The 139719-nt window shown below is 42.6% G+C and overlaps 14 protein-coding genes and 2 non-coding genes across 18 annotated transcripts in view; 8 read left to right on the top strand and 8 right to left on the bottom strand.

The window, feature by feature from the left end:
* The window catches only part of kiaa1328 (KIAA1328 ortholog), a 15656-nt gene extending 1737 nt beyond the window's left edge, over positions 1-13919 (bottom strand). The window contains exons 1-11 of one of the 2 annotated variants that reach the window (XM_071918886.2): positions 13853-13919; positions 13407-13442; positions 13034-13299; positions 12719-12819; positions 12428-12543; positions 6742-6866; positions 5572-5966; positions 5197-5415; positions 4893-4988; positions 4696-4796; positions 4312-4423 (exon numbers count right to left, since the gene is read on the bottom strand). In XM_071918886.2, the coding sequence (XP_071774987.2) occupies positions 4312-4423; positions 4696-4796; positions 4893-4988; positions 5197-5415; positions 5572-5966; positions 6742-6866; positions 12428-12543; positions 12719-12819; positions 13034-13299; positions 13407-13442; positions 13853-13907 (1622 nt within the window). In that variant the 5' untranslated portion in view covers positions 13908-13919. The remainder of the gene's footprint in view (positions 1-4311; positions 4424-4695; positions 4797-4892; positions 4989-5196; positions 5416-5571; positions 5967-6741; positions 6867-12427; positions 12544-12718; positions 12820-13033; positions 13300-13406; positions 13443-13852) is intronic. The other variant, XM_071918884.2, reaches the window with a different exon arrangement.
* A 214-nt stretch (positions 13920-14133) lies between these two features.
* Positions 14134-17903, top strand: tpgs2 (tubulin polyglutamylase complex subunit 2). The gene is made up of 7 exons (XM_071918924.2): positions 14134-14262; positions 14431-14510; positions 14630-14717; positions 14987-15127; positions 15273-15386; positions 15514-15677; positions 16563-17903. The coding sequence occupies exons 1-7, from the start codon at positions 14187-14189 to the stop codon at positions 16779-16781; spliced, it is 882 nt and encodes a 293-aa protein (XP_071775025.1). The 5' UTR covers positions 14134-14186; the 3' UTR covers positions 16782-17903.
* Positions 17904-18123: 220 nt separating this feature from the next.
* On the bottom strand, positions 18124-20880 carry aqp7 (aquaporin 7). The gene is made up of 6 exons (XM_071918923.2): positions 20619-20880; positions 19433-19559; positions 19184-19321; positions 18934-19052; positions 18575-18792; positions 18124-18324 (listed from the first exon to the last, which is right to left on the bottom strand). The coding sequence occupies exons 1-6, from the start codon at positions 20754-20756 to the stop codon at positions 18126-18128; spliced, it is 939 nt and encodes a 312-aa protein (XP_071775024.1). The 5' UTR covers positions 20757-20880; the 3' UTR covers positions 18124-18125.
* A 6519-nt stretch (positions 20881-27399) lies between these two features.
* On the top strand, positions 27400-34352 carry LOC139926975 (retinol dehydrogenase 12). Its single transcript, XM_071918921.2, has 6 exons — positions 27400-27666; positions 29442-29681; positions 30182-30271; positions 30414-30602; positions 31257-31366; positions 33632-34352. Exons 1-6 carry the CDS (start codon positions 27504-27506, stop codon positions 33809-33811), a joined length of 972 nt encoding a protein of 323 aa, XP_071775022.1. The 5' UTR covers positions 27400-27503; the 3' UTR covers positions 33812-34352.
* Positions 34353-35349: 997 nt separating this feature from the next.
* On the bottom strand, positions 35350-37497 carry mlnl (motilin-like). The gene is made up of 5 exons (XM_071918922.2): positions 37459-37497; positions 36786-36916; positions 35960-36061; positions 35671-35776; positions 35350-35476 (listed from the first exon to the last, which is right to left on the bottom strand). Exons 2-5 carry the CDS (start codon positions 36903-36905, stop codon positions 35469-35471), a joined length of 336 nt encoding a protein of 111 aa, XP_071775023.1. The 5' UTR covers positions 36906-36916; positions 37459-37497; the 3' UTR covers positions 35350-35468.
* A 1741-nt stretch (positions 37498-39238) lies between these two features.
* nop56 (NOP56 ribonucleoprotein homolog) lies at positions 39239-45093 on the top strand. Its single transcript, XM_078283395.1, has 12 exons — positions 39239-39290; positions 39989-40078; positions 40177-40285; positions 40861-41031; positions 41289-41487; positions 42003-42190; positions 42526-42677; positions 42905-43005; positions 43336-43484; positions 43727-43848; positions 44175-44288; positions 44533-45093. Exons 1-12 carry the CDS (start codon positions 39288-39290, stop codon positions 44773-44775), a joined length of 1641 nt encoding a protein of 546 aa, XP_078139521.1. The 5' UTR covers positions 39239-39287; the 3' UTR covers positions 44776-45093.
* LOC139926981 (small nucleolar RNA SNORA26) lies at positions 42232-42362 on the top strand. Its single transcript, XR_011785331.1, has one exon. It is a non-coding gene; the product is annotated as a small nucleolar RNA SNORA26 (small nucleolar RNA).
* On the top strand, positions 44023-44090 carry LOC139926980 (small nucleolar RNA SNORD57). Its single transcript, XR_011785330.1, has one exon. It is a non-coding gene; the product is annotated as a small nucleolar RNA SNORD57 (small nucleolar RNA).
* A 703-nt stretch (positions 45094-45796) lies between the features above and the next one.
* On the bottom strand, positions 45797-62195 carry ubap2a (ubiquitin associated protein 2a). The gene is made up of 27 exons (XM_071918800.2): positions 62177-62195; positions 60011-60148; positions 59553-59630; positions 59131-59241; positions 57073-57235; positions 56834-56914; positions 56688-56751; positions 56109-56206; positions 55844-55902; positions 55679-55749; positions 54891-55071; positions 54415-54685; positions 53933-54240; positions 53361-53587; positions 52206-52494; positions 51645-51684; positions 51215-51389; positions 50582-50633; positions 49943-50258; positions 49562-49653; positions 49155-49205; positions 48829-48922; positions 48327-48737; positions 48011-48115; positions 47844-47911; positions 47517-47708; positions 45797-46585 (listed from the first exon to the last, which is right to left on the bottom strand). The coding sequence occupies exons 2-27, from the start codon at positions 60104-60106 to the stop codon at positions 46490-46492; spliced, it is 3789 nt and encodes a 1262-aa protein (XP_071774901.1). The 5' UTR covers positions 60107-60148; positions 62177-62195; the 3' UTR covers positions 45797-46489.
* A 416-nt stretch (positions 62196-62611) lies between these two features.
* dcaf12 (DDB1 and CUL4 associated factor 12) lies at positions 62612-79002 on the bottom strand. 2 transcript variants are annotated; one of them, XM_071918812.2, is made up of 9 exons: positions 78562-79002; positions 72544-72834; positions 70829-71104; positions 68050-68125; positions 67583-67776; positions 67347-67412; positions 66816-66978; positions 65172-65350; positions 62612-64836 (listed from the first exon to the last, which is right to left on the bottom strand). In XM_071918812.2, exons 1-9 carry the CDS (start codon positions 78619-78621, stop codon positions 64678-64680), a joined length of 1464 nt encoding a protein of 487 aa, XP_071774913.1. In that variant the 5' UTR covers positions 78622-79002; the 3' UTR covers positions 62612-64677. The 2 variants fall into 2 exon arrangements, with proteins under 2 accessions (XP_071774913.1, XP_071774914.1); XM_071918813.2 differs by having other exon boundaries at positions 68050-68110.
* Positions 79003-81770: 2768 nt separating this feature from the next.
* ubap1 (ubiquitin associated protein 1) lies at positions 81771-88061 on the bottom strand. The gene is made up of 7 exons (XM_071918804.2): positions 87917-88061; positions 85925-85973; positions 85592-85716; positions 84366-85202; positions 84068-84226; positions 83340-83441; positions 81771-83040 (listed from the first exon to the last, which is right to left on the bottom strand). The coding sequence occupies exons 2-7, from the start codon at positions 85962-85964 to the stop codon at positions 82900-82902; spliced, it is 1404 nt and encodes a 467-aa protein (XP_071774905.1). The 5' UTR covers positions 85965-85973; positions 87917-88061; the 3' UTR covers positions 81771-82899.
* Positions 88062-90293: 2232 nt separating this feature from the next.
* On the top strand, positions 90294-99512 carry ube2r2 (ubiquitin-conjugating enzyme E2R 2). The gene is made up of 6 exons (XM_071918805.2): positions 90294-90866; positions 91250-91445; positions 93504-93590; positions 93995-94092; positions 94862-94996; positions 96362-99512. Exons 2-6 carry the CDS (start codon positions 91269-91271, stop codon positions 96645-96647), a joined length of 783 nt encoding a protein of 260 aa, XP_071774906.1. The 5' UTR covers positions 90294-90866; positions 91250-91268; the 3' UTR covers positions 96648-99512.
* A 2649-nt stretch (positions 99513-102161) lies between these two features.
* Positions 102162-105212, bottom strand: nudt2 (nudix (nucleoside diphosphate linked moiety X)-type motif 2). Its single transcript, XM_071918899.2, has 3 exons — positions 105112-105212; positions 103197-103327; positions 102162-103099 (listed from the first exon to the last, which is right to left on the bottom strand). Exons 2-3 carry the CDS (start codon positions 103321-103323, stop codon positions 102777-102779), a joined length of 450 nt encoding a protein of 149 aa, XP_071775000.2. The 5' UTR covers positions 103324-103327; positions 105112-105212; the 3' UTR covers positions 102162-102776.
* Positions 105213-105569: 357 nt separating this feature from the next.
* rfesd (Rieske (Fe-S) domain containing) lies at positions 105570-108537 on the top strand. Its single transcript, XM_071918872.2, has 5 exons — positions 105570-105637; positions 106246-106298; positions 106752-106927; positions 107342-107376; positions 107751-108537. Exons 3-5 carry the CDS (start codon positions 106771-106773, stop codon positions 108078-108080), a joined length of 522 nt encoding a protein of 173 aa, XP_071774973.1. The 5' UTR covers positions 105570-105637; positions 106246-106298; positions 106752-106770; the 3' UTR covers positions 108081-108537.
* A 2978-nt stretch (positions 108538-111515) lies between these two features.
* rhobtb3 (Rho related BTB domain containing 3) lies at positions 111516-133011 on the top strand. Its single transcript, XM_071918820.2, has 12 exons — positions 111516-111683; positions 112752-112944; positions 115219-115376; positions 115893-116001; positions 119353-119548; positions 119736-119902; positions 124342-124451; positions 125980-126085; positions 127541-127714; positions 130843-131009; positions 131372-131468; positions 132877-133011. Exons 1-12 carry the CDS (start codon positions 111516-111518, stop codon positions 132993-132995), a joined length of 1764 nt encoding a protein of 587 aa, XP_071774921.1. The 3' UTR covers positions 132996-133011.
* glrx (glutaredoxin (thioltransferase)) lies at positions 132497-137161 on the bottom strand. Its single transcript, XM_071918821.2, has 3 exons — positions 136844-137161; positions 135883-136014; positions 132497-133015 (listed from the first exon to the last, which is right to left on the bottom strand). Exons 1-2 carry the CDS (start codon positions 137048-137050, stop codon positions 135901-135903), a joined length of 321 nt encoding a protein of 106 aa, XP_071774922.1. The 5' UTR covers positions 137051-137161; the 3' UTR covers positions 132497-133015; positions 135883-135900.
* Between the last annotated feature and the right edge of the window lie 2558 nt (positions 137162-139719).

Raw genomic sequence — 139719 nt, 5'->3', positions numbered from 1 at the left:
TGAGTTCCCTCTCTCGAAATGTGAGAATTTGCATTTTTATTTGTTGATTTATTTAACGGACAGGGCTCTCAAACAGCCATCCATCAACGGACGACATGGTGGTAATGAATAATGCATCACTTACCGGCGGTCACAATCTATAACAAGGGGAGTTGAGGGGGGGTGGGGTGGGGGGTACAGTTTGGGCAGGAAGGGGGGGGGTGATAGTGGGTGCAGAGGGAGGGAGGGGGGGTGGTAGCACAGAGATTGCACGAGGGCTAGAGAGAATGCTAATAGATTTTCGGAGGGCCATATAGTGCAACAAAGAACTTCATTTCTTGGCTCCAGTTTGTGCGAGGTAAAGTTGTGAATTGCTGCTCGATATTAATATCCCCCAAGGGAGTCCTGGCAAATCTGTTTTACTGCTCCGTGCATACAGAAAAAAAAAAAATGCACGGACAAACACTAGCGGGAACACAACACATTTCTGTCATTGTAAAAAAAAAGCTTTGGCTTGGGGATGTTGGGTCATTTGAGAGCCCCCATTGGCAGGCCTTGCATCACCAACATTAAGGTCACTGTTTTCAAGATGCTTTAAGCTTCTGTGCCTGTCACTAGAATAGAATGATGGATGTTTGAGACCATCACCTCTAAAGAAGCCTTAGGGAACGGGACATATTTGCAGAAAACTGACTTGACAGACAATGGCACTTCATTGAGCATGCACAATTAATAACTACATAGATTCGTCAACATGACTAATTGAACTCTTGATGTCTATGAGCTGGGGTGTGAAAAATAAAAAGGTCCTATCGTAAGTAGTTTGGAACAAACATCAGTTACACACTATTCTGCCTTCAAATACTTTACAACGAATGGTACCCCTTTGAGTATAACAAATCATGCTGTTGGGCTTCACACTCACAATCCCATATTCTCCTAATGCACCAATACTTTTAGTGTGTGGTACTTTCCTAGCTCTGTGAAGCCAGATAACATTTCCACAAAGCTCCTCTCCATACTCTCCCCACCACTCTCTTCCCCCTCGTAACTTTCACTGGTTATTTGGCTCCTCTCTTTCATTAAAGATAGCCGTCTCGCCCCGGCGCCCACTTTCATTTGCAGTCCAAACAGTAAGATAAAAAACCTATAATGGCCACTGCATATATCCCGCATGTCAATTTCCCAGCCAATCAATAGCAGGCGGGCAATGGCAGGCAGGATGGAGAGGAGAAGGGCGGGGGGCGCTGGAACTCTCTCATTACTAACTAGCACAGGATTCATGAAAGGATTAAGGAGGTCACTTAATGTTAACCCCAGCTTCGTTTTGCAATTTGCACATAAAGATTGAATTGGTTAAGATCTGATAGTCACCAGGGGCTTGTTGCCAAGTGAAAGGGAAAGGTTCAGGTAACAAGCCTAATCTTACAATAAGATAATCTTTTTTCCAGATGGAAATTGATCCATTTTGCTCACTAGGATCTGGCAGTGTTGTTTTTTGTTGTTACAGATGGTGAGTTGTATATTTTCCTCAGCTTTTTTTGTTTGCATAAGGACAGTAGCATGAAATGAAGAGGTGTACAGGAAGAAAAGCCAAAACACTGACTGAAATTTTCAACAAAAATAAAGCCAGCTGTGACATAATTGCATAGTGACAATGCTATCCACTCTTTCCACCAAAGCCAGTGGATCATTTGGTTTACATTGCAAAAGTTTAATTCCTATTTGAAGAGGCTGAATCCAGTTTCTGGTTAGACAACTCCTCAATCATTTGTTACAACATAATCACAAAGATTTCATTTTCATCTTCATTTGATGAAACTGCTGCAGTAGTTCAACTACAGTCGTTCAAAAGGTCCAAAGCCCTTCTCCACTTAAGGACCACAGTGACCACTGGCATCATGCCAGATAGAAGAAATCTCTAAAGGACATGGTTCCATTCTCTTAACAACATAAAATATCACGATTTGGCATGCAAGGAGCTATTCCCATGCGGCACACTACAATAAAATATTTATGGTACCAACATTAGCTAGTGTTGCTGGTACTTGTTAACCTAAGAGTGCAGCTTTGCAGCGGTCTTGCTTGGTCTGAGTTAGAGTGCAGGTGAGATGGGGAGCTGATGACTTGTCCATTTGTTTTGAATATGAGGAAATAAAATATGAGTTTCCCCACATCACTCCTCATTAAAATCAAGGAGTTCTGACAAGGTCTTTGGTCTCTTGGCTAAACTGACTAAAAAGAGGCTGAGAGCCAAAGCATATAGCCTTCATTTCATTCACTACAATATATGTCAGAGTTTTTCATGCTCTGAATTATGGATACCAATTGAGGAGCTTGTGCTTAGTCAAGGTCAGTTGTAGCTATTGTGGGAAAAAAAAAAAACATGTCCAATCCAAATCAGTGGATTACCAAGGGATTACAACAACTATCTGAAAAGCTGCACATGAAAAATCACGGTGCAAGAAAGCCACAAAAGGCATCTGAGAAGCAGACTTCCTCACTACTGGCAGTAAACAACCACTGTGTGTAGCCAAGAGTCCAATGGTTTTAATAGGCTTTGGAGGTATAAATGGATTGTAATACGATCTGATACACTGGGTCCCTTGCTGGAATTAATAGCCATCTGCTGGAGCTCACAGTTGAACTTGGACCACGCGCTGCTTTGTTTAAGAGTTACTCATAGGAAGTTGTAAACTATCAGCTGCTCTGAGGAACTATCCTTCAGGAGAAAGTGAGGGGGCAAGCCATCTTACAGCTGTCTTCTATCAACCACCACTGTCAGAGGAAAAAGGGGAGAGGAAATTTGGATTTGATGCTTTGAAAGAAAGACAGAATAATATCCTTTTGAGGAGAAATAATAACTCAAGCAATAAAAGGGAAAAAAAATGTTTGGGCTGCAGCAACACTCTTCTCTTTACAAATGACTTACTAATATCTGACATTTTTTCATTTACAATGCCACACCAACTTAGGAGTCTTCACACACGGGCAGGCATGTGCACGCGCGCGCGCGCACACAAACACACACGAGCGAAGACGACACGCTGTCACATTAATTACTGTTCCACATAAAGGGTGGAAGAAAAACGGTAATGAATTTCCTTCCCTTTTCTTGGAGAGTCTGACGCTTGCACTCAATGATTCATTCCTGTCCTCGATCCCCCTCTCCCTTCTTACATCTTTCTCACTGTTTCCAGCTCTATCCATCTCAACCTACTCTAACTTTTCTCTCTTCCCATCTCTCACTTTATCCAATGCTCTCACCCCTCTCTCACCCTCAAACACACTCCTAACATCTCTCTCTCTCTCTCTCTCTCCCTTGCTTTCGCTGTCTCATTACTGTGGCAGAGAGAGAAGGGAGGGCAGTGTGTGCATCCAGAAGTCTGTTCAATTACACCTGCTGCTGGGTCCCTGCTAGGCCGACTAATGGAACACAGCGTGGCTCCTGACAGGCTGGCCACAGCGCTAGCTAGCCCAGTAAAAAGCTTCATTTAGCCTCTCACAGCTCGAAAAGTTAGCTAGACCAGGAAAACGCATCATTTAGCCTCCAACACTGCAGCATCTGCAAACCCAGGAAAAAGCTTCACACCTTACAAGTCTTTATCATTATTTGTATTATATCTTTGGGTTGTAATACTGTTAATGTTTGTTGAGGACGCCAGGAAGAATAGCAGTTACTTTACTAATGGGGATCAGAAAAAAACAATAAAGAATAAATAAATACTGCAGCCAGCTAGCCTGCGAATAAACTTCACTCAGTCTCTCACAGGGAAGAAACCTGGAGAAAAACTTTCACTCAGACTTTCATATAGTACTGAAGCCCTAGTTAGTCCTGAAAAAGGCTCCATTTAGATTTTGAAACTAGCACAGGACAAAGGGTCGCATTCACATTGCAGCTATTAAGTGCTTACATGTGCTGCTTTTCATTGTTGACCAAAGAGCAATAGGCACTTCCATTCTTTTAATGGGTATTTGTGTTCTCACATTTTTAAGTACACAGGCAGTACATCTAGGAAGCAAATTCTACCAGGCTAGCTAATGTTTCCTCCAGTCCTAGTGCTTTTCAACTGAAGATGAGTTAACCTAAAGGTCATCATGCTTCATGTCTGATAACATCCACTGCTCAACATCAACAATTACAGCCGCTTTGAGCTTGTGCTGCTTACTAAGAATTAAAGATAAATGCTAACCCAGGAAAAAAGCTTCAATAAGTTCAGTAAAATAGATACCACTGTATTGCTTCGCTGTGCTAAAACATTTTTAGAATAAAAGCTAAATGTTTTGTGGTGTATGTTTCAATGATGTTGTTGTTCAGTGTAGATGTGTTACCTAGCCTCGGGGGTCCTGGGTATCACAGGCACTGAGGTGGGCTTACTGAGGCTGGCAGGGGCCTTTACAGGAGACGTGGCCATGTCCCTTCTGGACCGCTGTAAGGCCTCTGCTGGGAGATGCAATAGTTAGGAGTGTTGCATTAGAAATGAGAGTAGCAAGGCTAGGGACCTACGCAAGCATAAGAAAGTTTTAAAAATTAGCCCCATGGAGTGCTTCACCAAAATTTTTCATGCATACATGAGTAGTCAAATGAATACTGTCTGAAGAAAATCAAACTCTCAAGAGGCCTGAGTGTGTTTTTTTGTTTTTAGCAGAGTGGTTCCTCTATGTGGAAACAAGTAAGCACATATTTCTAACTGAAAATATGTGCTTACAACTCACCACAAGCGTGAATGCTGTTGTGCAGAGGGGTGGGTGAAGTTTGTAGGAGCTCTTCATGTAAGGCTGTCTCTGCAGGATGTACCTCCACGTCTTCACAGGCGCTGTAGACCACAGACACAATATATTCAGTTGACTAAGATTTTGTTTGTGTGACTGAAGTGTGTGTACGAGTTTGTCTGTGTCTGACTTGGCTTTACCTGGAAGGTGAATGGCGGTTTGTAAGACCTTCTGGCTGTGGCGCTCCATTTCTAGTGATTGAGCTGCCGAGCTCAGCTTGAGTGGCTTGTTGAAACCTGGCAGGGAAATAGAGAGAGGGAGAAACAGAAAGAGGATTAGGGTTCTGCAGGTCTGCAATGACGGACACTGAGGAAACAAAAAGACACTGGGAAAAGGGGAATCTAGGGATCACTATCAAATTATGCCTCATCTAGGTTAAGCAGTAGATAGAAACTATCGATGTCATCAGATACAAGCAATTTCCCTCTAGCTTCTGTATTCTACCTGTTGTAGTCAAGTCGCGACTGGCGTAGCTGCTGGTTCTGTCTGCGGAGCTGATCCTCCTGCTCTGCCAGCCGTGCCTGCAGCCTCTCCCTCTCCATCTCCAGCTGCATCTTCTGGAGCAGCAGCTGGTGCCTCTTCTCCTCCCAGTCCTCGTGACCCAGCAGGGGCCGAGTAAGGGCTTCCTTAGCCTCTGGGCCCATGGCCTCCCCACTGGGAAGCCTGGGTGGGAATAAATGTTTCATCAGCTTAAGATCTAAATACTCCTCTTGTTTGTTTCTTGATGAAAGATACAATTGACTGAAACTCATGGGAAGTGATGTGATCATGTGGGATGACAGAGGACAAAGCATACTATAGTATGGTGTACTGCTGTACCTGTCACACTTATGTTGGTTAGGGTTGCCATAGTGGCCATTCTCTAGCAGGGGTTCATCATCAGTTCTCTGTGGGTGTGTTCTGTAGCCATTGCCTGCGTAGTGCTCACATATCTGGTGGGACTCTGAGCATGGCTCGCTCTGCCCCCCTTTCTCAAAACTGTGCTGTTTAACTGGCCTCTCAGTCGGAGTGCGCCCGCTCTCACTGGAAGAGGAGTTGTGAATAGTCATGGTTGAGAGAGAGGCGTGGTCGCTGAAGGTCCTTGCTGCTCCTCTTCCTCCATCAGCCCTCCTGTGCACTTGAGGCCGTCCTGCTCGAGCAGCAGCGAGGCCGAGGTATGAGCCATCCAACACTGAGCCGTTCACTCTGCTGGGAGCTCCCTCACTACTGGACACCTAGACAAAGAACAAAGAGGACAATGAATGCATGTTGGCCCATTTAGGAAGCTTTTAATAAATTGATAGACTATTTCAGCCAAGAAAGTTATGCTGCTCCATAATTCCCTAATGTATGCCTTTGCTGCTATTATTGCAGCAGAAATGCAAATCATCCTTCACAGCTGTAAACTGGACAGTGGCCACAAGATTAAGAGGGCGATTTTCAATTGAGCATAACCAGCAGGTAAGCCAAGGTCAGGAACATTATGAGATAAACATAAGGAGGAAAGCCCATCTTATAGTCGACTGGGGAAGAGACTGTGACTAATTCGTTAAGGGTCGGAGAGCAGGCAAACACACATTACTCAGACCCACTGTAGGACAATGGGGATGGCCAAGTCATCTATCCTTACAGAGGCTGAGGCCAGGAAGGCGTCTTTGCTTCTAAACTGTCACCTTGAGAGGTTTGTGCTATGTGTAGTCAGAGCAGACCAGTGATTGAAGTGTACTTCTGAGGTGATTTGTTATGCTTTGTTAAGGCGCTTGGTGGTGGGACAATGTGCTGTTACATGTTACCAAGTGTTTTTACGCGTCTGAGTGTGTGTCAGTGGGGAGCATATTGTGATGGATGGTAAAGAGGGCTGTTGTTTGAAGATGGCTCACTAGGGAACACACACATTATTGCTCCCTCTCTCTTTCTTCATGATGCACACCAACACATGAAGTCAGGGACAGCCAGTCAATTTGTGTACACACATACATTTAACATACATACTCAGCTTCTTTCCCATACCTTGCTGTGTGCTGGAGGTTGGCTGAGCTGGGCAATGGACTGGTTGAGGTTCTCCTGCTGCTGGGAAAGGTACTGTTGGTAGAGCCCAAGTAGCTCCTGGCACTCCCTGTACTGCTGGTGCAGGCCTGGAGTACAAAAGGCTAAGGAACAAACAAGGTTCAACAGCAACTAAACTAGACTCAACAGAAACTCAAGACACCTCAAACTGGTCTACAAATATTAAAGCAATCCCTGGATTCAGCTGAGAAAAATTAGGCATTGGTTTACATGAAATTTTGAGTATGTACTAAATGAGTTCTGTTGCTGAAACCGATGCTGGCCTAAATAGTTACTGACGAAATGTCAAGAAAACAGTTCCAGGAAATAAAAATGCAAACTGAGAGAACTTAGTTAGGCCTATATGGCTTCTAAGATAGAACTCACTTGGAAAAGGAAACGGAGAAAGTTCTCTTGTGCAACTTCTTTTTATTTTAAATGGAGAAAAAAAAAAGGATGTTGAATTTAGATTGACAATTAGAATTCAATCCTTGTGTCTGCCATCAATTGCACATTGGATTGGGAAAGTAGAGAGAACAGCAAAGTTGAAAACAGAGAGGGGAAAAGCGGCCAGCAAAATCAAAGTTGTTGTTGTGGCACAGAGCTTTCACCATCTGGGTCGGGCCAAGCTGTGTTGAGCTGAGCTGGGCAGTGCCGTGCCAGGCTATCTGCCAGACAGAGAGCTGGCAGACAGGAGAAAACTAATCTGGAGCGGAACCACTGCTGCGCCTCAGGAGCCCACTAATGACGGTGGCGGCACCACACCACACCGACACATACAAAGATAATGAGCATGAGAATGGAAATTACACACACACACATATATTCAATAAGCAATATAGGCCTAACTCTCACTTTCTAGCACATGCACAAATATACACTCAGACACAAGAACACAATTCTCCCACCTGCGCTGAAACAGCCCACACACAAACGCTACAATAAAGCAAGTAGTACACACACTCCCACCCGAAGCTGACCATAAAGTGTGTTCCTCCAGGCCATATCCTTTTATGATGGTGGCCCTGCTCCCCCAGCTGATGAGTTTCTCAACATTGCTTTAAAAAAAAAAGCCCCCATTTTAAGAGCAAATCAAAGTTCAAAGTAGAGTTGTATTGAAGGAACAGTCGGCGGAACGCTCCATAAGAAAACACTTTGGTGTCAGAAGACTTCAATCAGGCTGTGGAAATGAAACAGAGAGGGAAGGAGAAGAGAGCAGGGATGACTTTGAATTGAGGGCTGGACGCCAGACAATTGCAATGCAGCAGCTTCCATAAACACTGGGGGAAACGGTGAGGAAACACTTTGATTTAACCCTCCATCTAACTACGGCTCGTCTACCGCTGCACTGATAATGTCCATGGAAGTAGTTCTATATGGAAGCACAAGGACATCACAAGGGCATCACATCATGTAAACCTGTGCTGGGAGATCTATTTATGCAGCATGAATAGGGGTCTTGAAGGGGAGATACTGAATATGCTTATACGACTACACCTCGTCTCAATCTGAGATACAGAGTTCTGTGCGTTGAGTCAAAAACTGCATTCTGCTCATATTTCAAACACCACATCCTCATGATTTTTCATGACTAAAACAAATGTGTTTTCCAATGGACACAAATATACACTCCATTGCAGTAAAAGTGGACTGGGATCAAAGCATACAAATCTGGTACAGTGTCATGCTATCACCGACTGTGCCGTCCCCCACACAAACAAAAATACACACACAGTCTATCTGTGCTGCCGACACGATTGCAGCACTACAGCATCCCAATGCTATGAACGAAGGTAACGCGTGTTAATGCGTTGACGGGCTGACGCAGTCCCTGGACAGCAAGCGTTAGGTAATCTGGACCGAGTGGAGCGACGCTGATAAGATTCCACCTCTCTGCCCGTCGCTACACTAAACATGCTTCCTCCACAGCCTTGGACATCAGCCAATCGGGGCCGAGCACTCGGCGAGCCCCTAGTTTACATCAGAGCTGCAAAGCACCGGCGATGACTTACTCCTCCCCCCTGCTCCAAAAATACACAGAATCAAGGGCTTGGGTTGAAGAGGCTTCAGACAGGGCCTGTCAAAATGATTCACTCCCCTGTCAGGCCAAGACCCAAATGAAATAATGAAATCCACTTCAAGGTGGAACAAATTTGCGCAGGAGGGGGGAATATTTTAAAGCCTGCTTTAGCACACTGTGCCAAACAGATTGAGCCTGAGCAAAAATGTGAGAGAAACGGGGGCGGAGACTGATGTGTGTGAATGTGTGTGTGTAAGGAACCAATGATGGGGAATTGATGTAAGAGGACAGTTTACATAACTGCTTTAGTACTACTGAATTTGGAGAAGAGAAACGTGTGTGCAGTGCACACAATAAACCAACAAACAACTGCACAGATCAGCAAACAATCTACTTTGAAAACTTGTTTAAAATTCCAAAAATAGACAAATAGAAAAGCAAACATTGATTTGGCATAACCATTCTCAGCTGTTTTCATTGAGATGTTTGCAACTGCAATGTAACATCATTTCTATTAGGCACAGATCAAGTTCCTATTGGCTGAATCATTAGACATCACATCTGTACAAATTCTCTTGTGGTCTATGGCATATATGCCAATAATATACCAACAATGAGCAGCATACAACAGTTGGAGTGATTACTCCAAAACCATAACCTGGGCTGATTATGGGCTACCTGTCTACAAAAATGTATATATCATATTAATTATATCATTGGTGCTCTGATGAAGGCTTTATGCTGAAACGCGTTAGCCTGATGATGCCAAAAAATTTAAAAATGGTAAACTGAGACCAAGTCTTGCTGTGTTCTGAATTTTTGGAGTGCCGCTATCCCATGTTCCTCATGGTTCTCATCATAGTAATATTTGAAATTTGAGAGTAATCCCTTACAGATTACTTAATGAATAACTTCTTGGTGTTGTCCTATACACCATCCAGATACTAACTGGCTTCAGCTTGCTCTACCAAGATCTCTTCATGTCTGTTAGATTACAAAGTAATTAATTCTTATCATCTCACAGTCTAACAAGATTAGAGACAGTCAAATATGTGAATGTCAATATGGCCAACATTGTGACAGTCAAATAAAAATACAAAATAGAGTTTAGATTTGCTGCATCAATGATATAAACACATATGATTTAGAAAGAAAACCAATGAGTGGGGGACAAGTTGGTTCCCTGTGAAAATGTTTTTCAGACAGTCAGGCATCAGATACTCCTTATACCTGTGCTTCATCAAACCTCATCACAGTTTGCATCACTGAGAAAATCATTATCTACAAATCAAACCAGTTGTTTATTGACCAGTATCTACTTAATAAAAGGGAAGTGTAAGTTCTATTTTTGTGAAAATTTAACATCAACTAGAGGTTGATGATATTTTAATATCGTGACACACATTTCTGCTGTCTAAATTGATGATGACAAGCAAATTTTACTTAAAAACTCTCATAAAATGAGGTATGGTAGGAATATTATTTGAATATTTCTGTTTTGTTTGACATCACACCTAACATTACCATTCGGTTCAGTGAGATGAACATTAATTTGATTATTTAACGTGATTTCGCATACATGAACCATATCGTGATATATATTGATATCGAGAAAAATCCTTATGATTATCATGATATTGATTTCAACCATATCGCCCAGCCCTACCTCACACCTTAGCTGTGAATTTTCAAACACCCATAATCATCTTCTTGTATTCAGACAGAACTACTCCGTCAACTTTATCTTAGACAATTCACGTCAACATCAACATTGCTAGCTAGCTGTAGCTTGCAAGACCATGAATGTGCCATGGGACTGTAATCTGTACTTGTTCGCATTCAGCAACACCTCTCTGTGTGTACACACACACACACACACACACACACACACACACACACACACACACACACACACACACACACACACACACACACAGAGGTGGGGCTTGAAAATTCTGTTTGGTATTTTTATTTACGTGGTAGACCAGCAATTGGTTAAATTATGACAACCTACAAAAGAATGCCTCTAGCACAACTGTGTATAATTTAGATATAGATATTCCTAATCCATCAGCAAAAGAAATAACTTTCACCACACTCCAAATGTTGTACATCTAAAACTTGAGAGGGACTTGGCACTGGCCTTCCTGTAGCCCAACTTGAGACATTTTTCAATGACACATTCTAACAGGGCTGCAATTCCCCACACTCCATGGCCTAAGGATTCCCTCCAATTTGTTTCAACCAAATCAATGGCATTAGCTGTGGCACTTGCTGTGCCTTTTTCTGGAAACAGAAAGTGGCATGGTGCGCCGTGTTAGCAACGCCACCTTGACTCCTGTCCGAGCCAACATGCCTTGAAGCACAAAAGGCATCCTTGCTTTTTAAAACCCAACATTTAATCCTGCATGCCAGTCAGTTCCAAATGTCAGCTAAACACGCAAAATATCAGGGGTACTTTTCCCTCTCATCCTAGGTGGCTTGGGGCTAAGATATAGCCCTGCATCCTTTATACCTCTGATAACCCTGAATCTTGGTTAGATAAGATAAGCTCAGGCGTAATGGAATTAGACTTGACAAGACTCTCCTTCAGTATGTTTGCCTTTGGTGTCTCCTTAACCTTTCAGAGAAGTGCCAGAACCTTCTGCCTGAGAAGAGCCTTCATGACTCTTGCGTGCACTTTAAAAGACTACGCTATGCCCCCTGAGGTGTTTTGATCCGAACACTTTTTCCTCTCAAATGCCTTTTTAATGGAGTTTAGAAGTTTGGTGTAAATGCCAAGTCTCCGAGCCAAAGTGCCTTTAATTGAGTTGTGCTTTCCTAATTTTCCCTGCCGCCGTTGCCAATCGTGCAATTTACCAGCCGGGTCAATTACTCTTCATATTTTGCAGTGTTTTTCAACTTAAATTGACTGCTGGCCATGCTCTGGTTTGACCTGAGTGGAATCGTTAAGAGGGCAGTAGGTGGACCGCAGGGTGCAGAAAAACAGCAGACTACAGCTGGAGCTCCGATAGTAAACCTAATGTTCGACAACCAAGAATCAGCTGGTGATACACCTGATCTCGTGTAAGAAGGAGCTGAAAGAGACATTCTACATTCAGGCATCCAGGGAAGGTTACAGATATACAAGACGAAAGGAAACACTCTAGTCTCGTCTGGAAATAACCAAATTTATCTTTTGATTACATGGCTCAACCAATAAACCGATTCTGTACATAACAAAGGATCAGCTAAAACCATTTGGAGAACTGCAGCAGGCATCATACATGTGAAATGAATCAGCTCTAGTTCTCCACCATTGAAGCAAACTGGATGGTCTCACCTTAGTCAACACTGCCCCCTGCAGGCTGTCCTGAGGAATAGCACATATAGCAATAGCAGAACTGTACAGTCAGTGGTGAATCCATATACTGTACTTAAACAGATCTGTCATCTTAATATGAGGAAATAAGAGACTTTGCAGAAGTGACCCTTTCTTCCATTTCTCACTCCAGAAGGAATACTCATGTTGGCTGGAAGAGGGCGGAAACAGGGACAGATATGGAAATCACCACCAACCACCACTGCAAAAAAAACACAGGATAAAACACTGGTGTGGTCTTGTTTGTTCAGCCAACATGGAAAGGATACTCTCTCTCTCCCGTACTATGAGCAGGTTCTGCTGCTCCAGCTGTTGGATCCTGCGTTCAAAGGTTTCCTGTTCGTCCTTCAGCCGCTGGACTGACTCCTCTTTCTCCTCGCTCACTCTGGAGAACATCGAAATAACAGTCTTAGAGGATGGCTGAACAACATTCTGTATCCCAATAGTGAAGACATGCAGGAAAACAAAATTACACATTTTAATCAGCTATCATTATTGAGGCCTCCATGTACACACAAGCACATTAACACTCACTATATTTAAAGAGCTCAGTGCCTTACTTGGCTAGTTCTTGGACGAGGTTCGCAATGCGGCGCTTATCCTCGGGACAGAGGTCCTTCAGACTGGCCTGGCTCTTAGCTTTGCTGGTCTCAGGCATTATCTGCACAAAAGACAAATGGTTAGCAGGTATTATAAACTAGTAATACAGACACTGACAGAGACTGATGGTGAGATGCAGTCAGTCACATTCAATACACCCTTCTTTGTTCCCAACGAGTATTCAGACTGCCCACATGCCTTCTTCCATACATTCAAATGCATTTTAGATCCATGTAGGGATGTGAAAAACAGAAAAGGGACTGCTATTGGTTTACCTGTGGTGTGGGGAGAAAGTTACTAGAGGTTGGGGATGGGGTGTGTTCCATGGCTATAGCAGTGTTGGGATGGAGCAACCCTTTTCCCTTAGTATAAACCACAGAGGGACCACTTTGCAAGTGTCCCTGTTTCTTGCCACCTTTGTTCAATGGAGCCTCAGCCTTGCGTTCAGAGCCACGTTTGGCCCTCATCTTGATACCTCTCTCACTGGTGCTGCCCGGCCCCAGCCTGAAGGGAGTCTGAAACTTCACCTCTCTGTTCACTCCTGTGACAGTTTGAGAAAAAAGAGACAAGGAAAGGATTCTATGTTGACAAGTGGTAGAGAAACTGTAAGGTCTCAAATTGTGCCCAAACAATGTCACTGAGACTCACCAGGAACAAACACCATGGGTTGTTCTTCATCAGATACTACGTAAAAAAGAAAGACATTGGTGTTAACGTTCAGTCAAAGTTGTGGGTGGTGAAGTCTGATCACAGTTAAATCACAAGAGTTCACCCCAGTTCCCAATAGTTTGAGAAAGTTATCTTGTTGTTACGAGCACGCAGCACTAAATAGATATCTAGATAGCTTTATGTTGTCCTGTTGCGCTGACTAGCATTAGTTATAACCGGGTTGTTAATGACACAGAGCGTTAATGCTAGTTTAGGTTAGCCCCCCAGGGAAGGGGAAATGTAAAAACCGCAATGGATACCGTACTTCTGTCTTCTTTTTCATAAAAACCCAATTCCCACTGAGACTGCAGTAATGTTTGTGATACCACCGACATTCTCTCTAAAAGTTTTACGTTTTCTTGTGCAAGATAGAACTGTGAGGATACCGTCATTAATCCAAAAAATCCCTGAATCTTCACTTCTTGTTGCTGCTGCCGCCATATTGAAACAACCGCCACTCCCAGGGAGCCAAGCGTTGCGAAGGAATTCTACTCCCGCCTTTCTTTTGTAGCCGAAGAGACAATTGGCTAGTCTCGGGAAATGGCCGTGTTCTATTGGTTGAAATAGCTGTCCATTTTGCATAAGAACTACACTATTTTTCTGGTAAAACTACACTTCCCATGTCTGTGTTTTGCCAGCTGCAGCTGTCTGAAGCCGCAAGATACAGAGCGGAGGATGCATCAAGGTTTTTCTGTTCTCTTGTGATCTCCAGTCCTCGAAATGGAAGAGACCAAAGAGGGCTTAGCCTTTAAAGGTGTTGCTGAAAGGCTGACACTTGGCATTACTCGAATACTTGGTGCGTAGCTGTTTGTGCTTGCTGTGACACTAACAACAACGTCAGTTTAGCTAACAGCTAGCGAACGGATTGGTGTTGTATTGGCAGTAGTAAATTATCAAGTATGGCAGTGGAAGTAATACCTAAACTGTTTTATTATACTATTTAACCTTGAATCTGTTCTGCTAGAGAACATGCCTGGTGTGGTGGACGTGCGTTTCGTAGAGAGGGAGCCTGCAGAGAAGAGATGTCTGCTGTCATGGGAACAGGTGAGAAATAACATCTATTTCTACCCAACAGCAAGAAGCTAAAAGTTTGCTATTGTTTTAGTCAATGGCATGGTCTGGAGTCACTCTTAAGTACTGAAACCCATGTGTTCCCTCTTCAGAAAAACACCTGCATTTTGCCAGAGGACCTGCGAGATTTCTATCTGACAACTGATGGATTTACATTAACCTGGAGCGTCAAACTAGACGGTAGGTGGCATCGTTACTTACATCTTTTTTATCTGTCAGTAATAATATAGAAACCCTCACAAGGCTCTTCACTTACCTTACTAGTGGAATCCACATTAAAAAATTGGAATTTCACTGTTAGAATTCCATGACACCATTAAAAATGCACACAGTTCAAGCAAATTTCTCAAAAAGACTAATATGTACGGTTTTTAGGTCTGTGATATGAGCATAACTCTGTGTGTGTGTGTGTGTGTGTGTGTGTGTGTTTGTGTATGTGTATCTTTCAGATGAGTGTGTGCCTGTCGGTTGCATGATGATTAACAGTGTGGCTAGACTGCGCCCACTGGTCCAACCGATATCACTTTTCTCTCTCCCCAATGCGCCCACACTGGCTGACCTGGACTGGGAGGAGAACAGCGCAGACTGTGGTAAAGCTCACCTGCCAGGTCCTTATGTGGGCCTAACTCATCAATCACATAATTATAAGTTCTGTTAAGTCTGTCAGAAGGGTAATGGATAAAACTGTGATTGAAAGTAAATATGTAGTCAAGATTCATTAATGCTGTCTCTCAGGGTCAGAAGGTGGTCCTACTGCGCCCCATTTTGATTCCCGGAGCCGCGTCTTCGAGTTGGATTCCTGTGGTGGGAATGGCAAGGTGTGCCTGGTCTACAAAAACTGCAGCCCAGGTGTTCAGTTCACAGCCATATTTACAACTTCTATTTTGCATCATTCCCATCATCACCAATGTATTCCTCAAAACTATGAAAATTTCATTTAGGTGTGGGTGTTTGTGCATGCGTGTATGTTTTCTAGGTGTGGTGGCCCAGCAGAGTGAAATGTGGTTTCTGGACCGCTCGCTGTGCTGGCATTATCTGACGCCAACCTTCACCTCCTACTACCGACTGATGATCACCCACCTGGGTCTGCCTGAGTGGCAGTATGCCTTCACCCCATATGGCCCAAGCCCTCAGGCCAAGGTAGCAAGTGGCCCAGGCCCTAATGACCCATTTAAAATCAGTGTGTTGTGGTTTGAATGCCACCTGGAACGCCTTCGGTTTCTACTTCAGGCTGTAAATCTACATTGTTTCTGTTCATTCTCTGTTTTCTCCAGTCTTACAGAATTCTCTAAACCGCATTTAGTTAAAATGTATTAGTAATGTTGTTGTAATGTTTTATGCATAATTAATAACACTGATAGCCATTGAAGGTATATAAAATAGATTTTATTTACTCTATTCCCTGTACAGTATACTACAATGTTGGCTGTAACACTTTAACAAGATTAGCCAAAACTTAAAGTATTCAGATTAAGACATTCACACAAAGCATAAATGCAGTCTTCCTAATCAAGATGTTGAGGTAAAATACAGATGGTCCTTTAGTCCTGACCTCACAAAAGTCTTATTTCAGTGCATTTGCTTCTTAGTCTCTTTTTAACTGAATACTAATGCATTTCACCAATTTTGCCTAAGGTTAAAAGACATCAGTCCAAATTCCTTATCATGCCAAACAGTGTTCAACTTTGCCATTAGTGCTCAAGAACATCCAAGGTGTTTTTTTTAACCACAGTGCTGTGATGATTAGCCCTGCCTCATAAATTATATGATCACGAGGACTCACTTGTTGCTAGATGAACAGTGTGACTCAGGCACTAAATCACCATTGAAGTAGTAATATGTAGTTTTGAGGAGAAAATTTGTAATCTTTCAAACCAAAAATTTGATCTCAAGAGCATTGAGTGAAGCTAGAATTTGGCAAATTTCAAATGGTTATTGTGTTTGCTTTGTGGTGGGACGTTTTTTCTCCACACAACTACATAGCGTATTGTAGTTTTAAACTGTCTACTCTTGTTCCCTCTACAGCAGTGGGCGTCGCTGTACCAGCCTCTGACCTTCAGCAGTGAGCTCAGCCTGGCTGATCCTGCTGGAGATTCCCACCTCAACAAGCTGGACCCTACCAAGGCCTTCAAGGGCAAAACCAAGGCGCCCGCCCCCAAGAAGAAGCAGTCAGCCCAGGGCGGCACAGGGGGCACTGCCAAGGGCCAAGGCGGCACAGGAAGACACAGTGGGGCAAGGCGGTGAGAAGGTCCCCATCCAATGAAGACATTTCAGTCAGCTAAAGCAGGGCAAGCGAAGAGCAGCGGGCAAATTTTTGATTGGGAGGACTTGGTGTGCTAGCAGCCCTACACTCCACAAGAGCTTGCTGTCTAACAGGTTGGGACGCTGTGTCCTGCATGGCTAAAAACGACCTGAAGGAATTGTTTCTGTTTACCTTTCATTGCTAAATGCCTGCAAATCTGAACCACAAAATGTTATATTACCATAGGCTGTCAATAAATCAACAAGCTAGGCTTCAGTAATTAAGGCAACACAGTGGCCAGTCTATTGCTGCAGTGCTTTTCCTCATAGAGCGCTTCCATGACAACATCACAAACATCATCCAAAAATGTGGGAAAATTTTATGATCTCATGATGATATCTACTCTATTGATTACATGTTGATGGACTGATATCATAAAGATATATTCTAAGTGACATTTTGGCCTCAAAATTAGTTTTCTTTATCCAGTTGGAGCTCTTGACGGCAAAAGCACATTGCTTTTGACATCAACAATTGAATCTAGACTTTAATAAATAGGATGTAAGTATCTTGATGCCCCTGTGAAGTTAATCAAGAGGCATGTACGCTCCTTTGGCCCGAGCTCATGTGTGCTGGACTGTGGGGGAGATGAACATGTATATTTTCTTTGGTTGTGTTGCTGTACTTTCAAGCCTTGAGGGGCCAGACCCTGCTGATTTAAATTTATTTTCCATAAGTTATATGTATGTTTATTTAAGTGCCATGCTTAGTGATTGTGTATTTATTTATTTTTACAACGCACACTATAGTTTTTGAGCTCATATCAGTGGTCTTCTGTTATGTCAGATGATATTCATGGTTTCTTCCATGGTTATGTCAGCTGTTCTTGCCTCCAATAATGTGAATGTACGAGAAAAGCCAATGCGTTTGTTTCTGTCATTTTTTCTGCACATAGGAATTCTGTAGCTTTGCCTACAACTGATTGTGCTTAGCTTACTGATGCTGGCTGCCAAGTCTGTAGGCTTCAGAGTGCAGGACGTACAGAAAGGCACCCTGCGTAGGAATTTTAACAATCAGCCATAGATGTTAGTCAGCACCATCCGTGCTACAGTCTTTCTTTGTTACAGTAACTCAAGGTCTGTTGAGTAACTTTTAGAATCATTGCCCTGTATAAACAAAAACTGGAGTTTTCAATCAAATTCCAGTTTTTCCATATAAATCCTAACATCCATCCCCTATCTAAGCAATGTCCCTTTGGTCTATGTTTCACTTTTGCCGTCATGGAATGTTTCAGCTGCATGTACACATCCATGTAGCTACATACACACATCACATAGTAGGGGGTCTTACACACACACATCAGCACAGATGCTTTTCTTTTTCTCCAGAGGGGCGGTCTCCTCCTCTGGCTCTTCCGCCAGCTCTCCCCCCTGATCAGAGGGGGAAGGGTGGTGCAGTTCCACCATGGCCTTGTACAGCCCCGCACCCAGTACCCCTCCTACAAGGGGGGCAACCACAGGCACCCACCACCACCCTTTCCCAGCCCTGCATAGAGAAAGACAGAGAGAACAGATAGAAACTTAAAGGGATATCCCACAAAACTATCACAGAAAGGAAAATGTTTTACAATTTGTACGCCCTTCTCAAAGGGAATGTGTGGACAAACCACATGGGTCATTTAATACTTTCCAGAGGTGTTTTACTTTTACGGTAATACTGACCCCTAACAAACTTAACATGTAGTGTTAAGCAGCATCAAACCCTCCCCCAAAACAAATGCGTCAACCCTGTGTACCTGAACACGTCAGTCCCCCAGCCTGCTATGGCAGTGAAGACCCTGGGTCCCAGGTCTCTGGTGGGGTTGATGGCATAGCCGCTGTTGCTGCCCAGAGAGATGCCAATGAGCAGCACCAGGAGACCCACTGCCACAGGCTCGCTGCCCGCCGCCGCCGGCTTGTTCCTCTGGTCGGACAGAGCCATCAGGCACAGCAGCAGCATGGCTGTGCCAAACACCTGGCAAACACACAGGACAAACACCACACATACGAACATGAATGTTGAACCAATACAGAAAGCAAAGGCATCACGTGGTATCTGTCAGATGATAGTGATTTGTAGTTTGCTGGTAATCCTATAATCCAATTTCATGGTAACCTGGTCAATGAATCCAGCCTGCAAGGAGAGGTACGGTGCAGGGTAGGTGGCAAAGATCCCAGCTGTGGCCCTCGCTCCAGTCACAGTCAGATTCCCTCCACTGTAGTCATATATGGCATCTGCAGACAGCAACAATGTTGGCAAGACAGTCTTAGATGGCTACAAATAAAAAGACAATAGGGGCAAGGTAAAATATACTGAAAAAGAGGATTTCTCATGATAGTGGTCACTGCTTGCGGTGTCCCCTCACCATAGTAGATCACATAAATTGTCCCCGCTGCCAGAAATGACCCCAACAGCTGGGTGAAAACATAGACAGGCAGCATCTTCCACGCAAGACGACCAAACACGCACATTGTGAATGACACTGCTGCGTTCATGTGGGCCCCTGATGGAGAAAGACAGTAAAAAAAATATTTGTCAGCTACGTATGGATTGGGATAAGGATTTTTTCCTCCATAAGCCTAGAGCATGGTATGGAAGTGTTGGGCTCTCATACCTGAGACCTTCCCTCCAACGTGCACCCCCATAGCGACACCCAGACAAAAACCCAGGTTGATGCTGATGTATTGTCCAAACGCCCCCTGTCCTGTCACTACCTGGGCCACAGAACCCAGGCCAAACACCTGGACACAGAGAGGACCAATCATTGACAGGCGAGCACACACAGACGGTGATAATAAACAAGCAAATTACAGAGAGGGAAACTTCCAGACAGTCTAATTAGGGAAAGGCATTCACGCAATGACGAACAGGAAAAACACAGGAAAATATCAGTGATGCTAAATCTTATATTTCCAAAACAGTATTTTACTCAAACAGCCAGAATTCAAGTGAACAGATAATGTTTTGTTTAGGAAGCTCAAACCCTAAGAGAAGCTGAGCTGTTTCCTTTTAAATTCTAACGCTGAGTGAAAGAGACCATGGCCCTTGTGAAAACAGCTGACATTTCAGAAACTCTGGCCGTTCATTCAGGAAACAGGAAAAAATGTGCTTCCTCTTAAAGGAATCGTGTGTATTTAGGTTAACAGAGTAGTTAGCCTAATTACCCAAGCACAAACACAGCAACACACACCGTATGTGTATAAGCCAATAAGCTAAACCTTTTAAATACTCCACGTGAAGACAAAAGTCCAGTGTGTGTGTTTGCCCACATGCTTGTGTGAGTGCCTGTTTGCCTTCAATGTGTGTGTGTGTGTGTGTGTGTGTGTGTGTGTGTGTGTCCAGGGTTCTAAGTATAGGGTTTGTTGTAACAGGTGGATAGCATATGACTTTTGCAACCTTCCCCATGTGGCCCACTGCCACTGACCATTCCCACTGGTGACACTTGATTTCCTGGCTCACGCCCTTGAGTCCACCAATCATCACCCACTGACCCTGCCATGTGACTGGGCAACGTGCTCGCTTATGTGTGTGCGTGGGAAAGGGGAGGAGGGCACGATCATGTTATCAGAGGGTCAAGAGTGTGACGCTCATAATCAATGGCACATGGCTCTTCGCAATACCACAGTATTTGACACTGAGAGGGAAGATCTCACAAATAAAAAGCCACGGTGTCTTCAAAATGATGGAATTCAGAGACATTATTTTTTTGCGGCCATGTGTAAATTCAGCGTAACATCAAGCATAATTCCAACAAATACCATGGCAGTCTAGAGTATCATGTGTTTGTAATGAATTCTTACCATCATGACATATGTGCAGAGGGTTTCAGCAAGTCCCACACGGAGAAGTTCATTCTTTAGCCGGAGTTTACGTCGAGATTTGCAGCCCCCTTTCTGCTGAGGGGCCCCCAGTTCTACTGACTGCACCAAGTCTTTCATTCTTTCTTCTTCTCTTTCTTCTTTTGGCCTCCCTTCTTTGATGGCTTCTGGTTTGCAAAAACCAAACCTCAAGCTTAGGTTCCTTTGTAGGTTGTCACAGTTCCTTGAAGAATTTATGAGGTTCTTCCCCAATTCAACCAGTAGTCCACAAACAAGTCTCTTTATGGCTGTTTTCCTCTTCTTTTCAAGCCTCTCCTCTCTCTCTCTCTCTCTCTCTCTCTCTCTCTGTAGTACATACCCCATTGGGTTTGTCCACATTTTATAGCCTCTACCCAACCCCCTCCTCCCTGGCACGCTTACATATACACAGTCATACACACCCGCCAATAGTTTTCAACGTCTGAAGAGGGTACTTGGCCAATAGGGAAGAAGGCTGAAAAATCAATCTGCCCTGCTACAGAGAAATTTTCTTTTGCTTGGTATGATTAACAAGTCATGTTTTCAAGTGTTTCTTTATTTTTTGTGAATGCATATCTGTAAGAAAGAGTTTTTAACGTGGATGTTACATACATGAGCAGTAACCGTATATAAGGATACATCCACCTCTGTGAGGTTTACCATGGTTATCCCTCTTCCTACATGGCTCAGTTTCCAAAGTCCTTGACTTTAAATTATGTTTTGTGGAGAGATAACAAAAAATGTTGCCTTTTTGTGTTTCTTCGTCTTCAGTCGACAGTAGAGCATACCGCATTGCCTAATGCTTTTTCCGGAATACGGAAACTTCCTTAATTGTGCTGTTACATCATTGAAACTTTGAGAGAATACAGAAGGAGAGCAGAAAAAAACAATCAGTCTTACACAAAGTAGGCCTATTGATCACAAAGAAAGCTACACTGACCTGTCAAATGACCACAAAGACATTATCTGATTAGATTTCACAATGGAAATTTTCAGAAGTTTGCTGTCAAATAGGCTAAATCATCTAAATCATTGTTGTTTTCACTTTAAACATAATGGTCCTAGTAAGTGTAATCTCAACTATTGATCTGGCAGACCTCGCTCTGGTGGAAATTTCCTTGTCAATATCTGCCAAGCCTGTCACCAGATACATAAAAAGACCACAGTACCTCTGGAACAAAAATCATCTTATATCCAAACAAAAACCCCTATATAATGACACGTGAGGCAGCTTCACATGAAAGAGAGAAAGTAAAATAATAAAATAGAGAAAGAAAGACACTAAACAAAAGGCATCCACAAAAGTCAAAACACATTTGATGAAAATCTCATTCTGAAAAACTGGCTGTCACTTCGGTGAAAGGTCCTCTGTGCAAACTTTATACAAATGGCAACTCTGATGCAATAGCGCAACTTTGTCTTAAAGAGACATTGACATTATTATTATTCAGAAAATTAAATCTAAAATGCTAGTGTCAAGAGTTTTCAAAACATACATTTCAAAAAGGCTATAGTAAGGAGTAGTGTCAAGTTAGTTGGGGAAAACCAGTAGACGGATATTTCAGGTCAGGGATGAAAGAAGTAAACAGTGGTACAAGTGCAATAGTCTTGTGTTGCTGGACCTTTGTCTTCATTTTGTTTCACTTTGTTTTTGTGCAGTAGACACCATGATGAAATAAAGTAATTCTACTTAATTAAAACCATAATATTATGACAAAATAAAGTAGTAGGCTACCATGAAAATGCTACTTAATTAAAATGATAATATGTATATAGCTTTTACTAGTAATAGTTTTTAAAGTTAAAGTAGACATATATGTGGAGCTCCATACATAGACAAGATATTAGTATAATTAATGCCACTGCACATACATTAGTAATATTAAAAGATAAAAACATAGTAAACATGGTAAAGCTGTCTTTTCCCACTGTTCTCATCAACACAAACAAGTCAGGCAATAAAGACATTGGAGGTACAGCCACAACTAATTACAGTTTTTTACGATCGCTAGCAAGCGTTTTTCAATACTTATAATACTTTTTCTAAACTCTTCACACACCAACTCACCTACAACACACAGTTGGCAAAACAGTTAATTTTATGCTCAAAATCACATATTGTAAACTAAACACCAACACTAATTTTCAAAATGCAAGAATACTTTGTCAAAATACACTAACTCTACCAAAACACTGCAAACATGTCTCAAAATCAAATAATTCTTTCAAAACTCTAGCACATGTTTTCTTCCAACAGGAACATTTAGTCAATCACAGCACGACATACAAAATACTAACAGCAGATGGTATTACAGAAAATGCATTACTTTACATGTGTCAGTTCTACCCTTATACAATAGACAGTATATTGATAATCAATTGTTTTTCGCACTGCAGTTACTTTTGAAGTCACTCTACATTTTTCTTTTGTTGAGTGTAGTAAATGTTTTGCAAACATTCTATATCAGAAGTGAATGACTCATCTTTACTTTATAGAATGTACAGTATATGAAAAAGGAATAAGTTACAGAATTGCTGCAGTAAAGGCTTTATTTGCTATAGGAAATTACTGCAAGAGATCAACAAAAATCTGCAGTATAGCTGCTGGTTACAGTGGTGTAAAAATAAAATATACAAACAGAAAAAGGCACAGAAGAAAAAAAAAGAAAAATACACAGTCCTTTTCTAATCTACCCGGTCTTCTGCATTTGGCCACATGTTCTCGTCCACATCACTCCTTACATTTTCTCTGGCTATGCACCTTGGGAAGTATCTTTTGGCGTGCCTTATCCACCCCTGGCAGTGTTCAGCTGTGATTGGTCTATTTGCATAACTTCAATCAGCTGTTTCTCACTAGCAATAAAAATGTACATGTTTCAATGTACAATGTGAACTGCTGTTCACTTCAACTTTAGCCTATAAGTTAGGTTTAGAACATGAGGTTATCTGTTCTGACATACAGTGTGAAAGCATTTGTAAATTTGGCAGTAAAAATCCATAGTTTTGGTCTTGGTTGAGCTTGTGTGTAAAAGAAATTCAAGAGTTTTTAAAATGTGTTCAGTGAATGCATTTTGTGTCAAAGGAACAAGAAATGTGTTAATGGTATGGCCCGCAACAGACCGATGTTGTGCTAACTGTGTTAAGAGTTATGAAAATGTGACTACAGAACTGATAAAAGGTTGCTAGCAATCGTAAAAAACTGTAAATCATTAAAAATACTGAAATGTACAAAGGAGGTAGAAAAGTATGGAATTCCCTAAAATTGTTCATAACAATGCCGACAAATACAAATACTTAGTTACTTTTCACCCTTTTCAGCTCCTTCCACAGATTTTCAACTTATTTTCAATGTCATGGCTGTGTGCCAGTCTGGAGGATCAATCATGGACATATCATTTAGATCATAGTTTTGCTAAATAACAATCTCCCTCTTGTGTTTGAGTATTTTGGCAGTGGGATGCAGATCTTCCAGTCTCGTTGTGAAACTGTCAATTGTGTCCTCTGGCTCACTTTGCAAACCTGTTAGATTATGTGCTTTAGTAAGATCATCAACAGTTCATGTATGAGAGCATGTGGCTGCCCTCTGGTGGACCATCATAACTCTACTCCTGTGCATTACTCTTTCTTTTATGAAGGCTATAGGAAATGATTGATTTCTTAATATAGCCTTGATTCTTTTTGTTTGTTTCAGTGATTGTGTCTCAGTTCCAGTTTTAGTGTGTAAACAATTGTGAAAAACTGTAATTGACTGACAGCTATTGACACATTGATTTGGCAGGCAAGTGCGTGCTTTTACAATTGTTTACACAGTAAAACTGGAACTTGGTACACATGTATCAAATCCCTAAACCAAGTCTGCAAACCTGCAAGCACATTTTCTGCTTTTCACTCAGTTTGCAATTCTCTATCACACTTTTTGCAAAACACTACACACAGTAATGTGTAGTGTTCTCTCATTCTCTACATTAGGCACAACATTCAAAAACTAAAATCACACGTGTTCATTTGGAAGCACTGCCATCCCAAATGCTTAAATTCATTTACCAATTGGCAACATCCACTCATCACACATATAAACACTAATATCTGAATTGTTCACTCAGAAATCAGAGCTTTAGCACTATAAAAAAAAAAGGCCACAGGTGAACTCTCTTGTTTTTGAGAACAATGTTGCCGTGAGAGCTAGAGGAAGAGGAGTGACAGTAAGAGGAGGAAGAGGAGGACGAGGACAAAGAAGTGCAAGGAGAACAGTTATCTCAGATGAGATCTGGGTCACTTTGGTTCACCATGTGGTCCACATGGGTTGAGCATGAGGGAGGCTGGGCAGAGAGTCCAGAACCTGAGCTTCACTGCTGCTTCCATCATCCAGACATTCAGAAATGAGAACAGGCAAGTAGCCTACTTTCTACACCATGCTACTGTTCTTTATACTGTAGTAATAGTAGTAGTAGTAGTAGTAGTAGTCCTACACATCAGTAGGCCTGTGCTACTGAGTGATAGTTGGCCAATGTTACAGTAATGTGTCATTTCATATTGAAAAATAGAAATATTCTTGTACCCTAACCAATCACATCATGTTTTTAGATCTTCTGCAGAACTGAGAGATGACCAGTCTGTGTGAACATGGCTTGTGATGTAGATCAGGTGCTGTCCAACCCAAACAGGAGGCAGGATGCAGCCTCATTTTTTATCCTTTTTCAAATGTATTTTTATTTGTATTTTTTTTTACAGAAAAGCTTTTTTTTCTGTTTTTATCCTACTCCATTGTGTTTTGTATGTAGAACACTTCACATATCTAACACATTCAAGTGTTGAAATAAAGTATTTGTGATTGAAATAAAGTATTTGTGTGTTACTATATTTGTATACTGTAACAGTCTTTTACAACAGGCTACTGTGCATGAGTGTACCTCTGAACATGCAAAAGGCATAAGCCTACTGATAAGATATTCATAAGTGTGTTTTCTGTTGAGCACATCAGTGTGTAGTCGGTTGTTAGAAAGATGTATTCATTTGATGGTTGTGTGAGTCATTTTATTGCAAAATAACATTTTGAAAAGAGATAAAATGGTTTTGAATGAAGTGTTTCATTTTGCCAGTGATTTGTGGAGTTTTGCATTTTGTGTTAGTGGTTTTGTGTTTTGTATTTAGAGTTTTGAGAAAATGAGCCCTAGTTTCAGAAAATGTGTGTAAGCAATTGTGAAAAACTGTAATTGCATTTGCTGTATTTTATGTCTATAACAGTTGAAATTGAATTTTTTATTGACAATATAAAAAAAAAAGTTTTGTTGACATTAGTAATATTTGAAAACAATACAGTAAAACAGGCCCATGTGATACAATGGGTTAGAAGGCCTTGTTCTCCATCTACAAATCAAACTCTTCAAGAATGTAAGCGAAAATTTCCCAAATTTATATGGCCAAAAAATCCAGATTGGAAATTTCATTGGTAATTGAAACTGAAATATTTGGATCAGTGGTCAAACCTATCTTATGTAAAATAAAATGGTGCTATTTGAAGAAGGTCTCGTATAAACTGACTTTCAAACTTTCAAAACACTCTTTGTGTGTCTGCACTCATACATGTGTATTGAAACACTTAAAACTAGCTATAGCTCCAAAACCCTCACTTTAGTATTGATTTACCATGTTATGTGTTTCAAAACCAAAATATTGTGTTTACAAGTGCTCCAAAACACTGATATTAGTGTTTCAACTCGAGCACCCCCCAAACACCAATTCCAGTGTTTCAATGGCTACATAGCACTGCTTATGGTGTTTCAGAACCTGATAACTGCTGTCTCCGTACTCCCTCTTCTAACAGTGTACTACTACTACAGTACACTATACAGTAAAGAACAGTAGCACGGTCTACTGATATGTAGTACTACAGTATACTATAAAGAACAGTAGCATGGTGTAGAAAGTAGGCTACTTGCCTGTTCTCATTTCTGAATGTCTGGATGATGGAAGCAGCAGTGAAGCTCAGGTTCTGGACTCTCTGCCCAGCCTCCCTCATGCTCAACCCATGTGGACCACATGGTGAACCAAAGTGACCCGGATCTCATCTGAGATATCTTCTTGCACTTCTTTGTCCCTGTCCTCCTCTTCCTCCTCTTACTGTCACTCCTCTTCCTCTAGCTCTCACTGCAACATTGGTTTCCACTGTTCTCAAAAACAAGAGAGTTCACCTGTGGCCTTTTTTATAGTGCTAAAGCTCTGATTTCTGAGTGAACAATTCAGATATTAGTGTTTATATGTGTGATGAGTGGATGTTGCCAATTGGTAAATTAATTTAAGCATTGGGGATGGCAGTGCTTCCAAATGAACACGTGTGATTTTAGTTTTTGAATGTTGTGCCTAATGTAGAGAATGAGAGAACACTACACATTACTGTGTGTAGTGTTTTGTAAAAAGTGTGACTGAGAATTGCATGTGCTTGTAGGTTTGCAGACTTGGTTTAAGGATTTGATAGCCTACATGGGTTTCAGGTTTTTCAGGTGTCCCAAGTTCCAATTGTGAAAAGATAGAAAGTTAGAAATTCTCTCAAATTGGACCATATTGATGTAGGCTATTTAGCAACTGAAAATACCCTACCTACATTTTTCACCCCCCGGGTTATTCTATTGCCTGTGGGCCAGTCGCCATGGTGTTTGACAGTAACCTATGAGACACACACACACACACACACACACACACACACACACACACACACACACCTCTGCTGGGTGACAAGTGAGTGAACGCGTACATTAGCATTAGAGAGCGGCTGCATGTCCACCCCTTCACTCCGGCAGGTTGTCTGTCTGTGTCGCGGTCGCTTATGACTGGAGCTCGGAGGAGGCGGACATGTCTTGGGTTTGGACCGATATCCTCTGCCACCCGTTCTGGGCAGTTTCCACGGTGCTGCTGGGTCTGATAACGCGCTCGCAGCGGAGAGGCTCCTGGGACCCGCGAGCCTGCGCCGTGCAGCTGAAAGGAAAAACAGCAATAGTAACAGGCGCCAATACAGGTTGGTTTGTTTGTTTTTTCATTCTGACTTTGGATATGTATAGGCTACACGGCTGCGTTGGAAATGTTTGACTGAAATTAAACTATATAAACTTGGTTATATAAACAGGGATTTTTCGTTAGGGAGATGAAACATAATGATAGGCTGAATATGGCAATATTAAATATGGGGCTATACTGTATACTGTTTTCTCGTGAGTGTAGGCCTACATAATCAATGCTTGCAGTGTTGAATGGAGCTTTTACATGGCTAAATAACTGGCATTTATAACCGACAAGCACAAAGCTAAAGCAAGTGGGAGAGACAAGGAGATACTCTTTGTCCTGATGTCATAACTAACTCCGAGTCATGAGTTTAATCGCACAGTGTAGCACTATAGGCTGAAATACATTATGCTCTTTCTTTACGCATGCCTACTCTGGTACCACACTTTGCTGTAGCATGTTGGTCTGAATGGAGGAATGTTGGCTTCATTAATTAGTTTCTGTACAGGTCTAGCGACTATAGTGTAGATTAAACAATTTGGCTGAACTAAGCAGCTTCAAAGAGTGTGAGCTTCTATGAAAGTCACTCAGGTATAAATTAATCCTCCTATTATGTTAAAATTAACGAACGTCTTTTATGTTTGGGGTCAGATTGAGCAATTTAAACCCATAACAAATTATTGTAATTGCAAGTGCAAGTTTACACTACAGAACACCAGCAAGTAACATATTTAACGCAGTTAGTCAATAATACAAAAAAAAACACCAATAAAAAGTAAATGAGTCAGGAGGGTTAACAATCCTGAAAATAAAACAGAAAAGTCATGAAGTTAAACATTGAACAATAATAGGAAGGTAAAAGTAAACTGTTTCTTCATCAGGAGTAGCTTGAGCCAGGTTCATGATGAATCTGGAAAAAAACATATTTTTCCACTCTCTTTTTCCACACTCTTATCAGCTGCCTAGTCCCACTCGCACTTCCTCCCTCTTGCTTTGCTTCACACCAACCCTGCATGAGGAAAAAGAGATCCAGAAAAAGGAAAAAGAGATCCAGATTCTTTTTGGCTATTCATTATGAAAAGTTTAAAAACTATACCCAAATTGTTCTGGCCCCGTGGCCTTCACCGGTTTTTCATATGAACAGCCCAATAGAATAAAGGCTGTTTTGGAGTGCCTTGGATCTCTTTTTCCTCATTACTAGATAGACACTTTGCACATATAGAGCACCCAACCCTTCTATCTCTAACATCAGATGTTAAGAAGCTTTCCAGCCTCCTATCTGTTTTACTTGAGAGGGTATTTAGTATTTTAACAGCATCCAGAATAACACCTGCATTGAACTAGGTAGGTTCGTCCTATATCCAGATCAACAAAGATTGATTCATACACTCATGAGAAACTTAAGTAAGGATCATTTTCTAAGAACTACAGGTTATTGCTGCTGTAATAACAGGTGTCTCAAGATGGGGAGACCTAACACAGAACCCAACCACCACAGTTTTGAAAAGCAATTATTTGAAACGTGTCAGTCAGTTTTAACTTTTCAAATTGCCAATATGAAATAAAGGGTTTTCACTTGGCTATCCCAGCAGAGTGCCCCGGACCCTTTTTGTTTTTTGTTTTTCTTGTAGTACCATTTCCGAAGAGCACCTGTTGATTGCTTTCTGCTGTGGACATTTCACACAAGTAGTGCTAATCTTTTATTATGAATCTCATTTCCTTCCCCCATTCCCTCCAGAAAACGTTTCCAGAAAATCTTGCCTAACTTCCCGCCTTCTGCCTATCTTCCAGGGATCGGGAAGTTCATGGCTCTGGACTTTGCGCGTCGCGGAGCCCGTGTTATCCTGGCCTGTCGAAGCGAGGCGAGGGGGAGCGCGGCGCTGAAGGAAATCCGAGAGAGAGCGGGGAACACAGATGTTCACCTGCGTCTGGTGGACACGTCCTCCCTGGACTCTGTCAGGGCGTTTGCTGAGAAGATCAATGAGGAGGAGAAGGCTCTCCACATCCTTGTCAACAATGCTGGGGTATCTGGTGAGGATCAGCTGTGGGCAGAGAAGTGGGCAGCCAGACAGTTTGTATTCTCTCTGAAGTTTTGATACCTCACTTCCCGTCCTTGGGGAAGATTTCCTGGCAGTGAACATATCCAACACCTCATTTGGGCAAACTGGGCAAATCTATGGGGACTCAATTAGTGCAGGTGGGACACTCTTCTCTGTTGTAGCCCCACTCTGTGATGTAGGCTGAAAAGCTGGGTGTATTTTTACATGAAACTCTTGAGTAGTGCCGCTTTAAATGAGTCAGTAAATTGGTATATTCTCTCTTGCTGCACTCACTCAATGCACAAACAAGCACAACTCTCCCCACCGCTTTCCCATCTGGCACACATCTGCATCGCAGAGCCAGAGATTCCTCTCTGACTCTAGGGCAAATAATTCAAGACAGACATTTCTGTATGTGTGTTTGGTATGTGTGTATGTGTGCATGCATACGCGTTTACATCTTAACACACTTCTTTATAATTCTACAATTAGGCTTACCTAGGGGGATAACCAAAGATGGGCTGGAAGTTTCTTTTGCCACTAACCATCTGGGACCCTTCCTTCTCACCAGACTGCTGCTGGGTAAGACTGTGGTCCTTCTGTATGGCTATCTGATATGAAAATGTTGGACAGTTGCATTACATGACTTCCCTTCATTTTCATGATATTCCATCTCTCTCTCTCTCTCTCTCTCATGTCTCTATGTGTCTCTATCTCATTCCAGACCTGATGAAGAGTTCGGCCCCAGCGCGTATCATCAACGTCTCCTCGGTCAACCACCGGAAGGGTAAAGTGGACTTCTCTCATTTCCGTGGAGACAACCTGACCTACAAACTCGACGTCGTCTACAACCACACCAAGCTGCACAACGTCATCTGTACCAATGAGCTTGCGCGCAGACTACAGCACACAGGTAGGCTAAAATCAAAAAGATTACTATGGTTTTTACTCAATCTTTTCTTTCTTTGAGAGCCTGTCCTATTCATTAGGTTCCTGCAGGGGACATTTGGGTTCTTAGAGGAAGTGCTGCACAAAGACTTTAAGAGAGCAAATAAGTATCTAAGTATATAAGTAAGCTAGGGTTGGTGGGGTTCCTCAAGGAACCTTTAGGGGTTCTGCTGGTGTTGTATTCTCAAGGACCCTTGTAGGACCTCAGAGGAACCTTTCAATTTTAGATTGGGTAATGGTATTTTTATCTAGCAGTCTGTTTTATGAGATGAAGACTGCTGATTGAGAAAGCGATAGAGGCTTGATCACACCTGTGGATGTGCAAGATGTATAAAAACATGCACAGAACATTTTTGGCTTTTGGATTAGTGTCTGTCTCTGATCTGACTCCATAAAAAGCACATATGTGAGTGCTTAAGGAATCTATCTCAACAGCAAAGCACTGTAGCAGAAATGGACTTTCCCCTTTTGAGTCAGTTCAAAAGATACAGACCGGGAATGATGAGATAACAAGGAATGGCAACATTTAGAGAACTCTGGGACATTGATGAGTCTGGTTTGCTCTATAATCTGTGTGTGTGTGTGTGTGTGTGTGTGCACGCGTGTTTGTGTGAGATAGGTGTCACGGCGAACTCGGTCCACCCTGGTGTTGTCATGACAGAGATGATGAGACACTACAATTTTATTATTCGATCCATTTTCAACCTAATTGGACTCTTCTTTTTCAAGGTGAGTGCTTTTTTCACATTTTAATGTAATTAATCGCTGTTGTTGCATATTCCATTTGTTAATATCATCCATTTTCATTCATTCAGACATTTTCTTATGTTTAGAAAATGTAACATGTAAGTTACATTCATTATTTTTATAGTCTAAAGGGCAGTACAGCAATTTATGATCGTTGCCACACCGGCGATGATCATATTTTATGGTCGGTCTCAACGACATGTTGTGATCGGCGATCTGTCATTATTGCGATGGACGTTGCGGCAATCGCTGAGACTTAAATTGGACTGACCTTTGACCCCATCGCTGGCTCAGTTGTCATGACAACATTGTATAGTGTTCTTATCCTAACAGCAATTTTTAACGCTAAATCTCTGAACTAAATAATCAACAACAATGGAAGACCATACATTTGTCGAAAAAGTAATAAACACAATCACAATGTGGTAAGCAAAGGTGGTGTTCTGGTGTTCACTCCCTCATATAAATTCTTGACCTGTGCGTCTTTCTTTTCAGCAAAAGGACTGCTGTTAAGCCCACGATTGCACAAAAGAGTACATTTACCTCTTGATTTTCTACCTCCATGTCTTGAGAGCAAATGATGCCTGAACCTCTGCGATGCGTTCTATCATCGCTCTAGTATTTATACTTTTTAGGAACGACAGCGTCCAAAATCAAAGTCCAGCGGTAATGGAATGTTAATGACCTTCAGTGGTGTTCATCGGGCGATCATGAGTCGCTGTACTATAAACTGCCCTTTGTTTTAATAATGATCATTTGTTGCCCATTGGCATGAGATGTGTCAACATTATCTTACTCTGAAAACAGCTGAACCACAATAGGAAGACTACACTATGGCAGCAAACTAATAGCAGTTTGGTTGACAATGGCCATTTTGATGCAACTGAAGGAGTCATGAGGAAATAATGTGACATGGGTTCACACTGATGAATGGCTTGAGCATAACCCAACAGTTACTGGACAGAAAAAAGAATTTAACAATGTTATCATGTTTCACAGTTCAGTTCAGTCTATGAGGACAAACAGGTTTTTGGCATAGCTCGAAACAAGAGAGCCACGACTCTAATCTACAACGTCTTCAACTGATAATAGTAGACTTTTAGGCTGATGAGTCTCATTGATACATGAGTATGTGTGACTATTTTTTATAATTTACTTTTATAAAACTCTGTGAAGAATGACTGAAAGAATGAATGAAATGATCATAAAACTGGAAATATGTGGGCAGGGCAGATGTGGGCAGGAACTATGTAGCCTAGTTTTAAACCATAACCAATGCCTGATGGATGGCATTGTCTTTCTCATGCTGTTGTTTCGATCTTAGCAGATAGGACACCTATAGGAAGAGAACAAATGAGGTTGTGGTTTTACTTGAAATGGGCAGGTACCTTATCTGCATACAGCATCTATCTGTCTCACTGCTGCACCATGAAAATGAAACAAAATGAACAATCGTTTGTCCCTCGGCATGTCTGAAACTCAATGCAATGAGTTAACAGCTCCCTTGCTGGAAAATTCTGGAGAACAAATCTAAATATTAGCACATGTTCCACAATGGGACAGCTTGTAACAAATACAAGCTGTCCCATTGTGGAACATGTGCTAATATTTAGATGATATTCCATGGTGGAAAGTCTTCATGGGTAGACCTAGCGGGAAATGAACCCCTAACTCCAGGAGTGTTATTGCCTATTGAATGATTGTTTGTGTGTGTTTATGCATGTGGGTTTCTGCACTTTTGACACTGAACATTTCCCTTTGAACAACCATCCTGAATCAGCAAGTTCAGGTTCATTTATATATAGAGCCCTTTATCAAAAGCATGTCTCAAAGGACTTTATAGGAATGAGCCTAACTACTATAGATCGAACTGATCACAATAGCAAGGAGGTAATACACTGCATTTTATGGCAAGACTTTGTGGACCATACAGAACAGAGGATATACATAGAAATAACTCCTTTCAATTAAACTTTGTTAATTTGCAGAAGTACACATTTTCCACCTTTATCAAAGGAAGGGTTTGTTAAGCATGTATGCTCTTTGCAGAATTGCCCTGCTTCATATTCATATACACTTTCATGCCTGGGACCAATCGGTACAACCAGTTGTTGAGGGATTCGGTCTGGGGATTCAAACATGCCTGGGTGCATATGTGATTTTGACACTGTGGAGATATGCGTGTACCTTTCTTTGACTGTACTCTCGCCCTCGCTCACCTCTCCATCGTCCTTGTCTCCCTGTCAGTCGGCAGAGGAGGGAGCGGTGAGCACCATCTACTGTGCGGTAGCCGAGGAAACCGAGGGGATCACTGGGAAGTATTTTGACAGCGACTGCTCCCTCGCTCTCCCCGCCCCTTTAGCCCGAGACACTGCCCTCGCGGCCAAGGACTTTGAGATCTGCGAGAGGCTGACATCAAAGCTCTGAAGCAATTATCTGGCGGACGAGGCTTGATAACAGCATTAGGGTCAAATTCCATGCTCCTATGGTAAAAACAAGTGTTGAGTGCCATACAGAAAGTGGATTGTAACGCAAATTAAGAATTGGTATTCAGTAAACGATATCTTGAGTTGAAATTCCTGATTAATTTTGTTAAAGGTATTTTGCAATGTGATGGACCTGAAATAGAATGTTTTCATGAAGGAATTATTATAAAATATTACAAATGAAATATGTCTTTTAATGTTTTTATAACCACCAAGAACATGCACTCTGTATTGGTCTTGTTGCCTTTTGTTTTCATGTATTCCTGGACATTCAGTATGTAATACTACATTTGAAGGGTTTCAAAAACCCTATATATCCATTTGATCAAAAATAAATGTTACCTGATGATCATTGCTCACTATTTCAAACACAATGACTGACGGATGACTATATTTCCTAAAATGATGCTACTTTGTAACAGCCAGAGATGACTAATAACTTAAGTAATACTGAAAAGTGAGTTTTACCAGCAATCATTTTGTCAGAGTCGGTGTCACATTCTGGAAATGATAGATAGCATTTATCAATACACAGAATATGATGTTACTATCCCTTGTGCCATAATCCAAGGTGAGCATTCATACAGAGGCCCAATTCAGAGTTTACAGAATGATACACTACCAGTCAAAGGTTTAGACACACCTGATTGAATGTACTATGTTTTTCATTATCTTAAAGCCATTTTGATCTAAAGGCTTATGCTTAAATGCTTGAAATGTGTTTAGACAAATATAAATAGTGAAGTTGATGCCTGTGTATGAATTTCTTTCCAAACCTTTGCCTTTCCATCAAGGCAAAGGGCGGCTACTTTAAAGAATCGAAAATATAAGATAGTTTTGATTTGTTTAACACTTTTTTGGTCTCTGCGTAATTCCATTTGTGTTATTTCATAGGTTTTGCTGTCTTTACTATTATTCTAAAATGAGGAAAATAATAAAAATAAAGAAAATGTGGTGTGTCCAAACTTTTGACTGGGAGTGTACTACTACTACATAGAAAACATGAGGCTATACTGTCATAAACCTACAGCACCATAAGACAGGCAGCAACATTCACCAGCTATCTAGCTTTCAAGGTGAGTGAGTGTAGGCAAGTCACTGGGTTTATCAAGTGGGCAGCTTCCTTCACCGATGTTTAGTTTAATTAGGCCCACACTACCATCAATATTCCTCTATTCAGAACACTAAGTTACACTCTACATCTGCACCCTACCAAGTCACACACTATATAAATTTCAACCCCATCGGAGAGCAGATACTCGGCCGCAGACCGCATGTCAACATTGTATCTACTTCTCCCTTCTGGGAAAAAAATTATTCATTTCAAGAAAGTCCTGTGACCTCAGATAAGGTCAGTGAGTAACTAAGATGTGAACAGATGCTGACTGTGCGGTGAGAGACTGCTTCCTCTAAGAGATGCTGACACCCTGTGGCCAGGGTGGGAGCGGGGAATGGGCTGAATCAAAACGGAAACTCAGCTGAGTGACACAATCACTTCCCTTTATTTATTGATTCATGGAAACATAATAAAACATTTGTGCATTCAGTGCTGATGGGAGAGTTTACGCAGCGTCTAGCTCCTAGTGTCTTCCGTCTCACTATTTCGCTGTAGAGAGAGAGAGAGAGAGAGAGAGAGAGATAGTGAGAGAACATGTGTCATAAAAGCACTATCACTGTGGAGACTTGTATTTGTTATATTTGATAATAGTGAACGTACAAGGCCATAGTGTGTGTGTCAGCTCAGAAGCTTCTTCAACGAATGCGACTCCGCTGCTTCTTTCATCAATCATATACTTCTACCTTTCTCACGCTCCTCCACAATTTCATGGATGATCTCCTCGAGCACAGGAGCAACATGATCCAGCTGCTTGGCCGACAGACGGACAGCAATCTCCACTGTTTTGTCCTGGTCACACACACACACACACACACACACACACACACACAGGCAGAAGACAAAGGAGTTTGGAAATGCTTTGGCAATGAGCTAAATGAAAACAATGATTAAACGGGAGGTGAAGGGGTGTGTGTGTGTGTGTGCGTGTGTGTGTGTGTGTGTGTGTGTGTGTGTGTGTGTGTGTCTCCTTACAGGATTTCCACCACTTTCCACTTGAGGAAGCTTTTGGATGGTGGCTTCTTCAAACTGACCGTCCTCTGACCGAGGCTCCATGCCCTTCCTACCCTCCCGCTCCTGTAGTGCACGCACGCAAACACATACACACACACGCACACCCACACACACACACACAATACACCAATGACACACTGTTAAAAGACTGAATAGACTATCACAACTTCCAGCCATTGTTTCACTTGATAGACATATAAAGAGCCATGATGTCTATGCTCATCCCTTATCAATAACTTATCCATGTACAGATTTGGCAGCGAAACCAAGGGGACCTCCACTGGAGTTTTTAATAACTTTATTCATTTATTAACTTTGTTAGCTTTACAGACCTAACAAAACCTGCAAAGGATGGAACTCATGGCAACTTTTGACAGTTTGAATCTCATATTCATCATCATCATCATCACATTCAATATCATCCCATCTTTCCTGTCATTCTCTTCTGTATATGGCTGGGTATATGGACAAAATGAATATCATGATAATCATAAATACATATTTTGATATTCATATTTAAGAATATCTGTTAACATAAGCAAAATCACCATTGCATTGAACAATTGAATAAAGTATGATCAAACTAATTCTCAAATAATAGTCCCTAATTTGTTTCAGATCTCATTTTGTGAGATTTTAGTTAGTATTAGCTTTGGATCGTTGACTTACACAACAGAATTGTGTATCACAATAACTAAATATTATTTCATCACGATATGATTCTGCTGAAAGACTTCTTGCCCAGCCCTACTGCTGCATACTGTGTCATCAGACAAAACCCGCGTACCTTCATCAGCATCATCTCCTTCGGGCTGAAGAAGGTGATGTGCCCCTCTGTCCTCTCAGCCAGCAGGGCCACCAGGCACACCAGCATCACACAACCAGCTGCTGCTCCACGCACGCTCATTCTGCTCCGTCCTGGACACACACACACACACACATATGCATACATTACATACATAACAAAATACATACACAAACATATGCACACATGCCCATACACATGAGCAGGGGTGAGTGGCACTGAGGCCAGGCCACTCACAGAGAGTGGGGAATGTTTTTTCAGCGCCCGAAATAGGTCAGCATACAGTATTTGATATGAGATGCAGCGTGTGTGCCAGAAACAATGACTGAGTGGAGTAGAAGAGAAAGAGTTACAGGGGACCCCATGTTATTATGCAAGGGAGAGATTGATGGGTAGATAGAGAGAGAGAGAGAGAGAGAGAGAGAGAGAGAGAGAGAGAGAGAGTAGTAGTAGTAGTCATAAACAACAAACTGCCCCAGTGACAGGAGAGATAACAAGCTGGAGAGAACCAGCCATAGTTGCAAAACTAAGACGACTCTGGGCACAAAGGTGAAAGAAGAAAATCAGGACACCGAGGAGGGAAAAGACAGGAGTAACCGAGGGTGAGGGAAAAAGAGAAAGAGAGAGACGGAGAGAGAGAAAAAGCTGTACTCACGTTCTGTGTCAGCTGCTGGGGGAAGTGTGCTTTGAGATGAGCAGTGCTGCGCCGGTCTGAGCGTCAGCTTGCCCCAGCCAGCCTTTATATCAAGGCTTCTCCTGATCCCTGGCTTTTTACTGTCCTCCCTCACATCCGCTCCTCAACAGGCTCCTTCAAGCCCTCTCCTCCAGACCCATGGAAACACACATATTCCTCTGGAATCCGGCGTTTTATTAGGGCAGTAAGCTGTCCACACTGTATTGAGGCCTTTGACAAGATTCCCTGAATGACACGCAGTCCAGTGGTGTCTGGAAATGATCCAGTGGTTTGTGTGTAGTGTATAGTGTATACGTTCTACACGCTTGGGTTGCTTTTGAGGTGATGCAGTGGATTATTGCTCAAATTGGTTGATGGCCTCACAGAACAGTAGTCTTTCTCATTTACTCATGGTGCGTATATGACTGGGGCTGCTTATCCTGGACTTCAGGGTTGGGATAAATTAACCTTTAAACAATTCGGGAGGTGAATTTCCTTCAAAATTCAACAATCTTGAAGTACTTATTGAGAATCAAAGCTCGAACATTATTATGTGACTTTAGTTTGTATCTACAAATTGAGTATTTGATTTGGATGAAATGAAACAATTCTGCTGTGTGTGTGTATGTGTGTGTGTGTGTGTGTGTGTGTGCGCGCTTACATGATTTCGACCACTTAGTGTGAGAGAGAGAGGGATTTGTGTTAAGTTCCGTAACTATTATTTTAAAAGCAGCTGCTAACGTCCACAAGACTATCTGTCCAATGAGGTCAGCCATAAATTCTCCACTCTTAAGTAATATCCTACACAATGTGACATTTATGACCTGATGACCTGCCGGTAATTTCTATTTCTGTACAAACATACCCAGCATGCATCCATTCCTTGGAAACACATGACTCTAAAGAACTTTTATGGTGCTCTTCCCAGGTCTGATACTCAATAACCTTTTTCCTGCATGCTGTTGTCATAGTGCACTGCAGCAGTGGACAATTAAGTATATTGTAGTCATTGTATTTATATGATTGCATTTCAAGTATATGAGTACATGATTTAGAAAAAAAAAAACTGTTCTGTAGCACTTAGCCCAAGATTGCCCCCAATAACAAACCCACACACACACATACCAACAATATTTTAGTTGCCTTTAAGCCAAACATTTTTCCATCACCCAATTTGGGGGGTTTTCATATTGTGTACTTGTGTCCGCAGAATGTTTATACATACACATACAGCCTATAGGTCCTGTTACTCTTCAGTGACTGGAGCCACAGATAATCTAAATCTATCTTTTTCAATTATTGCAGTTAATCAGACTGACACTGATAACCCTGGATTTGGTGGAGGGTAATCCCACCCAAACTCAGTTTACCTACCTTTGTTTTTGCAGAACAGTGTTTTCGCACCTTTTCAAGCTCACATAAATTCATATTATAGGTATAAGGTCTTAAAAGGAAAAATGTAATAATGCTTTTCTGGAAATGATTGAGATGATGATCTCAATGGTGATTTTTGTTCATATTGGTAGATGTCTGCCTCATGATGATCATTGACTGGTGGTATTTGTAGGTCCGCCTTTTGTACCATTGATAACTGCTGATTCCATTTTTGCTCCGAGACGGCCAAGTGACTTTCTGTTCTGTAACCAGCAGGTGGCAGAGTGGAGGCTTCCCGGGTGCGTCTCGCGATATAAGGTCGTTATCGCGGTAATGTGGTCATGTGGCAGCCTGTTGAAATCTCCTGAGTTCTTCTTTCTATCGTGGTGAAGGAGGAGAGCAGACACGTACTGCGTGTCTCAACAGATTTTCTAATCATGGTAAGAATGCGGCGTGTATCTGGTGCTAATTACAAATATCTTTCAGTATAGCACTCATTCGAAAGGCTTTTTGACGTTTTGCATGCACTGGTGACTCGAAATAGCAATTTCCATGTGTTTATATGATTGTTGACTGAAGGCCTCTTCAGCATGAGGAGTGGTGAAGTTAGCCACCCATATAACTAACGTTAGTTGGCTTAATCTAAACTCAACATGGGACCAACATGGGAACAAAACTTGATTAGCTGCTGTTAGTCGTACTAATCGAAGAGTTAGATTTTGTTGCGTTTGTTTGCGGCTCTCTGTGAGTTAGCTGGCTTTCCAGAGCTAATGTTAGCTGTCCAGCTAGCTCACACAGCAGCAGGCCCAGGCCCCGCTCAGACACGTGGGTACGTTAAGAGGACTGCGTGGTTAGCGCGTATGAGCAGAACTTACTTGTTAACCTTGTATGCTGCGGTTAGTACGCCACCGCACTGAAAACTAAAATTAACCTTTACAATATTGTACAAATTATCTAAATTGACAGTTACGGAGGTCACGCATGAACACGTTGCCAAAGCTTTACTGTTACCACGTGGGAGCTGCTAACACTAGTTGGCATAATACGCGAATTAACTGAACATTGCTTGCTATAGCAAGACTCCCATACTTTTAAGTTAAGTTCTAGTTTCTTAGCCAATGTATTTCTCTTTCCACAGGTGCTGTTGCACGTGTTATTTGAGCACGCGGCGGGCTACGCGCTGTTCGCCGTCAAAGAGGTGGAGGAGATCGGCATGCTGCTGCCTCAGGTGGGTCATCCAGTCCCCCGTCCCACTGCTGGTTGGACAGTTTAAATTTCTACCATAGTATCATGCAATAAAATCACATCATAATTTCTCTGTTGTAGGTGGAGGAGAGTGTTCTGAACATCGGGAAGTTCAACAGCATGGTGAGCCTCGCTGCCTTCTTCCCGTTCAAGTCGGCCCAGGCCGCCCTGGAAAACATCAATGCCATTTCTGAAGGCGAGTAGTTTTCCTACTTATTACTTGATTTACAGTTTACCCAGATGTAATGATGTTTCAATAATCTGTCAATCCACTGAATGTCTGTGCTGACAACATAATGTAAATCCTGAACATCTGGGCAAAGCCTTACAGAGCGCATGAGAAGTCGGACCTGCCAACCTGCTTGTGTTAATAGAGATTTTTTTCCCTTTCCTTTTTTCTTGTGTTTGCTACACAGATACTTAAAACACACTGTACATTTTCAATTCAGTAATGGTATTCTGATTGTATTTATATGAACTATCAAACCATTTGCAAGTTTGCAATCTTGTAAGTTAAATGAATAAATTAAATGTAATTGAATAAAGAGGCAAATTAACAGCCATGTAATGAATGGACGGTGGGCTTGCCTGGGGTTTATTTCAACGAAACACTTACACAGGTAATGTGTACAGGTTGGCTGGCCTGAATGCACCATCAGGAGATGCATTCATTACCATGACTTTTGCGTTGCTCTGCTCTAGAATAGAAAGTTGCATTACTATTGATGTCAAGTGCATACAAATATTTTAAACATCCTCTCCCACTTGCAGGTGTGGTCCACGCTGACCTGAAGTTGTTCCTGGAGACAAACCTGCCCAATGCTGGAAAGAAGAAAGCAGTATTGGGGGTTTCTGATTCCAAGATAGGAGCAGCTCTGCAGGAGGAGCTGGGCCTGTCCATCCAGACCAGTGGGGTGGTGGCTGAGATATTTAGAGGTGAGGAGACAATTTGGCTGCAACTTAATCTTCGACAGGCTGACAAGTTGGTTTTTTTGTAGTCTTGGGGTATCATGACAAGACTTTTAGAGTCCTGTTAGGGCTTTGAAACACTGTGGCCTGTTGTGATGCGATCTTGTGACCCTGAAACTCCTGATGGTTCATACTGAAAATCTGAACAGCCAGTGATCACGGGTTGTCCCCTGCCTCCACTCCTCTTGACTCCAACAAACCCTTATCTGTATTCGTCTTGTCAGGTGTGCGTCTGCACTTCCACTCCCTGGTGAAGGGTCTGACGGCCCAGGCTGCCTCCAAGGCCCAGCTCGGTCTGGGCCACAGCTATTCCAGAGCCAAAGTCAAGTTCAATGTCAACAGGGCAGACAACATGATCATCCAGTCCATTGCTCTGTTGGACCAGCTGGACAAGGACATCAACACTTTCTCCATGCGAGTCCGGTAAGGAGCTGTGGTTCAATCAGACCACTAATACTCTTCAATTGTGTCTTGTGGTTGAGAGAAGGATGCACTTGTAGACTATTCACTGTTCTTTTTGATGGGAATAACATTACGTTTCAACTAACATTAGGCTAGTTAACCATCCAGGCAGCAGAGAAGCATAAGTTTGATTGGCTCACAGTCAGTGTATATAGTGGCATTTGGCGCTTGGTGGGAGGTAGTTTCAGACCCTGGTTGTGTGCACTGGTCTGGTTCAGCTGGACTTTAACAAAACGGATTAAAATATAAGACATTTTGAACACCTTTGCCTGAAGAAGTGATCCTAACCCCCAAGCAGCCTCTTGGTGCTTACCACAGACGGCACCCCTAGAGTGCTGCCTGTATAGAAAAGGGGGGGACAACAACTTCGACCCCACGTCTGTTTGGCCAGCTGTTGTATTGTGCGGCCACACTGTTGAAGCAGAGCAGTTGGTTCAGAATTTCTTTTACTTACAGTCTTTGTTTTATGTCTCCAGTGAATGGTATGGCTACCACTTCCCAGAGCTGATCAAGATAGTGTCGGACAACTCGATGTACTGCCGCCTAGCCCAGCTGATCGGCAACAGGAAGGAGTTGTCAGAGGCGAGTCTGGAGAGCCTGGAGGAGGTGGTGATGGACGGCGCCAAGGCCCAGGCCATCCTGGACGCATCCCGCAGCTCCATGGGTCAGCACACAGGACAATGAAAACCAGATTAAGACCACATCGTGCCCCTTTTTTGCCCATCCTGGACTAATAATTGTCCTTGGTGTCTAACACAGGGGGGTAAAGTAGCTCTCTCATAAACCTGTAGTGAAGGCAAAAATCCTCACTGCGGATCCTGTCGGGAGAAACAACCCACACGTTGCTTCCAGATATACAAGCATAAAATCCATTGACATGTTGATTGGATTAATGGCAGCTGTCCTCAGATTGTAAAATTGGTGTTCTGTCTTAAGTCCCAAAGAATTATCTGAGGAGTGGTATCCCTCTGAACGCCCTCTCCTGATTTCTCCCTCCAGGTATGGACATCTCTCCAATCGACCTGATCAACATAGAGAGGTTCTCTAGCCGTGTCGTGTCTCTGGCAGCCTATCGCCTGGAGCTGCAGGAGTACCTGCGCTCCAAGATGAGTCAGGTGGCCCCCAACCTGGCAGCCTTAATCGGAGAAGTGGTGAGTAGAAGTCTCATCTGTACTGTTATCTTGACATTCAACACGGGACCAATGATGTTATACCAAAATCTGTCAATCCACTGAACCGCTGTGGTGAAACCTTCCTCCGGTGCTGATGGTCTTCCCTTTCAAAGAGCTTTAGCTGAAAACAAATAGTGTTATCGTTTTGTAGAACCATCTCTTGCTGTTATGGATGTGACTGACCATATTATTTTCCTGGCCTGCAGGTGGGAGCTCGCCTGATCTCCCACGCCGGCAGTCTAACCAACCTGGCCAAGTACCCAGCCTCCACCGTGCAGATCCTGGGAGCAGAGAAGGCCCTGTTCAGGTACTGGGGCACCCACTCCCTGCTGGGGAAAGCAGTGGCTGCAGTGATGGCAGGGCTGGGCCGGAGCAGAGAAGGGTGACTGGAGAAGGCTAACTTAAGCCTCCTCTGGAGTGATCCCTCTCGCCCTAACGCACCCCCCACAGTCTGAGCAGCCACACACAGCACTGAGGTAGCGAAACTGAAAAGCAGTTTTTTAAGCTGGGAGTGCAAAACGTATCAGTTTCCAAAACTACACATAACTTTGATAGACAGAACCCCTTGGATGACATTTTTTGGGCACTTGCTGTAACTGTTCATTATGAATGTCAAAGCAACACTGTTTTCACACAGAGCCCTAAAGACTCGAGGCAACACCCCCAAGTACGGCCTCATCTTCCACTCTACCTTCATCGGCCGTGCCGCTGCCAAGAACAAAGGCCGCATCTCCAGATATCTGGCAAATAAGTGCACCATTGCCTCGCGCATTGACTGTTTCTCTGGTGAGTGGAGATTATCCCAGAGGCAGGAATGGGAGCTTAATGTTGAATAAAATTTGCATTTCTTGGTCTGTGCCAACTTAAATTCTTGTGGCGTAACTTGCAATGATGCTCATATTTTTCGTCAACAGTATTCATCCCTTGGGTTGATGTTGATAAGCTTAATTCCTGAGCAAAGCCATTAGTCTGCTAGGCTACTGTAGTCTCCTGCTGGCACTGTGACTGACTTTTTTACTTTTTGACAGAGGTACCCACGAGTGTGTTTGGGGACAAGCTGCGTGACCAGGTGGAGGAGCGCTTGTCTTTCTATGAGACTGGCGAGGTGCCACGCAAGAATGTGGACGTCATGAAAGAGGCCGTGAAAGAGGTGAGCTCAGATGAACGTTTTGAATTGTTTAGGTCGCAGTATGCAAAAGCAGAGTGGCACAGTGAGTAGAGACCCGGTTTCAAGGTCCTGTATCTTGCCATTTAATTGGCTAGAGGTTCTTGAAATACTGGTACTTTACCTCATACTTCAGAATTTCTCAATGCTTGAGCCTGCTGTGAATGATGACACATCTCTGCCTGACTTCATTGTGAGGGCAAAAACTGATTTAATGAGCCTGACGCAGCGTAGCATAATACACTTGTGAAACGGCCAATGGTCACTCCCTGACTGTCATGACGGTAACTGTTTCTCTCACCACATCACAGGCTGGTGATGTTGCAGCCGAGATAAAACGGAAGCTGGATAAGAAGGAAAAGAAACGCAGGAAGCGTGAAAAGAAGCTGAAAGAGGAAAACTGTGAAACCAATGGCGAAGCAGAGGTATGTGGTAGTTGGAATATCTGGAAAAGCATGTTTTGATTTGAGATTTGACCCAGCTGTGGTCCTGTCTCAGTGTACGACATGCCAGAACAACCCGACTCCGAACCATTGGCTGGTCCTAACCAATGGGCTTGATCACTGAAGCGAGTCACACATCACAACCACTTGATTAACAGAGGGGTGTTTTATCTGTTGCTGCGACTACACTTTTCCTAACCATATTGTTTCCTGCTCCTTGGACCAGGCGGAGAATGGACAAGCAGACACCAGCGTGACAAAGAAGAAAAAGAAGAAGCAGGCAGATGAGCAGATGGAGGTAGAGGAGACCCCTGCTGCAGAGAATGGAGCAGAGGACACCAACACCCCAGCTAAGAAGAAAAAGAAACGAAAGGCTGAGGCCACAGAAGCAGAGCCAGCTGAAGAGACCCCAGAAACACCAGTGTCTGAGAAGAAGAAGAAAAAGAAGAAAAAAGACAATGCCGAATAGACAATATGATCAGAGACTGAGTCCTGAGCTCCTGTACAGTTTTTTTTTTTTTGTTTTGTTTATTTTTTACTATTTTCATTTTACTCACTGGACTTTAAAACGGGCAGATATATATGTAAGCAGCGTTTTGTTGTATACGCCATTTTAGAAACCTGAAAGCAGGTTAGACTGAAATGTTCAGAACTGTGCCTTGAAGTTCATTTAATTTTGCCTGTATTTCTGTAAATAAACTGCATTTAAGCCACATTGCCCTTTCTGAACAGTTGTCTTTATCAGTGTAAACTTCTTTTTGTTAGTAAAAAATCTTATGCAATACAATACCCAGTGTCATTTTGTTTCTTTTGGAGGGTCAAGGGTCACTTGTAACAGTGGTACACACTGGTAATGTCCTGCTAACTAGAAGCATGTGCAAGGAAAGCTTTGAATTGTAATTTATTTACTGAAAACTGGTTATAAATGGTAGCTGTTGTGTTTGATCACTTCTTGTGCATATAGATTAAGCCTTTGGCATCAGAAATTCATTTCCCATAGAAAACATAACACTTTCTATAGCACTTTGCAATTTGAGTTATTGTAATCCCCTAGAGTGCTTCAACCTGCACAACTTGTGCACTCATTAAGCCATATTACCTTGTTTAATGTATTGTGGCCCAAGCTGAATGAATCATGCGTCAAAAATGGCAACTTGGCCAATATGCTATATTTTACAAGCTAACAATATGTTGGTGGACTAGCCTGCATTCAGTGACAGCCTATTCACAGTATTCATGATGTAACATGCATTTCCTACCTATGTGGCACTGTGTTTGTCATTTGATAGTAATCACCTGTAAATTTACTACAATCACCTGTTTTCCTACCAAGATGGCTGTGGTGATGTAACTGAATACTAGGAATAGGCTATGGCAAAACAAGTCTCACTCATCTATCCATTGGTCTGAATGTGAATCAATTGCAGATGTGAAACCAATAAACACACTTAAGAGAACTGTGGTGTGAAAGATAATACCAGACCCCTACAAACTGTTCAGAACTTTTAATTTGTTGGACAACAAGGATTAAACCAATGTTAAAATGACATCAAATCCAAGGCCTGGCTGGTTGTACCAACCAACTAGTAAGATGGGAGACACAGATGGAGGGAAACGGGGCAAAAAGAAAGTCAAGCTATCAACTCAAGTCACCCTCAATATAAGGATTCACAGATGGGGGAGACCAAAGTTACAAAAACTTTTTTCTTCTAAAATAAAAAAGGCCTTTGCCGTGAAAATGATGTGTAGCATTTATGTACATCATTCTCAGGGTTCATGTATGCATACAAAAAAATCCACGTCACATGATGCTTGTTTGTGTTCAAGTATATTCACCATCAACTTCATTAATTCTCCATGATTTAGCATTCTTGTCTTTCCACATTTTTTTGAAATAAAATGTCCTTCAAAATAAAAAACAAATGCAGAAAACCACATTTCATGTCCTACCAATACATATATACTGTATAAATACATACATAAATATATTTTACATACAACAGCCATAAATTTGAAAAGGGGATATATAGAGCAAAGGGGAAAGGGGTGGTAGTGTGTGTGTTTTTAGCTTGGTGCTGTAAAATGCTTTGTCCCTCTATGATCTGATCAGTCAGATGGGCAGGTGTGGTGCTGTGTGTTGGCGTCTGTCCATGCACACGCACGTTAATGTCGACCTAGCCATCTCAGTTGGCCCAGTAGGGAGAGCTGCCATAGCTGGACTTGTTGACCTGGCTCTTCTGCTGCATGCTGCTGGACTGGCCGCGCTGGCTAGGACCACCCTGAACATGGAAAGACAAAACAGGATGCATATCTTTGAATAGAAACTTATGGTACCAAAGGAAACTATTCCCTCTCTTTACTTGGCCAAGTTTTGCTGAACATGTATGCTCTTTTTCAGTACCATCCCATTTCACACTCATACAATTATATACTGTACATTCAAATCTGCTGCCCAGTGAAAATAGTCATTTGGAGCCAAGTGCTTTCTTCAAGGGCACCTTGTCAGGAGCTGCTGAGGGAGGGAACAGTGTTACTCAATGACTTTGCCAGGCCAGTTTCCCTCAATCAGTTAGGGGATTTGAACCAACAAGCCAGTTTCTTTAACCTTAAAAGGAACCCTCAGATACTCTTGCACTTATACATCATCAATTTGTGATGTTCAGTGCATTCCAATGCTTTGTTATTTTGTGAATAAGTGTTGTAATTTACTTTTTTGATGTACCCACTTGCCCTCAACCAGCCTCATCTACTTCTAGTTCAGTTAGTGATTTCCTACATTTCCCAGAATCACTTTCAACAACCCCCAGAGGCACTGAAAGTGGACACAGACATGAACGTGTTGCTTTCAGTCAAGGGTGGGTGTATGAGCATATAAATAGCTAGCTAGTCAACTAGTTTGTGAACATTTGAGCGTGTCTATATCTTAAATCAAAACAAAACATGTTTCATGCACTGCATTAAACTGCATTGGGCAGTTATCCATGGAAATAAGAAAAATACACCACCTAGGCCCATAAATGCAAGGTACATGCCCAATATCTCTTTCATAGCTGTGTTAGGGTGTGTTTTAGGGTGGATTTCCTATTTTCTTTGAAGTCTAAAGTATAAGTCAATTGTCTCAGCATACATGCCACACAAGTGAAAACCACACTGACTGCTGGATCTGAGGGTGCATGTTTCACTGACGGCGTTATTAAAAAGGAATGTTACCTGTCCATCCTGAGCTAGATGGTGGTGCAGCAGCTGTGAGTGTGGTTGCTGGTGAGGCAGGATGTGGAGGAAGGGGGCCGGTGCATAACCCCCAGGGGCTCCTCCAGGGTTGAGAGGCCCTGGACCCCCCAGCGCTGATGGCAGGCTGAAGGGAGGGGGGGTCCCTGCATGGAAACCCTGCTTATCAAAGGACTGTGCAGGAAGAGGAACAAGAACAAAGTGGGCTGAATTATTCATCTGAATTAATTTTAACACAGTAAGTATTCAACAGAATAATAGTAGAATCATAGAACAGAAACATGAAGGTAATGGAGAGCTGAGGCTCACCTGGGTCTTATTGTAAACACTTCCACTGATGTCTGGCACACCCGAGTTACTGGATGTCACTGAGACGCCTGACAGCAAAAACATTTATGTGTCATAATTTTACATGACTTTACAAAAACCAAACTAGAATATTAGAAAGACTGAGCGATATTTCTGTTTCCCCGTACCTTTCCCAGGCCCAGTAGCAGCAGATTTGGCCTGTGCCTGTGAGGAGTTGTTGTAGCCTTTACTGTAGTCCACTCCTGCTGGCCCCGCTGTCAGCTCCTCATACCCTGAACAGGAAAACATCAACTTCAGAATTCATACAATTCACATACTTTTCTGTGCAAATCTGTGCAAAGATGTACTTAACTCAACATTGTTTAGAGTGTTTGTGTGATTTACTTCACCTGGAATCAAATGGAATTCTCAAACTATAAATATAATGTTTTATGTAGGCTAAATTGCTTTGTGCTAATCTGCGTGTGTAGACTTGTCACTAACCTGAGCTGAAGGTGTGCTGGCCATAACCGCTGGGCTGCTGCTGGGTCTGCTGCTGGAAGGGGCTAGCTGAGGGGTTGCCGAGGCCCAGGCTCATGCTGTGCTGCTTGGCCGAGGCTGGTCCAGGGCCCCCAGGGGGGACAAACATGGTGGGGCCGTACTGGAAGGCAGCGGCACTGGGCACCGCACCAGGCACCCCGGGGTAGTAGGGCAGGCCTGTGTAGCTGTAGCCCGGAGGCAGAAAGGCCTGCTGACTGCTGTGGTGCTGCGGCTGGCCCTGGGGCTGGGGCTGGGCCTGCGGGGGCTGAGGCTGGGCCTGGTTCTGGCCTTGGCTCTGGGGCGGCTGCGGAGCCGACAGGCTGGTGGGGGGTGCCGGGGAGGTGGAGTCATTCCTGCCAAACTTTGTGACTTCACCTGAGAAACAAGGGAGATGTCAAGTGAGGTCACAGTGACAGAACAGTTACAGGATTGGAAAGGAGGACTGCCAAGGGTGAAGTTGCTTTACCTGAGTAGGGGTTGTTGGCTAGGCCCCCATCTCTGCCAGAGAGAGTAGCTGTGGGGCCAGGGAATGTGATTCCATAATAATCCTGCAAAGAGGGCTAAGGGACAGGAGAAGATCAGGAGAGGATCCAACCAAGAGTGAATGCTAATTCTTTTTCAGAGGAACCATCAGCAATTACTCCCAACCTCGAACTGAGTAAAAGACTATCACAGGGTCAACAGAATCATATGCCATTAAAAGAACTATAATGGCTTATTACAGTGCGGAGTATTAGTGTGAGCATCAGTGAAGAGCTCTCATTGGAGTGTGGTGATGAGGTGGAGGCTCACCATTGGCAGTCTGGACTGGAGCATGTGGAGGTCCTCGTAGCCATAGATCTGCTGTGGAACAAGACACATTAACACATGGTGTAAAATACACACCGGTACACTGTTACTGAATGCTCTGGATCTATAAATCACCACAAAGTCACTTGTCAGAAGTATCCCCTTCAACTGTTCATACTCCTATTCTTTGTGGGGTGAACTGCTGGGATCAAGTGTGAATATGGCAATCATGCGCAAATTACTGGCAAAACAGGCGTAGTTCAAGAATAGAACGACCTTTATTTCATGACAGCTGGACAGACAGGACTGTATAGATGTGATTGGTAGGTGGCAGGTGTTGTGTTCATTGGAAAAAAACAAACTATGCAGCACACCAAAATGATTATCAATCCTCTGTAATGGCTACTTACTGGGTATGCTGGCAGCAACCCCCCTGGGCCCATGATATACTGGTTGGGCAGTAGAGGAGGCACTCCCTGGGACAGGTTAGGAGGAGCTTTACCTGTCAACACAAGGACACAACAATCATCATGTTGCTTTACTTTCACTTAAAGTAACAGCTCCACTCTGTGGCCATTTGACATTCCTCCTAGTAAGCATTAGTAATAATTCAATTAGTGAAGCAAAATGGTACGAGTGAAAGCAACCCATCACACTCTAATGCTTAACGTTAACTCCCATGTTTCCTGTCATTCCCAGTAGCTGACTTTGGGAATGTAGTGTGTGTGTGTGTGTGTGTGTGTGTGTGTGTGTGTGTGTGTGTGTGTGTGTGTGTGTGTGTGTGTGTGTACCAGTGGAGGATGAGAGCAGCGGTGTGGTCCTGGGTGCTGAGAGGTTGGAGGTGGCAGTAGCTCCATTGGAGCCAAGTCCCAGCACTGTGCTGGTGCCGGCAGCAGCAGAGTGTAGTCCACTTGTGCCAGCAATACCGCTGACTACGCTGCTCATATTGCTGCCCATGTTGGGCATGTTGGCCAGATGGCTGATGCTGCTGCTACTGTTGCTGTTGATGTGGGTCGAGTGGAGCGTTGGGGCCGGGGCCTGCGATGAGGTGTATGAGCCAGAGGAGGGAGCCAGAGAGCTCACGCTGCTGCTGTCCACACTGGTGTACTGAGAGAGGAGGAGTAGAAAAGGTGGTCATTTGAAACGTATCGTCTCTCCAGATTTTCAGATTTCTTTTAACAATGCATGTGTTGTCTGTGTATTGGCATTAATACAGATCTGATTCTGATTCTTTGGCTGTGGCTACTGTTTGATTTCATCTGATATCTAGTGACCTACATGGCCATGTGAACATGTAATACTATCATTGCTATGTATCTAACTATGTAGATTTGTGTTTCAGTGTGTCATACACATTCAGCAGTTTGTTTGCATATCATTACAAAGGAACTGGTATTTCAGCCATTATGCTGGTGGTAGGCAGTACTTACAGTGAGAGAGCTGGAGCCCAGAGCTGAGACTGAGGAATGACTGCTGGCATGGCTGCAGAGGGGAGCAGAGAGTGAAGGCAGGGAGGGGGGAAGAGAGTAATGCGAAAAAGATCAGTTTCTCCTCAACATCTCAGCACGTATACTGCTATGGCAATCGCAACTTCATAGCACCTCACAGTTAGCATTTCATTACTACTTCTCCTCAATTCAATGTATTAGGCTAGAAGTAATTTCTTGGAGTCAAGGTGAGACAACCCATTGCGCATTCTAGTATTTTTCCCCAATGGAAGAGACTAGCTTTAATGTATTCGGAAATAATTTATATATTGGAAAACATGCAATAGCTGCAGCAACAGGTGATCTGCCCCATCTTGACTATTCAAGTTGAAAGCACATGCTTTGCATTCATATATTTCTACTTCTCATGTTCTATGTTCTCATGTTGTAGTTTGCTCTACTCCTATTTCTATTCTATTTTCTTTGCTGTGTGCTATGTGCTGCTGCAACAAATCAATATCCACAGCTGGATCAACTTATTTTATTACATATGTATTGCACAAAAAACATTCTATGCATCTTTTGCCACTTTTCAATGCTGTTCTCCATCTTGTCATGTGTGTGTTTGTGTGTCACCTGTTGAGCGTGTTGAGCTGGCTGGCTGAGGGCAGGTCCTGTGCCAGGTTGGAGAGCGTGGTGGAGCTGTGTGCGGGCAGGGAGGAGGGCAAGTGGGACGAGGGAGCTGGGGCACTGTTGGTGCTGATGCTCAGAGACGGTGACTCCGGCTTCGGTGTGGAGGACGCTGATGAAGCTGGGAAGAGTAGGCAATATTTTTTTTATTTTTTTTTTTAAATCAGTCACATTCTTCTTGCCATGAAAGATGATCACAGTTCTAGCATTTGACTACAGTGTATGCAAAATTATATAATCCCCATGTATCTCCATGTCTACTGTATTTTTGAGTGATCCAAAATATGATTGATTAACCCAACAGAGGTGACTGTTGGTAGACCTTTATAATACAAAGCATGCATTGATTATAATAAATCCGTATTAGATAACTTACTGTCTAGAGCAGCAGAGGTCCTCACACCATTCAGACCATTCTGGTGACAAGAACAAACAGCGTCAGTGTCTCGGTATACTGATAATAGATCACCTCTACCATATACATGTAACATTTGGAATACGCAAGATACGCAGAAGACATTTTGTTTATTTCAGTGTATGTTTGAAAGAGGAATATTTTATGGGATGAGTAAATGCGTCACATAAGAAGAGAAAATCCAGCTCTAGACTGAGTCTATTGAGGATATCACCTATTAGAAACTTGGTTTCTAGTTATCATGTGACACCTACTCTGAAAAAATGACTGCCAACATGAAAGCATAACTTACAATTGAATATTAGCTTTATTGAGCCCTTTACTTAGAAAAAAGGCCTTTTTAAAAATATTGTGCAATGAACAGGTAAAATTTTCTCCCAAAATGTTTCCATGACATTTTGTGACATTGTATACACAAACTCTGCTTTAGGGTGAATTCTCATCTCAGTAAACCAAAGCTACAGCTAAGTTTAATAACCCTCTAGATAGATATGAACATTTGTGTGGACTTCTTCTACTCACCATGACTGGTCCCGAGGCGTCTTTGCTCTGGGAAAAGGCCAGTCGTGAGTGGGGAGCCATGGTCCCGTCATAACTTCCCCCGACTGTGGAGAAGGGGGAGGAGGAGGAGGGGACAGAGGAGGAGCTGGTGGAGGTGGTGGAAGAGGAGGAAGGAGGATTGGCAGAGCTGACAGTGCCCAGTGAGGAGGGGGTAAGGCTGGGCAGCGCCACCGAGGGAGAGGGGTAGACCGGCTCCGATGAGGAGAGCGGCAGAGGCAGGGGGACGGACAGAGGGCTGCCCAGTGAATCACTGTGAGACAACATGAGGAAGAGAAAAAGATAAAACACAAAGTTAGGAAGGAGGCATCACTTGCAATTAGCTCAGATGAGGAATAAAAGGGAAAAAATAAAACTTTACTGACACGAGTTTCATTCAAGAAAGATACATCCACTATTTAAAAAAAATAAATAAATATTGGAACATATTGGAAGAAGTGGAAGAACAGGAACTCGAAAGCGTTCACGTTTAACTCGACCACGTCCAAAATCATTTGGATTTATGAATTTAAAATAAACCATAAACAACCAGCAGCAGATATTGCTCAGTTTTTGTAAGTAGGGTTGATTGTAATCCCATTACTGCTGACAGTGTATTCCCCGTTATGTTTACCGCTTGTGTTGACACACTTCTGCAATATGTGACACCAAGTGGGAGATATTGGAGCCTGCAAAAAATTCTACTTGAGATTACCACTCAGAGGTTGACGTGAACGTTTTTCCCCAGTTGGCAGTTTGTATTTATGGCAAATCTGATATAATGTGAACGTGGCATCAGGGTACTTGAACGTTCTACTTTCTAACTACCTCACGCTAGTTAAATGGGCAATATATTCAAGTTTCAGGCCATGGATAATTGGAAGATCTGATATAGGCAGGTCTCATTGTAGTGCTTTTGGGTTTGGTGGTTTGAGTTTTGCTTGGCCCCGTTGGATTTTATTAGAGAGCAGCACTCCCTGCAATCTGAGAAGTACGTAGCTCTACATTGAAGTAATTGGCGAAATTTTGATCAGATTCGATTGGCATGATGGCAAAAACCAGGAAAATAAGGCCCAGGTTGAAAATAACCGGAATTACTTCTACACATTAATTGCCTGAATGACAGTGTATTGACAGTACCTGAGCGGTTTGGAGTACAGGCTGGTCTGGCTCTGTGCTCCTGGTCCCGGTGCAGGTGGTGCTGGGGCGGGTGCCGGTGTGGACTCCCTGGATGGCCCGCTAACACAGTTGTCCACAACGCCAAAGTCAGGCAATGCCGACTCTGAGCCAAAGTCTAGTGCTCCAAACTGGAGGTTTAGACCAGGGACGTCAGCAGAGCCTGGCATCTCCACCGCCGTGGAGGGGATCTGTCAGGAAGGTGGTGCATTGACAGAGCTCAACACCATGATTATATGTTCATTTAATTAATGATATTGTGTCATGTAGCAAGAAAGAACTTGAGGTATTTGGGTTAAGTAGGTTACAAGATTGTTTGAAATGCCAATCTGAGATGTTTTGGTAAAATATGTGTGCATTTTTACCTTAAAAAGTAGTATCTCAGACCTAAACCAACTGGAGAATGATGATTTTTGTAAACCCTGAAGTTTTAGATCAAAAACCCTGACGCTAAAACCCTGAGTAGCCAAATGCGCAATAAAAATAATTTATCAGTGTGTCATCGTAATCTTCTGTCCATCAGCATCCAACCCTACCTTAGATGTGGGAGGTATCCTTCGTTTCTGGCCCTTGAGCTGTGCCCGTTGCTGCTGTGGTGTGTTGCTGCCCTGAGGGTCCAGCCCTGCACTGGGGGCAGGAGGCTTGGCACTGCCAGCAGCCATCAGCGGGCCTCCCTGGGCCGGCGTGCTGGCCTGGAGGGCAGGCGAGGCTGAAGTAGGGTGTACTTGTTGCTGTTGTTGTGTTGGGGGGCTGGGTTGGCGTGCCAGAGGCAAGGAGGGGCCAGCATGCCTCTGGACCAGCTGGCTCAGCACCAGAGAAGGCTCCGGCTGCAGGCCAAACTCACCTGGAGCAACAGACACACAAAAACACAAACACATGCACAGTCCAAGGGATTAACATAGTCATATATACACCTATATAAGCACAGGGAAAACAGACACAATTGATTATTTGCCATGCTTGCATGCATGCCTGCACACTGACACTCGCTATTGGCCATTCCCACTCAAATACTCACGGCTGAACTGCGAGGAGAGTGAGGAGGCGCTGGATTCCGAAGCCTTCATGTCCCAGCTGGAGGAGGAGGGCGGAGGTACAGGGGCTCCCAGGCCTGGCAGTCGGCTAATGGAGGTGTTGCCCCCCTGGGTGCTGGCAGGAGGGGCCGCCTGGGATGAGGGCAGCGGGCCCAGGCCGGGACCCTTCAGCTGTTCAAGGATCTGAGCTCCAGCGCTGGGCTGACTCCTCTTGGACTGGCCCAGGTCCCCGAAACCTGCTCCCAGCACTGACGACTGGCAAAGACAGAAGGAGAGAGTATAACATACGATCTCTGTGATTGTGTATGTGCGTATTTATGTGTGAGAAACAAAGGAATGTGTATATGAGAAACAAAAAAGGATACATAGTACTGACTGGAAACAGTCAAATAAATGAAGAGCGTGCAAAGAGTATAATTAACCAGGGAGTGTGGAGTATCACAAGTGACTGTGTGTTTACCAGGGCAGCGTGTGCGTAGCTTGTGCTGCCGGTGCCGTTGCGGCTGGGGGGCGGCTGCTGTTGCTGCTGCGGCTGGTGGTGGTGGGAGTTGGTGAAGACCAGACTCTGAGAGGAGGAGGAGGAGGAGGGTGCCTCTCTTCCTCCACCCACAGGCTTCTGCAGCAGAGAGGCCAGGTCCAGACTGGTGGGGAAATGGTTGTTAAAATCCATTCAATTCAAAAATGTTTCTTTGCAGGACACAATGAATACAAAACTTGGCAATGCAATATAATGTATTGCAAATAAGTACAATATTAACAAAAGGGTCAATAGTAACAAAGACACTCCACATTTGTGCAGATGCCACCAAAAAGCAAAAGCACGTTTTTTTCCACTGATAGGGCTTTCGAATAAAGGGGTAACTGCAACTACAGTGTTTCCCTGTAGAACATAATTTGCCATTGTGCAACTCCCATGCTCTCACTTGCTAGCAGCATAACAGCATGGTTGTCCGTATGGAGCACATGATAATCTCAAGTTATCTGGAGCGTAATTTCTTGGAAAATTGTGGCCAAAACACGTGTGTGTAAATAATTGTTTACAAGGCTTTACATACTGTATATGCAAGTGTGAATGTTATGCAAGCTGATGATTGTAAATCTGTCATGAAACACTACAAAATAAGAGTACTGCTTCTGCAAAAACTGCAATACTAATATAAAGCTGTGGGTGGTTTGTGAGATTGAGCTACACTTCACCAAGAGAGATTATGGCTGATGTATTACACTGTACATGAACCAGTTACGTACCTTTGCCCAGGAGTGATGTGGTTCTCAGCAGCAGGCGCACACGAGGAGGTGAACACTTTGGTCTCTGAGAGCTGAGGAGTCATAAGAGGCAGAAATTGTTTTAGTACACACTACTGCAGAGCATTTTCCCTTCATTGTGATCGATTAACTGCTGGTTCAACTCACACTGACATCCTCACTCCAGTCCTCAGCTGCCCAGTCTTCCAAGGTATTCCTCCAGGCAACTAGGGCACAACCAGGAAAGGGTCAAGGTTAAAATACATGTGAGACAAGTAGGAGAGAAAACAAGCAACAGTGGCCAGAGCCTCTCATGTTCTTTTGCAACATATGCCTCATTTATAGGGTCTACACGGTACTATCCATCTTTCCGTGTGCACAAAAACGCCTCTATAAGCTGAAAGCAGTGTCAGTGCTGCTCAGTGGAGCTAACCTGTCCCATCTGTGCTGTTGTTGGCTCCTGTTTCCCAGACCTCCGTTTGTGTGGTCCCCGCCCCAGTCTCTGTGGTATAGTCCGCTGGGTTGAAGGTCCTGGGGAGGAGCAAAGGAATAGATCAAGTCAGAGATTGATTGGGGAGAGCAATATTGACAGAATTATATAGAAATTTAGCTAGAGGGCAGCGTGTGGTTGACAGTGGGTGACCGAAGATTAAGTTAATCCTGTTCCCAAACAAACAAAATGTTCTGGAGTTTCAAACGCTGGATAAATTAGCACCTATGGTGGTCCAAGGTTTTGCACAGCGGCTGTATGAACAGCACAAAAAAAAACTGTGTGTGTGTGTGTGTGTGTGTGGAGTGTTTGTATTCAGTGTTGCTGTAGGGGCTTAAGTGGGGTAACTTTATCGTTTGGGTGGTATTTGCAAGAGATCAGTGCTTGCAGACTCACACAATATTTTAGGAGCAAACATAAGACCATAGGAACCCATTCTAAAAGACAGATGCAAGACAAGCACACTACTTTAATATGAAGTGAAAACCCCTGTGTGTGTGCATGTGTGGTTTATCGCCATACCCCATTCCCTGGGCTGAGAACCTGCTCCCTGCTGGTGCTCTGCCTCTGCCTCGACCTCCAGATCCTGCATAAACATACACACCAAAGTCAACAACTGTTGGGTCTACTGACTGAGTATACAGAGTATCAACTGTCCATCCGCTCACCTCGGCCACCTCTGCCCCTCCGACCTCGTTCTGAACCTCTGTCCACTGGTGTCACCTCCACACCATTCTCCTCTGGACGTGCTGTATGTGTACACACACATACATATACACAAATGAGAGGAGAAACTACATGAATAATAGGACAATGTAATCAAACATGATACTGAAAGCTGGAAAAGAGACAGGGGAATCTGAACTAGCTTTAAAAAAAATGCAATGGCCATGTCTAGACTCCGTACCCTGTCGGCTGCGACTGGCCCCTTTGCCCCTGCGGTTGGCGGCCCCACGGCCCTTGCTACCCTCCCTCTCTCCTTTCTTCTCCCTGTTCTCCTTGTTCTCCTTGCTCTCTGATGGTCCCTCCTTCACCAGGGGCTTCTTCTTCCCTACTGTCTCCCATGAGGTCTAGACACAGCAGGAGCGACGGCACAGTGGGAAAAAAAGACAAGATGCAGGATGAGTGAAATAAGTACAAACTCTATAGGCCATGTGTGTCTCATTAATATTAACACAAATACAAAAATATTTATCATCTAGCGATATTGTTTTATAAAGACAATATAGTAGTAATTTGTTTCATTGTTCCTACAAAGTCAAAATTAGAATATGCCCAGTAAAATAGGGACTCAATAGAATTTCTACAGCAGTGCATATTCATTTTGGCAAAGGATTATGTATTGAATATTATATTCAAAACAACATGCGGATAATAACTATACAGTCACTTCAGTTAGTATGTTATTCTACAGTGGGACACTCTTATCCCACACCTAATGTCTTAACACCCCTGCAGCATAACAATAACATAATCATTAGGCAACTATTCCTTTGGTTCATGACAGTGAAGATCATAGTAGAGGCAGATTTACTCCCAGGATTACATACCATTACAGTAGTGACTTTCATATACAGGGGAAAACCAGCCGCTTGCTATTTTTGGACTTCCACGAAACCAAAACAACAACATGGGCAACTGACAGGCTAGCTGGCTGGCTGGCTCCCCTGCACCCCACCCCCTCGCCATCTGTGCTGGCTGGCCTTCCTCAGAAATGCCGGGATACTCACTAGGACTCACAACACTCAGGCAGAACAACACCCAAGTGTTTGCCAGACATTTGGTAGGCTATTTGACATTGCTCTCTGGGCAGAAGAGGAAAACGGGTACAATAGTATGCCTTTATGCTAGCCCAAAAGAACCCCGATGTTATAGAGAGCTAACTGTATGGTGGGCATGGGTGAGTGGAGAGATAGATTTCATTATCAGGCTTTCATTTATGTCGTTTTCAATCCTCTATTTCAAAAATAATAGTTCTACTTGCAGGGAGCCCCATCTGTATTGTATTTTGTTAGCCTTGAGAATAATTATGGTTTTTATGTGCCATTGTGTAATTTGGGGAGCTCCATAAAAAAAGAAAGCCTCTCCTGAACCAAACACAAGTAACAAACTTGGTGTTTTTTTGGTAAACATTTTCCAGAACATCTTTAGAACCACCTGTTTTCCATGAAGTTTTATTTATTTTCCCCATTTTCTGTGCATTTTCCATGACAGGAGAGGTAGTCTTTTAATTTTTCAGGACAGGAATGTGTGGGAACCACAAGTTTCAAAGATGTACAAAAGGAAAAAAAAGGAAAATGTGCTCATTGAACTAGTTCTAAACTCAATATGAATAGACAGTCTCCCACCAACCCAACCACAAATCAATCTACGGTACTAATGACAGGAGAGAGGTGAGCTGGAGCATGTGCAGCAAATCATTCTCTACCATGTCTCTTCCCACTCAAGCTCAACTCTTCACAACCTCAGCCAAACAAACCCACCTGTTGGGATAGCGGAGACAGCCAATAGTTAGAGGAGTGATGAGCCACAAAAACCCTGGAAACAGCATGCAGCAGTGTTTCGTCTGCTTACATCATCAGGCCCTGTTTTATTCCAAATGTCTGATGGCAAATTTGTCATTCCGTTTGATTTGTAGCCATGAAAGTGAGGGATGAATCAACTGTACTTCCTAAGGTCCTACAGTGTTAGAATTTCTGTAGCACATGCTCCCGATCTAGAAATCTGTACAACTTGAGATTCAAAGTGGGAATGGGTGTTTTGAGTTATTTTCACAGATCGTGCTCCCAAATTATCCAATTTCAAGTGCACACTAAAAAAACAAAAGTCATCATAGACCACTGCTGCATATCCCCCCTCCAACCAGCTGTCAAAAAACATCCCTTCAGAAAATCTAAAAGCACAATCAGCAGAAAGTGAAGTTGAAGACTCGAGAAAGTAAGGTGGGTCTAGAGGAGTGGCCCACCGTGTCCGAAGTGCTCTCCAGGAGGAAGTTAATGGCTCTGTTGACATCCTCGTTGCAGTCGTGGAGTGCTACCATGCACTCATCCTGGTTCTTCCCCGTCACCTCCATCAGCTGGGGGAAGCAAAAATGTGTGCCAGACAACAAGGTGCATCAATTTGCTATAAGACCTCTGAAGCATCTTGACAAATATGTAAGGCAAACTCAGCAGTTTGCACCACAGCATACAGTTATAAAGCCTCACCCATAGCATCACATATCAACACAAGTGCATTTTTCACTTGTCGGATCATGTGTCAACATGCAGGAGTCTGTACTTCCATGGAAGAACATAAGAGCCTACACTCTGACTCAGCCTAGTTCCCAGACAATGAGTCTTGTATCCTGGGGCCAACACCACCAGGACAGAGCCCAGGGTTCCTCACCTGGTTGACTTTGTCCTCAAAGTCAGCATCATTCTTGTCGTAGATCATCTGGGCGAGCCGGATCTGCTCTGCAGTAGCCTGCAACAAAGAGACACAAAGACACAAGGGAAAGGTTTGGGTATAAAGGAGACAAAGAGGAAGAGCAAAGTGAGAAGGTGTTTGTATAATAGATGGTTGGAGAATGTTAGCTACGTTTTCATTGCCTGAGATTATTGACAAACAAGAACTAGCTGCTACGCAAGTAGCTGCATCTTACCACTATCAAAAATGTGTGTTCATTTACTGTATGCTTGCAATAAAAAATAAATAAATAAATAAGGTTCTTCTACAATATTGACCAAGCAGGCTGTGTGTGTGGGCTGTGGGTTTATCTCACACCTATCTCAAAATTTCTGTGGTTGAGAAGTGTGTGTGTGTTTGCATAATCTTTTCATCTTTATGCGATTGTGGTTGCTCACCTGTATCTGTTTCTGTGGTTGCGAGGTGTGTGTGGCAGCGGGCAGCATTTTTTCCCGAGGGCCCCGGGCCTTGTCGCCGCCCAGCGAGCTCATCATATACAGTATATACAAAACTCTGTATGTACAAAATAGAAAAATCTGCAAGGGAAACAAGAAACAGGGGGGATGAGTGAAACGGACTTGAAATTGTCAAATGATAAATTCCCAACTTTCAGATATGTCCCAAAGACAAATTCAATTCATTTAGCAGTCTGGTACAGCAGAGCTTCAGTACTTTCTCTCGTCCGAGTGGCGCAGGCTATACAGCGTCTAATAAATACCAGACATGTCTCTCGTACAGTTAGGCCAATTGCACAATCATGAATACGACCCTTATGGAGGCTGTAATACGCACGCACACACACACACACTTGGCCTGGTGATGTAACTGCTATGATGAAAATCTAGGCCAAGGAGGGGAGAGCAGCCCAGTGTCCTCTTACACCCCGTAGGCCTCCCAAACAGCATGCCACAGTGTGTGTGAAGCAGAACCAACACTACACCATCTTACACCCTGACCCTACTCAACTCTTGTTGCTAGAGAGCGTAAAGCAACTTATGATTACATGTAGACAGCCTTGTTGAAAACTTGGCAAACGTGTAAACCTAAACTAATTCAATAAAATGTATAACTATTCTCTACGTATATTTGACTAGTCCTGCACATTCCAATGTGCAAGACTAGTCAGCTCCAAACCTATCAATAAAAATATGCTCCAGATGTTGCAAATTGGGTGTTAGGCCAGTCCACCAGTCACTCATATTTTCAGTATCAAAAGTTAACTTAAACTGCCACAACCACAGTCACACACTCTACTTTATATGGCACAAGTGTGCTGAGATCACACACATGGAAACAGCAACTACACAATGCCATTGTACTACAATTGGAATTTGCAAACTTTGCTCATGGTGACCATTACTAGAATAAACTATTGTTAATAAGTACCGATATACCCACTGACCCATTTGTTTTATGTCAGAGAACAATAGCAATGCAGCTGAGTGGCTGAATGACGTTTGCCAATACACTGTTGCCATTGGCTGCTGGACTGAACAAAGCTAATGCAAAAGAACGGACGGGCTTCTAATTGTAATGAAACAGCTACTGCAGCTAAAATATATATATATCGTTTTTATATTTAAGAAACCTACGGCAGTAGTTGTAATCTGTGTTTGGCATGCGAATCAAATATACCACTGGAAGAATTTGCATCGACCCTCTTGGCCACAAAACAATAACAAAACAACCATCAGCAAAACTCTTCTTAGCTACTTAGCTGACTACAAGAGTTGTAATCCATCTCTTCATTTATCCAGCATATTACACTCAGCTAACAGAGATGACAAGTAACACCCAACGTCAGTGTCGTGTGTCTACATTGACAGCTATCTGGTTATTAAGTGACTCTTAACAGTAAATATGATAACAGCAATGCCAGTGGAGCATTGTTTTGAACCTGCTACCGTTAGTGTTATTTATTTTGCAAGTCTTCCTATGCGACTATTCAATAACAGTTACCTATCCAGCTTGCAAAAAAGTAAATCCGATTCTCGTGGTGTCGTTTTCAACAACACTGACCGACTTGGTGCTGGTGGTACTAGGGACCCCTTTGTCCTCGCTAGCGTTAGCTGAGATTAGCTAGCTAGCTTGCTACACATAGCTGACACAATGCCGTCGATATTTAACGATGCAGGATAGGGATGAAGCTAGCTAACGAAGCTAACTAAATCTGGTCGAAGTCGATAGCCACCAGTCACTTAGCTGGCTGGTTAGAGTCTTACACATATGAATAGATAAGTTCAGGTTAATATGACATAGTTTTCTCAATGACAGTGAAACAGCCTTGTCCTCGGACATCAAAACACGCTAGCTAGCTAACAACAAAGCTGTATCAATTCTAACGAAAATGGCCTCACAGTGCACAATCCCATCCCGACATTGCTTGCCGGGGAACAAGACAACACAAAAATAGCGAAAGAAATACCCCATAACCTCGTCTAAGCAAAGCAGCGAGGCCAGCGCCCTTACATTTCAATGAAACCACGCGTAAGAGTATGATTTAAACGTGTTCAAATACATAAGCGGAGCTTGATAAACATAAGGAAATTTGTGTTTTTTATTACCTGCTAACACGCTTCACTCGGCCAGCAGCAGACAAGGTAGTCACGTGACGTGCGCCGCCGCGGTTGATGCTCCGCTCTCCTCTCCGGGGTCACTCCACAATCACAGCAACGGACTTTGAAAGACTCGTATTTACTAGCAAATGCACAACTACTATCATTATACAAAATCAGATTAACGTTGGACAAAACGTTTGTGGGTGGATTGTTGTTGTTTCCCCTTGCGCTTGGTGTAGATGGCGGTTTGCCGCTCCTATCAATATCCTATGCAGTACAGGCTGATAAACCAGTGTGAGAGGAACATTTCTGACAAACTAGTAAGGGTGGCTGGACATGACTAATGGCAACATGTTGCAGATAGACATCCTTATTCATGAGGTCATCTCGCAAGTACATAAATGATGCTGTGCATGAAGAAAGCCTGGAGAAATATTACATCAATATACGTTTTATTTTTATTATTTACTTTCTTTTTAAAGATTTAATAGGTTGGTTTTTCAGATGTTGATATCATACAATATCCTCAGATTCAGTCATTTGTAAAAACATTCATGAGGTGTGTATAAAAAAAGAGGGCATCACCAAGTAAAGACAGGTCAGTCCACACACTTCCTCAGACATATACATAAAAATGTATGCATTTGTCCCTATGCATTTTACACATACATATACATACACATTTATATATAAAATACACTTTAAAAGTGTTAGTTATTTGTTCAACTTGTGGTCGTTATTGGGGATTCTCTTTTCAATCTAGTATTATCATGAAAACTGTGGAGAAAAGTTCCATGTAGAAAAGCAAAACTATGATCGCCTGCGGCAGTCTTTCACAGAAAGACTTGAGGAAGGCAAAACGTAACTCAAGTCTACCCTGCCTCTGCCAAACAAGGAAAAGAGCACAATCACTCATTCCTTGATACAAAAAGAGGAAAAATGTTTTACAACCAACAATGACAACAAATGTCTGTGCCTGCAGCAGCATCCAACTCCAGGGCAGAGTCCAAAAAGTCTTGTTAGTTCTCCTTGCATCCTACTTAAAATGGCGGAGAAGATCAAAGTGTGAGGTACCTCAGATCTTCTCCCCCAATTCCTTCAGAGAAGAGGTCAAAGAATTACAAAGACTTTGGGGATTCAACCCAGTACTCAAAGGCCCCATTGTCTGTTAGTTCTCATCTTTGATGACTTGCTACCAAACTTAAAAATCTTGGAACCCCTGTGGTAATGTTACAGGTAGTCTGTCGACATCTGAACTGAGTCTCTGCCTGAGCTAAGAACCACTGCCCATGGACAAATCTGCTGAAAGCAGTCTGGTCGAAGAGAACAGGAACGTAAAACACAGGGCAAACAAACAATATATCTTTCAGCAAAGTGGAGTTAAATACCCCTGACCAATTGAATTAGGGTGACAAGAAAGAGGGGAAAATAAATAATAACAATAAAGCTAATAGGAATAATATCAGCAGGGGTAAGTTTGTCAAATCACACAGTCAGAATCAAAAAATAAAATAAGCATTTGTTGGGATTATTCATAGCAGAATAACTACATTGCATTTAGCAATCTTAAATTGTTACTCCTTTACATCATCTCAGTGAGAAAAATATGAACACACTGTCGCCTTGTGATTGGGTAGGCTATCCTCATCACTTCACTTCTGACTGGAGAAAACAGAAGTTCTTAACAAGTGTTCTTCATGACCATCGTGGCACAGGACGGCCCGTTCCAACCAGTGAACATCCTCTGTCAAATTTCTTTCCAGGAGTCAAACAGCACTCCCGTTCAGTCCTTCAAAGTTAATTGTCTCTTCAATCCTTCTCTCTTTCTCTCTCCCTCCCTTTATTGCCGTCCATTTCGGTGAGAGAATAGAACAGAGCACAGAACATGTTCAGAACAGAAAAGAGTATAAACCAAGCTTGAAGAGGAACTGTTGGGAGAGAATTCCAAACGTTTACACAAAGACACTGTGTCAAATATCACAGATGAAACCAGCGGAAACGCCTTCCTTACATACAAAAAACAAGCCAACAAAAACAAGAGTATAGTCCAATCCCTGTGGGCTGTGTGTAAATGTTTTAAATGATGAAAAATGTATAACTTTATTCTTCATATTTTTCGCAACTCTCTTCTGAGTTCCTCAGTGGCAGACTTTGCAGCTCTTTAAAATTCACTGGTTAATCGTTTATACATCTATACAAAAAACTGAACAGCTCAGGTGGGGGAAACAAAGGACTAAATGGAGGAAAGGTGTAGTGTAATGGTGGATACAAAGAACAAGATACACAACACTGATAGTCAAAGCTGTGATGCGGTGGGGGCAAGATCATGCTCCTGAGTCCAAGAGTGAGCAAAAGGCGACCGGAGAGACAAATTGATAAGCAAGAGAGACACCAAAGAAGGTGATGTCAATAGACCTGAAGAGGGAGCGGGATGGAGGGCCTGGGTAAGTAAAAGAGCAGGAGGAGGAGGATGATGTAGTGATAGAGAGATGGAGGAGAGGAAGAGGCTAGCTCCAGAGTCCTGCGTAGTTGCCATGCAGGCCAGAACAGAGCGGTCCGCCGGCTACGAACAGCTTGGTGCCGGAGTCGTCATAGCAGTGGGTGTACACCGCGTTGGGGAAGGAGTGGATGTCCGAGAAGTAACTCCTCCACGTCTCGTCGTGATTCTGAAGGCGGCACAGAGAGTTGGAGGGCAGGAAAGGGAGATTGAGGGAGGGGAGAGAGGGAAGGGAAAGGATGGAAAGAGCAAAGAAAAGGAACAGAGGACATTTGAACATTAACTCATGTGTAACACTGTAAAATGATTCTGTACACATCTCCTATCTGCTTTTCTTAAAAGAACTATCAACAGGCTTCAATAAACCTGACAGGAAAAACAAAAGCTACTTATGACTGAGTGAGTCATTCCACAGCTACAGTGGTGAGTTATTTATGCAAACTCATTTAAAAAAGGAAAAAGCTCACTGAATAATATGGAGACTACAAAAGCGTTTATGCGTACCAGCCAGCCCTTCCCTGTAGTGAGCTTGAGGATGCCCTCTCCTGGGCGTTGCCGGTACCCGCCGGCTGGATTCAAGGGGTTCTCCAGGAATCTCTGGGCCCGGATGTCGTAGAAGAGGAGGGAGCCTTGGCCCGTGCCCACTGTCACGATGTGTTCATAGAAACTCACGGAGCGGATCCCTGCACACAGAAATACAGAGGCTATGGATGTCTAAAGGGTAGATTACTTAAAGGTTAACTTCAAAAAGTGCACCTCTGCGTCCCTTGCTTGTCCCTTCTAACTAAAAAGCTGCTTCCTTTGTGAGTTTTTAGAGTTTGCAATGCGTCTTCAATCGGCATATAGGAGCTACATCAACAGAAATAAAGTTTCGTACGTGGATCCAACTGGGACGCACAAGCAAAACAAAAATGCAGCAGGCAGCTCAGACAGTAACATTATCAAAATGGATTGTCAGGACACTCATGGATGGGGAACGAGTGACACAAATTATTAACTTTGAATGTTAAAGGATGTAAATTTACAAGAGGAAGTGACGTACATGACAATCTGGTAAGGGGAAGAGAAATCCGAAAGAGGGGGACTAATGAGGGACTAATGATTACTGTGCACAGTGGTCGTTTTTCACACGGATGTCGTTGCCAAAACTGAGGCCTGAGGCTAATGGGCCTAATTATTGCCAATCACCCCTACGGCTGAGAAATACAGACCGAATCTTCATAAGCCTAATATGTGGCTCTGTAGTCTCTGAGTTTTTTTGGTTGTGTTAACTTATTGAGGGCGAGACGGTCCTCTTATTCCCTTATTTTCTTTAGCCCACAAGTGTGTCACATCACCATCTATGTACCTGCAGTGTGTGAATGAAACAGCATGCGTGCCACAACCAATTCTGATATAAAGGCCTACTGAAGGTTTGCATGATTGCAGTCGGATCTGATGAGCGGATTGTCAATAGGATAATCCAGCACTTCCTAGAGAATTGCATTTTCAACCAGATTGGCGCTGGTTGGTTTATTCTTAAACAATTAGGTGTTTATATGAGGTCCTGCCATTGGGAAAAAGTCTGAAATAGTCAGATTAATATGATTATTTAACAGGAGAGGCCTCAGTCAGAAGACCTGTCAGAAGACAGAATTATGGCACATGGATCGTGATCGTTATTGATGATAACGACACCGACATTTGGTCCATGAGGGAGTTGAAGGAGTCACGCATTTACACTGTATGGCTGATGTCAGGAACATCAAAGTTAAACCAACAGTGGATAGGACGTGTAGCAAGACTTCGAATTTGGTCAAAATTATTCTTCAAATTATTTATTTAACGTAGCATAGCATAAGCAGTTATAAGATTACATTTTTCTTTTTACAGCCTATATAATCTGATAAGAGAATTGATTACGGTGGGCGATGCCCAATCTGTGAGGGCTCAGAGCACATAACGTAGAAGTTAGGTTTGATCAATATTAAATAAATTTTTTGTATTTATATAAATTAAACATGGAGATGTAGCTGGCAATATTTTTAATTTCACTGACTAGTCACATGTACCTTTCCTCAGCTAGCCCTTTGAGTGCAGTAGTTTAGTGAGGCTGGCTGCCCCGCATGCGTGCCGTTAGCTCCTTTTAGAAGATTATAGAGTACTCACCGCTACCTCTCTCTCTGGAGTTGACTGACTTGATGTTGTGTGTGGGCTGCCGTGGATCCAGGAAGGAGACGTGGGCCTGGGAGCCCACGGCATACACCGACCAGTCCTGTCCGTACGCCAGACACACATTCTCTTTGCAGTGAGGCAGCTTGGTGGACAGTAGCTGGAGGGAAACAACACAGCATGTTAAATGGGGAACTAAGTAAGGTTTTTACTGGCCCATGGCACAAAATGAGTAATCTGCGGGGTTGCTGATCAATACCAATGACTCAACGATTACTTGGCCAGGTGCTGAGATTGCTGGCTTTCAAAACGCACAATCAGGACTCTCTCCATTTTGGAACAAAAGCTCCCGACCCATTGTAATTTCATTTTCTCTAATCAGTAAAGTATACAGATGTATACTTTACTTTTCATTTGCTCGTTTTTTACTCTTCAGGATTATTTGGTGATGAAATTTGTCTTAAATTCTATTTGAGCTTTTTAATTTTATGGGATGATTGTTCAATCAAAAAATATAATGTGATCTACCTTGCACAAGTTGTGCTCAGCCTTCCAGAGGTGGAAATAGCCATCCAAGGAGACAGCACCCAGCTCCTGAAAAGGAAAAACAATATGAATAAGACAGACAGAAATGATTTAACCTAAGGCTGGCAACCAATGACTGACGACTTTTAAGAAATATTTTGTACTGTAACACGAAGAAGCTAGAGGTGGATGTTGGCATGGAGGGTGTAGTCTACTGCAGAGGTAACAGAGAACCTTACCTTGTGGTTGTTGTTGAAGGCCAGAGCGCGGACCTTACAGTTGTATGGGTTGGTGTACTCCTTGGGGATGTCCTTCAGGGCTCGGTGGGAGATGTGCGAGTAGCAGGGTACTGCCTCCTCACTCTGACTGCGCTCAGCCTGGCTCAGAACCTCCTCGGTCACCTCCCACAGGCCCATAGAGCCGTCCCTAGACCCTGGGAATTAACACACAAGAAACATAACTAGATCAGTGTCTAGACAATTATGCATATTCTGTCTGGATGCAATAGAGACAGTAAACACAGGTTTGGATCAGGGTGTGTTGTGCATGAACGCTGACTTAGACTAAGGAAACTCGTGGGAAGAATGGGACTCATGCGGGCACGTATCCAATGACCAAATCCCCTTTGGCGCTACATATGCATTACAGGCTACAGGCTCAGACAGCGAGGTTCATTCATACAGCTTTGATCCTACAGTCAACTCACCAGACACAGCCATGCTGTCGCTGATCCATGCTATGGAGAAGATCCAGTCATTGTGGCCATCCTGAAAAACAAATGACTACAATGTGAAAGCAGAACACGATTGACTAATCTTGCACAAATATGTGGCAGTGCTCTCAACTTTGACATACTGCGCCAGGACTGGGTGATAGACAAAATTAATATCACAATAATCATAAATAATTATATTTCAATAAATATATAACAATATATACTAACATATTCAAAATCACATATTAATTAATAAAAAATATGTTGATCATATTAAACTGCATGGTAATATAAATCATTCTTATTTGGGTTTGTTGACCAGGAAAGCAGCTAATTTCAGGATAGGTTTGACACAAAATAACAAGTAAATGTTCATAAAAAGCTATTTACCATAAAACTTCAATTAAAAGCCGAGTCCCAATTAAACGCAGAGTCCCTTTTACTGGCCGGGTGTGGCTACAGGATTTGACAAATAAAGGCCGGTCTCAATTAGAAGCTGGATGCCACTGACGCTGCGAAGGAGTTTTTTGTTTTTTTTACTTGCATTAAACGTCAGTCACATTTGCTGATCGCCATGGCGGCACAGAGAAAAAAGTACGACCTGAAATTCAAGCTGTCAGTTGTCAAATTTGCTGAACAAAACTCAGGAGAAGCAGCAGCAAGACATTTCTCCGTTGAAAAGTACAACCTCTTGCTGCCATAAACTTTTTTCGGCTTTCATACTAGGCGAGGCTACTGGTATTTTGATACGGGGCTCTCTCTCTCTCGATTCGTAATTGAAATGTTATTCGATAGCCTAATTTTTATACAAGTGCACAATTTGATAGTATTCACCATCTTTGCTGAGCAAGAGTTTTGTGCGAAAGGAATTAAAAGCCTGTCCCATATAGACGCCTGTCCCAAATATAGGCCGGTTGAGTTCAGTGTTTGAAGCAAATAAAAGCCCGGGCTATTAATTGAAGTTTTACGGTACATACAGCACACATGTAAAATGATTGGGAGAAATGTAAAATAGTAGACCGAAGTAAATGGGCTATAACCAGTATTTTCCTTTAAAAGTTAATACTGATAAAATTTGTTATAGTCTACAACGTAGACAATTAGTTGGTTTGGGGATAAATATAACATGAACAACATGAAGTAGCTGACTGGTGACACTAGCTAATGTTATGAATAGGTGAACCATATGATGTGAGCAGGTTTTAGCTTTAATATCATGTAACCTTTAATCCAGTTGTTGTAGCCAAATTTGACCAATAACTTTATCATATTCTATCTGTATTAACATAATCATGAATATCTGTATTAACATAATCATGAAAATTCAACACTATAAAACTCTGTGTAATCATCCAGATCTTGAGTTCCTTGGCTCCCAACCTGCAGATTGAATAAACCTGTCAAACTGCCACTCTCTAATCCTGAGTTTTCTTCCACAACACCCTGGAATAGACAGTGGGACTGCAGCACAGTCCACCTACACTGGTTAACAAAACTGGCGCCAGGAGCAAAATATGGAACCATTTAATTCACAGAGCCGACAAAGACAGACACCCAACCGACACATCATAAAACTCCTGTGCAAAGGTTGCAACAAAGCTGTACAAGTGTGGTAACACATTGTTTGATGTTTTTTTTCTTCTCTGCTGTGGTATAATATTATTGAATTTTTAGAAATTAAATTTCAAACTGCTATTAGGGCTGCAGTGATTAACAGATGTCACCATTAACCGCACTTTAAAACCATAAGCATTTTAGGAGCTACAGTATCTCTGTCTGCGGTTCTATGCTCTTTGAATGCAGCCTGACGTTCGCACAAGATTGCGCCTGTCAAAACTTTCCACGAGAGTGAGTCACATTGTTTGTGTGTTTGTGTGGGGGCTACATTAGCTAACAGAGGGGAGACGACATCCCAGCCTTAAATCCACCAAAAAGCTCCTTAAATCAGGGCATTAAAGGGCATTTTGGATACCATAAAAATGACCAGGGGGATGTTGAAGACTGATAACCAATCTGCAAAACATGCTGACAAAAAGTAGCTGCTAAGGGGTCAAACACATCTAACCTGCTACAGCATCTGCGAGATCACCATCCATCCTTGCATGATCAAGACAAGGTAATAAATGAAAGTTGAAACGTGTTTAGCTTGGTGGTAAGTTGCTTAACAAAATGTAAAGGTTGTAAGGGATTAAATATAAAATTGTTGCTTTCAATCAGAAAAGCAGTGGCGAGTTAAGAGTTGGGCTTTCAATAAAAAGTATGCCAAGGTCAAAGATGCAAGAGCGGGAGTATTGCAGCGCCCGTCAATTATTTTTCGTATTCCATCGTTTCTTCTCATTAATTTGTCTTCCAGTCGTTGCGGGGCTGTCTGTGTGGGTCCTGTGAAGTTGTTTGATGTGATCATTTACATCCTGTTTGTTCATTTCCATCTGTATTAATTGAGCGGATTCCAACTAAAGACTAACCTATTACACTAAGTGCAATCCATTATTTTTTGTTTTCAAAAGGCAGCTACTGTGAATTCTAAAAGGCCAAAACATTTTTAAATGTGTTTTCAATAGAGTACATGTTTTAGTTTTCGCAGGACCAAAAGATAAGTTGTGAAAAATATAATAAAACCTTTAATTATGAAGTGCTAGAGAGGGACTAAAACTGGGGGTACCTTCAACCTTTAAAAGAACCAAAAGATAAAGCTAGTTGTGGCTAGTGTTTCGACAAGGAAACGCCATGACTAGATGTCAGTAAACTCAAAAAGAGCCAAACCACTTACATCTCCAACACAGACAGGGTCCAGTGTGGGCAGCCGGTAGACGGCCAAGCTGTTGGGGTTGTCCCCTCCGGTGGCCAGCAGTGTTCTGGAGGGGTTGAGCTCAATGGCGTGGATCCCACAGCCCTGCTGGTCCAGCCTGGAGCGAGAGCCCCCTGTGGGGTGGAAATGTCCTCCCACCACTGCACCCACCACCCCAGAGCCTCCGCTGCGACACTCCCTGTCCTTCAGCATGGGGATGCGTGTTATCTGTCCCGTCAGGACATCGGCTACAAAAAGCTGTGGGTACAGAAAGGAGAGACATCTTGTTAGATTAACAAGTTCAGCCCAGATCTTTGTGTAAAATTTGTGTAGAAATTTAAAAAAGGTGAAATATTGACATGATTAAAAAGTATAAACACCTGTCATCTGTCAGAATGCTTTATCCATAGTCACACCATTATTATAATATATTTTTTTAAGTACTACTGATCCCCAAAGGGCAAATTCACTTTTTGCTTGCCCCCTTCCAATGCACCAGATTACAGGGACAGACATAAATCAGTGGCCCCTGGAGTTGGCAGGGGGCAACTCATGCAATGCAATTTCAATGTATAATTTTACTAGGCTCACAAGCCAGACAAGTCTTGCGAGTTGATCACACTACAAGACATGTGCCAGACATGTCCCTCCCCAATAGGAGGCTAGGAATAAGACGGGTTCGACCACAAAGTGGACGGTCCAGTCACAGAAACTGAACCTAACCTTGTGATTTCAATGACACCAGCGATTGCACACGGCGCACAGTGCCTACGTCATTGTTCTGACTGGTTTGAGCATTTAGCACATGAAAAGCAGCAATGCCGCCAAGTGGAATCGCTCTCAGGGAGATGGACTCCAGACGTGTCAGCTCCAAAACCGGAAAGGATGCATGAAATACTACTTCCACTTTTGTTTGGCTCCAGACAGTTTGTCTGTTAATATCTACATAACCCCATGAAAACCCAGTGGTATATAGTGCCTCAGAGGCTATGCAGGTATCTAGTAATAAATGTGAAGATAGAGGCTAGGAGGTATTCTTGATTTGTCATTTGTATGTCACTCACTGAAAACTACAGGATCTGCTAGTGGTGGGAGTCTTCAGGGACAATTCAGTTCAATTTGATCCATAAAGCTGTGATTCCCAGTGTATCACGATTTTAAGCACAGAGCTTTGTGATTTTTATTTTTCCACTACTTGGCCACATAATAAAAATAATAAAAACTCATTGTAGAGAATCTTACCAATTTTAACAAATAAAGAGGCCTAATAGAAATGTAAAGGTGTGTGTTGCTGTGGTGCTGCAATGAAAGAAGGCTATGATGCATCCCATCCTTCCCAGTAGTGGTGACACAGTGGATCGCTGCCTTAAAAGCTGACATTGTTATTGAAGTAAACTACTGCCTGATGGATAACTTGCATGCTGAATTTACCAATGGCTCCTGATGATTCATCAAAGGTTTGATTCGATTCTTTAAATTTTGCACATCAATGCAGAATCACAAAAGGTAGAATCGCCCCCACCCCTAGAATCTACAAAGGTTTTGTTTACAGCAATTTGCATTAAGTGATTGGGATGTTCTTGTCTGCAGAAAAATTCAGTGGGTGATTGTATTCTGATAAGTGTTGGCTTGGGGGTACCTGAGAAAAACTCACAAATACATCCAGGTTAGTAACAACTTGTTCACATCAATCTCACCGTGTTGCACTTGGTCCCACACACCACCTGCCGGTGGTTGAGCCATTGTGAGGCAAACACCTTGTTGAGTCGCCCCAGAGAGAACTCCCTCTCTTTGAGGATGCCAGGGAGCCGGCCTGCTGCAAAGCCCCGCAGGCTCCTCTGGAGTCGCAACTCATGCTGCTGTTGAGGTCTGAACTCTCGCCCCCGGAGGGCACATACCACCGAGCGCCGACTGCACCACCACTGCTGGGCGTGACGCGATGAAGAAGAAACACGGCTCCGCTTCTGTGCCGTCTGACACCAGCCCAGCTGGGGAAACAGAAGAGGAAAAAAGTTAAGGTCATAAAGCTTTTCCTATGGGAAAACAGTAGGAGTTTTGGCAAGTAGAGGAATACATATTTCACAGTCAATCAATATGTCTTTCATACAAAATGTGAAGAAAAAAACGTAGCCTATGAATAGATTAGCATTATGAATGATAGCCTATCATGTCAAAGACAGCACTGAAATCTTGTGGAATATTGACTTCATTCACTAGATGGGTATAATCCAATAAACAAGGCTGAATGGTTGCATTTTAAGGATTGAAAACTACAAAGCAGTGGCATTCCTTACTATGCCTGGATAACAAACTGTAGCAATAAAGAGTCTATAGAAAATTCATGACAAAGCATGATAAAATGACCAAAACTACCAAAACAAAATAGTAGAATGCACACCCAAAGAGGTGCAGACATTTGGCAATAATTAACTATAGAAAAATAATTAGTTGTACACTCCTCATCACATTTGCTCTAACATTTATTTTACACACCAACATATGCTACAGTGCTTTCATCAGGGTGAAGGTATTTTAGGGTTGCTGTTTTTTTTACAAAACTGACAATTTTGTAACAGGCACTGAGCCATACATGTCACACATGCCCTCCCCCTTAGGAAGTATTGTCACTGATTATACGGCTTCAACAGAAAAATCTGTTTAAAAACAAAGGTTGAAACCTAATGTATGTCATTAATATACAACTGTTTTACGATGGTTTCCATGTTTCACAATATGTTAATTCACCCGAGGTTGACATGACCATGAAGCCTATTATCCCCCTCTTGTAACAAACCTCAATTTAAAAAAAATCCTTAAATCATTCTGTCTAATCATATCAAATCTTTTCCTTCTTTCAATATTCTTGACCCCCTTCACTATGACAGTGGCTCTGTGCTGAGCCATGCCCATCCCCCGGGGGACTGTAGTCATTACTCATAGCTCACTGACCCAGATTCAAGAGGCCAACTGGGTCACAGGAGTATTGGAGCATACACACACACACACACACCTTCACAGACACTTTATCAGGCTGGGTCGATACATTCCCTGTGCACATGCACAATAGCATTGATAAAGCATCTATCTCAAGCAGGCCAGTATTACTGGCTGGCTATAATGGAGATGCCGACTACAGCTGATGGATGGCACAGAGTAAAGGATAAAGGAACACACTGCAACATCATAGGTCAGGAACACACATACACACACTAGGGCTGGGCGATAGGGACAAAATTAATATCACAGTAATTATAAGAAATTATTTAGTTATATGAAATGGGATGCATAATCAATCAGGTACCTGGGTATCGGCTTGTCTAAAGATATCTCAAAATTATTCGACCTTAAAGACGAGATGAAATGAAAAATGCCTTTTTAACCCTTTTAGATCACATCCCCGGTCATACTGTGCACCTATTTAACAATATATGCCAAAAAAAATACCAAAAATCAATTTCATTGTATTCTTATATCAAAATTCAATCATGTTTTCTTCCTGTAAAACAAAATATGCCGTGTGCTTACGTAAGCATGCCCGTAACTAATTTCAACCAATAATATCATGACATCCACCCATCAATCAATCTTCAACTTTTAGCGCACAGAGCTAAGAGGCTAAGATTCATTAGTTAGCTAGCTAGCAACAGCACGGTACTTCGGTGTGTCTTCGGGTGTTATGACACACCCACTTTTCAACGTTCAAATCAAATTCCTCCCAACGTTATGTCCCGCCTGTCTTTCCTGTTTCACTCGGAAATACGTCACGATACGGAAGTTAGATACTCTCGAAATGCCGTTTCATCTCGACTTTAATTATGGCCCATTAAATGCAAAGATAAAGTCAGACATACTAAGATGGAATGTTATTCCTTTTTTGAGTTTGAGTTCCAGAGTAGAGTCGATTAAAATGAACATTCTGCCACGAATGCTATATCTTTTTCAGACTCTTCCAGTGAAGATACCGACCAAGCAGTTTATGGAATGGAACAGGTTGATATCCAGATACTTATGGCAAGGGAAAAAACCCAGGATCAGGTATAAAACTTTACAACTAAGAAAGGAATGTGGTGGCATGGGTCTCCCCTGCTTACAAGAATACTACTATGCAGCACAGTTAAGGCCATTAATTTGCTTGTGTACACCAGCATACTCCGCAAGATGGAAAGAAATTGAAAGTGCAATGATAGAAGGGATACCTATAGCAGCGACGACAGCAGATACTGAATTACAAAATAAGATGGTAAACAAGGATGACCCTTGGATTAATATATTATTGAAAACCTGGTGGGAGACAGTCAAATTATGTGGATTAGGTGATTCATTTAAACTGTTACGGTGGTGTGCCTACGATACGGAATTTGTTCCAAATAGATCTGATGATAGATTTCAAAAATGGATCACAAAAGACCTTATTAATTACTAATAACCTTACTAATTATTATACATTTGTTCACAAGGGTGCATTCCAGAGCTTTGAATCCTTACAGAAAAAACATGGTCTGGAATAAAATGATTTCTATAGATACCTCCAAGTTCGGCATTATTTCAACCAGAACCTGGGTGTAGCTTTAGAAACAGGAGACAGGAATCATGAAAATATTCTTGTCAATATCCAAATCCACAACATGTAATAAGATTATCTCCAGAATGTATAATGGCATTCTCCAGTCCAAGTCTGAGAATACACTGTATATAAAAGAGAAATGGGAGAAGGAGGGAAATTTTAATATTTCAGTGGAGGGCTGGAGAAGAATATGCCAAGCACAATGGAATTCAACTAGTTCAACTACATGGCGAGAATTCTGTTGGAAAAACGTTGTAAGGTTTTTTTATTACGCCCTTGCAAAAACGACATCAGGGAAGTGGTGGTAGGTGTTGGAGACTATGTGGGATAAATGACGCCAATCACTTCCATATTTTCTGGAATTGCCAGGTTATTGTGCCTTATTGGCAGGAAATTCATAAACATATTAATAATGTCTTTGGAGTCAACATTCCTTTTAGATGTGATACTGTATACATGGGTGACATCTCATTTGAAGAGTGGAATGTCAATGATAAAAAACTGGTACAAATACTTCTGGCAGCAAGCAAAAAGGCTCTTACGAGGAAGTGGCTAAAATCAGAACCACCCACCATTGATGAATGGATAGAAATAATACATTAAATATATATTATGGAAAGGATGTCATTTTCCCTCAAAGTCCAAAAAGGATTTTTTTTCCGGATTTGGACCAAGTGGACTGAGTACATTAAACCTATAAGGTCAGACTTTAGCTGACTTGATAGAATAAATTAGTGAGAATATAATGCGATTTATATTATTTTATTACATCTAACAGCTCGCTCTTTATTCATTTTCTCTTTTTTTCCCCCTTCAACCCTTCGTAGTATCTAAGGTGAAAGCTTCCCATGTTCAACTGTAAATAATTAAAGCTAATGTTATAAAAGACAACCTCTGGAAGAGCTAGGCTGTAAAATGGTTATCAAACGTACTGCAACATTTTTTGTTTTAAATGTGCATAATGCTATGAGAATCTACTTGCAGTAATACTGATACTATGTAAAAAGATGAATGTGAAATGAATGCTTTTCCAAAAGAAAAAAGAAAAAAGAAAAAAAAAAGAAATTATCTTGTTATCAATAAATAATATCTGCCAACATATGCAAAATCACATGTTTAATAATCAAATTGATGATCAATACATTGAACTGCATGATAATATAAAGTATGATAAAACTCTTCCTTTTCAAATAATATCCTCTAATTTGTTTCAGATCTCGTTTGCTTTTTATCATTAATTTAGACAACACATCATCATCACAAAAGAAATGCTTATTGTCAAAATGTTAAAATCTTATATTTTATGAATCCTTGTAAACCACACATTGAAGACCTCACCAGTTGGATTACTTTTCAACAAGTGACCGTTATAAAGTTGCTAACAGAATGTTGAGAATGTCTGCAGAGGGGTGCAGAGACATTCAGGGGTCCATGAAGAGGTCCGAGGGCATTCACTGCCAGATGAAGTACACCCCAATGGCTGTGTGCGCGTGTATGTGTCTCTCTCTATTGGGGCATGCTTGGCATGAAAAATCTCAAATGCGGTGTGGGGAAGGCATGGGTGTCTGCATTAGATCTGTTACTATGATAAGGAAGTTTCAACTAGGTCCTTCTTCTTAGGGCTACTATTTTGGTGTCAACATTTCAAACTCTTGGGCAGGACATGAAGACAAATCCAACATGTATGACACTGATGGCGCTAGGGCCAAAACGATTGTCTGGCAACTTCCCCTGAATGATTCATTAAAATGTATACAAAATATCCCATGAGTGCAGACCTCCTACTCCTACTTTTAATTTTCAGTTTTTTGGTCAACGCACCAGTTCTGAGTGCAGGTGACTCAGTTATCTTAAATCAAACAAGTAACCATCTTGATGTGCCAAATGCTTTAGAAAATATGGAAAAGATGACTGACATCCAAAGAGTACATTTTCAGGTTTAGCACTTGTTGCACTAACAAAAAATGAAGCTCCTTTGAATGCTTGATAGACAACAGCAAATGAGTCCACAACCTTCTTACCATCAATATAAATATTACTTTTGATTTTGCATTGGCTAGCTTTGGATGAGTTGCTCATATTCATAAAAAACGATATGACAGTCGTGGGCCGGATGAGTAACACTCACAGTATTCTTATGCCCTGGAAGGACAACAATGGAGCTGGCAGCTCGTTTTACTTGTTTTGTTTACTTGATGTCTTTGTTAATATGATGGGATTGTTTCATTGCTACAGGGGAATGACGGTGGACGGACATTAGGCTTGGGCCAAGCTATACCTTTACATTACCATCATAGAGTTCCATAGATCCTACAATATTTGTACAATAACATGTTTTTATAGAATGCCATTCAGTTTCAAGTTAAAAGTCAAGGTATGTAACATTAGAAGGTACCGCTAAGTCATGTGGTATATAGCTTAGCTACTGAAATAACTGAAATAGTAAGCACCCGTAGTGTCAAAAAATTGGGCCCGATAATGATATGAATTTACTGCATCATGCTATAATGAAAAATATTTGTTGCATGTCAGTTCAGCACAGGTCCATGTCATTAACTTAGACGCGTTTACGAGGCTAGTATTTCCAGATGCCGATCTAGGGTTAGTGAAGATGTAGGTTAGCTAGCTAACATTTTAGTTAGCGTTACACCTAGCAACCCTGTTAAGATGGCTGTAAGACAACTTCAGTTCGAATGATGATCAATGCTAATCTAACGCTAGATGGTGACACCTGGTGAACCTGGCCGATCAAATGATTTGATGATGGCAATTTTGTTATCCGTTTCGAGTAAGGTTATATGACCGTGAATGCAAATGAATGATCATGCTAACAGCGTACGCCAGCTGTAACTGTCGTTCACATTGACAACTAGCTAATTAGCGTCGGCTAACGTCACACTACGTTCGCGACTACGGACTTTCAAATGCAGAGTATATTATTGTGATTGAGCGTTATGAACATTGATTAAGCTTAGTGCAAGTCTGCTTAGTGAAGTTTAGAAATCAAGCTGATAAAATGTCATCAATTTGCTGTCACTAAGCTAGCTCATGTTAGCTAAATTTGACTAGCCCGTTTACTAGTTAGCATGCTAACATATTTTGCTAGCTAACCTAGCTAATAAGACCGATGCACCCGCCGGTTTCCGCCTACCTGTTGTTGGTCCTTGGGCTCTCCTGCCTTCCTTTTCCTGCTAACTGTTTTTCTCGCCATAGTCTGACACACACAATTCCCTCACCCACATGGAGGGTAATAGTGACGCTGGATACTGGATCATATAATGGCGATTAGCTATTTTGTTCCTTGGCCCTCGTTGGCAGCGTCCGACGACGAGGAAGGGCGATCACATAAAGGGAGACGTTGACTAGTCGCTGGCTAAGGTTAACGCTAAATGGCTAACGTTAGCTTGCCTTCCGGGCTCCCAACTAAAACTACACCCGGGCCTTCTAATCGATTTGGTTTCGACAGAGGAGCTAAAACGAGAGGCTCCCTTCTCTTTCTCTATCCTTTTTGTTTTTTCTTTCAAGAGTCGCGTCAGCAACGGTGAAAACATAGAGCTGCGCGCAGCCGCACTCAAATTAAACATCAACAAAAACAAGGTCGAACGTGAACACGGGCGTAAATGCGTGCTCGTTCACATTTCCACACGTCAATTGACGTCATACCAATGAGGATTTTCTAGTAGCCACCTGCAGCCAATTCATTGGAATGTAAATTACATTCAATGAACATGCCTTGAGCTTTTTGTAATCGTCATATAGGCAAACATACATCCATCCATCTTACAGATTCACGAAAAACTGTGTGAGGCCACGTTAACTAAACAGCCTCTACGTTCACTCAGTATCATTGAATCTCTTCAAAGTTAAGCAGTGAGCGGTTTACCAAAGATGGTGCACCATCTGCACAGTAAGCACATAAGAGATGGATAAATGGATCAAGGGTGGAAATCTGAAACTGCAGAAATGACTATTCACTACAAATGATCTTCGTTCAGATCTGTTAACACTGGCATATCCATGAGAGAATTTTTGTAACCACCTGAGCTCATTTACTTTGATCTCATTGTCAAGGGAAGCTTAGGCTGGCCAAATAAGGCTTCAGTTCTGTTGTAGCAGAGTTTTTTTCTGCTGACAGGGACACGCAATTGGATGTTTCTAGTTGGCACTGACAATGCCTAGGAGGACAGTCATCTCTTTGCATTGTTCTTGTCAACTGAGCAACTAAAAAAAGCAATGCCTTTGCTGTAGAAGAGAGGAGATGAGGAGGAACAGGAGGAGAGAGAATTATACTTCCCCACCAAGTTCATGTAACACATTTGAATCTGTTGTATGACCTTAATTGCGAAGACGGCCATCTTCAAATTAAGATTAAAAAAATGTAACACTGGCAAAAATCAACAGTCACACCATTGAAAAGATGTGCACATTTAATCATGTGGAACTTCCAAATGATTCAGGAGAAAATCGAACATTTCTCAAATCACATTGTAGGAGCCTAGGAAAGAGCACTCACTCCCTTTTTAATATACCATTAAGACAGCTAAAGGTTCATCTGATCCATTAGAGACACATGTTCCAAGATGTGGTAACAGAGAAGTGGAGGTGATAAATAAACCCTATTCAGAAACACCCCTTTGCATTTGATCCCCCCAAACAACGTGAGGATCAAGTTGCATTTCATCCCCACACAACTTGAAGATCACAAAAGAAATGGGAAGGGGGCGTTCCAATCATGTATTAATGATGCAGAGTCCAGCACCTGCTATACTGCATTCACTCCAACTTGTGTGGCTTTTGATTTTCTTTGATCGTCAAGTGTCTGGTCAGGGAAGAGGGAAGAGGCAAGGGGTACCTTTAGGACACCAGCTTTGCTTTATGCATGGTTGAAAGAAACCTCACTTGAATTATGTATGAAGATAATAATACCACTTTTGTGCTTGTATGTAACAGAAGTGTGCACCTTTCTTCTTTATCACAGTGAATTAAAGGGAAAGGCCCAGGCTATGAAAAAATATAACTAGGAGAAAACCACTTCTTTGTCATTCTTTGTTATGACAACCATATGAGACCCTTAAATTGTGTGAAGTCTGGATTCTAGGCCTAACATGACACCTGGCTCTCGAAGGCCTAAGCCTGGCATGCAAGCAAACTGTCCTCACAACACGATAGAAGCTTGAAATGGTCAATATGGATTGATGTGAATGACAGATTTATGCTGATGTTTGTCGCTCAAGCAAACAATGAGATCAGTGTGTTGCTCCAGGATGTTCACAAGTTTATGGAGTGCACGCTCTCCAACCCCTCGTACAAAAGGTCTTTAAGTTATTAGGAAATCTGACCATCTTAAGATAGTCATTGGTTTCTAAGGTGTAGTTGCTTCAACCCATGCGTGATAGTGGAGGGAGGTTCAGTTCCTGCAAGCGTGTGCTGCTCTTTCTGGTGATAGTGGTATATTCTGCAAAGACACTGGGTCACAAACATTTTTTCTCTCAAACCCATTCACAAGCATCTGATTTCTGTATTGGCAGCACACTGAACCATAATCAGAATTATCAATCCTACACCCGTGCCATGTTCTTAAATACAGATCGGTTGTTAGGATGTTTACTTTCCACCTCCGGACCGCAGGGCAAGGTATTAAACCGGTTTCAAGCAGAGTGCCAGTTCTCTGAGTCACGTTTCGCCCTGTACTGAATTAACTTTAAGCCCATAATCTGGTACCATGCCTCCCACAATCCCTACCAATACCACAGAGCTCAAGATTATGGCAGTTGCTGCCATCTTTGCCCTGGGTACGACCGAGCAGACGTACCTTAATGGGACTCAAGAGATCCATTAACACACACTGGTAGACAAAATGAAGAACATGGCCATCTGTAGAACAACTAAATCCAAGTACCATCCAGGACAACACTTTTGACATCTGCAGACTGTGACCCCTTTTCAACTTTCCAATTTTGACAAAGGGAATGCCCAAAAAACACTCACTTCATATTATATGTGAGGAAAGACCTTTAAATTGTGGACAAGTCAACAAACCAAAGTCATCTCTGATTACGGCATGATAACTGAGAGAATAAATGACAGCAATCATTGAAATCGAACATCTTTTTTCCTAGTTCCCTCCACATTTCCATTGAGGCTTGAAGACCATACCTTATCTCCCAAAATTTACAGAGGCTGAAAGTGTCAGTCAACAGTCACACAATATTAAATGTCTCTATTGCACTGTAGTGTGGTTGCGAAACAACCTTCACTTAACATTTTTTACTTTTTCTCCACTGACTCTTTTCCAGTCTACAAACAGAAGCTCATGACAATCAAAAGCTTCACTGCTGTAATTTTGCGTATCATACAGAATCATATCAAACTCTTTATTTGTAAATGAACGTGTCAGAGTACTATTTTAAATAAGTCAATAATCTATTAAACGTGTGTGCGCCTGTGCAGTATTTGACACATCAGTGCCAGTGGGGTGTGTGTTGGGACATGTCTTAATATTTACTGCAGAGGAACTCCCCCCTCTCCCCCCTCCCCACCCCCCCATCTCTCCCCACTCCTTCTGCAGTCCATTCCAGTACAGGTTGAAGAACCTACTGGGACAGTAGTCATCACTTTTAAGTTTATAATTATAATGACTTTATGGATGTATTATGCAGTTCCTAAAACAGAAAGCAAAGAAGTGGAATCTCTAAAATCACATGAAACTTGCCCCCCAGAACAGATAAACAAACAAAATGAATGAGAGCAGAGAAACAATGAGTCAGAGTGTAGAACAGAACCAGGCGCCGGGCGCCAGAGCAGAGAGGGCACTTCTTGGGAGTCAGTTCTCTGTCTGGTGACGGTGCCCTTTTGGGTTTTTTTTTTTGTTTTGTTTTGTTTTTTACTTCTGATGTTAGTTGGTTCAGTCTTAAGAGAGCCTCCTCAGGGCCCCCTTTCCCCTCCACCATTTACTGGGTCTGCACTGAGCAGTGGAAGATGGCAGCTTAGTTGGCTGGGAGTGTCAGTTTTCAAACTGGTCTTTCTGGGAAGCGCCCAGAGCCTGCCGCCAGGCTCCTCCCACTTCGGTCCTGCAGCCCCGCCTGCAGTCAGCCACGCACTTCAAAGTGCAAGCCAATCAGCATGGCATCAAAACGCCACAATGCAATACTTCCAGTCTCTCCTCACCAACCCACAGAACCCATTCTTGAATCCCCTAGCAGGACCAAATCTAGAACCGGATCCCAGGACTCGTTATAAAAAAACCAACACCATCAAGTATTCTTACGCTTTGACCCCCTCCACTCTAGGCACACAGTCTTTAAGAAGTGCTGAGACATAATACGTTTTAGCACAGAGAGGGAAATATAACTGTCTCTCAGCTGTCCCTTCCACAGCCAGGGCAAGGGCAGGGCATGGTGCGACAGGGTAGGCAGAAGGAAGGGGGCTGTGTTGGGTGGTAGCGGGAGGCAAGCCCTGGGCTGGGCGCTGGTTGGCTGGTTAGTTGGGCTCAGCTGGCCGCTGCACGGGCCATCAGGTCCTCCAGCGCCTTGTCCTGGTCATTGTTGTGGACCAGCAGCACCTCCTTGATGGCCTCCCGCTCAAAGCCCATCTCACCAAACCTTGACATCAACTCAAGGAACTGCAAGGCCTGGGGAGGATGAAAAACATTGTTATAGCAATACTACGTATATAATCTATATTCTGACTTGGCTCCACAATGATATGACTTACAAAATTAAACTAATGGACTAAGAGATTACTGTTGGGGTCTCCTTATTCAGAACTTATACTAAACACTGTAATTGCCAGGTTCCCAAACAGTCATTTGACTTTTGAACGCATGAACGCAACGCATAAGCTTAAGTTGTGTGTGTTTCTCTTGTGATAAACATGTTCTTGAGATGGTCAGTCACCTTTATGTCTTGGCCAAATAATGCATGGACAAACCTTTTCCTCCGAGCACTGGTACATCTCCAGACACTCCTCCACTGCACTGGCATCAAAGCCCCGCTCACACAGACGTCCATGGACAAACAAATAATCCAGTACCTTGGACACAGAATGAGTACATGTTTACTATGTGTCTGGTTTGAACATCATATTATGTTAGCTTACAAATGGACATTATGTGAGGGAAAAACAGCAAAATATGGGGTTTCTAGCTTTATGAGAAAATGATAGAAAGTGGATAGAAATTGCCTTATGTAAATGTTCCAAGTTGCTGTCCTGGAAAGGCACAGTTCATTAATTTCCCTGGTCCTACTGCCTGTGCCTTTAGTCTTGACTTGCTGCTGCCCAACACCAGTTCGTTTAAAACCAGCATCTCACATGTATCTGACCCCAGAACGTATATAATTTTGTTATCATTTTATTCCACAACTACTACCATAGTCACCATAATCATACGGCCATGACTATACTGGTCATATGGTCATAATTATACGGCAATAGCTGTACAGATAACGGGACCTGACCTATTACCATAATTATGAGACAATGAAAAGTGTGATATTAATGCAATGCCTTTATTTTAAGGCTATATTTTTTCTGATTTTATTGCATTGTTGCTGCTCTATACACAATCAGACAGACACAAAAAGACAACAGCTTCACATCAGGCAGCAAAGGTCTTAGGATTCCAGATTTCTGCGCCCTGGGATGTGAGGTAGTCCCACCTGCTCCACATTCTGCCCTTGTCTCTGCATGGCCCGCAGGACACCTTCATAAGAATAGCCCATGCCCACAATGGTTTCCACACACTGACGCTCGCTGGGGGTCAGGCTGAGCAGGGCCCCTCCGCACGGCAGACCGACAGACCCCGACCCTGGGTTGGCCTAGGGTGAAAACACAAGTGGTGAACGGGTACAGAGATCTCTTATAACCCTCAGCTGGTTTGCATCATCGTATCCCACATGAATTAGACATAAAATGGTTTCAATCCGTTAGGAATGCAGTATGTACTCTCATGCTCACCTGTTTTGGTGCTCCATTCTTGGTGTGGCTGGGGGGTTCAGGGCCGACGATGACCTGGGTCTTGGGTAGGGCCGGCGGGCTGCCATTAGGTAGGTTCTGTCGGGGAGCGGGGACAGGTATAGGGAGCGGGCTGTACCCCACTGGGGCAGGGTCACAGTCACTAGATTCCGAGAGCTTGGGGAACGTGAGAGAGCGGATGTTACAGGGTCGATCGTCTGTGTCCAACCCCCCTCTCCCAGGATGCCCAGCTCTATCCATGTCCAGCAAGGCAACAAGCCCATTGGGTTTGTGGGCGAAGCCCGGTTTGACCGAGAGGCCGGTGTTGGTGCTGGGAGGAGAGGGGCTGTTGCCACGTGAAGCTGACCCGAGCTGGTTGGCCTCTGGCGGGGATACAGAAGGAGGAGGTTGGGGCTGTGGTTGGCTCTGGAGGATGCTCCGGAGTTCCTCCTTATCATCTAAAGTCTTGAGTTCCAGCTTGTCAAAGGGGTCCTCTTCCCGCTCAAAATCGGCCAGGTTGAGGCTGTGCAGCTGAGGAGTGCTGGGCTGAGTCTTCCTGGGGCCCAGGCTTGGGGCAGGGAGGGGGGTGAGGATAGCATTATGGCTCAGTCCCGCCAGGACAGGGTTCAGCGCTGGAGGTGGAGGGTCCTGGTCTTCTGCAGCAGGCCGGGGTCTCTTCCCTCCCCCACCATCGATGTCCTGGGCCTGGGCCAAGCGCTCCCTGCTTTCTGCCTCCTGCCTGGCTGCTGCTGCTGCCTCTTCTGCTCTGGCCTCTGCTGCCCTGGCCTCTGCCAGTTCCATCCCCCAGCGCACACTCCGCCTCTCCAGGGAGAAGTCATACTGTCGAGAACATGGTAAGAGGGAGAAGGGGAGAGACAGGCAAAGGGAGGAGGTAGGGAAAGGGAACAAATGCCAAAAAGTAACATGTTTAATGAGTGTGACAGCCACTTGACAGCCACTTGACAAAAAAAATTTTACAACTCTAGATGAAAAGATGAAAAGTCATAACAAAACTTGGACAATGTTCAACAGAATAAATTGATGTTTAGTCAATGTAATATCTCTTGGTATATTCATATTAAGTAGTTACTGAAACATTAAAGCTATTCCAAGTTTTTGAACAGGCATGCCAGTACCTGGCATCTACTGAAATGACGTATCCCTAACCAACGTATACCCAATCATGGGCTCATGCTGAGGTCACCTTTCCATCTATTCACCAGACTAACCTGCATGTCAGCCAGCACAGAGCCACAGTCTGGCAGGCAGAAGCCAACGGGCAGCCCCACTTTGGCCGGGCAGCGGAATTTTTCGTTGACCTTAAAGGGAACATCATCAAGGTAGCTGATGGGTCCTGGAGGAAAATGAAAAAACACGAGGTGAGGGTACATTAGGGTACTTTGTAACATTGTGTCAGCAAGTGTTATGAAAATAAACTTTTCAAGTCATGCACTAACCCCTACTGAAACCATAGGTACCAGCAAACCTTGAACCATCACTTCACTCAAAGTCAACATCACAGTGTAGTCAATGAGAAAGGGAAGTAAAAGACAAGCCCTCACCATTGTTGTGTGCATCTGATCCAGACTTCCTCGCAGCCATTTAGAGACTCTGAAAACAAACATATAATCTTTAATAAACCATAACTCCTGTTAATTCAAAGAATAAGCTAATGTTAGTGACAATTGAGCATTGTATTAATGCTTATGACCATTGAGCTATGTATTAAGGAAAACAAGATCCCTCTACTAGTGGTTGCTTTACTAGTCCATGTTCCCAGACCTAATTTCAATAAGAAGTGCTAAAGGAGGGATAAAGTTTTTTCATTGAGAGCGAGAGAGAGTTGAGAATAAAGCAAACTACATGTCTTAAAAAACCCACCCTATGATGCAACAGAATGAAAACAGCCCAAGGTGGAATTCTGTAGTCTGACCACAGGGCAAGAGCCTATTTAATTTTGATGTGCAGTTTTGTCTGACATGGCAGCTTCTGACATCATGTCTCCCTCTGAGCTCGAAAACTGGTCCAAATCAGTGGTGATATTCTCTGTCTCAGTCAACACATAAAGGCTGTATTTATCTGCATGGCTACAGAGCAGTCTAAATCAAAGCATAAGAGCAATGATACTTTATCGCCATATACAAGAGAGCATCGCAAATTGCCCTTTCTGATGTAGTTCTTCTCTATGCCATTAGCTTTGTACATTCCACTAATTTGCATCTCAAGTCACATAATATGTTTATTTGGTCACGCCGTGCCACAATGCCTGGCATTATCAACACAGAGAAGCCACTGTTTCCCCTTCCACTGAAGACTGTTTTGGTCTGCTATGTGCCTGTGTAGTCCCATGTTCAATGGGAAAAGTTTCTGCTGTGACTGATTTGTCTCATATGAGCCACTTGACCTGCAAGGAGCTGAAATGGTAGCCTAAATAGGTGGTGAATAGTTTACAGTAGTTCATTTATTATGAAGACAATTATATTTGTTTGCCTTGGGCTCATATGTGTAGCTGGGTACCCTACAAATACTGCTTCATTTAGCCCCTCAGTCTACTGCTGTTGAGTAAATGAGATTATAAGCAATACACAGTGGTCCGTGATACAATGGTTTGCTGAATATTTCCAGTTTATCCCATAAAAAGTCATAGTCTCTCCAAGGAATTAACCAACACGCAACAAACTTTTGTAACTTCAAACATACGACATGGAAAAAAATCTTAACCTAGCGGCAAATACTTGTACTACACTAATTTATGAACTTTAAAAATCCAAGAGTTGGGATTTTAGTGACCGGTTTACCTGCACTTTGACTTTGATGGTGATTATTAATACATTGAACTGATAAGGTGAGGCTGGGTGCCACACTAGTTTGTGCAATGGGCCTAATTTAGCAGAATCTTATTTGCTAGTTTGCCAATAGTAGTTAACGTTACATAACAATCCGCCGCCACCACCAGCGACTGTCTGATACAGTAGTATCGAATATTACAGCCAACATTAATATAACAAGCCCAGCAACAGCGGTAGGAACAGCTTAACTGCTGCTAACTAATTTTACTTACGTTATGTAGAGGATCACAACACACTTATCCGTCCGGAAGGGTAAAATATCTAACTAAAAGACTAAGAACTGGCAACTTTAAAAGACACGTAGCATCGCTAGCGGCCGCAGCGTAGCAAGCTAAATCAATTAGTTAGCTAGTATTTGATAAGTTCTGTTGTCTAATCAGCAACAAGCTAAGCTACAACTGCCTTACATGATACAGCTAATTAGCATTGATGCAGCAGTAGGTTAGCTAGGAAGCCAATGTTGGGCTGGATATTAGTTGGTGATATTAGATCAATGTCTAATTAATTAAACTGTCCACCGATGACCACCATTAGCGGCCGGCTAAGGTTTTAGGAAAAAAGATAACGTCCATGCTAATAGCTTAGCTTCGCGGCTGGCCTGGCTGTATGTGGCTGGATAGGATAGACTGTTGTGGCTCGCTGTCTCCCTGCTGCCACCGCCCCTTGAAAAAACTGACCAAACACCTTAACAAAGACTTCTCTTACCTGTATCTGCTCCGTCTTCTTCTTTCAAAATCCTAATGATGTCTTGTCGAGATGACACTTTGGTTCAAATTGTTCTCCGACTGAGTTTTATTTATATTGAAATCTCTTTCCTGCTTCATCGTGGGACGCCATCTTGATTTGTCAACCTCCCTTTCTCGGGTTCCTGTCTGACGTCACCCTCAATTAAATGACGACAGAACATCAGAAAACTACCTACTGCTGTATGAGTCAACTGCGTTGTAAGGTGGTATTCAATAAGAAGAGTTTGACAATTCCTTCATTTAGGCTACTCAAATGTTCTTGAGAGGCATTGACAGGAAAAACCAATGACATTTATTTATTCAGTCCTCTTCAATCACCAATATAAACTTTGCTTCCCTAAACAATAACAGTTTACACTCTTTTACAAATCAATGTGGTATCTATTCCACATTTAGTACACTTGTGTATTATATTTCTCACAGTAATAGAGTAAGATCTATACTGTAATAGCTGGTCCAGAGCTATTGCATAGAGCCCTCATATGTCTCAGACAGACCCATATGAACTACCAGTAGAAACGTAGTACCCAAGCCTAGTTCAGGTCATCTAGCTGTTCAAAGTTGATTCAGAATGACTTGCAGCATTTTCACCCTGGGCCTGGCATCTGGATATTTCCTACTTTCAGCAGATTTCTAAAAGATCCTCACATTATAGATGTATGGCTGTTGCAGCTGAATGTAGCAGTGCAGTGATTATTAATTCTTGTTGACCTTATAAAAACACAACCAAGTTAATAAAGTCACTCCTCTCCCACTCCTCTTCCACAACAATGAAGCAGTGGATGAGAAAGAGAATACTGCTGCTAACAGACCAACTTGTCTGTGTTGGCTGACTAGTTTGGGGAAACACACATTTATCTTTACTTTTATTATGTTGTTTTTCACATAGTTGTCCTGAAATGTAACAAATGTGAGTTACCCCGAACATCAATGTGTTGAAAATGACACATCCTGTTCAAAAGTACACAAAATGTTGTGAGGTATTTGTCTGCTAATCAGCGCTAATACTGTATGGCATTGTCTGCAAAACTGTTAAACAGAAACATTCAATGTTACCACAACAGATCAGGGCAAGATGTAATAGCCCAGCTGATATTCGTTTATGAACACATAGTTAAAGGGCCCCAGATAGTGATAGTTCTGTTATATCTATTTTACTGTAGATCAATTGTTAAGTAGTATTTCCCTTATTGGAGTTTGCATGTAATCTCAGACCCCATGGTAAGACAAGACATTTCCCTCTGCATAGTGACTTGGTGTCCGAGGTATGGTGGCCTGGAGGCTTAGAGGAATGTCTCTGTTTGGGACATAGTGAAGTGTTCTCTTATATTTGGTTGAGGCATTTTTACTTGAAAGGCCCTCTAGCTGCCATACTCACATCATCAAGCGGACTAGGCTACTCTTGTTGCAATAGAGTCACCACTGTATTGCAAAACACCATTATTTACTTCACAGTGAGTACAATAAGGGACACTTAATGATGCAATCAAGTAATCAGATTATGATGAAGTCTAATCAATTCAGATGAGCCACTCATGCTTACACTGTTATCATGATTAATTCTGACAAACTTAGGTGACTACAGCAAATGTGAAATATGAATCCCCTTTTCCATAAACTCTACACCTCAAAGAAAAGTACTATTACAGTGACAATTCCGGATATATGCTATTTTTGATCTCATCACCCGTTATTATGAAATATAGCTAGACATATCTAACAATTAGTAAAATCAACAACGCATGTTAGGCATACTTTGCAACTCCAAAGACCATAAGGGTCATATGACAATAAGCCTAGTATCTCTGATCATTTCAAGATAATTCATTCATTATAATTAAAGTCAAGGCAAGCCAGCCAGAAAATAAAACATATGATTTTTTAGCCTAGTCGCACAAATGCACTAAAAACACTGGAAAACAGAGAGGGTAGAAAATCAAACTGTGCGACTGAAACAAAAACTACAACGTAAAAACGGTCAACCTAAAAGAGAAAGAGAAGGAGAAAATAATCACGATGACAACGAATAACATAACTATTATGACATTTTCCTTCTTGTTGATCTTAAACTTGATCACAATGGAAATAAATAGCGATTGTGTGTATGTGTACGTTTAAAAAGAGAGAAAGATGGAATTGATATCTGTGTGTTTTAAGGTATACTTGTAATAACTTTACTGTTATAATTATGTGAAATAAACAATTATTGCGACGTTACAAGGAAGAACTAATTGCCTCGGCTGGTTACGGTTTTATTCATACCCGCGAGTGCGCGCACGTCACGTCCAGATCCGTACGTCTTTACGTTTTACAGACACGCGCAATGTTAGCCGGAAGCATCGATGGGAGGAAAATAAAAATCGATTAAATTCACTGTAATTCGCGAGTGTAAACCTCTCATTGACTGTGCTTTTTGCGACCACAAGCTCGAATATTAGCAGCCTTTTACACTGCCAAAGTGCTGGAGGGGACGATAAAGCAGAAAAGCTGCTCCATTTTAACGAAGTTCCTCGGTAGGGGTTTAGCTGACGTGTGGAGAAGTTGAGACTGCCAGAGAGCAGATATACAAACATAAACAAGCAGGGATCAGCTGAGCGCCTGTCCGAACCGAACCAGCAGGACGGAGAAATGTCAGGCAGAGCAAGTTACCTCTTTTGTTCCCAAGAATGATCTACGGGATACCGTGACTTACACTGATATTAGCTCCATGTCAACTGTCAACATTGGCACACAAAGAATTTGGGATACACAACACGAGGACCAACCTTAGGCATTAGCAGAAAATTGACTGCTCCTGTCACTGTCTCTTTTTCAAGACATAGCCAGGCTAGCATGGACAACCAATGAATTTACCTTCAATTTTTCATCTGTAACGAAACGAATACACATTAAAGTGCAAGGAGATAGAGGTAATCACTTTTCATTAACTTTGCTTTTTCCCCCATATAGGGCCTGCATACTAAGCCACTGACTTAGCTAGCTGGCAGGCCACATATCCTTGGTCTTTGAATTCTTTATGTTGTGTTCAGTTTACCAGCAGGGCTGTTAGCTGTTTAGGTTTGATGTTTCTTTTGTCCTAGAATGTTCCAGAAAAACTGTTGTCTATGCAATCAAGTTTTGACAAGTAAAGCTACCAGCTTTTATGTATTTATTGCAAACTGCTTTACAACCCTAACCAACAATAATTCTGAAATTTAAATAGAATCCTGCCAAAATATGGAGGCCAAATATAATTTTGTTCTCTTTCCACTTTACAATTTCTCTCCACCTTTCACTCGTCTGTGGTCGTCAGTGTCAGAAGTGGGATTAGCATGGCCCACCAGGCAACCCCTAGTTCCCAGAAGGCCCTGATGATGGAGCTGAAGTCTCTGCAGGAGCAGCCGGTGGAGGGCTTCCGCATCACTCTGGTGGAGGAGTCTGACCTCTACAATTGGGAGGTGGCCATCTTTGGCCCCCCAAACACCCTCTACGAGGGAGGCTACTTTAAGGTGAGGCCAAACTCGATGAAGGGCAGAAGAGGATGATTCAGAGTGCTCAGAGGGGCACCAGGTTAACACAATGAGACACATTCATCAAGGTAATTTAAAATCTGTAGGTAACAGGTGTGCTCCCTTAAGCTCTGCCTGATTCAACTTTGACCTTTTCAACATTGGTGCCAAAAGCTGTTTCCTGGGCAAGGTTTCTTCAAAAGCAGGGTATATGGGTGATCCCTACTATTTGGAAAACAACCAAGTAGTTCTTTGACAGTGTTTGAGCCCTAAATGTCAAGCCAAGAGGAGTCTCATTAGAATGGCTATTGCACTCTTAAATCTCTTGGGCAATCCATAACCCATCTCACAGGTGTGGCTCAGCTCACTCTGCTGGTCTTTGAGAATCTTTTCATGTCAAAGTCTTATCAGTCAGCCGACCTCCTTCTCTTTCTTTTCAGTGTCTCTCTCTCCCTCCCTTCTCCTTGTCCAGCCTTCTTCCCCTCGCTGTATGATGGTTGTGCTTCAGATGGCTATTTTTAGCTGTGGACAGATATAAATGGCACCTCAGCAGAGAGAAAGAGCAAGAGAGAAGGGCATGATGAGACTCGTCTCCGTTTCTTTCTTGTTACTTATTCAATGAAGCTTGTTCTAGATAGTGCTATCTACAGTGAGAGTTTGCATTCAAGTTGGGGCAATGCAGATGAGGCTATTGCCTTCCAGGTATGCCCAAACAGTTGTAGAGGAGGTGTTGCCAAAGTCTATCTGACCAGGGTTGACTACATTATGTTTAGGTTTCATGGTGACATCACTAAATACAATTTTAATGCCTACTTGTTGAGTCTTGTATCCTATGGAGAGGAATGCTTTGCCTGTTAAATTTGGGCACTGTTGGGCGATGTATGGAAGGATTTGACTAGTGTCGGGGAGAGGAATGTGAAGCGAAAAGAAAGTTTGTCTCCGAAGTACCATTACAGCATATCATGCTTGTTGAAAGAGAGGTTTATCAATTTCAATAGCAGGAAAAGCCCCTTGAGATGAAGCATCTAGTTTTCGAGGGGGTCCTGCAACACAAAAGCACAATACAGAGTTCATGCTGCTGAATCGTGTGTGGCTCCTGTGGAGCAGTGGGTTAAAGGACATACCATGCAACATCGTGTTTGAGTTGGGCACATGATGTTTTGTTGCATATCTTCTCTTTTTTCAACATCTTTCATGTCTGTTTCTGGAAAGTATACCATTAAATAAAGCAGAAATGCCCAAAACTATACAAACAGAAAGAATCCCTTGTGTGAGATCTTCCATACCTGGACCTGTGTTGTGTTTATGCTGAGCCACCTAGCACTGTTCTCGTATGGGAGGTGATCGATCGTGCCAGTGTCATGGTGACGTCTGTCTTGTTGATGTCCCGAGGCTGCAGTAGAGTAGTGGCTAGTTGTGGAGCGGTGATAGTCCTATCTGAGTGGAAGCAGATCAGTGAGAGTCGGGTGTTCTCACACCCGAGCCAACTTTCACTTTGATAATTGCTCTGAAAATCTCAAAAGAAGACACAGAACTAGAAGCGCCTTTTAATTATATTCTAGCTCTATTAAAATGTTTTTTTTCTGCTTACTGAAAACATAAGTTATGTGTACACAGATAATGCTAATGTCAGTGTCAGTCATTTCATGACTGACAGTGACAATGATCTCTTTCAAGTGAAGTAGTACAGGAAGCTATTTTGCTGTTGCAGACTAGTCAGAGCCTAGCAAGCTAGACAAGTCTTGCGAGTTGATCAAGGATACTAGTCAGTCAAGATAAGGTTGATTCCGGGTTGCTGACTTAATATTATTTACAAACCAGTTCGTCATACCACTCCGGTTTAGAGCCAATATGGCTAGAAAAAAATCTAAATTGATTGTATATTGTTATATGTATAGGAGAAATGTATTTTTTCCCATTTCACAAATCCTCTTGCAACCCCAACCTCACCAAAAAATAATCTCAGGTCTCCCTGGGGACTCTCTAACCTAAAGTTGAGTCCCACTGCTGGGCTGTCTGTAAATATGTGTTGACTACAAACCTCTGTTTCTTTCCCAGGCTCACATCAAGTTTCCAATTGACTACCCCTACTCCCCACCAACCTTCCGCTTCCTCACCAAGATGTGGCACCCCAACATCTATGAGGTAACACATTTCTGTATTTGTTTGAATAAAGCCAAACCCCAGTGATCTCCACAGCATGTACAATTTGATTATTAAGTTAGTATGTTTTTTTTAATTAAGCATCAATCTATGTCATAGTTATGTGTCATTAAATGCACCAAATGTTTTCATACTATTTTTGTAGGCATTATTATGCCAAATTTTGTGTTTGTATGGTTTGTTAAAAAGTCATTCGTCATTTTGAGGCAATGTAGACACCTTCAACAGTATTCCTTCATGGCCAATGCTATATAGTGTATTACGTTTGTCCATTTGTCATCTTATTTTAGAGAAATATTAAGCTACCTTGCTTCATAGGTAGGCTACATGCACAACTGTGGGCCGTGTCTGTATGAGTTTGTTTGACTGGCGGTCTCTCCCTCCAGAACGGAGATGTGTGCATCTCCATCCTGCACCCTCCTGTTGACGACCCCCAGAGTGGGGAGCTGCCCTCCGAGAGGTGGAACCCCACCCAGAATGTCAGGTAACCTCCGACACAACGTCTCCTTCTGTATGCAGTGTGGGTTTGATCCATTCTACAGCATAGACATGCTACCTTTTGATAGCTTCTCTGTTATTGTGTATGCCATGTGGAAATTAATTTTATCACCGGTCCAGAAGTGTAATGAACTTTTAAAACATCATGCCCAATGATGGTGGACTGTACTTCCTACTATATGATAGTGTAGTTCCTGTCTCAATAATTAATAAAAGCAAAGGGGAGAGGACTTCCCATGCTCATATAAAAAAGAACAAATAAACAAAAAATATGCTAAATAATATGGTGTACTTAAAAATGAGGAATACGTCAAACAAGTATAACTTGCAAAACTGCAAATCAAGAATTGTGCAAAATGAACCGTTCACTTTTAGCACACCTGCGTTTTTTGTTACATCTATTATCCTAAGGAAAAAGAGAATGTTGCAGAGTTGCTTTCAGAGTTCCCTGCTCTATACGTTAAGTTGAAATTTAGCACGTCAGCAAGATACTTTCTGCTCAACTGGACTAGAGGTAAAGTGCTGAGCATGTATTTGAAAACCTGAGCAGATTGGATGTAGCATGTAATGGAGCCACAAGGGGAAAGAAGTGAGGTAACACCTCTGTCTGGGCTGGGATGACTTACTACAGTTTCAGAATGCCAGTGTTGGGCTGCTCTTTCATATGGAGACAAAGTGTTTATCTGTTATAGGAGTGGGAGCATACTCATTTTCTCTGTGTGTGTTTGTGTGTTAACATGTGCATGCATGAGCAGGACCATCTTGCTGAGTGTGATCTCTCTGCTCAATGAGCCCAACACCTTCTCCCCGGCCAATGTGGATGCCTCCGTCATGTTTCGCAAATGGAGGGACAGTAAGGGCAAGGACAAGGAGTATGCAGAGATTATCAGGTAATACACATAAGCAGGGCTGAGGTCCCAAGATCCTGCATTTTTACAATAGCCTTGCATGATTTATGTCCACCTGAACTATAGAAAAACATTCCTTCAATTCCTGTGATCACAACACCCCCATTGTTATGTTAAAATTAGATGTGGGGTTTTGCCAGGCAAGCCACCTCCTGAAGTGCTACTGCGCATGCAGGGTTTGAGTCCCGTTCAAAGCAACCTACTAAGCATGGCTGGATTTGCAGACACAACTGTATAAACATGAACAGATGATATTTTAAGTATGGTATTGATATATATAGCTCCATTTGCTTGCAATGTTTTTTATGATTTTTAAAAAATGTGATTCGTCGTTGTACTCAACTGTTGGAAGTTTTAGGGGCTGCTGTAAGTCGGTACAAGTGTAGGAGTGAAATGGAGAAATGTTTGCACTGTACTCCTTAAATGCACAGGCTTGGCGACGTTCTGAAATTGGTTTGGATAAAAATACACGTTTCCGTTTTCATTTAGCTTGTGTATGTGTGTGTGTGTGTGTGTGTGTGTGTGTCACTTGACAGTCTTGTCATAGCAGCTAAAATGATTTCAAATGTTGACTATATTAACATCAGGAATGGAGATCATCCAGGACACTAAATGTTCGAATTATTGAAATATGCATGAAAGACACATGGGAGTTTATGAAATCACTGTATGTTATTTATTCTGCATAGATGAGTACAAACAAATAACCTGAGTGGCTAATACATAGGCTATTAGGTCAATAGGAACAACTGGAGAAGCCTGCTATCCAATAGGCTACAGTAGCCTACACTTCCTACATCTGATGCTCAGTGCATTAAACTGGATAATCACCATGCCACAGCGCTTATTAATGACATCCAAATGCAGTAGCTGACAATAGTATGAAACTTCAACCTTCAAAAATGCATAACTTTTTCAACATGAAATCAAAATGTTTGTAACTTTGTAATTGAAAATGTGTGTCACCCCTACTAAAAATGTTTATGCTTGTGGCTGTTGGAATTTTCAATTTTACGGGGGAAAATTACCGAGGTCTGGTCCTCGGTGTCCTCAGATGTGGCTACGGCCATGCACATGAAAGTATTCTTTCCTCTCACACAGTCACGACTCAAAATATTGACATTTGTGTACCCATGTGAAGAGCTGCTCCCTGGCATGGCATTTCACAAGAATATATCTGTGCAGGGTGTAGGGCATAGGAGTCCCTACCAGTTCCAAAATAGCCAGTGTCCTCATCTGGCTGGTTGCATGTGAGTGACAGGGGGCCTTATTGGCCGGTTCATTCAGATTTTTTTATAGAGCGGATAGGAACACTGTCTTTAACTGTTTTTGTCTATTTGCCCACAGGAAGCAGGTGCTGTCCACAGCGTCAGAGGCTGAGCGCGATGGCGTCAAGGTCCCCACCACGCTGGCGGAGTACTGTGTCCAGACCAGGGTCCCCTCCCAGGACAGCAGCTCGGACCTGCTCTATGACGACCTCTACGACGACGACATGGAGGAGGAGGACGAGGAGGAAGAGGAGAGCGAGATGGAGTCCGGAGGTGAGGCGGGGGGTATCAGCACCGGGGAAGATGGCGGGACGTCTACCAGACGCTACGACAACCAGGACGACTCTGGCAACGAAGATTCATGATGATCTGGACGACCTTTGATCCCGCCAACCCCCCACCCCCCACACCCCCAAACGATCCCTCTTTTATGTGTGTTTCAACTTTCAAGGAGTGTGTGTCTGTGTATACACACACGTAACTGGCCAGGTCTTTGTCTGGCTAGTCCATTTCAGATTGTATGGTTTTATGTGAAAGACTGGCTCTGTCCACTCTGTCTTTCCTTCTTGCCATTTTTATCTGCTTCCTCTGTTTAGTTAGTTGACCTTCTGTCTCTCCACCCATCTCTTTTTATTTTTTGGGATAGCTCTGACAGTCTGGCTAATGGACGGTTTGCTGTTTGTCTCATTAACCAGCTGGGTAGCTTGTCCTGTCACTGTCTGTCTCACAGGCTTGTCCTTCCCTCGTCTTAGTCTGTCAGTGTGTCCCTGCCAGAATATCTCTGTCCCTCTCCTGTCTGTCTGTTCCACTTTGATGCAATCAACTGAAACCTGCAAACACAGACTCTGCCCTGATGCACCTGCCTGGACCCACCTCCAGTAGTGTCCCTCACATCTGAACTATGTCCCCTCCCTCACAATCCCCCAAAACATCACATGGTTGGGGGTGAGCAAGGTGAAGAACTGTTCTCACACAGGCACTAGTGTCCGACCATCTCCTCCTACACCTCTCTCTGCCTCTTAAACCTCAGGACCTCCAGACTCTCACCGAGAGAGAAACCAGTCAAAGAGAAACTTGTTAACACACAAACTGCTCCTCACCTCCACCTTTTTCTCTTACTTTCTGTATCCATGGGCGTTATAAGAAGGCAGAGAGTGAACTGAAAGTATCCAGTGTCACCGCCAGCGTGTTTACACACGACTGAGTTCCTGTTGGTCCTGATTAGGGTCGTTTTAGTTGTTTCCTTCTCAGTAGGCTAAAGTCAAAATAAAAACAGATCACAATACATCTCTAGGGATTTTCTCCTTAAGCCGCTGCTCACATTATGTTGCGATGGATGTGAAAATATGTTACGTTTTGCGCCGTGACTCCAATTTATGCTTAAATACAACTTAGTGAAAATTGGACATTGTTACTATGAGGATGTTTATTGAGAGGGACAAAAGTAACATGCAACTTAGCTATACATTTGAATGAATATGACACTGATTGGCTGTTATTTGTGCGTGTGTATTTTACATTTACTATTCATCTACTGACTACATCAGGCTTATCTCTGTCCTGTTTCTATGGAGTTGGTGCAGATTTCTGTCACATGAGTGAGTTTGCCCAATTGACCTAATGGACTTTGTCCAGTTGACAAAACATTCACAAGGTGTTTGCACGGTGTTCTAGTGCGGTTTGGGAGGCCTGAATTAGCTAAGGATTTGACTGATACAAAAAAAAAAACACCCTTTGAGTATTTGTCTTAAACGTTACAACATGCATTGCATTGAACAACATAATGTGACTAATATTAAGGCATCATCCTATCAAAGTGAGCCATGAGTTCTCTGGTTTGACCTGTGTGTTATGGTTGTGGGTATGTATGTGTGTTACCCTATTTACCAGTTCGACAGAGCAGAGCACCGGGCATACCTTTTATTCAAATGGACGGATTTTATGCCAAGGAAATTCAGTTGTACAGCCCGACAACCATTAATTTTTAAACTCTATGGAGCAATGGATGCATGTGGAGGATTTTCTCCCTGTGTGAATAAACTCTTGAAGAGATACACAACTCATGGATCTTACTGTGAGGCCAAAGGAGTGACACTTTTTCTCCCTGCCCTTTGCTTTGGAGACCTCACAGAGACTGGATTCTGTTGAGGATGAGGACAGACTATGGACAAGTCCACTCCTGGACCGGATCTTTAATGGATATGATGTCATTGTACCACAGGAAGTGGATGGATGTCAGAGATTCTGACGTCCCTTTTTTGATGTGGTCCCCCTTTCCTTTTGCCCATCCCTCACATCATAGAAAAGATGTTAAGTCACAGTAGAGAATGGAATGGCTAGCATTTAAAACTCATCGCCAGTCGTAAAAGCAAGTTTTCGCCTCCTGTCACGGTCAGAAATCTGAACCAGTATTATTATTTTTATTATTGAGTCAAGCTTGGGCTTCGTCTAGGCCTTACGATAGCAATTAAATGACCAGGGCAAATTAGAGCCATTCTAACTTAGAATTCCCCACTTTTTTGTTTTTTTTAACTTCAATGTATGCCTTGTTTTCATAAGTGCAGATGAAGGGGAGAATCTACGGAGGCCTTTTGAGGGAAGAGAGCCACCTGCTGTGAGTATCTCTGAGGGATGAGGAGATTCCCAACCTCAATCTAAAGTGACTCATTAAAAAGGACTGCGGCGGTCTAAGCTGTTGAGATATGTTATCACATACACATTGTTCCCTAGCAAGGACAGTAATGAATTCATTTAGTTCATTTAATCTGTGTGTGTGTGAGCGTGTGTGTGTGTGTGTGTATTTTCGAAGTGTGCACCGACATTGTGAGGTGCTCTTGAGGCTGTCACATGGTTACACACTTATTGGACTGAAAACTGACCTGCGTGTGTCCAGAATGCTACCTGTGTCTACACCTATTGATGTTAATGCTGCCCTTGTTTGTTTCTTGTTTGATTCATTTCATTTTTTTTCCCCTCTTCATTTTGTGTTTGTGAGGATGCAAATGTCACTCATATAAAGTTTCTATTGTAAAAATACATTGTTGGGTTTGTTTGCAATTTAGCTTTCATATTTGTTGCTAAGCCCACATGTCATGGAAAACAGAAAACACAGCAAGTTGTTTTGGAATACAGTTAGGGGCGATATCATGCAAATTGAGGCATACAGCATACAGTTGTTGTGGTAAAGTTGGCAAATTCATTCAAATAAAATAGTTTGTCATCGGAGCCTACTGAAAGCTTTTCACCTTATTTTGCTATTATAATGATGTAATATTTATTTTAGCTTTACTTGGACTCACTCGGCTATGACTACAGGTTACTAAATGTTACGTTGAACTGTAACACACTATTCATCCTTGTAACTTTTTCAGCTCAGGAGACCATCCCGCTGGTCCATAATACATAATGTAATGGTACTATCATTAATTGCGAATTTCAGAGTAGGTCTGCATACCGAAATATGCTCCACCAAAAGATTATTCCGTACAAACAACATTTTGACCTGAATTGGTCTTCCAATGTGTACATTCCATTATTTTCAATATGGGTTAAATACACCTCATTCACATCCGTCTCAGTCACATAATCACAAGTTCTCTGACTCAGAGAAAATACATGTGCAAACACCACAGTATCCATATAATCACATTAGACAAGATTGATGTGAATGAGGTGTATTTAACCCATATTGAACATAATGTAATGTACACAGATGACACCATTTCACTGTGTGATGCCTTGTATGGAATTCTATTTAAACACTTTAATTGCGGCATATAAAACCTGTGTGACATTTTTCAGTGCATAGAGTTTGAAGTAATCCACGCCACAGTTATAGGTTAGTGATTTTTGGCTCTGGTTGACATAGCAACTACCAGTCACAGCCAGTCTTAAGGGAGGGAGCTGGCACTTTTAATTTAGAACTATTAGACATCTTTTATTATTGGGAGAAGAGCTCTTATGTTCTCCCAGGCATGAAATTAATTACTGGTTCAATGACGCCCTGATGTGTCTTAAAGCAATATTTCAGCTTTAGATGCGTGTAGAACATTTTTATTTTTTAGTGTACATACCTCACGAACAGTCAACCAACACTGGTCACTCTGGGGACCTGCACTCACAACAACTTTCGAAAACCTAGGTTGGATTTCATGTTAATTGCTTTTTTTTTCCTTCTCACTGCTCTGCTCAAAATACCCGGAAGAAAAATGGCAGTTAATTGAACGAGGTTTGATTCTGTTTTATGTGAGGTGAAGGAGCATTTACACTCCCCTGATCACTCATTTCTCATCCCTTTAGCAAAGGATATAAAATGTAACCCGGCAGCATGAAGTGGATCACACAGTCCAGCACTCCACATGTGAAAACTAAGTTGGTGCTGCCAGCATCTTAACAAAAGTAAATGAAAATAATGAAACATAAAATCACATCACCAATAATTGCTCAAAGCTACAACTTAACAATTCACATTACTGCTAACACACACATTTAGCAAGGCCTACTATGGTGACATTACATCCTCAACAAATAATGGGCCCACTTAGAATGAAAAAGCCCCACAAACAACATGCAAAACCTACAGCGAACAATGTAAAATGACCCAACTTACCTGATCAGGCATTTCAGACATGCTCAGTTCAACAAGGACCTAATGAAAACACTACAGTCTCTTAGTGTCAAAAGCACATGTAGATGTGTGTCCTTCTGGCAAGCATAAAAACAAACAAATCTAAGTACATAGATCATGTATGTAGTACAATATGGCACCAACACTGCCAGTTAAAAGATATAAAACATTCTAAATTGGCCTGGATGATCAGCAGTATCCATGCTGCCTATACTGCCCCAAAACTTGTGTTCAGGCACCACACCCAGGGGAGCGAGGTTGTCCTGTTTTGAATGGCCCTGTTCCTTTCCTTTGATCACTTGCTTTTGCACAGAAGAGCATAAGGGCTTAATTGTTGCTGCATTAGACAAGAGAGACAGACAGCTGAGGAAATGTCCTAACAGGATCCAGCCCTAGTCTAAAAATCCTACTTCTGACATACAACAGACAAGGCAAGTTAGACCCAAGTAATATTTAATTCTGTGTCCAGAATCCTATTTATGAGGCAGTAACTGTGTGTTTGCAAATGAAGGGTTTCATTCAAAAGATCTATATATCATCCTTGGAAAACAAATGACCTGATATTCATTATTCAATATTTCAAAAGTAATGATGAATACATTCTCTCAATATCACCCTTTAATGACCATGGTTCCTAACATAGTTGGCAACTTAAATTATCTCCCATAAGGAATTTTATTTTCTAACCAGTGACCATTTTGTAAAAGTAATATTCTAAATGGCTGGTATCCAATTTTTGAATTTAATTCAATTATTGCTGCTGGGAGCTGGGGAAAAAGACTGAATGCTTCTGGTGATCGAACAGAGCAGTTAATGTTGAAGGTTGACTGCTCCTGAACTTATAGGTGTGAGCTAAAAAATGAAAAGATCCTCTGAAGTGCATCGCTATTGTTCATTTTCTATATTTTCTACAGTCTGTCAAATGGCCTATACAGCTGTGTGCTGTGAAAAAATATTGTTTTTGTCCCCACCTTGTGGCAGAATCTGCTGTCTACAATTTCTTCACCCAGTTAATTGGCCTTGTCACTAGAGCAAGCTTTTTGTTTTTGCATATTTTTGCAAAATGTTGCATTCTTACATCTCAGGTTGATGATGTTGAACTTTTCTTCTGTTTGTGTGTGAGAGCTCCTTGCATCTACTCTCAACTCCATATTTTGAAACACATTTCTGAAATATTTGAGGTATAATTGAGGTAGCTTCACAAAGTAGGAGAAAAAAAACTGTTTCTTGAACATATTTATTTTTACCCAATTTGATTAAAACTTAACATAGATAAAATAGTATTACCACATAAAACACATACCCCTGTTTAGGTTTACATGGTTTACTGACTCAATCATTCAGGAAACCCAATGATAACTGAGTGACTGGAAATGAGTGCTAAAATTTTATTTCCTTCTGCCTTGTGGGACTTGGGCTTTCTTGACTTGTTTAATGACTCAGTTTTCTGCTCTGAGCCGGCATTTTAGGTTATTTACCTTAACATCCATCAGAACTTTTCTGTATCCAATCCATTACAAATGACTTGGCAGACTCAAAGACAGAGACAATCCCGTTTTCCAGCACCGACTCAGATCAAATCAATTTTCCGGTTTTGAATCACGGATTCGTTTTCTCCTCGCTTTATTTGGACAGAAGGGATTCTATTAAATAATACCTCTGTGATTCTACTGAACGGTGAGCCTGCAACAGGCTCCTCCCAGTAGACTCAATGAGGATTTAAAGCAGAAAGAGTCAATCACATGCATTGTGGAAGTGCTGTCTACCAAACTCAGCTCTCAGGTCCCCGTCTACACACTGATGGTATTCTGCGTGTGAGATTCAGACTCAGCCCCTTCTCCCTGTGTAGGATCTGGGTTCTTCCGCATCACTGCTTGTCCTGCGGAGCCTCTAAGTGTCTGTGCGCGGCCCTCAGTGTGTCCTGCAGGTCTTTGTAGCGGGCCAGAGAGCAGGCCTCCTCCAGCCGGGCCCAGCGGTAGTCCTGGTGCTCCTCGGACAGAGTCACCTGCGTCCCCGGGTCCCTCAGCTCGGCCAGCCAGTACAGCACCTCCTTGGCTCTGCCCCGCACCTCGTAGCGCAGCTCCTGAACGAAGCCGTCGATCACCCGCAGGTGCTCCGCCCCCAGCCCCGCCTCCTCCTTGGTCTCCCTCAGGGCCGTGGTGAGGTCGTCCTCGCCCGGGTCCACGTGACCTGGAGGTGACCAGGTTAGAAATGAATAGTACGAAGGACATTCAAAGGTTGAAACACTTGTAGAAGGAGAATTTAGTTAAGTACAGCACTACAGCACCTTTGGGTGGGGTCCAGTGGTGCTCGCCATAAGAGGTCTGCAGGAGGAGGTACTCGATGTCATCCGGGGGAGGAACACACTTAGCCAGGCGACGGAACACTATGAAGCCGCAAGCACGCAGCGCCATCTCCCTGTTTAAGAAACCAACACATTACGCATTATGTTGTGCATCTATAGAAAACTGTGCAAGGAGAAGCCGCCCATTAAAGCTGGGGGCAGGTCTTTGAATTCAAGTATTTTTTGAGGTTTGAACACAGCTGGTGATGGGGGGGAAACACCCACAGTTACATAACTATGACTTACATAATAATGTCTTTGTGTCATATCATGCATTACTTTTTAAAAATTGGATCATGCTACTAAAGGTCCCATATTCAGTTTTCACGATGTTGTTTTCAAATACACTATGGCTCAGGATGAGAAAAGTGTTCTACATGATGTTTTGCAAATAAATGCCATTTAGTTAAAAGGATATTTGACACATTGTGCTGGATTGCATTCACCTGCTATTGTCAGAAAATGAAACCCAAAAGACAAGCAGCCCATGAAGGTGCATGTGTATATAAGTGTTTTCTTACATTGACTGATACAAAACTCGGTTTTTGTGCCATGTTGAGTACATTAAAGGTTATTATTGTGTCAGAACTTGGAAACTCAAGCAGAAATGTTTTATCAGACTACTTCATAATCCAACATTGAATAATTTCCATGTGAAATTTCCAAGTAGAAGATTTGTTTTTCCAAAATATCTGATAACACGTGAATGTCCACACAGGCAGGTCCGTCACAATACTGAACCCTGATTGGTCAGCAATTCATAGTATTCTGTTAGATCATCACATGGCCGTCTTGGTGGGGAAATAACAGGTGATTGTAATAAATCAACAGGTGATTATAATCAAATGACAGCCACAGCCAATGAGCTGTGTATATGGTAAAGCACCATATTGGTAGGAAATGCATGTGACATCATGGGAATACTATGAATACCAGCTCCTCCAATACAAATGAGGCAAACTTGCTGCATTCCAGTTCAAATGCTACAAACCTGCTTAATTTTAACAACAGTTTAATGTGTTGAGCCAGCGACCAAGTTCAGTCGCGCTGCATTGACTGGAGTTAGTCTGAACCTAAAAAGATTTTTGAAAGTGCAATAACTCTGATATTAACACTGAAACAAAATCAAATCTTAACAATATATTTAATCTATTATGTATATATTACATATCTTTGATCATATATAAATAGATGAAAAATGTAAAGTCCTATGATAGGGCTCCTTTAAATAGCTTTGACTGAAAGGTACTTTGCAACATGCACTCAGTGTTTCCACTGTAATGTGATGCAGCTGTGGTGCTTGGGGGGATAATTGTAGTTCTGTCCCATATCTGCCGCTGTTTGGGTTCAAGTTGAAGCTAAAATGTTTTTTAATCATAATAAAGTCATTACTTCTAAAACATCTGGACTGCACTTTCAGTTTTAGATGATAGTGAGACCAAATTACAATGCTAGTTTTCATTTCACATGTTCTCTAGCAGTTGTGGTAATTTCCTTGCTGTGATGAGGAAACACTGGCATTACCACATTTGCACCTTCAACAACTTGCATGACTGTTTATTTCTGACTAGGTTTATAAACTCAAATTATGCGATTTCGGCAACAGGGAGCGGAACAGATTGCTTTCTGAACCTTCTGTGCTAATTCAGTCTCTCGTCACATACCAGCCTGAAACGAAGTTTGTTACTTGTCTGCTTGCACAGATCAGATGTCAGCTGTCTAGCTAACGCTGCTGAGCCTGCTATGATCAGCTAAACATTTCTCACTGTCATGTTATTACCACACATGCTGGCTGTCTGCCCTTCATGTACACGGAGGGCGGTTTTGCTACTTATATTCAAAAACGTTAGCAACTTACAGTCAGTTTACTGTGATCAGATTTGATTGAGCGCAGTTGACGGGTGTTTCACACTCTTGAACGATCCTGATTACCGACCTCTGATTGGCTGAGGTAAAGTCCAGCGGTGCACTGAGAAATGAGTCCGGTCCTTATCGTGGACTCTTTTAACGTTCCGCATTCTAAAATGTACTTATCATCAACAACAGCTGAATTGATAGCAGCACAAAGACATAAATGCTCCCAATAACATCATAAATTAGACATTAGAAGATTCATCGTGTTGGAAATCTCTCCTAATGACAGATTGAAACAAATTAATTAAATGATTTTATGATATGCAGATAAAGAAATAGTCCTCTTGCAGCCTAACTGCTGGTGTGCCTGCGGGAGACAGATAAGAAATGTACCCAGTTGTAGATAGGACCAACTGAAGACAGCTCGAGGATGAAGATAATAGAGACGGGCCCTCCTTCCCACGCAACCCAAAGCTGTCAGCAGTCTAGTTGTTCAGCTTCAGGAGGAAACACTGCTGCTGAGAGAAAAGGTAAAAACCAAAACTCTAGCAAAGATGGGGAAAAATGTGTTTTGTTATTTTGGAGTAAGCTATATAGCCAAAAATAGAGGAAGAGAGAGAGAGAGAAAGAGAGAGAGAGAGAGAGAGAGAGAGAAAAAAAACAATATATGCATGAGCACAGCATTGGGGGGCGCGAATTAAATATGTTTCAATATTTTTGTTTCTCTCACATAAATGATTACTGTGCCTTGCTGCTCCATCGCATGCTGCTGTCGCTGCTTTAGCCAGAGGCCTCTGGACATGTGGCTCCTGCTGCTACTACTGTGCTTACTCAACCTGCACTGAAGTGCTCATTATTCTGCTCTGCTATACATAAATTACACTTAAGGTCAGATTCTGGAGTATAGAGATATTTCTGGTATACACTGTCACATAGATTACACATGGAGATGATCTTGGACTGTCATCACTGGATGACCAATGCTGTGGAATAATGACAGCCACATATGTCATTTTCTTTAGCCCAGTTTGTGTGTGACTTAATGTATGTTATATAATCGCTGGTTACTCTATCTGCACATGTATTTTTTTATGACTAGAGATCATACAATAATCAAATACTGTCTTTTTTTTGACAGATACAATTCAGCTTCTGAGCGGCTGAGCAGGTTGTCACAAGCAGACGGATCAGGTATCAATTTAGCCCCCGACTGTTGATACTATTCCATGTCTGAGCTGCTGACTGGGCTATTTCAAGCTATCAGGGTTTAACTGAGTGATGGCGAGACTGAGGATGTTGATATTGGGAATTATTGCTTGCTGTAATATCGTAGGTTTAAGTGTATTTGGAGTAGAGCTGATCAGTGCCAAAGAGTGACCAGAGAGGCTGAATGTTCTCCGGGCATTGTGGGATTAATTTGAGCAGACAGCTCTCCCAGTGCCATGTCCAAACTCCACTCTTTAATTGTATGTGAAGTTAAGGTTCCTGCAGAAGTGCTCACCATAAAATATAGTAGCCTACAGTTACTGCACAGATGACATTGATTGTGGCATAGCTGCATCAGATCCTGTGAACTGGTGATTGAAATGTGTTGTTTTAACATGACGACTGAATGGCGATATTTCCTGTTTGCTCTATCAACAGTCTTTGAGTGCTGTTGTCCATGGAGGAGAAGAAGGAGCCGGCAGGAGGGCCTCATTTTGTGGGCAAGAGGGAGGAACTGATCGCAGCCAAGCGCTCTTTCAGGACACTAGAGGGGAGAGATGTACTGGTCCTCTACAACCAAGGAGTCTTCTACGCTCTGGACTTTCACTGTTATCGTGAGTAGGATACACTTCAGGTATAGATGGGGTTCATCATCTTGAAGTGCTGAACTGAGTCACTGAGGAGAGAGGGGAGGTTTGACCGTTAACTCCTTAGTTTTTGCAACAAATCTGATAATAAATGACAGATATCTTATTTCTTCAGACTTTACCTAGACCTGCCATTTTCCCACAGAAACCTTATCTGGATGTAGAGTGTTGTTGACAAATGCCTAGTTTCACTAAAACCAGGTCAAAATTGAGCTGTTGCTATTAAAATGCATTTATTTAACACAGGGCTAATCTACCTTGTTATCTACAGGACATTTCCCCACACAACATCCATAAAGTGCAGTCCAGTCAGCAAAATGTTAGGGTACCGTAAACCGTTTGCTTATTCTGCAATACACTGATCCTCTCCCCTTCCGACAGATGCTGGGGGGCCACTGCTGAACGGAGACATTGAGGTGAGGGAGGCATTTGACGTAAGATCATAGAGTTTCTTTGTATCTGACCCAGAGGAAAAAGGCAAAATGTCATTTAAGTTAAAGTACGGGACAAACTCCAAGAAACTCCACTGCTAAGACATTTTTTTTTGTAATCCCGGTCATGCCATGGATGTATTAAACTAGGGTCATGCCCTCACAGGCCTTCTACTATTACAATTGCATGTAAAATTCCCAAGGGCAACTACTTGGCTGAGGAGTAATGGGATGCTGTAATCAAGATACTGAAACTGCATAACATTAATGTAATGAAGCGCCAAATGGCCTAATTGTCATACACTTATTCCACTCCCACAAAAGGTTGTTTACCTGCTTTCTTTCTAATTCACATGCAGGAATTTGACGGCAAGCTGTGCATAATTTGTCCGAGGCACAAGTACAAGATCTCTCTGGCCAATGGGGAGGGGATATACAAGGCCACCAACACCAAGGAGAAGCCGCCTGTCGCCAAATGGTTCTCTAAGGGTGTGAGGCAGCGGGTCCACACCGTCACCGAGACCAACGGGGATGTCTACGTCCAGCTGTCTGAGCACCCAGACCGTATCGACTCAGACTACTACCAGGGAGAGAAGGGCAGGGAGGAAAGGGCCAAAGCTGAGGCGGCTGAGGCAGCTAAAGTGGCTAAAGAGGCTAAGGAGGCTGAGGAGGCTGAGGCAGCATCATGATAGTGGTACAGATCTATCTTGATGCAGATTGCATCTCAGTCATCTGGAGTGGCCTAATCTCCCTGTCTCCTCTGATTTTCGCTAATGAGCGACGCCAGGATAGATGGAAGCGATATGATGAATGACTGTATGATGATGGCGCCGTCTGTGCAGAGAAACACCGGGAGAGGATAACACGTCAGATGTTTATTGGCATGCACTCAGTGGTCTACCTCAAGTCATCAAAGGGCTCTCATGGCCATAATTCATATTGAGCAAATCAGACCTTTTATAAATAGGCCTCATTATTTAATCAGGTTGGGGCAGATCATCATTTTACTCAGCTTTAAAAGCATATTGTCAATCGTTCACAGGGTTAGGGTTAGTAAGTCAAGCCACACATTGCTCTGGTGTGTGTGGTTCTCCTCCATATCTCAAATCCATCATGTAGATCACTAAATAAAATTTTTACAAATGACTTTTGAATTGTGATTATTGGTCTATACTCAAATTAGGCAATGCCACACAGTTCCTACATGCATGCCCACACTGGTGTATCCCTGTGCATGCCAATATTCCTCATACATATTGCATGCAGTGAACTAATCAATAAGATAAAAAGGGTTAACATGCACTCAATTCATATTGATCAATAAAAGACTAAAGGTGATAAATCATTACCTTTGATGGAAAATGTAAAGAATATACGTCTTTTGTAATATGCATGTCTGTTTATTTCCTTGGATAATGTCCCACCAGAGAGCCTGACTGCACGGTCACAGGTTGCACAGATTCCAACATTATTATTATGATGTTGGACCACTTGCATTTCATCTCATTAAACACATCTAATATCCTTCATAATATCTGATCATTGCCAATAATACCTAGCTCATTATTCATGGTCTACTAACTCATAATGATAAAGGTGTGGTCATGTTTTTAAAATGAGAACGCACTTTTTCACCATAGAGAGATATGGTACATTAACAATGTCAGTGTAGACATCCTCCACTATCTTGTGTTAGGCTATTTATATAGCTTTCTTTCTAGAATCCAAAAATAACGTATTGTAAAGCCTACATGCTATGGAAAATAACTTGGGGCTGGTATTGTCGTTTCTTTACCATTTGATTTAAAGAGTCAAGGCAGCCTCTTACAAGCTCATTATTCCCCAGGTTCTGGACTCATTGTACCAATCTTCTGACCCTGAGCGACCATGAATTATTGGTTGGGCTAAGACAGTGATAGTGACTTGGCCCTACAGCCACAGAGGCCATGGGTGGAGAATGCACGTGGGGGGCATAACAATGTTCCTCTGTGCATGAATGATGCTGGTTTCTGCTGCTGGCCTACAGCAAACAGAAAGTCTGAAGGCCTTATGTGACGCATCGAATACAATCAAGACATGCTCAGGGGCCTTGGGACTTGGGGATAGGGAGGCTGAGCACGTTTGCTAAGTAACCACACATTAAATATTAAAATATGATTATGTGGCCAAATTGAGAATCTTGATACAAGGCGGGGAACATTATGTGCAGGTGGTCATTTGCGGTAGGTCAAGCAGAGGGCTGCGTGTCAAGAAAAACAGCAGGTTGTCTGGGGAAACCGCTAAGCAGGGATTGTGCACCTTTTATTTCTGCAGGAAATTATTGCTCAGCATGTGAAGTGAAGTGTCAAAACCAGCAAAGGCTATTTACAATATTGCAGGGCATCCAAGCCCAAGGCCTAAATTCCCTGAGTTAGTTTTGTGTCTTGCATAATTCATGGTAGTGAGTGGACATCAGAGGCTGTGATCAAACCTTAACGACTCAAACTATTCTACCTCTCAGAGAAGTCCTGGAGGCTGTGGAAGCCCTGGAGTTTGTCCAGGAGGGCCTATCTCATTAGTATATCGACTACCGTGTCCCATTACATGACATCAATCCTAAAGCCAATTATTTTAGATTTTCTCGCCTTATCAGCATATAGGCTAGTCTCCCAACAGTTGTTCATTATCATTTCATTATCATTGCACACCATGCGCCTGTGTGTGCAAGACACAAAGCACGTAACAATCCCAGTAGGCAATTATGTCAGGTAGCCTTTGTGTATGTTCAAGCGTGTTGCTTGAAGTCAATTTCTGTCATTTTGAGCCAGTGTCAAGGGAAGTTACTGGCAACAACAAGCATGTGTTATGTGTCCTGTGGTCGTGTAGTCAATCTTGAATAACATCTCCTTGTCGTTCTTGAATTGTTTATAGTGATAATGACAATGTAACAACCTTGACAACTGACAAAAAAACGTGTGAAACTACGTGTGAGTGAATGGCACAACAACATAATTTTCCTGCATGCACTCGACGGCGTGCTGCTGGTGTGTGAGGGCGCGCGCGCTGCTTGTATGTGTGTGTGCTGCTGAGTCAGGCGAGATCACTCTCGGTTCAGTCCGTTGCCGTCAGTCCTCTCTCTGCCTCTCTCTATCCACTTCTTCTTTGCCCGTGACACTTTGTTTTATATGCCGACGTCATTCCCATGGGTCTGGATATCGAGGCACGAGCAAGGAGGGTTTTGGCACGAGGCTTTCGTCTTCTCGTCGCCTTAATTGTGTTTCCCACCGAGTGACAACTTGTTTGTCTTTAGCGCATTGGCTGCCCATGAGCGCTGCTGTTTACACACTCCGCTCCGCGGGCTGTCCGGTGCGTCTCTGCGGTCGGTCGGGACGGTAACGGGCTTCGCTTTATGAATGAACAACGAGAGGGAGAAATGCGAGTGACTGCGAAACTCTCCAGCCGGGCTCCCGGGGCGCCAGCCACCGATGAGAGGGATTAACGACGGAGCGGAGCCGCGGCTCATTGCGGAAAAGCCGAGTCTGACTGCAGACTCGTGTGAAAACGCACCGTGAGGGAAACGGGCTCCATAGCGTAGAGCAGCGGAAAAACCGCGGTGACCACAATGTAAGTTGCTATCAAGCTGCACCTCATTAAAGGATGTAAAGAGAAGGGGCTTCCTCGTTGTCCCTGGTACGCTTGCATGCTTTAAACAATGCATTGCCAATGGAATATGAATGGCTAATAAATGTAAATACAAGAACAGTAATAATAACAACAATAATTTATGTTAATTCTCTCCTTTACGCAGAGATTAAAACACAATGCCCACTCAGGTAACCACGTTATGGGCCTTGCCAAGCTTCCACTGCCAGTCATTTTGCTCAGTGACATAATAGTGATGCACTGTCTCCGTGATAGACATGAATAATAAGGAACAGGGGGAAGAGAGGGACTTGTACGCCTCCTCTCCTTCAGTGCTTTACCTTTTGACCATCCTCTGCTTGTGTGGTAGTTCCATGATCCTCCACTCCATCCACGAGTCCCCACCAGGCTTTTGTCTGGCTGCTGCCGTGTCTTGCAGGTCTATCCACATCGTGGCTCTCGGCAGCGAATGCCCAGGAGGGGTCGGGCCGGGGGAGGAGATCATGGGCCAGGGGCAGCTGCAGGGAGGCCTGCTGTGGAGTTACCTGGGTCACGGAGCGGTGGTCGGCCCCCGCGACCTGGAGAACAGCCTGCACAACCCGGCCTTCATGGAGTACACCTCACGTGTCTTTGGAGATGTCACTGTAGTGGTGCGGGATTGTCCCAGCTGGGTAAGACACTGGATAGATACAGTAGATAGGCCTAGATCATGGCTTGACTGGTTTGACTAACTGACATAGGTCCACGCCTCCATCCAATAGGCACATCATGTATAGATAAAGGAATAGAAGGGTTTGAAGAGAGAATATTTCAGCTCCATTAAGCCATCTCATTAGGTGTTGCCATGGCTCCAGATATTTTCTGCTTTTCTCTGGACACCCATCTTTGGGATCTCATCCTTTATCTGTGTGTGTGACGGCGAGTCTGTTCTTTTTAGTCCAGATTTGATTTGCAGAGGCAGAGCAAGGTCAAGGCAGGCCAAGATGGCGAAGCATGCAGTGAAGGAAGTGGGATATTTTTGTCAGAACATTGTCATTGTAAAGGAGTGTGAGTCACTGAGCCGCTGTTTACTTTTCACTTTTCAGTCTGCTTCCACAGCTCAGAAAGATGTACAACATTTCAAATTCCAAGGCCGCTTGCCTTGCAGCACTGATGGCAGCCTTATGAGAATGTCTATTCTTCGGAGGACGCTATTTTAAAATGCAACGCACAAAAACTGATGAAAGAACTTTTGTTCTTAATAGCTTATGAATTTGAAATGAACCACTGTTATGATTTCATAGCAACTCTGTATGCGTCCCATTATAGTGCTGTCTAACCATGTCGGGGGGGTGTTAGGGACACATTCAGACTCAGTCTAGTTCTATGCCTCTTTATCCTTTTCATATTCTAATTGCTCTAAGCTCACTGAAGTTTTTTTCTGTCTAATGAGTTGAATCAGGTATTGCTGTTGGTTTAGAGCAAAGCTAACTTCACACAGGTCCTTGAGGGTAAAGTCCCATTTCCCAATTTACTTTCAGATCCATGCAGAGGTGTTTGTACTTTGGGAGACAAGGAGGGTTAGGGTTGTTTAGAGTTAAGGTTAATGGTACAGGTTAGATCTTATGTAGATACCGTATTTATTCCTTTTCTCATGTGTCTTTTCTCCACTTCTAGTTGTTGTTGTTGTTGTGTTGGAGTGTATCAGACCTTGTGCTACCTTGTGCTATGTATTTGTTATGTTTTTTTTGCCTCTCCAGGACTTGCTGGACAGTGACTGGGCCAGCGTGCGGAGTGTTCTCGAGCAGGCGGACATCCTGGTCATTAAGTATTCGGTCAACGACAAGCTGGCCTTTCAGCAGGTGAGGAACGGCTACGCCCCCAGACTCCGCCCACTGCTGAGGCATTGGGGCGTGCCTGTCATCCTGGTCGCTGTGGGAGCGCGGCTCAATGGTGAGGACATGATTGTTCAACTTTTGCCTTTGTTTTTGTTGAAGCCAGAGTGAGTTTAGATCTGGCAACAAAGCTTTGACAACTGACAGTTGATTCCTTTGGCAAAATGTCATTGTTGTATGTGAATATTGGGGTTTGAATTGAAGGAAACTACAAAGTGTCTTCTATGTCAATCTCGATCTTTTAGTCTTTTTTGTCATTGTACTTGTATAACACGATAACCTGGTATTTTAGGGACGTTTTGATGTTGACTCAATCTTTGATTTTGTTTTCATGACAATACTGTTCTTCCCGTTGGGCCAGTGAGATAGCTGTCTGAGTGTTGTGTCCTCTAGCTTGTCCTCCCAGCAATGAGGAGGATGGTCATGATTAAATCTCAGCTTGGCTGCCTTCAGGCTGCCGGCTCTAATGCATCTCTGTAACAAACAAACCACAGCAAAGCATTTGCCTAAGTTCATTTTGGGCCATTATAAGTCTTGCAAGCAGACAAGGGTTCATACACATACGCGTGCATGCACATACACACACATGCACACACACACACACACACACACACATACACACACATACACACACAATCCCCACACACATGGGTCAAAAGTGATCTCGTACACACATAACAGTAGTTCTTCCTTTAAGTGGCAGTAGAGCATTTGGTCTAGCCTGAGTGGATGCTGTTAAACACATCATGAATTAACTTACATCAACACCTCAATGTGTCTGCCTCTGTTTGACCCCTGTTTAATTTTAATCCTGTAAACAAACCCATCACATGTACCAGGCTGTATTTTTAGCTTGGCTGCTCAAGATACTTTGAGATCCTGTCAGAGCTTCACTGCAGGATGATCATAGTGTAAGTGAAGTCTTTACAGGAGAGAGAGAGAGAGAGAGAGAGAGAGAGAGAGAGAGAGAGAGAGAGAGAGAGAGAGTGGGTAGCTTTAGACCAGATCCTTTGTTTGTGTTTTTGTTTGTAGCTGTGAGCATTTTCAAACTATCCCCCCATGACTGCAGAGAATGACGGTTGAGCTCTTGAGTACTTCCTGCTGCTCGACTTAGACCACCTAAGGCACAACTGTAGCAGAGAAGGCTGTCATACGTGCATTAACGCAGCCATTAAACCAGTGTTGCACGCAGGCACACACACACACACACACACACACACAAATGGATTTATGCAAGGGCATGCATGCACATCCGCGCACGCATGCCATACCACAGAGATGCCAAGTCACAGCCTGTCATCCTCGCACACTCTCTCCCTTTCACTTTCTTTCTCTCACACACACACACTCAGACACACACACACACACACACACACAGACAGACAGACACTGTGTCTAGCCCCTTCTCTGTGTCATGGCTGTAGTTTTATTAGCGGTATGATTTATCAAATGCCTCAGCACTTAGCTGTACGCCCCACTCATTCTCTTTTTCTTCCTAGCTCTCCCTGGCTCTCCCCTCCTTTGTGCAGTCCTTCCTTGGCCCTTTTCTCCTCCATGCTAATCCCTCTAATTTTCCCTTCTCATTGTGTCTCTTTGTTTCCCCATGCACAGAAGCGACAGTATGGGTGTTCTTAGACAGTCCACATGCCATTGCAGATATTGCTTAATTAGATGATACTAACCTTATTTTGGTGCGTTGTTTGCTATCAGACGTTTCATTGTTTTTGCCAGTGTTCTTGTTGTTTTCGTCTATTTGAACTCTGTGAAAATGTAGGGATCAGACTCGGGGGTCAGATGATATTAGTTCATAATTCTTAGTGGTTGTTTTAACTTATGGAGAGCATCAGTTGGGTGGGGTGTACACATCACACAAATTGATTTTCAAAACTTTTTCAGCACTTATTGTTTTGTCCTACGCAGTGCTCCGAGCAGCTTCAAACAAACACTAAGAATTATTTGCAAAATACGTTTTGACCTACAGTAGGTTTGGATCAACTGGAATAATTGTGCTTGAAAATATGTATGTCGGTTGATTTAATTTTAACCAGTGTCAATGACGCTCGCATTGTCAGCGTTAGGTGCTCAATTCATACTAGGGTCACCCATACTAAAAATGCATGCTGTCATGGTTCAGTAAGGCACTGTGGATAAACGCATCCCCCAAATGGCATATACTGTACTATGAATACCTCACCTATCGCTTCTCATATACCCTAGCTATACTAGCACTCTCTCTTTATTTAATTCAATTATATAGCCTATATACAATTTCAATTATTTCATGTGGAGTTTAATTCTCATGTCTCTAACATTAACGCACCTCTCTGCTCAGACGAGGGCCCCCCCTGTACCTGCCCCCTGTGTGCGTCCGACTGGAGCAGCTGTGTGCCTCACAGTGAGGGTCTGCAGCTGTCCCGGGACCTGGGGGCCACCTACCTAGAGCTGCCCTCTCTCAACCACGTCTTCGTGGGTCGCTACTTTGGCAGCGTGGTAAGTGATGGTGTCACACCAGGCAATAAAGCGTCACAATCGAAAGATAATGACTACATTGGTGTCACTTGCTGCCTCAGGCTATTTGCTGTTGCTTTTTGCTGCTCTGGTGGAAGAAACACTTACCTAAAATGTTGGTGTATATCTGACTTGAATTGAATTTTTTTATGGTCATTGAAGTGTTGAGTGAGTTTTTTGACCCCAGAGCCCTTGAGAAAAATCAGCATTCTCCTCTTAATTCCTGGAAAAAAAATGCTTTTTGCACATATGTGATATTAATACTGAAATCACAACAAACAGCTGTGATATAAATTTTTAATTTGGGCTGCTCTTCCTGTCCATTAGACTAGATTAACTCTAGCATTTTCAGGTAGGTGTGTAGTGGAGGAGACAAGGACAGGTGGTCATTTTAGTCAACTGAGGAATTTGCTGCCAAAGTGAAGAGATGGTGATGTAACAACACTATGTTTGTACCTTGTGTTTGAACTAATATATGTGTATCTGTGTATTCTTCAGCTGGAGTACTTCATGATTCAGTGTCTGAAACAGAAAGCCAAAGAGAGGCCAGAGAAGAGGCGGGGGAATAAGCTGAACGAACCCCGTCCCCCTCACTTAGAACAACCAGGTCAGAGGAATACAATGTTATCGAATACCTAATACTGTCTTTATTTTACGTAAGTGCCATCTATTTGTGGCCTAGCTGTGTCTATAAACAGAATATTTCGATTTTTTTCTGCATATTTGTTGTCAAAATCTAATGTTAATAATTATGAACATATTGTTGACTTAACTTGTTTCTTTCTTGACAAAGAAAATCTGTGCATAGAGAATAGTGAGTTGGAACAAATGGATCAAGGGGATTATTGCTTCTTGAGCTTGCAGAGCTGTGAAAAGAGCTGAACAAAAAGGATTTATCCTGATCAATATTTTCTGTTCCAAAATGGAAGCTTTGTCTTAGATCTTAGATATGGAAACTTTGTCTTAGATACCGGTATGTAGCTCAGCAACTGTAACAGTATGAAAACCAAAGATGACAGACGAGGTAGAAGATGAGGTAGATTACTTTTATTGCATAAGGTTTGAATCAGTTTTTTAAACCTTTATTTATACAAGGAAAGGTTTTGGCTGAGCTCTTTTCTGCACCAACCGCAGGAACAATTGAGGGTTTAGTGATTTGTTCCAAACTGGGCCGGATTATCCATGGCATCGGGCGAGTGCCCGGAGCACCAGCCAATTTGTCTTGCCGGGGGGCATCACAGCATTCAAACCACAATTATATCTTTAAAAGTTTCGTCATATTTTCTTTATATATTACTTTCTGGCGGGAATGCATACACGGCCAAAATTAACCTTTGATACTAAAAAAGAATATAAAGAGAAAGAATCGTGGCTTTTCTTAACCTGCCTGTTACTAACTGTAAGGGTGAGAGATGTTTTTCACAACTTAAAAGAGTGAAGAACGAACTGGTCGAGTTGATGCTTGTGGAAAGGTTTTCTCTTTGAACTGGATGCGCGGTTTGTGATGCTTATAGCAACCATAATTTCTAATAGCCTACGCATTGAAATACATTCAGGGATGGAATGGCCATCGGACTACCGGGAGACTTCCCGGTGGGCCTCTATCTACTCTAAACAGAGAGAGAGGGTGTCAATCTGACGACGGAACGCGCGTTCCGGTTCTGAAAAAATAAATACGGAGCAGTACCGCTTGCTATACAAGTTTTGGTGGCTTAAACAACTGATTTGGTTAGTTTTTACACCAAGTTTGCCGGCTGGGCGGCGTTTGGACCTTCGGGCCAATCACAGTACTTACAAACGCAAACTCCACCCAACCGGGAAGCTGGGCCACGTTAAACAAACTCACATCAAATGACAGGCACAGTTAAATCTGAGCCGCGGAGCTGACAGGTTGTGTTGTGAAATCACCAGCAAGGATGGTTGGTGTCCGGCCGATTGCGGTGGGCTGGTCTGGACTAACGTCCCAGTCCATCCCTGAATGTGCTGCTCCTCTCACCTTCTGCAGCTCCCACTGTCACATCACCTCACCTGAACTGACTGCTTGCTGCAGTCATTGAGCTTGCTTTATTTGGTGGTATGTGGGGCCTTGTCCGTGGTGCTGAAGTTGCATTAGATGTCTGTAATGATTTTTTTTTTCTTTTTTGTTTTATGATTTTTTTAGTCATGCTCTGTAATGGTTTGGCATTTAGTCTTCATTCAGGCCTTTGAAAATTTATGTTGGAAACAATGATTTTTAACATGATGTCTTTGATGTGAGTTGCATTCAAATTTGATACAGTATAGCTCTGTGTGTAAAGCCTAAAATGGCATTTGTAGTCAATCTATGGTGTAAAGTAATTTATTGGTTAGTACATTGTCTTATATTTGTCTGTAGTATGTGTGTTGAGCCTGTATAGTTTAAGTTAATGTACATTTATGATCTTTATTGCCATAGTAAATTAAACTTTTTTGCGTGTAAAGTGGAAGGAGGGGGGCACTTCAAGTGAGGTCACCCTAGGGCACCAGACTGTGTTAATCCGGGCCTGGTTCCAAGGCGTCTCAATGATAGTTGTTGAGGGACGAGAGGCTTACTCATTAACTTTAACTTTAACTCATCAACTTTTCTTAACCGGTCTAGGAATTTGACCCTTCAGAGACCTGCTTCTCTAACTTTTAAACTACTGCTACTCACTTTGACTTTGACTGATTGAATGGTCAAATTCAGTGTTTCTCCATGCAAAATACATTTTTAAGAAGTAAAACATCTACAAATATGTAACACAGACTAAGCTGGTGAACTATAAATAAAATGTTAAATATTGATCTGACCACTTAGCTGCTATATCTGTCGAATTCTGATGCAATGACTGACAGCGTAAAGCCCTGCCAACAAGGCAGCATGCGTGGGTTGGATCTGTTGGTGCCTGTCCAACCCTACTTAACTCTAGTTATGGTGTAGCTTGCATTAAATATGAAGTGCACTGATTCAGACAGAGCTCTGTTTGCAGGGCCAAATCTGAGTGGCCATAAAAAAGTGATGAGGTCCACAGAGGCGCGGTGTGTGTTAAGCATGAATAGGAATATAATAGGACAATGATTTACGTAGTCCCACCCCCCTCGCCCCCTCCTTCACTTTCTTGCTTTTTTTTTAAACGCTGTCTTTCTCGTCACCCTTTGTTCCCAGGTCACTGCTCCAGACTGGCTGATTCTCTGCTTTCCAACTCTGTTTTTTTTTCTCATCAATCTTTTCTTTTCACTATCTCACTCATTCCACAGCTAATCATTCCTCTGTGATTGTTTTTCCAACCTTCACCTTAAAGGAAACATCCACCTTAAAAAACTTTAACAACATCAAGTTTTGGTGTCAGTCCCCCAGAATCAAAGAGCAAGGGCTTCTTTCTATCCTCACAATTTTGTACCGACGTTCAACAATCATGCAGGGAGAAATCCATCATAGAAGAGGCAGAGAGACCAATTTCTCCACTGACAGTAGCTTCAATAGACCAGAATGCAGTGCAGCCACAGTGTGCATCTTTGCAGATCTGTCTTTGGTAGCGTGTGAAGTACAACTCCATCTTCAGCAGCTTTTTTCTAATTTGAGCAACCGGGCACCACGGCATTGTTCTTTCTTCACTCACTTTTTCTCAGCTATTGCTCTCTCCACCTACATGTGTACAGCATAGAGAACCCCCTTCTCTGCAGGCTGGGAAATGTAGGAAGAAGTAGAAGTAAACGAGTCAGGTTGAGGGGAAAGTGGGTACACCAAAAAAGTAAATGACAACAATTACAGTGTAAGAGTATCCAAGGGTGGATTTTTCCTTTAATTATTGGAATAAGAGGCAAGTTGTCTGTATTTCGACTCTGATTGTTCAAGAATTACACCTGTGCTTTACCTTTCTCTCCCCCCTATACACACACACACACACATTCCCTCACCTCATCTCCACCCTCCATGCTACCTCTCCCTCCATCCGTTCAGCACGTCTTCCCCCCATCCGAGTGGAGGAGTCTAGCTTTTCCCAGGACATGCAGTGGCTGCTGGAGCGTGGCGTGCAGTTCGCCGACGTGGCTTTCTACGCCGGGGACTCTGGGAAGGAGCTGGGCTGGGCGCACGCGGCCGTGCTGTGTGCCGTCAGTCCGTACTTCAGACAGCTGCTTCTGGGGCCCAAGACCAGGTAGTGACACAGATCCAGCTAGTTCACAGGACAGAGCTTAGCTCGCTGTTTCACCATCTGTAGTCTGTCGCTCTTCCTGTACCCCCACCCCACCCCACCCCACTTTTCAGTGTAACTGTGAAAAATGTTGTGGTGAATTTGATCTCTGGCTGCACAGGGAACGTCCCCAGTCGCGGTGTGTTTGCAGAGAGCGGGACGGAGGCCCCCATTCGCTGCTCTCCACCTGGGACGGGGGTATTATTGACGACATGCCACGGCCAGACGGGCACCTGGCCGGACGCCTCTCTCGTCTGGTGGTGAAGGACCCCCTCCTGTGTCTGTGCTTGTGGGAGACGCTGATGTTCCTTTACAGAGGTAAACTACCAGTCAGACACAGCATACATGGATACAACTTAGACACACTGCAGCTGAAATCATTTCTGTGTAATTTAAAGTGAAAGCTATGTACTTTAACCTTATCAAATAATGTCTACATTTAATGCTGCACTTATGAGCCAGAGAAGAGCGTCCAATCCCCCCTAATTGAGATCCCGTAGATTCACCCAAATGAAATTGCCCAAATGGAAATTCTGATGTAGGTATGGTCATTAGCAGGTTCTCTTCTCAGCGCACAGGAAATGCAGAGTAGAAACTTCTGAGACAAAGTACAAAACTGTCTCCTAAACAGCAGCGAGAGAGCACTCCATCCAGAGAAAGCTGGACTCACCAACGCCGGTTGAACCTGCCAAATTTTTTTTTTTTTACCAAGGAAAAAATTTACGTCCGAGGAGTGCAGAGGTTACTGACACCACATTAAATGATTTCTGGGTGACAACAACTTGCTATTGTGATTTATGAATCAATGACATGTTTAAATAGTCTCAGGCAGTGATGGGTTCAGTGAGGGTTTTTTGTGTTACTAATGTCAAGGCCAGTGATTTAGCCTTGAATGCTTCCCACCAGTTGTTACCACCCTAGAAACGCTCTGTATGCTGCAGCTGAGGCTTAAATGCCACGTAACAGGAGAACTGGACTGACATTCATAGAATGGGAATTCCATTCCCCACAAGTATTTACTCTATTTCCAATAATTTAGATGTGTCAATTAATCTTACGTGGCATGCCAGTGGAAGGCAATTTGTCTGCTTTTGGGTCTAGTCCAAGGTTCCATTATGCTGAGGAATAGAAATCAATCAAATCTAAAAGTGCTTGACAGTAAGTGACCATAGTATTTTAATCTGCGACTGGGTCAGTCATTGCGTAATGGTTAGAATATTATTTTGCTAACCCATAATTGCACTTAGATGTCTCAGACCATTCCTGTTGATTTAGTTTCACCCGGCACAGTTGTAGTAAATATTATGGACATCAGTTAGCTGCATTGGCTCTGTACTGAGGAATGTCGTTGGAGGTTTTGGAATTAATATAATATCATTTTGATGGCCGCTGAGGTTTGTTGATAGAATTTGGGTTTGTAGCCTGTTACAGTGGCTTCATTTTTACATCAACGAATGAGGAGCTCTGGTAAAACTGTCAAATAAAATAAATGGTATCATATATTTCATTCCCTTAACGAGGATACTTGTGTACAGGCACAGACTTTACACAAGCATTTACACATAATTACACACAGCCATAAAATATACAGCCACATTTGCAGCCATTCTAAATGTCTATTATAGCACATTTCACTTATATCCAAAATGTTTTCCAGTTGTGTGTTTTTGCCTCATATGAAGCTCTGTTAAATATCCTAGTGATATTCTCTATGACGTTAATGTTGTAATGAAAATCTCAGTCTGTGGCTCCAGAATCTGCAGTGCCGTGCTATGCTGCATGCTAGATTGGAGGGTTTGTGCATGCCAGCTCTTCATTACAGGCCGCGCTTTGTGCAGCAGTCTTTATGGCAGGAGGAGTGCTGTGGTAACATCTGATTCATGGCCGACTGCCTCTTATATACAGTATGTGAGCAACAGTCAATGAGTGAACATACATGTGCACACACACAGGCAAACATACACACATACATAGAGACAGACACACAAACACACAAGCATAGACACACATAAACACATACCAAGACATACACACACACACAGCTTTGAATGGGGCCCCAGAGTGAAAGATCACACTATAAGCTCTGTGTGTGTGTGTGTGTGTGGTTGTGTTTGTGTGCATGCACACACACACACACACACACACACACACACACACACAAAGATGAAAGATGTGTAGAGAAGAGAAGAAGATTATAGGGTTAGGCTGCGAGTCTCTGTGTGAGTGATTGTATGAATAAGAATAAGAAAACGTGGGGTTGAAAGACGGAGAGTGCAGAGTGCCATTTGCCACATACGCGCCTGCATATTCGTGCGCCTGTGTGCGTATTTTCCCGTGAGAGCGAGAGAGGAGAAAGATGGGAAAGTAAGGAGTGGAAAAATAGCGAGTAAGGAGAAAAAGAGGGAGGGACGTGAGAGTGAGAGAGGGGGCGGGGTGATGAAGAAGAGGAGAGCAAGGTGCTGCTTACATTTCTGTGAGATAACGTGACAGTGTTTGGGTGGTGAGAGTTGAACTCTAGAGCATACTCTTTGTATGTGTATGTATGTGTGTGTGTGAGAGAGAGAGAGTATTTTCGAGACAGTTGTGGAGAGGGAAATGTGTGTGTGTGCTGAGCAGAAGATGAATGCCACGTCTCCATAAAACACTGCAGGGAGACGATGTTTAGTCTTGTGTGAAGAATGACTAATGTTAGCCTTGAATATGGTGGATTTATTTGAATGTTTAAAGCAGCTTACTTTGAATGTGTATTTCTGTGTTAGTGTATTTTCCTGAATTGGGCTTTATCAGATGTGAATGTGTTCCTTTTTTCGCCCGCGGAAACATTCTGAGCATAGTGTGCCAATGTTTGTTGTTCATTTGCTGTAAGCCTACAACAGGCTGTACTTTGTTATACTAAAGATGGGATAACATCATCAGCTGACAATTCATTCAGTTCCATTCATTTCAAAATTTTGGCTTCACAGCACAGAATTGCCACAATGGTATCATGCCTCTTTGTAAACAGTGCGTTACCCTCGTGTCATAACTCCATGCTAGAGGTGTTTGTCACTTGAGTGTGTGGCGACAATCATAGAAGCCGTGACTTTGCTTGTGTGATGCTAACACTGTGCGACTGTGTCTCTTTGTATACTGTGCCACTGAATCATTGAGTTTGTCACTGGGTTACTATTGTGTGTATATGCATGTTTGGTACATGTGTGTGCACGCATGTCTGTGTGTATGTCATAGTGCACATGTGAGGCACTGTGTGTGTGTGTGTGTGAGAAGGAGAATTACAGCAACACGAGAACCTATTTGTGAGATTATCTAGAAATTGTTTGAACTTTTCAGTCATATTCATTCCATCCCATTCTATTCAGTTCCATTGCATCCCACCTATAAAATCATCTGCAAGTTCATAATCCAGTTCTGCGTTTTTTGATGCTTGCATGTCAGCAAAAAGCTCACCACAGTTACTGAGCTAATCTCTTATCCCTGCCTGAGGTGTCTGCACCATGCGGTGTCATTACCCTGCACCATGTGTTGAAGTAATCCCTCTATCAGCTGAAATACAGTCATTATGAACTGATGATGAGCTAAATCCTGCCCAATCGTGAGCTCTACCTCCCTTCTTCCCTCAACGGTCTGTTTACGGCCTGATGAGACAGAGTACTCCACCCCCATCGAGCTGCAGGGCTGCACTGGGTTATTTAAAGGAGTGCGCCCATTGAAGTAAATAAATGTAGCCTAGATGTCTTCTCCCTTTTACCCCCACTAATCATAATACTATGATAATGCAGGGCAAAGAGCTTTACTTTTTCTTATGTATGTATTAGATGGGATTAATAGTTAGACAAGTTCCTCTGATGTATTTCAGTGCTGCTGGTTATTGTCCCCCATGATGAAATCACGGGAGGGACCGATCGACCGATCGACCCCGGTCAATCCATTCGTCATGCACAATATCTGGGATGTCATTGGATTTTGCCAAAACTTCGTGGAATGATGCTTGTCAGTGCGCTGTTCTGGTATTTTCATAATTACACTGATTGGTGTAAAGGGGGTACCACAGTGTTTGTTTAATTGTCTTTACAATATCTTTGACGCCACTGATCGCATTTTGTTGAAAATCAGGTTGTTCAAATATATAATGTTATTATTGGTTGGAATACACTGTTTTCCAGGAAGTAAAAGTAATGGGATTTTGATATGAAAATACATATTTTGTAAATTTTTGGCATTTATTGTTAAATAGGTGTACGTTATGATGTGGAGAATTGGCTAACAAGATGAAAAAGTCATTTTTCATTTCATTGTGAAATGAAATGGAAAATTACCTCTGTAGAGTGCTTATCAAATATGAATGTATTTGTGAATACTGTTGATATGTAAGGGATTAAGGGAATTAAGGGAGCTAACTTGTACAACGTTAAAGTATAAAAAAAAATTAAAACTGACCATAATAATCCATAATAATGTCATACTAATTACTAACTGACTCAAAAGGCTTTTGAGTCAGTGTTTTTGACTTTGTAGGGAATCTGAACTGGGCGTCCCACCCATAACCACCATAGATTATATACGTTTTGTTGGAAGCAGCGAGCAGACAAATTTTAGAACAATGATACTTTTAGAAAACCAGGCCCTGAATGTTCAGCGCTAGGTGTGTGGGTAGTCAGAGCACCGTGCCAGCTATTTGAGAAGAGTTTGCCTCCCTGTCTCTGTAAACTGTGCTATTGTAGGTCTGCAGAGTCTGTGTGTTTGTGGATGTTTTGCAGGAGCGTGGGAGTGGGAGCACCTCCAGGAGGCCCTGGAAGAGAAGCTGAAAAACTCGCTGGCCGTGGCTCAGCTTATGGAACGCATACGGTCCTTCATGGGCAGAGACAAGGTGAGGTCCTTAAAAACAGAAACACGCAACATGGTGTTCAAAATCATTCCCTCTGACAAGTGTTGAAATTACAAGATTTCACCTTGCTCAGTTCAGCTGCTAATATCTATGAATTTCATGAAAATTGCATCATCATGTTTGAGATCAGCCTATCTTGTGGCCTAAGCTAACTCAGCCTTCCCAAGGAAAGAGGTTAAATATCTGTTCTATTGTGAGCAATAATGAATGAATGATGAATGTAATTATGCCAGTCCTTGCTTTTGAAGGTATAACTGTGTTTTGCTAGTTAAAACCATTGCAAACACAATCCAATAATTACCAAGACCTCGTTTAGAAAACCGCACAATAATAATGTGGCTATAGTTAGCATAATTACATAATAATTGCCCCTAATCACCTCTCAGTTACTGAGAGAATTAACACAACACAAACAAGAAAAATCTCAAAGAAGCAAAATGCAATACCTGTAAGGACTTCAATGGATGTCAGTCTTGAAATACAATGTTATGTTATGAAATGCATTGTCGTACTACTGTAATGTACTGTGTGTCTTACTAGAAAACATGGGGGTTGGTTACATGTGCAGGCCACACACAGATCAGGAGGTATGACACAGCTATTTCTGACAAGCCTTTGGCACCAGGCATGGTATACCAAGCCATCTGGATAGAACTAGGTCTTCCACCTGAGGCGGTGCTGAGAGGAGCTGACACACCGACACACCGACACACCACCTTAACACGAAGAGACACCCTAACATCCTGTCATGACTCGGATCTGGTCCCCCATCGCCAGATTATCCCACTCTGTGAGACCAGTTGAAATGTAGTTTCTGTATGCATTCGAGTCATTTTACAAAATGAAAGAGGCTTGGTCCTGTTAGTGTTTGCTGAAGATTCTGTCTTCGTCGCTGTGTTTACTGAACCCTCCCTCAGCTGCACTGAGCCAACAGAGCAATGCAAGAATATGGAGTTCTTTGTGCTTCAATTGACAGAGAAAGGTCAAGTAATGGTAATAGGATGCAGTGACGACACACATTTATGGACTTCAGAAATGTGCACACACACACACACACACACACACACGTAGGCACACAACCATTCACACACTACCGCTTTCATATGCTGTGCAGTATTCATGTATTTTGCATTACGTATTCTTTGACTGGCTTATAATGGGCACAAATGAGTTAGCAATAGAGATGGCTTTGGATGACCGCCTGGCTCCCGGTCTGTTTTCAGTATTAGCCAGTTCCATCGTGGCTGTCTTGGCAATGCAGCTTAAGTAGATTTGGCTAGCGCTAAGCAAGGCTGGCAGACAGGCCATTTGTATTCCACAGTGGAGGTGGGATGGACGCACAGAATGGCAAGTGTGCTAGTTAAGTACCTGACAGCCAGCGGTGGAACCTTAACCCCGTGCGTCTGTTTCTGTGGATGGATGCGTTTCTCTTTTTGTCTTCCTTTCTGTCCTGTCCGTCTGTCTCTCCTATTCTGTGTGTGTGTGTGTGTGTGTGTGTGTGTGTGTGCAGGGCCCCAGGGATACCCCGAGTGCGCGGGCAGCTCAGCTCGGCCCTCAGACTCTGGTCAACCTCTTTAATTCTCCTCTGTACTCTGACGTCATCTTCATGGTGCAAGGTTAAGTGCATGCCAATCTGTTATACACACATACACACACACACACACACACTCACATACACACACACACACACATGTGCATGTGCAATCACACGCACACACACACAGCAGAGGGAGGTCACATTTTATTAGCCTTGATTAAATGATGCTCTCGGTCCCGGGCCTTAATTAGGCGGTCCATTTGGAGGTGCAGGCAGTTTGCTCGGTGGTTCTTGGGGCTACATGGATGTGACCTGACATATCTACAATGGATGTAAATCTACAGGGAGTGAGGAAAGGGGTTTTCTTCTGAGCATGTAGCAGTACTTCAGTAAAATAAGATAAAATGTTCCTGGCTACAGGCTTCCTTCCCTGTTATGTTTCATCTTGTATCCATGGATCGCCAAAAGCTTTTCCTTGAATTACTTTCAGCCGTTTCTCTATTAAAGGATCAGATTGAGAAAGCCAGTAAGAATGCCCGAAAGCCCCTCTCAATCAATATTTGTCTCGCAGCGAGTGCACAGAGTTTTTCTTGTCCTCAGAATTATAATTCTAGTTCTTGGAGGTCATTTAGAAAATTTCATCAGATTATTTTGTGCATTTCTGTTCTTTTTTGACCCTGGTTTGACATTGGACTGTGCAGCGAGCCGTCATTGTCTGTTAATGGCACTTATCATGTCATGATTATGTCAGGATTTATGCCCAGGCCTCACATGTCATTTGTTTCCCGGTAATTTAAATGGCCCGCGATGACAAGCCATCACTCATAACAAGCCAAATAGAATTATGTTTCGTTTCAGGACTCGTCTGGTGAAGCAAAAGAGAAATGTTAGAGATAGTAGGAATATTTGTCTGAATATTTGACTGTCTACTGTGATTTGAGAATTCATTCGCCATTTGTACGTGTTAGGCATCTTTAACGTTTTAGGATGTATTTAAAGTCACTTCGCCTTTTTAGTTCATTCTAAGTATCACACCATGCACCTATTTGACAATTTATGCCAAAAAAATGACAAAAAAAAGGACATAAAATTCCAAGGATTAAAACCATCACAGAGTTTTGAACAGTTCCATCCCTCTGCCTCTCTCATTAAATAAAACTGGGTTTCTCTCCCTAACTGATATCTCATTGGTTTACCCAGTGAGATATCATTGGGTAAACCCCCCCCTCCCCACATTATGTCCCGTTCCAATATCCTGTTTGAACAGGAAATACATCACATTAAGGAAGCAAGATGTTCTTAAAATGCCGTTTCATCGTGACAATGTGACGTTTTCAATTTTAAGATGTAGTGTATTCTGTTATTAAGGTTCAAGATTCAATGCATCAATTAATTGGCAAACTGTGATTTAAACAACATATAGTTTACATTCTCAGGTATTGTCATCTCCCACCTCGTTGGGACTTTCCCCGTCGCCACTCGGAAATTCTATACGCGTTAATATTAATTTCGCGTGTGTGTGTGTGTTTTCCAGGGAGTGTGTTGCCGGCCCACCGGGCGGTGCTGGTGGCGCGCTGTGACGTCATGGCGGCCATGTTCAGTGGAAAGTACGCGGAGGCGCGGAGCCGGGTGGTGCCCATCCACGGAGTCTCCTCAGACACCTTTCTCTCTTTCCTGGAGTACCTCTACACTGACACCTGCTGTCCTGGTGGGTTTACTACACACAACTACACCACTGTGCCCGCCGCTACTACACTATACACTAAGATTGATGACCAGATGATACCTAGAACCACGAGCAAATGGGGGGGGTCTAAATATAGTGAGTAAACAGCTATGGTGTAAGTGACCTCTATCATGGCTCTGAACCCGTTAAACCCTCCAGTGGATTTTGTACAGTGGCCAACAATAGAAGATTGATTGCACTGGGCAGCCCTCAGTTGTGTGTGTTATTCATCCACCCCCAGTAACTACTCCCCTAGGCTGCTGCTGTAAATAAAAATATGTTCTTTGCTTGGTTTAATAAGGGACAACAAAACAAAATAGAAGGTGGCTGGCTTGGTTGAAATTTATGACTGAGATTAAAGTCGCTTTAAACCAACAAGATGACACTGTCTTTTATGCAATGACAGCAGTCCTCTGCTGTGAAGATTTTCTCCCACTGAATCCTTCACCCCATTTGTATACCACAGAAATAAGAGCCAATCCCAAATCGGCAGTCAAACACTTGAGAGAGGAAGCGCTGTCCTCCATGCCTCTCCCACTAAACACAGCCTATAAAGGCCCTTCTAAAACAAAAGAGCAGATGACAAGTCCCATCAACCATCTGTGTGACTGAGACATGCTGCCAATGTCAGTCTCAGGAGGCGTGTGGAGAACAGCACTGAGCTCAAATTAAATTAGATTTAGTGATGGCAAAATCAACCCATGGCATCGCTGCTTCATCTGCCATTAGTGGTGCCAAATCATGGCCCCAGACATGTTGTTTTTGTTTTTTATTTAGCTGCCACCATCTATCACACCGTCCATTGCATATCAAAGTAATTAGTTGTAATATTGCTCTCTGTTTGGGGCAGTGAGCAGCACATGCTTATTTGAATTACTTACTTTACACCCTTAAATGACAAAGCATCTTCTTTGTTCCCCCCCAGTTTACTCAAAGTAGTGTGTGTGTGTGTGTGTGTGTGTGTGTGTGTGTTTGTTTTCATGACAGTAAGCATGATGATATCACAGCTACTATCCCTCTTGAATTGCAGCTTTACAATTACAGATAACTACAGATAGCACTAACTAAATGTTGAAATAAATTTAAATAATGTGTTATTTAATAACTAATTAACTAAAGTAATATTACAACTGTAATTTACAGTTACAAAATGAGTTATGCACAACATTGGCTGTCATCCACCTTCTCAGTATTACTATACATTGACGCTGAAACCAGACAATGTAAATGTTCAGTGAATGAGGGGATTTTTTTTTTTGTCGTGTTTACCAAAATAGAATAACTCAGAGGTAAGAGGTTACAGAGCCCATACACCAGAACTAATCCCCTAATTCTGTAGCATGTGATAGTTAGATGTAAAAGGGTTTGAAAGGTAATGATCTCATATCAACCCATACATGGCTTCAAGCAATCAGGAAAAACAGTTCTATCTGAAATCATTTTCACAAACAACCCTTAAGACCCTGCTCGCCTCATGGGACCGGGGAGGGGGTTCTGTTAAAACTGACGCAGGCTTATTGCACAACACACTGTGTCCAGAAATATAGCTTCACTTTGAGCCACAACAACAGGAAAATAAAGCCACCACATAGCCCCAGAGGCTGCAGCGTTATGTAAGAGCTCAGCACTGAAGGTCAAAGCAAGGTAACTCCTCCAGAAGCAACAGCAACCGCTGGCATCGCATCAGTGGAGGAGCTGCATCAGTACACAGAGAGAAATATTGTATTCATACGATAGTAGAGAACATAGAAACGCTCTGGTTTCTATTCAGATCACAGTGCAGCCAAAATGTACGAGCCTCCTATGTGAGTGATGCTGGGCTGACGGTGGATCAGAGCAGCAGGTACAGAATCAGTCGCGCAGCGCTCAGAGGGGGAAGTGAAGGAGGCGGAGGGCTGCTCTTGACTGACAGCCCCAGCATGAATGGCAGAAACCGGGGAAGATCGGGAGCCATTTGGTTTGACATTGTGACACCGTTATATAATATGATTGATGGCATTTGTTTGAAGCCTGTGTGTATGGATGTCGGAAAGCTTGTGCGTGTGGGAAAGTGTGTGCGTGTAGAGATGTCATTTGACAACTCAGAGCAAGCGATGGGAAATTATTTACTGTCATAGTCGGGTTTATTTGACAACTGCGTTTGTGTATTTGTGAGCCTTTAAATAAACGGCACCTGAGCTCTCTTCAGAAGCACCCGCAGCGCCACCTTTGATGACTCCTTATGTTTGAACATATGTTATTACCTCTGCCAAGGAGGTTGTTTTTGTTTTGTTTGTCTGTCTGTCGGCAGGATATCGCAAAAACCTATGAAAGGATTTCCATTAAATCTGGTGGATAGATAAGGCTTAGGCCAAGGAACAATTGATTAGATTTTGGTGGTGATCTGGGACTTCCACCATTAGATGATTATGGGGTTTTCTTTTTAGCCATAACAATGAAACTAATGAAGACTTGATTCCAAATCCTACGGAGGTAGTGTCAAAAAATCAGTGTAATGTAAAATTTATAGGGGTGTAACAGCAAGTTGGAGAATTGGAGGTTGGAGGTTTCCACCTTTTTAGTCATGTGTGGAATGGAAATGCCTTTATTGTTACCTCCGCCTAGGAGCTTATGTTTTCGGTGCCGTTTGTTTGTCTGTTTGTTTATCTGTTAGCAGGATTATGAAAAAACTACTGGCCCGATTTTCATGAAACTTCGTGGAAGGGTGTAGCATGGGCCAAGGAAGAACCCATTAAATTTTGGAGTGGATCCGGATCCGACTCACGAACAAGCAATAATAACACGAACCTTGGCGGAGGTCTGCGCTCTCCGAGTGCCCTTCTAGTTAAAGGGTTGTTTTAAGCTTTTATGTGGCAATTCTGCTGTGCTTCTTTTCCATTTTTTTGCTCCAATAAGTCAGAGGCATTTTATGAACTTTAGGGAGCATTTTTGCCCGAGCCTCTGATAGAATAAGCATGGCACCAGCACTGCCAGGGTTAGTGGTTTGATTCCCACTGGAGGTACCCATGCTAAAATGTATGTACTCATAGTAAGCTTCGGATAAATGTATCCACCAAATAGTGCATGCTATACTGCATGTACCAGACTGTGCTGTGTGTGTGTGTGTCCAGCTAGTGTGCTGCAGGCGATGGCGGTGCTGGTCTGTGCCGAGATGTACCAGGTGAAACGACTGCAGCACCTGTGTGAGGTCTGTGTGTGCGCTTACCTTCAGAGCATGCCCAGTAGAGAGCTGGCATCAACGGGTATCAGCGTGGTTCGACTACTCCGGCGAGCAAAGGTCAGTGCAACTTTGAATTTGAGTGTGAGGGCAAGAGAGAGCGACAGAGGTGATCTGAGGACACAAACAGAGCTGTGGGAGAGCGCCTGCTGTCTGTGTAAATCTATTACCACTTCATGGGGATGACAGTTCCTTCAGCCATAAAAATTTAGGATTGTACTGTATATAGAAAATTCCAGCTATTTTTCACAAGAACACCCTATACAATATTTTTTTTATACCAAGCTTAAGCTTTTCACTTGCAATTGCCCTAGTCTTTTATCTGCAAATGATAGATGGGGATTCTTTGGAGGTTGTAATTCAGTAGTGAATCACCTACTCACCGCTATGTGATATATGTCTCTGTTCAAATTGATCCTCAGTGCCACAACGCAGAGCAGCTGTATGTCTGGCTCCTCCACTTTATCGCCAACAACTACCTGATCTTCAGTCACAAACCTGACTTCCTGGAACTCTCAGGTCAGTGCTTGAATTTTCCAACTCTTTCATGCCAAAGACCTTGAAATACATTGCCCTTTTGGCCAAGTACCCTCTCAATTGATGGCTGTGCACACGAACATTGCTGTGTTCTAGATAAATTGATAGCAAAATTAAATTGCTCATTACAACTTAGATTTTGAAAGTGCCTCAGATTTCATTTGAAAATCGTTCAGTTAGAGTGCCTCCAGGCTTTTAGTTAAAAATGCATTTAGAGTTGGAGTACTGAGCTGAGTTAGGGTCCGCCTTGCTTTTTTGACACAGTATGAGTAAGTTTGGCTCACTGTCTCAGGGAAGTGTTGTGAATGCAGGGCTTGTTCTCATGAGATGTCAAATGGCCTACATAGCACAACCAAACAGCGTGCAAAATATACAGCGGTAATCAGGGCGTCTCCCTATCAGCGGAGAAATGAAGGGAAACACTATGGTAACCATCTTCTCTCTCTGTGCATATTTGAAAATACAAAGTGAGCTTTAAAACAGTGACTAATTCTGCCAATGGAGTCCCCACAAAATGTTGATTTTGAAGTTTTAAAGGAATTGTGAGAGTCAAATGGTCTTAGACCCCTGTGAAACCTTCTGTATTTCATGCTATACTGCCATAACAGACTGTATGAAATTACTGTACAGCACAGTGCTGCAGTATTTCTTGCACAATGTCTGAGCACAAAGCAGAATTTATGTGTAAGCAGCTGCAGTACTCACCCGGTCAGATCAGTCGATAGCCCCTGTCTGATATAAAGAAATCTTTAAGAGGCTGAAGATAAGTGGGGCTCTGTGCTCGCTGTGCGCGCTACTCATCCGTCTAACAGAGGAGTCGGGCCAGGCAGCCCTTCAGAGTAATGCCTCCTTAAATTTTATGTTTGAATGCTCGTGTTACATACAACACAACCAATCGTTATCTCATCTTTTATAGCCTTATGCATTTAGTATGCCACGTTAAAAGCAGATAAAGACAATAGTAAGGACAGGCTAATTAAAATGATTAATAGCAACATTGCTCTGGTTAGTAGCATTAGCATGTTTTATTGTCATCATTAGTCACGCACACACACACAAGAGACTTGTTTAAGGTCAAATGGACGGGTACTGAAAGGCACAAGCGAAGTGAAAGGCTAAACTAAGTAGACAGCACATAATCACCATTGGTCTTCGGGTCCTTGTCGGTGTAAACAAAATAGTGTCAAGCTTGTCATAAGACTCGTTGGCTGTGTTCATGGCAACGATTAAAGGAGATACGGTGTGTGTGTGTGTGTGTGTGTGTGTGCATGCGAGTGTTCGGTAAATATTGCTGCAATCATTTCATCAGCAAAACATCCTACAGTTGTGTTTGCAATAGATTACTGTTATTACATGTACTTGTGTTGGTGTGTGTGTGTGTGTGTTCCAGAAGAGGAGCGTGAGCAGGTGGAGAGGCTGCGCTGGCCGTCCAGAGGCTACCTGCAGGAGCTCAGCGAATACCAGCAGCGGCGACGCAAACTACGCAAGTCCCGCTGCATAGTTATGTGACCCTGCCTGGAAGCCAAACCCTGTGGAAAACATGGGAGGAGGGCAGAGGAGGGAATCCAGGGGGAAAGGGATGGCGAAGGGTGAGATTGGACAACAACATGTGGGAAGGAGGGGAAAGAAACAGGAGAGAGTTGTTAGAGACTGCCGTGCTGGCTGGCTGACTCCAAATGGATGCTGGTTGAAGGCTTGGAGGATAGTGAAGCTCTGTGGCTTAAGAGCCGGACTCTGAGGGACAATGTGGGAGAGGAAAAGGTCACAGAGGCCTCGACCAACGAGACAGTGTCGACAAGCGGTGACATACACCACTGTGACGCTCCTCTTTTCCCCCTGAGGAGAGCAACAGAATGGAATAACTGTGCGTCCTTGGCCTGATGACTATTCCATCATGGGCAATACAAAATGACTGATTCCTAAAAAAAACAATGTGAATTTAAAATGACTGGCTGGCCATTGGCCAGAAGCTCTGACTGTGGAAGATTATGTTTCTAATGGCAGACACAAAATGGTGGATTTCAGCGAAGATCAACATTGACACAAAATGGTGGGTTTCAACTATCTCTAGTAGGAATACCGATTTAGCAAATGGCCTGTATCTGTTGGAAAGCAGACCACGATCATTGGAGTCCAGAAGACTTTTTCAAACCTGACTAACTTTAACAGATATGAGATATCAGGTTGTACAAGCAGAACTGCATTAAAAGGAAACCGTGCTAAAGTATTGTCTTCTGTACTCGACACCTGGGGATGTCTGTGTATCTTATCCATGCTGGACACCGAATTACACCGTCTCAAATCAAACCTTAGCCCATGAATGTGTGTCATGTTACATCTTAAAAATGTAAAGGGGTACAAATGTAGCGTACTCATTCGTTAAGTTGAAATAACTCTTCAGCGGTGTTTCAGCCGAGCGGTCACCAACATTAAACCCAGACAGCAGAGCAATCAAGGCTCAGTGGATCGCAATTGGTAACGCTGCTGGTAGCACAGTCATGCTCGTTTTCATATGTAATATGACAGAAACTCAATTTAGCATACGAGCAGGACAGATTTAATTACAGTTCTTTTGCACACACTTATTAGATTCTTTCAGATCTATAATTCAACATCAATAAGTGTCTAGGGGCCAGAATGTGATTTATTACCATGCAAGACTGAATACATTTTGGTCTTGGTCAAATGAGGCCATGTCAATTTCATTCAGGAAATGGCTTGAAATTAAAATATACATAGCCTGTATTAAAATTGAGTGCTTCTTACACCAAATCCAGAGAAAAATCAAACAAGATGTATTTTTAGTTTCATTTATAACCTGTGAGCTGGAATTTCACTTTATTTCCCTAGTGGGATGAGTTGAAGTGATGCTGACTCCGACCCGTATCTATTTGCAATAATAAAACCTTAAAAGGTATCTCTCTCTCTCTCTCTCACACACACAAAGGCACAGCCTTTAGTAGCATTTTGGTGTACAGAAGGTGTACAGAGATTTGAGAGGAACCACCAGACTTATACCATGAACATTAGTTGGGACACTGAAAACCACAATGCCTCTGGCTGGATATACAGGTGTTTTTTTTGGTTTTGGTTTCTTTTGTTTTGGAGTTTTTTGGTCATCATGAGATTATGATTTACTGGTGCTGCGACTATTTTTGTAAACTGTACTGTACGTGGACATTTATGGGTTTTTTTAACGTTTGGAGTAGAGACAACTGGGCCAGACTTTATTTTACAGTTCTCTGTTTCACTGGTATTTACTTCATATGGCTAAATAATATTTGGCAAGAAATGTTGATTTAAAAAAATGTTCAGAGTACGTTAGGGCAGTGCAAAATATAAACCTTCACTAAAATTAATGCTAAGAAAGAGCAATGATCACAATTTACAGATATTTTTGTATTCAATTGGTCATCGACAGTGATTAATAGTCAACATGCGCGCCTGTACGTACGTATTTGGCTTTGTGTGTTGAGCCATAATGACAATGGAGTGCTGCTGCTCTACGATATCAAGGTGTGTGTCCAGTATGAAATCCTGATCTTGTTGACATAATGTCTTGTTGCCCAGTCCCAAGCTAAGTGAATCCTCTAGATTAACTAGCTACACTAAACTGACATTATCATCTATTCTGAATTAGTGAGCCACCAGGGACAGTATTAGCAGATAAATCCTAATGTACTCTTATAAAAGAAAATCGATCAGTAAATAGCAGCTGAAACAGGACAGTGAAACAAAGTGCTCCCCAGTACTGCATCCACACCCAGCATGTGGGGACATAGATGTGGCTCCACAGAGGCCACTGGGCCAGTGCTGTACAGACTGTAGTTACTATGAACTCTGGCCCTCAATAAAGACATGTTTTAGAAGGAACATGCTGCAAACTCAATTCATGTCTGCACTCTAGTGTGTGTGTTTTGTTTGCACTGAATTGATTTTTTCCCCAAAAGTTGTTTCTCCTACCGGTCAAATAGGACTGTTTTTACATCCATTTGCTTCAGTGTGTAACACAATGTAAAGCAGATTTTATTCCTGTCTTTGCCACCAAGCAATAAGTTCTTTCATCTCTTTGAGCACCACCTCCGGCATCTCATTTCCTTTCATTTATTTATTTATACACTAATGAGAGCTTACAGTTACTAATTTATGCACTTAATCACCAGCCTTGGGTCTTCTGAGAGGCAAAACTTCCCTCCTCTTCTCGCCTGCCTTTCCAAACTCATTCCCTCTTGTTTTTCCTTCCTTCCTTCCACAGCCAGACACTCGCACTCTGTCCTCTCTTTCTGGCCTGTGCGTGGGTGCAGTGTGTTTGTGTGTATAACGTGGTAAGGGAAGAGGCGACAATGTGCACACTACTTGGAAATGTACATGTGTGTTTGTGACTGTGTCAGTCTACCTGGAGGCCTGGAGCGGGTCACTGCAGCGCTCCAATGGACTGCAGCATGGCCTCCAGTTTGCCATTCTGATCCAGCTCCGCCACGTCGCTGCCGCCTCCCACACACTCCTCACCAATGAACACCCGTGGGACCTACAATCAAATCAAATATTTATGTCCACATCAATACAAGACATATAGGACACATATGGTAAATATGCAGGCACAGATTTTCCATGACAACACCCCCCCACACACAGGCAATGAGAAAACTGCCTCCATAGCTCCTAACCCTGATTAGATCATTATTTTTTAAAGTTTTGTTATTAATCTTAATCTCATTAAAAACATGTTAACTTAATATTTGCTATAACAAAGTCCACCAAAGTGAGACTCGCAGCTGCGCAGGCGCAGTTGCTCATCTCAGCGTTGACTCTGATGAATGACAGGATGCTAAACTTTGGATCACATCATCATTCATGAATTGATGAGTCATTGTGATGAAGGAAAACTAACAATTAGAAAATATTGCAACAAAATGTGACGTTATGCAGCTTTTAACTCGACTGTTCGTGATGTAACTAAGTGCAGTAAGAAATATCAGAGAAAATGTAGATGCCCTAACGAAAACATATATTCCCATAGTCTCATTTATTTTTTTCTGTGGTGCACAATAGTGGGTTTATTAGTGACCTTATCGTAATTTATGGTATTTTTAAATCTCCTATGGTATCACTAATATTCCTATAGTGACTGCTCTTATCGTTAGGATTACCATAGCTCTTTTTCCTTGTACACCCTTGGTAAGGATGCACAAGACTCATAGGCCTACTCATGTTGCTTCTTTGTTCCTTTGAGACTCTTGCTTTACAGCCTTCAAGCGGTTTATGGTTATTTGACGTTATTCGTAGCTCAGCCACAGCAAAATGAAAACACCAGCCGTAGCAACTTGCAGTCAAGCCAGTAAAAATCAGGGACTTACCGTTCGGGCCCCAGTAATTTCCAAGAAATAGTCTTGCATGCTGCCCATGTCGCTGCGTCCACTTATATCAATACACTCTAGATGTCCAGGCTTGAATTTGTATTTTGACAAAACCTCTTTGGCCATGATGCAGTACGAGCACGTCGGCTTCATGAACACCACCACTTTGTCTCCTCTAATTTTAGTCTCCACAAATTCCTGCGCCATTTTCCGTCGGGGTTTAGGTCAGCTCAAGCGGTCAGGAAATAGAAGAAAAAAGTGATAAAACTCGCCACTAACGGAACAACGGATGAATTGGATGAACGAGTGAGACGTTGCTTCCGTATTGTTAATGTTATGCTAATCAGGGTGACGTGAGGACCGCCCCCTTCTTAAAGAGACAGCACGCACCCTTGCGTGTGCATGTAAGGGCGTGCACGCACAAAGCATTTTCATATGAGGCTCGTAACATCAGTGGAGCTGCTGGAGAGGGAAGATACACTAGTAGAGTGGTGCAGGCTGGGTCGCATTTTTATTATTATATATTATATATTAAGGATGCACTTTATTGATCCCCTAGGGGAAATTCTAGTATTGCTATTATTATTATGATAGTGAGACACAATTGAAATTCTCTTGCACAGGTGCATGTGCATACAGTCTCTCTCTCTCTCTCTCTCTCTCTCTCTCTCTCTCTCTCTCTCTCTCTCTCTCTCTCTCTCACACACACACACACACACACACACACACAGGGCTACACATACTTTTTTTTCAAGGTGGGACAGACAAAAATGTCCTCACAAGTTCTTAAATGAACTCTACAGTACATGTGAGGAGGCTAACATGCACGCATGCTCTGAGTAAAGGGTGTTTGAGAAGAAAAAAATTCCTAAAGGTTGGTGCAGCTGTTGCTGATTATGGAGCCCACACTGGTGTCAGTTCAGGTCAGCAGCAGACAATAACTCTCGTCTTCTCCCTGCTCCTCTGTTCATCTGAAAAATGTTCACAAATCACTTTAGCACAGACCTGGTTTTATGGATTGTTCTGAGGACATGACTGTAGATGGTCAGGCATCTCAGGTCACGGTGATAAGGCTTGGATTTGCCTACAGGCCCTTACTGACCTTTATGTAGTTTGCAGTTTAACAGTTACTCAATGCCTTCATAGGTCTGTAAGACTGCAAACTCTGTATGATTAATTACATTTTACATATACAGACATGGGCGTAGGAAGTACAGGGGACAGGGGGGACATGTCCCCTCCAATATTAAAAGATGATTAAAATGTCCCCCTCAAAAAATAAACCACGACATTGTGTTATTTTGCCTCCGCATTGAAAAATCAACCGAGGGACTTTTATTTTGAAAAGCCTTTGACTTTGTGCAATGTGGAATGAAGTTGAATGAAGTATCTCCTTATGAAAAAAGTGCGCCACAAGAAATAGACTTGACAGGGCAGCAGACAGCAGCCAAGGCAGCGCTCCAAACTGCAGCCAAAAACAAAGCTGCATATATCATGTGAAGAGGTGTCACTCTGGCCCTAAATTAAATATCTTGTAATCACGTGTTCTGCTCTGCAATATTAAAAGCATTCCACTGACGTTTTGGCCCGCAAAGGCAGATTGTAAAGAATATAATGGCTTACATTCTGATGCAGGGCAAAACGACAATGGAATGATATTAACTGTGTAGAAAAAATAAATACATTTATATTGTGAGCAGAGTGATGCCTCTTCACTTGATCTGATGGAGCAGAGCAGTCAGCGAGCACAGGGCCGCTAGAGTGTCAATCATGATGAAGAAATTCATGGTAATCAAACGGCAAGATGTCCAATCAACACCACTGGTCAGGTGCCGATAGAGAGGGAAAAGAAAAAAGAGGATGTGCAGCAAATGAAAGGTATGATATTGCGCCAAGGAGGAATAAATGTGTAAAAAGTTATATAAAGCTAGTTTTCATGACTGTCAACAATAAAAGGTCAATAGCTTTGTTGCCACTGCTTCCAAAAAGCAGACATCTGTCCGTCAGTTATGTAAAGACAATACTTTGTCTATTTGCCTCAGTGTCCTGTATGCTTGTAAGTATGTAATCTTTCTCTGATATTATTACAGCACTATATTTTTGTCTGTGCTGATTTTTAAAATGGCAAGGTAGGTTAGGCCTAGTTGTTTTGCAGCTAAACTTAAACTTAATTCTTCACCATATTGCATGGCTTGCATCTTGTCTGAAACGTTTCTTTGCATGGCTCATTATCCATGCCGTAATGGAACAGGTACTTTTTGTATGTACTTTATAATTAACATCTTTTCAAGCTAAAGCCAGACAGTGTTGTAGCAGGGCTTGGAGAAAAAGCACACTTGGCTCTTAAAAAGGGCCGGTGCACCGCAAAAAATAAATGACTAGAAACCAGATAATATCAGTGCAGTTAGTTGGAAGGAAAATACAACTACGTAAAACACTGTAATTCGAAGACGGAAATATTATTATTGTTATTGTATTATTATTAATGACAAACAGGCGAAACTACTGTAGATAGATTGGCTGAAAGCCTGCTGCAACCAACACATAAAGTCTGATCTGTCACTTAGCACCTGAGTCATTCTTAATTTATTTTCAGATAGCCTTTTTAAAAGTTACTAGAAATCTATTGCAGAGCTGTTTTTTTGGAAAACGTTTCCTCCTGAGGAGCATGCCCCCGGACCCCAGTAGTCAAATCTGTCCCCCCCAATGGCAAACTGCTTCCTACGCCCATGTATACAGAATATATTATTTTAAAAATGAAAACGATACAATTTAATCACAGCCCAAAATGTGTAGTGTCACACTTGCCACTGACACATTTAAACCAGTCTCACCAGGTCTTCTCAGCCACAAAACTGCTTGGAACCTGGAGGCAG

The sequence above is a fragment of the Centroberyx gerrardi genome, chromosome 5 (assembly GCF_048128805.1).
Source record: "Centroberyx gerrardi isolate f3 chromosome 5, fCenGer3.hap1.cur.20231027, whole genome shotgun sequence".
In the NCBI taxonomy this organism is placed as follows: domain Eukaryota; kingdom Metazoa; phylum Chordata; class Actinopteri; order Beryciformes; family Berycidae; genus Centroberyx; species Centroberyx gerrardi.
The sequence above is the reverse complement of the archived record's forward strand: the minus strand, read 5'-3'. Positions and strand labels throughout refer to the sequence as shown.

Coding starts and splice junctions, on each gene's coding strand:
- tpgs2 (XM_071918924.2), top strand. CDS start 14,187: ATGGAAGAGACCAAAGAGGGCTTAGCCTTTAAAGGTGTTGCTGAAAGG. Junction 14,263..14,430: donor TGGCATTACTCGAATACTTG/GTGCGTAGCTGT, acceptor CTGTTCTGCTAG/AGAACATGCCTGGTGTGGTG. Junction 15,128..15,272: donor GGAGAACAGCGCAGACTGTG/GTAAAGCTCACC, acceptor GCTGTCTCTCAG/GGTCAGAAGGTGGTCCTACT.
- aqp7 (XM_071918923.2), bottom strand. CDS start 20,756: ATGAAAGACTTGGTGCAGTCAGTAGAACTGGGGGCCCCTCAGCAGAAA. Junction 19,322..19,432: donor CGTTGGAGGGAAGGTCTCAG/GTATGAGAGCCC, acceptor TTTCTCCATCAG/GGGCCCACATGAACGCAGCA. Junction 18,793..18,933: donor AGGCTGGATTCATTGACCAG/GTTACCATGAAA, acceptor TGTGTTTGCCAG/GTGTTTGGCACAGCCATGCT.
- LOC139926975 (XM_071918921.2), top strand. CDS start 27,504: ATGTCTTGGGTTTGGACCGATATCCTCTGCCACCCGTTCTGGGCAGTT. Junction 27,667..29,441: donor AGTAACAGGCGCCAATACAG/GTTGGTTTGTTT, acceptor CCTATCTTCCAG/GGATCGGGAAGTTCATGGCT. Junction 29,682..30,181: donor CAACAATGCTGGGGTATCTG/GTGAGGATCAGC, acceptor TTCTACAATTAG/GCTTACCTAGGGGGATAACC.
- mlnl (XM_071918922.2), bottom strand. CDS start 36,905: ATGAGCGTGCGTGGAGCAGCAGCTGGTTGTGTGATGCTGGTGTGCCTG. Junction 36,062..36,785: donor AGGAGATGATGCTGATGAAG/GTACGCGGGTTT, acceptor CGTGCACTACAG/GAGCGGGAGGGTAGGAAGGG. Junction 35,777..35,959: donor TGGAAAGTGGTGGAAATCCT/GTAAGGAGACAC, acceptor GTGTGTGACCAG/GACAAAACAGTGGAGATTGC.
- nop56 (XM_078283395.1), top strand. Junction 42,191..42,525: donor CGCATCCCGCAGCTCCATGG/GTCAGCACACAG, acceptor TTCTCCCTCCAG/GTATGGACATCTCTCCAATC. Junction 44,289..44,532: donor AAACCAATGGCGAAGCAGAG/GTATGTGGTAGT, acceptor TCCTTGGACCAG/GCGGAGAATGGACAAGCAGA.
- ubap2a (XM_071918800.2), bottom strand. CDS start 60,106: ATGATGAGCTCGCTGGGCGGCGACAAGGCCCGGGGCCCTCGGGAAAAA. Junction 54,686..54,890: donor GCTACGCACACGCTGCCCTG/GTAAACACACAG, acceptor TGTCTTTGCCAG/TCGTCAGTGCTGGGAGCAGG. Junction 47,709..47,843: donor GTGTTTACAATAAGACCCAG/GTGAGCCTCAGC, acceptor CTTCCTGCACAG/TCCTTTGATAAGCAGGGTTT.
- dcaf12 (XM_071918812.2), bottom strand. CDS start 78,621: ATGGCGAGAAAAACAGTTAGCAGGAAAAGGAAGGCAGGAGAGCCCAAG. Junction 67,413..67,582: donor CCTTCAACAACAACCACAAG/GTAAGGTTCTCT, acceptor TTTCCTTTTCAG/GAGCTGGGTGCTGTCTCCTT. Junction 65,351..66,815: donor CTCCAGAGAGAGAGGTAGCG/GTGAGTACTCTA, acceptor TTCTGTGTGCAG/GGATCCGCTCCGTGAGTTTC.
- ubap1 (XM_071918804.2), bottom strand. CDS start 85,964: ATGGCTGCGAGGAAGTCTGGATCAGATGCACACAACAATG. Junction 83,442..84,067: donor AAGGGCAGAATGTGGAGCAG/GTGGGACTACCT, acceptor TCTGTGTCCAAG/GTACTGGATTATTTGTTTGT. Junction 83,041..83,339: donor ACCAGTGCTCGGAGGAAAAG/GTTTGTCCATGC, acceptor CATCCTCCCCAG/GCCTTGCAGTTCCTTGAGTT.
- ube2r2 (XM_071918805.2), top strand. CDS start 91,269: ATGGCCCACCAGGCAACCCCTAGTTCCCAGAAGGCCCTGATGATGGAG. Junction 93,591..93,994: donor GGCACCCCAACATCTATGAG/GTAACACATTTC, acceptor CTCTCCCTCCAG/AACGGAGATGTGTGCATCTC. Junction 94,997..96,361: donor GAGTATGCAGAGATTATCAG/GTAATACACATA, acceptor ATTTGCCCACAG/GAAGCAGGTGCTGTCCACAG.
- nudt2 (XM_071918899.2), bottom strand. CDS start 103,323: ATGGCGCTGCGTGCTTGCGGCTTCATAGTGTTCCGTCGCCTGGCTAAG. Junction 103,100..103,196: donor CCACTGGACCCCACCCAAAG/GTGCTGTAGTGC, acceptor GGTCACCTCCAG/GTCACGTGGACCCGGGCGAG.
- rfesd (XM_071918872.2), top strand. CDS start 106,771: ATGGAGGAGAAGAAGGAGCCGGCAGGAGGGCCTCATTTTGTGGGCAAG. Junction 106,928..107,341: donor TCTGGACTTTCACTGTTATC/GTGAGTAGGATA, acceptor CCCTTCCGACAG/ATGCTGGGGGGCCACTGCTG. Junction 107,377..107,750: donor TGCTGAACGGAGACATTGAG/GTGAGGGAGGCA, acceptor ATTCACATGCAG/GAATTTGACGGCAAGCTGTG.
- rhobtb3 (XM_071918820.2), top strand. CDS start 111,516: ATGGGCCAGGGGCAGCTGCAGGGAGGCCTGCTGTGGAGTTACCTGGGT. Junction 111,684..112,751: donor TGCGGGATTGTCCCAGCTGG/GTAAGACACTGG, acceptor TTGCCTCTCCAG/GACTTGCTGGACAGTGACTG. Junction 124,452..125,979: donor CCTTCATGGGCAGAGACAAG/GTGAGGTCCTTA, acceptor GTGTGTGTGCAG/GGCCCCAGGGATACCCCGAG.
- glrx (XM_071918821.2), bottom strand. CDS start 137,050: ATGGCGCAGGAATTTGTGGAGACTAAAATTAGAGGAGACAAAGTGGTG. Junction 136,015..136,843: donor AAATTACTGGGGCCCGAACG/GTAAGTCCCTGA, acceptor ATTTGATTGTAG/GTCCCACGGGTGTTCATTGG.